General features: G+C 33.7%; 10 protein-coding genes, 1 long non-coding RNA gene and 1 pseudogene across 13 annotated transcripts; 2 read left to right on the forward strand and 10 right to left on the reverse strand.

Moving 5' to 3' along the window:
- Window positions 1–3,192: 3,192 nt before the first annotated feature.
- LOC121223273 (uncharacterized) lies at window positions 3,193–11,518 on the reverse strand. Its single transcript, XM_041104419.1, has 4 exons — window positions 11,224–11,518; window positions 3,981–4,133; window positions 3,556–3,881; window positions 3,193–3,387 (listed from the first exon to the last, which is right to left on the reverse strand). The coding sequence occupies exons 1-4, from the start codon at window positions 11,516–11,518 to the stop codon at window positions 3,193–3,195; spliced, it is 969 nt and encodes a 322-aa protein (XP_040960353.1).
- A 571-nt stretch (window positions 11,519–12,089) lies between these two features.
- LOC121223468 (disease resistance protein RPP2B-like) lies at window positions 12,090–16,812 on the reverse strand. The gene is made up of 3 exons (XM_041104962.1): window positions 16,158–16,812; window positions 15,371–16,067; window positions 12,090–12,604 (listed from the first exon to the last, which is right to left on the reverse strand). The coding sequence occupies exons 1-2, from the start codon at window positions 16,770–16,772 to the stop codon at window positions 15,540–15,542; spliced, it is 1,143 nt and encodes a 380-aa protein (XP_040960896.1). The 5' UTR covers window positions 16,773–16,812; the 3' UTR covers window positions 12,090–12,604; window positions 15,371–15,539.
- Window positions 16,813–25,426: 8,614 nt separating this feature from the next.
- LOC107937893 (TMV resistance protein N) lies at window positions 25,427–30,926 on the reverse strand. Its single transcript, XM_041104963.1, has 6 exons — window positions 30,207–30,926; window positions 28,844–29,945; window positions 28,489–28,529; window positions 27,441–27,681; window positions 26,402–27,298; window positions 25,427–26,322 (listed from the first exon to the last, which is right to left on the reverse strand). Exons 1-6 carry the CDS (start codon window positions 30,776–30,778, stop codon window positions 25,591–25,593), a joined length of 3,585 nt encoding a protein of 1,194 aa, XP_040960897.1. The 5' UTR covers window positions 30,779–30,926; the 3' UTR covers window positions 25,427–25,590.
- A 7,847-nt stretch (window positions 30,927–38,773) lies between these two features.
- LOC107937875 (T-complex protein 1 subunit theta-like) lies at window positions 38,774–47,170 on the forward strand (annotated as a pseudogene).
- Window positions 47,171–49,843: 2,673 nt separating this feature from the next.
- LOC121223275 (disease resistance-like protein DSC1) lies at window positions 49,844–51,490 on the reverse strand. Its single transcript, XM_041104420.1, has 2 exons — window positions 50,690–51,490; window positions 49,844–50,599 (listed from the first exon to the last, which is right to left on the reverse strand). Exons 1-2 carry the CDS (start codon window positions 51,485–51,487, stop codon window positions 49,844–49,846), a joined length of 1,554 nt encoding a protein of 517 aa, XP_040960354.1. The 5' UTR covers window positions 51,488–51,490.
- LOC107937876 (disease resistance protein RPV1-like) lies at window positions 51,491–54,952 on the reverse strand. Its single transcript, XM_041104421.1, has 5 exons — window positions 54,336–54,952; window positions 52,995–54,096; window positions 52,705–52,745; window positions 51,905–52,148; window positions 51,491–51,772 (listed from the first exon to the last, which is right to left on the reverse strand). The coding sequence occupies exons 1-5, from the start codon at window positions 54,821–54,823 to the stop codon at window positions 51,491–51,493; spliced, it is 2,157 nt and encodes a 718-aa protein (XP_040960355.1). The 5' UTR covers window positions 54,824–54,952.
- A 16,899-nt stretch (window positions 54,953–71,851) lies between these two features.
- On the reverse strand, window positions 71,852–73,103 carry LOC107935708 (disease resistance protein RPV1). Its single transcript, XM_041104965.1, has 2 exons — window positions 72,605–73,103; window positions 71,852–72,342 (listed from the first exon to the last, which is right to left on the reverse strand). Exons 1-2 carry the CDS (start codon window positions 73,090–73,092, stop codon window positions 71,973–71,975), a joined length of 858 nt encoding a protein of 285 aa, XP_040960899.1. The 5' UTR covers window positions 73,093–73,103; the 3' UTR covers window positions 71,852–71,972.
- Window positions 73,104–82,409: 9,306 nt separating this feature from the next.
- LOC107955030 (disease resistance-like protein DSC1) lies at window positions 82,410–89,413 on the reverse strand. The gene is made up of 4 exons (XM_041104424.1): window positions 89,219–89,413; window positions 88,541–89,105; window positions 83,267–83,589; window positions 82,410–83,174 (listed from the first exon to the last, which is right to left on the reverse strand). Exons 1-4 carry the CDS (start codon window positions 89,411–89,413, stop codon window positions 82,410–82,412), a joined length of 1,848 nt encoding a protein of 615 aa, XP_040960358.1.
- Window positions 89,225–91,970, reverse strand: LOC107935702 (TMV resistance protein N). Its single transcript, XM_016868322.2, has 3 exons — window positions 91,466–91,970; window positions 90,091–91,192; window positions 89,225–89,777 (listed from the first exon to the last, which is right to left on the reverse strand). The coding sequence occupies exons 1-3, from the start codon at window positions 91,951–91,953 to the stop codon at window positions 89,733–89,735; spliced, it is 1,635 nt and encodes a 544-aa protein (XP_016723811.2). The 5' UTR covers window positions 91,954–91,970; the 3' UTR covers window positions 89,225–89,732.
- Window positions 91,971–107,654: 15,684 nt separating this feature from the next.
- On the reverse strand, window positions 107,655–110,240 carry LOC121223469 (disease resistance protein RUN1-like). The gene is made up of 4 exons (XM_041104964.1): window positions 110,013–110,240; window positions 108,766–109,803; window positions 107,963–108,668; window positions 107,655–107,861 (listed from the first exon to the last, which is right to left on the reverse strand). Exons 1-3 carry the CDS (start codon window positions 110,205–110,207, stop codon window positions 107,967–107,969), a joined length of 1,935 nt encoding a protein of 644 aa, XP_040960898.1. The 5' UTR covers window positions 110,208–110,240; the 3' UTR covers window positions 107,655–107,861; window positions 107,963–107,966.
- A 2,722-nt stretch (window positions 110,241–112,962) lies between these two features.
- On the forward strand, window positions 112,963–113,541 carry LOC121223470 (uncharacterized). Its single transcript, XR_005920800.1, has 3 exons — window positions 112,963–113,096; window positions 113,230–113,298; window positions 113,409–113,541. It is a non-coding gene; the product is annotated as an uncharacterized lncRNA (long non-coding RNA).
- Window positions 113,542–127,527: 13,986 nt separating this feature from the next.
- LOC121223471 (TMV resistance protein N) lies at window positions 127,528–133,807 on the reverse strand. Of its 3 annotated transcripts, none has more exons than XM_041104968.1 (5): window positions 130,544–130,685; window positions 129,583–130,422; window positions 128,745–129,492; window positions 128,393–128,471; window positions 127,528–127,815 (listed from the first exon to the last, which is right to left on the reverse strand). In XM_041104968.1, exons 2-3 carry the CDS (start codon window positions 130,399–130,401, stop codon window positions 128,854–128,856), a joined length of 1,458 nt encoding a protein of 485 aa, XP_040960902.1. In that variant the 5' UTR covers window positions 130,402–130,422; window positions 130,544–130,685; the 3' UTR covers window positions 127,528–127,815; window positions 128,393–128,471; window positions 128,745–128,853. The 3 variants fall into 3 exon arrangements, with proteins under 3 accessions (XP_040960902.1, XP_040960903.1, XP_040960901.1); XM_041104967.1 differs by lacking the exons at window positions 127,528–127,815; window positions 128,393–128,471; window positions 128,745–129,492 and adding exons at window positions 131,540–131,580; window positions 131,914–133,015; window positions 133,278–133,807 and having other exon boundaries at window positions 130,288–130,422; window positions 130,544–130,784; XM_041104969.1 differs by lacking the exon at window positions 128,393–128,471.
- Window positions 133,808–144,179: the final 10,372 nt, after the last annotated feature.

Raw genomic sequence — 144,179 nt, forward strand, 5'->3', positions numbered from 1 at the left:
AATCTGATGCTTCACCTACTTTTGATTTTCTTTATTGGAAGAGTTTTTAAGAGATAAGTTAGGTAGCATAGTAGTTTCATCAAAAACAACATCTCTGCTAATCACAACTTTTCTATTTTCAGGATACCATAACTTTTACCCTTTTACACTAGCTTTATAACAAAGAAAAGCACATTTAATGGATCTCAATTCCAATTTTCCATTATTAACATGAGCATACGTAGGACATCCAAAGATATTAAAATTAGAATAGTCAGCAAGATTACCAAACCATACCTCTTGTGGAGTCTTTTTCTCAATGGCAACGGATGGAGAACGATTGATCAAAAAACATGAAGTAGAGGGTGCTTTTGCCCAAAACGACTTTGATAAGTTGGCATTTGACAACATACATCGAACATTCTCTATGATCGTTCTGTTCATTCGTTCTGCAATGTTGTTTTGCTATGGAGTATGATAAACTGTCAAGTGTCTCATGATCCCTTCTGATTTGCATAGTTTATTAAACTCATCAGAATATAACTCTAAGTCATTGTCTGTGTGGAGGTATTTTATTTGTTTTCCCGTCTATTTTTCAATCATAGTTTTCCAAGACTTAAATGTGAAAAACACATTACTTTTTTGCTTCAGGAAGAACGCCCAAACTTTTCTAGAAAAATCATCAATAAATGTTAGCATATAATTAGCTCCACCTCTCGAAGGCATTCTTGATGGCCCTTACAGATCAGACTGAATATACTCCAACATCCCCTTTGTGTTATGGATTTCTCTGGTGAATCAAACTCTCTTTTGCTTCCCAAAAATGCAGTGCTCATAAAACTTCAGTTTACAAATTCCTTGCCTATCAAGAAGTACTCTTTTGCTCAATTCTGCCATGCCATTCTCACTTATATGCCCTAGGCACATTTGCCAAAGTTTAGTAATATCATCATCTGATAAGGAAGAGGAAGCGACAGCTGCATCACCAGTAACAGTAGAATCTTGCAAAACATATAACTTGGTAGTCTTTCTCTGCCCTTTCATCACAACGAGAGAACTTTTGGAAATATTCAAAACCCTATTTTTAGCTGTGTATTTGTACCATTTTGAATCAAGAGTACTCAACGAAATTAAATTTCTCTTGGAACATGTCGTACATCACTAAGTGTTCTAATAACTCCATCAAATATCTTAACTTTTATTATTCCAACACCTGCGATTTTACACGAAGCATTATTTCCCATCAAAACAACACCTTCAGACACTGTTTCGTAAGTTGTAAACCAATCCTGATTGGGACTCATGTTGAAGGTGTAGCCTGAATCAAGGATCCACTCCTCGCTTACTTTAGAATTGTTAAAAGAAGTGACTAGAAGTTCACCATCGCTGTAGTCTTCTACAACATCAGCTTTACTGGAATTTTCTGTTGATTTCCCTTTTGATTCGCAGCTTCCCTTTTGATCTTGTTCTGTAGCTTATAGCACTCAGATTTAATGTGCCCTTTCTTCTTGTAGAAGTTATAAGTTTTACTTTTGTTTGAAGACTTCGATCTACCCTTAGATTTACCGAGAGGATTCCCACGATCATCATCAGTATTCCGATATTGTCTCTCACGAACAATAAGACCCTCTCCCTGAGAGTCAATTTTAACCACAAGATGCTCCATCTTATCATACGAGGTTAAAAAATCGTAAACCTCATCAACTGTGAGAGACTCGTGGCTATATAAAATCGTGTCTCTAAAAGTTGAATAAGACGGAGGCAACGAACAAAGTAGAATCAACCTTAGATCTTCCTTATCATACTGAACCTCCATGGCCTCCAAGTTTGAAAGAATTTCTGTAAACACTGTTAAGTGTTCGTGCATAGACGCACCTTCCTCCAAACGATGAGCATAAATACGCTGCTTCATCTGTAGCTTGCTGACTAGAGTTTTTGACATACATATTTATTCCAGCCTCTTCCATAATACAATAACGGTCTTCTCTTTCATCACATCCTGTAAAATTTCATTGGACAAATACAGATGTAACTGTGTTAACGTCGTTCGGTCCTTGCGCTTCTTCTCTTCCTCCGTGAATGTGAAAGGCTTCTTATCTACCCTTAGCAGAGCTTCTTCTAAGTACATCTATGCAAGAACTGTTTATATCTTTATCTGCCACAACGCAAATCTGGTGTTGTGATCCAACAGCGTAATTTCATACTTCAAAGACGCCATTACCGTAATTGAGATGAACAACCCAAAAGCTCTAATACCAATTTATAAAAATAGAATGTCGATAATGACAATGTATCGCAAAGAAAAAGAGAGAAAAATAAAGAACACACAGATTTTACGTGAAAACCCTTTTGGGAAAAAACCATGGCCAGAGGAGAAGATAATTCACTATGTCTAACTCTAATGAATACAAAAGGAGTAGACTATGTCTATTTATAGGCTTGTAAAACCATATTCTAATAGGAGTGTAGTAAGATTGAAACACCTTATTCTAATCAATATCAAATGGATGGAGTTTAATAAGATTTAAAAACTTTATTCTAGAATAAAATAAAAGAAGTGTAGTTCTATATGGATTTTACTTTTATTTTATTTTACCATTGTATTTTATTTAAATAAGGACTCGGGTCATTCAATTCTAACAACAGGAGAACTTGGGTTTGAGTGCGCTAAATCGCATTATTCTCCTATTTAAGGGTTGGGGAGGAGCTATGGATAGTTCTAGACATTATATTAAAAAAAGAATAGATATGCTCCGAACCTATAGAGAGATATATATTGACAAGTTAGTAGTTCATTATAAAATTGAAACTGTTTTGGTTGTAGCCCTTCTTCCTCTGTCTCCTCGTAGAGATTAAGCTTATGCTTTTGTTTTACAAGGGAAGTGCCACCTATTGATCCATCATTATCAGCAGAGTGTTGATGGATATCTTTGAAATTTGGAGAAGATTGAGTGCTAAGGCTATGTTGCTATTTTATTTCATCCAAATATTTCTCATACACTATTTTAACACCACACTTCTTCACCTTAACACCGGGACCAATTGGCTTTGTGAAAGACAGCTCAAGCTCATCGCATTCTTGATCTGAGCAATCTATTGTTGATAAATTCTTGGTTTCACATTCATCTCCCAAGGAAAATAGATATAATTTTTCACGCGACCAATAATGAAGAAAAAGGTGATCCTTCGTTATAGGATGGTTATTTTGTTTACCTAACAACCAGCCCAAGCAGTCACTCTCATCAACTTGTCTGGAATTCTACAATGGATAACCGCTCTACAGGTGATACCCGCTTCATCTCTAGAAGCATCATCATTGACAAAAATGAAACACTCGAAAGCTCCAAACCATTGACTATCATTTTGAATATTGAGAGGTAGAGGTATCTTGATTGAAGAGTCACCTATCTGTCGATTAAACCATTATGGAATTTCACTTCTAGGTGTAATAACATCAAATATTTTTTTTTGAATTTGTAAATTGCTGCAAAAGAAAACACTGGTCGTTTGGTAACGAGAACCATAAATTATCAAGTATGAGATTCTATAAGCGAAAAATAAGAGAGATCAATTAACCTTCAGTTTTTTCAGCAATGTTAATGCATTGATGTACTCTGCCAATCTATAACAGTTAACCACTTTAATGAAAGTCAAAAGCGCTAAATTGGGTACTTCCAATGGACTTGCAAGTTCATCTACGTCAAACGAAGCACAACCATCTAACCGCACATCTTCTATACTTGTTAGAAGCTCAGGCACTGATTTAAGCTCCTTGCAATTTGGCAATCGAAGGGTTTGAAGCTTGGAAAGTTGAGTAAGAGTTGAAGGAACGCCATTGAAATTGTTACCACTAAGATCAAGTAATATCAAAGAGGATAAACCAGAAACATCACTTGGAATATCTGCTTCACAAAGATTGCGAACATTGCAATTTGACAATCAAAGATATTGAAGCTTGGAGAGTCACATAAGAGACACGGGTATGTTGCTAAAACTGTTACCACTAAGATCAAGTTTTTTCAAAGAGGATAAACAAGAAATATCACTAGGAATGTCTCCTTCCCGAAGATTGCTACCCCTTAGATTCAACTCTCTTAAACGGGACAGGAAGGCAACATCAGAGCCATGGAATTCATTCTTCCTCTTTGGATTACCTTGGAAAGAGAAGAAAGATTTCTTTGTACCTTAGATAGTCCCTTGCATCCATTGAAAGAAAAAACTTCAAGATTTTTCAATTAAAAAATGAAGGATGGTAGTTTTGTTATAGTTGTTTCACTTAAGTCAAGCTCTTCCAAAAATTCTAATTGCAGTGAACTATGGCAAATTTTCTAACTTTATATAACAGCCAGAAAGATCAAGAGTTTGTAGGCATCCCATTTTCCCATCAATCTCTGAAACCTTACAAGATTTGAACAACCGAAAGAATTAATGTTTCAAGAGATTCCATTCCAATTTTGGTTGGAATACTCCTAAGATTCCATCCAATTGTTGTGGTCATAGGTGGCGATTATAGTGGTGAGAGGTTCGTGTCTTTAAAGTGTAAGAGTGAAGGAAACAATCAAGATGTGTGTGATTAAGTAGGTTTATTTTGTAATTGTAGAAAATAGTACACACTTTTAACTGAGTTAGGCTCCACAGACGTAGGGGTAACTAAACTGCGTAATCATCTTCGTGTGTTTTGTGTGTTTTTTTGTTTTTCTTATTTAGTACTTGAAGAAGTGCCCACTAACTTAGGTACCAATTTCTTAGTGTTGTATCTCTATTAGCAACGCACTTCATGCTAGCAATAGTATTTTTTTTCAAAACCATTTACATTTTTATTTCTTTAATGATTCATTAGTTTTTGTTTAAAAAAAGTTTTTCATAAGGGCAAGGATGAAATTAAAATTTGACGTCAACTTGATTTTTTTTTATAATGGCTAAAGCTACTCATAGTCTCTTCCCAACCCTTAAAAAGGAGAATAACATGCTTCAGCTCACTTAAACTCACATTCTCCTACACTGGCGACAATGTCAATGTCAATTTAAAACTTGAATACAAATTATTTATCTCGTCACTTATTATTCAATTACATATAAAAAATTGTTTTGTTTATAGTTTAGTTATATTTTTAATTGATTGAACTAGTTTAGTTTAGCTATACAAAAACTTGATGACATATTTAGGCTTCCAACATTACAAAAATAAAAGTCTTTTTAGCACTCTATTTAATTTTTCGCCTCTCTTTAATCCTCAAACTTAAGTTTATTTTTTTTGTCAGATCACAGCAAAAGTGATCAAACGTTTAATTTGCTAATGTGGAACAAATAATTAATTTTTAATATTTTTTGAATTTTTAAAATATTATAATATATTTTTTATTTTTATAAAAATTTTAAATAATCTTAATAACTTTCTATTTTTTTGGAAATTTTTAAAATTAATTAATAAGGCATTATGCGATTTGATTTTTACTGAACCCGACTGTTTTAGCTTTCACTAAAATACTGCCAGCTCTACCAACTTGTTTACAAGTCCTTGACACAATAATTTCACATTTATCACCCTTAATAATTGCGAGCACCAAAGCCAATTTCATTGCTTGCCCCAAATAATTGCATGTGTTTTAGTTTAATTACAAATATTCAAGCTTGTTGAAAGTTATACTAAATTCAATTGCTTAAAATGTTTGACTTATTAATTAAAATTATTAAATATATAATTACTTACTTTATTCTAATAAATATGACTAATAACAAAGGTGGTATGACAAAGATATACATAACGTGGTGTTACATGGTGCCAAAGAAAATGCCCAGTTTCCTACCACAAAATGTGCATGGCAACAGTTTTCATATTTAGATATTGATAATTTATTCAACGTTATTTTTGGGCTACGATAATTACTTTGTGAATTTCTAGTCTGTTATGGAAGATTATACTGCTATGAAGTACGAATTATTGGTAATTGATTTGGATTGAAATTTCTCATTGCAATCTCTTGGATTATAGACTTTGTTATGGATCGTGGTTCTTCTGATGAGCTGTCAAGAGTCTATTTTTACTTCATATGTCATTATTATATTGTAATAATCTTATGGTATTATTGTTTTATTGGGATTGTATTAGATCTCCTATTACAAGCAAGTCTCGAAATCAATGTCTATATATTTGAGAGACTTACCTAGGAAAATGTATTGATATTTTAAGCACTTAATCTGTTCTTAAGAGAATATTTGTGTAAGAGTGTTCTTAGAGTAAAACCTATCGTTGTGGTTTTACTTGTTGTGGTCATAGGGGGTGATCATAGTGGTGAGAGGTTCGTGTCTTTAAAGTGAAAGGGTGAAGGAAACAATCAAGATATGTGTGATTAGGTAGGTTTACTTTGTAATTGTAGAAAATAGTACATACTTTTAACTGAGCTTTGATCCACAGACATAGGAACTGAATCGCGTAATAATCTTCGTGTGTTTTATGTGTGTTTTTTGTTTTTCTCATTTAGTGCTTGAAGAAGTGCCACCAACTTAGGCACCAATTTCTTAGTGTCGTGTCTCTATTAGCAATGCCCTTCTTGCTAGCAAAAGTATTTTTTTTTCAAAACCATTTACATTTTTATTTCTTTATTAATAATTCATTAATTTTTTTTAAAAAAGGTTTTATAAGGGCAAGGATGAAATTAAAATTTGACGTTAACTAGTTTTTTTTTTGATACAATTCCTAGAATTACTCATAATCCCTTCTCAACCCTTAAAGATGAGGATAACATGCTTCAACTTGCTTGAACCCAGATCCTCCTACACTGGCAACAATGTCAAGATCAACTTAAAACTTGAATACAAATTATTTATCACTTCACTTGTGATTCAATTACATATAAAAATTGATTTGTTTATAGTTTAGTAATATTTTTAATTGATTGAATTAATTTGGTATATTGACATATTTAGGCTTCCAACATTACAAAAATAAAAGTCTTTTTAGCCATCTATTTAATTTTCTGCCTCTCATTAACCCTCGAACTTTCTTTTTTTGTCAAATTACCTCAAAATAGACGGAAAAATTATCATCCCAAGTGAAACTTAGTTCACTAGAGTTGTGGGGGAGCTCACTAGTTAACCCAACGGATTGATTGACAATAAGTCCTTCGGAACTATGGTAAGAAAGGGGAGTCCACCATGAACTATACATATTAGAAAAGATTGCCAAAGTGCATGGTCCTTTCTCATAGGCCTTATCAGTAGATAGGCCTCACAAGTAGAATACTTGAGTATCTGTCGGGAATATGGTGCTTACAATTTTCGAACAAGACACCTAGAAACCACCAAAATCCTATTGTAAGGATATAAGTTCGACCAGAGACTTAAGGTATTAGCAGTCAAACCACCATTTAGGAAAATCGAAAGACGCATAAAAGGCCAATAGTTCAGATAAGACGTTAAAGTCTGAGTATAAACAATGAGTTAAAGCATTTTATTTTCTTTTAAAGATTTTACCCTAGTAAAGAAGGGACAGGATATGAAATTTGGTAGTAAAGAAACTCACTAAGTTCAATCGAACTTACAAAGGTTTTGACCTGTGGTTGCTGGATCTGCAGAATAAGGAACTCGAGGAGGGACCAAGTTAGACCGTGTTGGATCAATGAGCACTGTTAGAAAAGTGTTGTGCACATATGAAGAGGGTACCTTTAAAGGAGTCGCCTTGAGGTGGAACATATTGTAGTTATGAAGATCCATTAGAGTTTGAGTTTGAAGATGTAAACTTTTTTTTATTTTAAGGATTTTGTTATAAGCAAATAGTTACTACTTAATAAAGTTTGTCTCGTAATCTATCAAGCTTACAATTTTATATTTAGTCCAAATCGGCCCATTTGTGGCACACCACACCCGAATTCGGTGGTTAGGTCGGGTGAGTGTGTCACAAAACGAAATGAATAGAAATAGAAAAATGGGAAACATTCAGAAAATGATTATGGTTTTCTCCGAAATGGAGAAATGTAATCATTTTGGAAATGAATGTGGGTTTCTCAATATGGAAATAGAAATAAAAATGAAAATGAGAAATGATACATTTACAAATGTACATGGATTACTTAGAAATGATTGAAAGAATGAATTTATGTTTTTAAGTAGTTTTAGAGCCTGAAAATGAAAATAAATAATTCGATCATAGTGAACAAGTTGAGTTTTGAAATATCAAATATATTTTCTCGAAATTTAACAGGAGTAAGATCGCCATAATTTTATTGGGGGTAAAATAGGAATGAGAAAATTAATTAATTAAATATAAATATTAAAGTTTATTTTGGTAATAGAAAAACAAATATTGGATTGGATCGAATTATAAAGTATTGGATTAAAAGCCTAGAAAGTACTTATAATTAGACTCAATACAGAAGAGGCCCAAAAGCCCCTTATGTAATAAAAGAGGGACGACAAAGCCTAGTATATTTAACTAGGGTTGCTGCCCCCTACATCTTAGTTGAACTAGGATTTTGTTTCTCTAGTGAAAATAAACTTTTACAACTCTACCAGGGTTCTACCTTCTCTTATTATAAATAGGTGGCACCGATAGCACAGAAAACACAACTTTGAGAGATTAGTACTAGGCCGAAAAATATAGAGAGTTTTATTCTCAATTATTAAATATATATTTTTCTGAAATATCAATTCTACTTGTTTCTATCTGAGAAAAGAGATTTTTTTTCACCCCAAAAATAACAGAAAACTTTTTCTAGTTCCGTGTTTTGATTCGATTGGTTCAAGCCCACACTTGAAGCAGTTCATGGTACGAGAATAGCGAAGAAGATCGTTTGGTTGAAAGTCAAAAAATGTTTAGGATTCACTTAACCAAAAACATAGGTATAATTTCGGTCTAAGGTTTACTGCTATAAATATCACAAACTGGGTCGGTTTTCAAAATTTTAATTTTCCACTGGGTAAGAAAACCGTTTTCAAAATTTTAACCAAAAACGGTTCACTTTGTAATTGTTGAAAAGAGTACAAACTTTTAATTGAGCTAGGCTCCACAGATGTAGAGTAACTGAATTGCGTAATCATGTTCGTGTGTTTTTCTATTTTTTCTCATTTAGTGCCTAAAGAAGTGCCTACCAACTTAGGCACCAATTTCTTAGTGTTCTGTCTCTATTAGCAACGCACTTCTTGCTAGCAATAGTAATTTTTTTCAAAACCATTTACATTTTTATTTCTTTATTAATACTTCATTAATTTTTGTTTTTCAAAAAAGTAGTTTTTTATAAGGACGAGGATGAAATTAAATTTTGACGTCAACTGAAAATCTTTTTTTTGATATAATGTCTAAAACTATTTATAGTCCCTTCTTAACCCTTAAAAAGGAGGATGACATGCTTCAGCTTGCTTGAACCCACATCCTCCTACACTGGTAACAATGTCAATATCAACTTAAAACTAGAATACAAATTATTTATCACTTCACTTATGATTCAATTACATATAAAAATTGTTTTGTTTATAGTTTAGTTATATATATTTTTAATTGATTGAATTAATTTGGTATAATGACATATTTAGGCTTCCAACATTACAAAAAAAAATCTTTTTAGTCCACTATTTAATTTTCTGCCTCTTTAACCCTCGAACTTTTTTTTTTGTCAAATGACCCTAAAATGGATGAAATTTTTTATCAAAAGTTTAATTTGCTGTCGTGGACATACACGTGGACGTCAAATCAATAATTAATTAATTTTTAATATTTTTTGCATTTTTAAAAATTTTATGATATATATATTTTTTTACAAAATTTTTAAATAATTTCAATAACTTTCTTTTTTTTAAATTAAAAAAATTAATAAGGTACTATGCGATTTGATTTTTACCGAATCCTACTGTTCAATTTCCAGATGTATAGGTAAATATAGGATTTTCACATGCTGAGAAAGTTGTATAAATACGTTAACATAGGAGCTCTTTGCCTCACACCACTTCATCTCATTTCGTAGGGTTTCCAACATACATAATTACTAGCTAACGAAATGTCTTCATCAAAGCTTCCTTCTTCAACTCATGGATCCATATCCAACCAGAAGCGTCCCTCAGCCAACTTTCATCCTAACATTTGGGGGGATATTTTCCTTTATTGTTTAGGTACATATGTGTGTCTGCGCATAAGTAAATACCTTTATTAATGTTTAACTTAAATCACATATATACAAGTGGTTGCACATGAGCAAATATGTTTCATGTTTGTATTGATTTCGTATTGTGTAACATGTGATATAGTTTAATTCATGGAAATCTTGTCCTATATTACAATTTTGCAGAACGTTGATGCTACAACTAAACTACAACATGAAGAACTGAAAGAAGTAAGGAGGATGATTAAGGTAGTGATGGATGATGAGTTACTCTACAAACTGCGTTTAATTGATACAATCAAACGGTTGGGTGTGAGTTACCATTTTGAAAGACACATCGAGGAAGTATTGCTCAAAATTTATGAGCATGACTATAAAGATGACCAAACTCTCGAGACTACTTCTCCTCAATTTCGATTGCTTAGAGAGAATGGATTTGGTGATCGTTGTGGTGAGTCCATTTTCCTTCCTATTTTTTTTTTTATTTTTTTGATTCAACAAAATCGTCCAGCTCCCTTGCCAGTAACTTTAATTGATGATCCAACCCAATAATAATTGTTAGAAATGGAAATGACTTCTTTTAGGTTTCTTTTTCTAAATAATTATTTTTTTTGTCTAATTTGTTAGGGCCTTGTAATCTATTTTGGACTTTCCTCCTGCACAAAGGGTGTTTAAATAATCGGTTTGGTTATTAACCGAACTTAATTATTATTAACTGAATTACCCGAAAGATAAAAATCTTTAACCGTTAACTGAACTGGATTTTTTTTCAAATACATTAACTGAATTGAAATATTTCAGTTAATTTGATCGGTTAACCTAATTAATTCGAAGCCTATCGAGAATTTCTTTGCTAGAATTTCGTTAAGTCTTTCAATCGCACTTCTCCATTGAGCTACATCTCTACCGCACAAAAATGAACCCAAAACTTCAAGAGCTAAGGGGAGACCACCAGCATAATGTACAATACGTTTAGAAAGTTCAATGAAATCATCTTTCAATGTTGTTTCACTACCAAAAGCTTTCAAATTAAAAAGCCTAAGGGCATCATTAGGATTCAATTAATGATTCAATGTTGTAGGCTTATACACATCATCAACTCGGTAAGATCGAAGCAAATGTCGTTACAATGATTCTACTTACTAAACCAAACCATCACGATTTCCAACCAAGCATTTCAAGTGTTGTATGTTATCAACATCATCAAGGACAATAAGAACCTTTTTCCTAGACAACCTGTGGCTAATTATGGCATTCCCTTTGTGAACATTGAAAAAATTGAAGTATTCATCAAGCAATATCTGGGAAAGAAGTTGTTTCTGTAAAAAAACAAGTCCACGTTTATCTGAAACTTCTCGAACGTCAGCAAGGAAGGTTTTACCTTCAAAATGAGGTGACATTTGAGTATAAGCAATTCTTGCAAGAGTTGTCTTACCAATGCCACCCATTTCGCAAATTCCTATAATACGAACATCATCTTCCCCAATGTCTATTTTCGACTACAACTCCTCCAAACGTAAACTAATTCCAACCAGCTCATCATGAACATCAGTATAGGTCTGACATAATTTCACTGATATCTTCTTAGCAATATCTTCGATAAATTCTGATTCATGCCTATAAGGAAATATGATTTAATTCTTTTAAAAAAATTGTTGAATCATAATATAGTTTGGAGCAAACAAAAAGCAAGAACAAGAAAGCAAGATCTGTTACCACATCAAAATACACAACTTTCTCTTTAGTTGAAATATTGAACTTTACAATTAAATATGTAGTAACTAAAATTGAGTTCGAATTTTATATTTTTTAAATATTATTATTTCTTATTTTTGTAATTTTATTATTAATTAGAATTATAGCTATTATTTATTAATAAAAGGGAAGGGAAAGAGTTAAAAGAGAGACAGAAAGACACACCCAGCGACAGGGTGAGCCAATAGAAAGACAGAAATAAAACAAAGAAATTAACAATATTGTTAATTTCAATTCAAAAAAGAGTCTAGCTACCTAAATACTGTTCCGACAAAACAAATAGGAATATTGGAAATAAACATATATATATATCAATTCAAAAAATAACAATATTGTTAGACACTAAAACTAGAAAATAGAGAAGAAAGAATGACCTGTTATTTAAATGCCATCCCTTGATGTTAGCCACTTCCCTCAAAGCGTTTGGCCACCTTTGGATCTTTTCTCTATCGTCCTTATATCTCTCTTCATGTTTTGCAAAGGCTTCTTCAACTTTTCCCTTCTGTTTTCTTAAATCGGATGGATCCACTTAGTAGAATATTTTATGTTCCTTATCCTTTTTTTGATGAACAATCTGAGCAAGCTCCTCCAAGCACCAACTTGAAAAGGCATAGGTTTTTGAAAAAATCGAGCACCATGATTGTTGAATTGCTTTAAAGAGTTCAGGTGCGATCTCTTCCCCGGCCTCCAACTTGGGATCATCTCTAAAAGTGACAATCCCACGCCTCTTTAGAGCATTGTAGAGATGATCTGTGAAGTTGTTGCGAGTATCTTCACCTCTAAAACTCAAGAAAACATCATATTTCTTTTTAGAAATGGGCGATGGAGTTGAAGGTAACGACAACATGAGGATATATGAGAAGAAAAAGATATCTCAATTTGGTGCTCAAAATCAGAAAATAGTTCGCTCAATACCACAGAAAGAAACTGGGAACAATGGGTTGATGAGGATAAGAAAGAGAAAAGCAGATCTACAAATAGATGAGGGATGATGTTCTTTCCAAGAAGGTGAGAGTTGATTTTATATCGGATATATATAATAGTGCTATTAAATTATTTGTATACAATTATTGAATGAAGTTATCAAACATAAACTCAGTGAGTCACACGGTCTGGACACACACCCATGTGTGTCACCTGTGTGACTCTAATATGAATTTAGTGAGTTACACGGCCTGGACATACGCAGTGTGTCTCACCCGTGTGACCCCTACCTCTCATTACCTACACACAGCCTCTCTCACGCCCGCGCGTCTACAAATTCAAAGTCAAGGAGTTACTCGGCCCGCCACACAGCCTTCCACATAGCCGTGTGACTCACACGGCCAGCGCACGCGCCCGTGTGCAGTCGACACTCCCGATTCTGGCGAAGAAAAAAACACAGAAAAAGAGGGGTTTTGGCACCCACCTGTTACCCAATGCTGAAGAAGCACCCAATTATAAAATCCAAGCCTAAAACAAGTTCAAAACACTCAATTCAATAAAACTTCCGCAAAATACGCAAGCACCAACAATCCAACTTCGTCGAAACTTTCGACTCACTACACGAAACAAGTGAAAGATTACTTATCACGGATTCCTAGTACTCACTCAATTCCTAAGTAAACGATAGGCGTTAGGCATCTTTTGAATTCCTCCCTAATGTATCGAAACAACGCATAACAAGTTATCAGACCTCAAGACTTATGAAAACCCCAAATTCACAATGACAGACTTTATGAAAATATCGACTTAACTTACCTTGAAACACACCAGAACAAGCAAAAACGCGTCTAACGAAGCAATTTATACGAAAGAACAGACAATAAAAGAAAAGAATTAAGGAAATATGAACAGAAAAGAAAGAAAGAAAAAGAACAATTTGGGAAAGAAAAAAAATGAAGAAGAACGTCAAATCCAAGAGGGAAGGACATTTAAATTTCAAATCAATTTTTACTGAATATCCAAAAATAAAATCATTGTTGCAAACGCTATAACTTGAACGTAGAATTAGAGAGTAGACAGACATTTAACCGGTGAACCAGCAAGTTTATTTTTGACATAAGCTGCACAAAACTAAACTTAAACAAAGAATCCTAAGTTAAGGGTTCAAGTAAGAAATTTAACAAAATTCTGAAATTTATGTAACACAAACCTCAAACCTTTAGTGAGCAAACAAAGCACACAACCACAGAAGCAAACACATTTTCATTGACACAACTTAGCAATTAAAACTCCAATTTTGGAGCGTTACAATGTTGCAAAGCTAGTTTGTAACAAGACATATATATAAATTGAATTCAAACCATGCATAAAAGTACAAACCATATTCGTTTCTCGTCTACGACTCTCGCATTTCCTTTTTATCGAGACAATCTAACATCATCTTTAGCTATGTACAATAATATAAGTATAGAAATGATATTAGTTTTTCATCCAATCACATTAAAAACAAATAATCAAACATATTTTGCATTTTATTCATTTTAGTCAAATACTCATATTTTCCAATATTTAATAGCGGATGAAAATCTGATTTCATATATCCTTTCATTAGAGACATTATACTTTTTATCTATAGCATAATTTATTAAAAATTTTCAATTTATTAAATTCATCCCTAAGGCCACAAAATTATATTTAAAGCTTAACTTGATTTCTAACTTAAACCTTAACATGATTTAAGTTTACTAACTAACAATCTCTTCAATTTCAAGCTTAATTTTATCAATTATACATCAATGATAACTTGACAATTAAAGAAATCGATGCATGGGTAGCTAAACCAAACTCTAATGATTCAAAATTCATAAAAATCTTAAGGAAAGAACTTAATTACCTTGATTAATTTTGGATTAAAATGGAAAAGAAAAGAAAGAAGTTTTTCCTTCTTCTTCTTAGCTTGGGACGACCAAACACAATAAGAAAGATAACTTCATCTTACTCTCCACACACTTTTAAAATCTTAATTAGATTAATTAATCATCATTAATAATATAATTTTAATAAGTGTTTTAATTAATCAAGTCAATTAAGATATTTGGATGTAATCTTACTATTGCACTATCATATTTTGATAATGATCAATTTATTTTAAGGTCCTTAGATTAATTATTAATTAAGTCCTCAATTATTTTCTAAATTAAAATTTAATAGCGATTAAACTTTTAAAATTTACGGCCTAAACTTTAATTATTGATTTTCTCGACTTAATTACCGGTTCTTTAATATATTTTTATACTAACTTTGTCAATACTTGTATTCATATTTTCTATCTCTAAGTGAATATATAATGAAAAAATTTTAATAAAAAAATGAAACCAATCAAAATATACACATTTCAATTATATAAAAAAATGAATTAAATGATTAAAATTTTAAATAGAATATGAGCTCATGTTCAAAATGAGTATGAATGCAGATTTTAATTTTTTTTGGTATATAATGGAAATATCATATCTCAAATGCAAGTAAATTTAGAATGATTACTTTAAATGAAATAAAAAATATAAACAACGTAGATATGTTAAAAAAATTATTAGGACAAGGTTGGTTAAGTAGCTTACCACAGTTAATGCTTCTTCGACTGACCCATTATAAAAAGTGAAAAACTTTTGCATCCGTTTTGGTTGCGGCCCTTCTTCCCCTGCTTCCTTGTAGATATTATGTTTTCGTTTTATGTGAGTAGTGCTACCTACTAATCCATCGTTGTGAGCAGAGTGTTGGTGGATGTGTTCATTGAGTGGTATGGCACTGCAACTCTTTTATTTCTTCCAAATCTTTCTCATACACTATTCTAACACCACACTTCTTCACCTTGGCACTGCGTCCAAATGGATCTATGAAAGACACCTCAAGCTCATCCCATTTTTTATCTAAGCAATCTGTTGCCCATAAATTATTGGTTTCACAGTCACCATATTTGTCCTCCAAGGAAGATGAATATAAGTTATCACGAGACCAATAATGAAGAAAAAGGTGATCTTTCATTATGGGCTCCTTAAGTCGTTTACCCACCAACGAGCCTGTCCAATCAATCAGTCGAGGATTTTTACAATAGATAAATGTTCGACAATTGATAACCTCGTCATCCCTTGAAGCATCATTATTGACAAAAATGCAGCAAGAAGCAACTCCAATCCATTGACCATCTTTCCGAAGGGGTATCTTAATTGAAGAGTCACTTTTTTGTTGGCTAAACCATTCTGGGATTTCACTTCCGGGCATAATAATGTCAAACCTTTTTATTGAATTTGCAAATGCCTGCAAAATAAAACACAAGTAGTTTGGTAACTAAAACCATAAATTCTAAAGTATGAGATTTTGTAAGGGAGAATAAAGAGATTAATCGACCTTGAGATGTTTTTTCAGCAGTGTTAATGCATTGATATTCTCAGCCAATTTGAAGCAGTTAAAGGCTTTAATGGCAGCCGAATTCACTAAATTGCATACTTTTGATGGACTTGCAACTAATTGAAGTGAAGAACAACCATCTATCTCCATATTTCTTGTGGTTGTTAGAAGCCCAGGTAACGATTTAAGCTTCATGCAATTTGATAATGCAAGCACTTGAAGCCTGGAAAGTTGAGTAAGAGCCAAAGGAATGGTGATGAAATTGCTACCTCTAAGTTTAAGATAACTCAAAGAGGATAGACCATGAATATCCGCTTCACCAAGAGTGCACATGTTGCAATTTGACAAATCAAGAAACCAAATCTTCGAGAGTAGAGTTAGAGATGCAGGTATGCTGATGAAATTGTTACCAATAAGATCAAGATCTATCAAGGAAGATAGGCAAGATATATCACTAGGAATATCTCCTTCACGAAGATTGCAGTCCCTTAGCTTCAACTCTCTTAATGAACTCAAACTTGACAACGAAGGCAACATCAGAGGCATAGAATTTGTCCTTCCTTTTTGGGTACACCAGTTAATATATGATTTCCCATCATCTCCATATACATCCATAACATTCCCATATTCATTCTCAACCTATATATATACATTTTATTTTGATATTCTTTAAATATATAATAAAAATAAATTTAATAAAACATAAAATTTTATCATATATACCTCAGCAAGAATGATGTTTCCTCCTTGGATGCAAATAGTTTCTCTTTTTTGACCATATCAACTATCAAAGTTATGGAATTTTTCATTTCATTCTAAAAAAATAAAAAAATAAAAAAAATTAAAGACATTATTTATATATAAAAATTTACTGAAAATTAAAAGAATTACCATAAAAACATCATTTTTAGTATGGAGAGAAACTCCAAGCATGTTATGCATCCATACAGGAAAGCCTCCAATAAAAAAAATAAAACTATTAATACGGAAAAAAATAGCTAAATAATTTATGAAATAACATAATTAGTTAAAATTTTAAAATAAATTAATTTACCAATAATTTCACTCGGCACAAGTATAAGATCCAATTCGAAGAATTGCATATAAACCTTGGTCTTGAATCACTTTAAGAAATCGAAGAAGATCAAGATTTTCATTAAAATCATATTGATGACGAGCTGGTTCATGCGCATTTCAAAATACATATGTTTCAACTACATCCAATCCACATTCTTTGGCTTTTCTTATAAGATCCAGCCATATCTAATAAAAATTAAAAAAAAATCAATCAATCATTCAGATTCAAATTACAAAAAATATCCCGAATAACTCAATTGTAAATTATTACCTGAGCAGTACTTCTCAGATAATGAATCGAACCCAAAAAAATAATTCTATGATTTCCATCAATTATGATAGATCTTGAATCATAAGTGACATTAAGCTCGTTCGAATAAAATAGGATGAAACAAAAAATAAGAGAAAAACTAAAATAGTGAATATATTCATTTTTTTTTCCCATCTACTAAAGCTAAAAAGAAGTGTTGATTGAAAAATCAGTAGAGTATGATAACGTATTTATAAGCGTAGTGATTGAATTCTATCAAATACTTGATTTTCAAAAGATATTTACTTTGATTTATTTGCTGTTTTAAATAGATTTATATAATCAGTGATATGAGATTAAATCAGCAAATTGTGTTGAAAGTTGAGTTTTAGCTCTATGTAACAGCATTAATTAAATATTTTTGATAATTACATAATTTTTTTAATTATAATTAATTAGAGTATTGCTTTCATACAGCGGGAGTCATAGGTAAAATTTATTAGATACCGTCGATCCCGGTGTCTAATAAGTTTTTCTATCCACCTTCTTTTATTGATTTTTTATCTTTTTTATCCTATTCTATTTCTGTTTTCAATTTTTAAATTTTTCGTTCGATCAAAATTCGATTTCACTTTTGATTATATTTGATTCTATTTAATTGGCAGAATCAACATGAGATGTATAAACGAAAATTTTGTTTTTACGGAAATTCTCCAACTTGTTACGAAATCGCGTTGATAACCTCGTATCCTAGCCTGTCTGAGAGCTAGATTTGCCTCAATTGTTTGCCTCTTGCCTTCAGCTTTCCTCAAGTTAGCTTGCTGAGCTTCTTGTGGACTCATATATAAAATTCTCGTTTATTAAAACTTGTAGAGTTCTAGTTAAATTAAATTAAGATTTCTTTCATCAAGCTTTTTGATGAATAAGGATTATATACCGAAAAGAATAAGCGAGCAATTAGTAAAGGGTATATCCATAATAACTTTTTACATCGCTGGTAAATGATACGACACAGTCACGATTCAGCTATAATATTATCCATAATAACTTTTCACATTGCTAGTACACGAATCATAGTAGTTGCCATCCCAAAGGATTGTTAGTAGATCAATCTTGCTAACACCTGTTAGAGAAAACAGGATGAAGTACTTCCCTGTGTAACACCAACAATGGCTCTAATCCGAAAAAGAGATTGCATTTAAAGTTGTTAGCAAACACATTCATTCCTAGCTACCCACAATGACCATAACATAGCGCCATAGCAACAAGCCATTTCCTCTTAACATTCCAAACATGCAGCAACATTCATACACAACATTTCAAGGAATCGCACACATAACACCCCACCATTGAAACAACACTCCCCAAGCTTTCCAAGAAAGGAAGTATTAGAATATACCCATACCCCATACCTTGCCCATACCTTTCCCATACCTACCCATACTTTGGAAAGGTCAAAGTTATGGGCACCAAATATTTATTTAGTGTTGGGCATGGGAAAATAGCAATTTTTGGTCCCTAAGTGAATAGTGACTTTGCAAGGTGGCCCTTGAATCTCAACTATAAATAGGCCAACCATTGCTCATTCTCATCATCCTACACTTGCCATTCTCTACTTAAGGCAATTGTTCTCTCTCCCTATTTGTAAAGTTTCACTTGTATTTTTGGAGTGAAATATATTTGGTAGTGCCCGAGGACGTAGGCAAGATTTGCCGAACCTCGTTAAAATTCTGGTGTTCTTTATTTTTTGTTCTGCATATTTTGCAAGTGATTGTAGTGATTTATTGTGCTATTAAATTACGATAGAGGGATATTCTGGCTAGGAAAGATTTGGTACTTAAGTGATCCTCGTGATCCACCTCTCTTTCCTGGGAATTGAACTTAGTGTGATTTTTTAGTACAATAATTTTACTCTTTCACACGCTTCCGCGCAACAATTGGTATCAGAGCAAGGTTCGTACTTGGGGAATACGACCGTTTACGGCACTATTCACGTATACGGCACTATTCACGTATACAGTACTATTCACGTATACAGCACTATTCACGTATACAGTACTGTTCACGTATACAGTAGTTGGGATTGAGGAGAAAAATGGCAGCAGCATCGTCATCAGCAAGGACTACTGTGACAAATGCAAAATTTGAAGTAGAGAAATTTGACGGTACCAATAATTTTGGTATGTGGCAATGTGAGATCCTGGATGTCTTATGTCAGCAAGAGCTAGATATAGCCCTTGAAGAAAAACCTGACAAGATGGATGACAAGGAGTGGGCCAAGATCAATAGACAGGCGTGTGGTACAATCCGCCTATGTTTGGCCAAAGAGCAGAAGTACTCTGTCATGAGGGAGACATCAGCGAAGAAGTTATGGGATACACTGGAAGAAAAGTTTCTAACGAAAAGTCTTGAAAATAGGCTTTATATGAAAAAGAAACTTTATCGATTCACGTATGCACCCGGTATGTCGATGAATGACCATGTGAACTCATTCAATAAAATTTTAGCAGACTTGCTAAATTTGGATGAGAAATTTGAAGATGAAGACAAGGCATTATTGTTGTTGAATTCCCTTCCTGATGAATATGATCATCTTACCACCACATTGCTTCATGGGAAGGACACGATCACATTTGATGCAGTCTGTAGTGCGTTGTATAGATCTGAGACTCGAAAGAAAGATAAAAGAGATCACAGAGATACAACTGCAGAAGTCTTAACAGTAAGAGGTCGTTCACACAGCAGCAAATCTGGTAGAAGGGGAAAGTCCAAAGGGAGACCCGCCAAAGATGAATGTGCCTTTTGCCGTGAAAAAGGGCATTGGAAAAAGAATTGTCCTAAGCTACAAAAGGGCAAGGCTATTTCTAATGCATGTGTAGCGGAGCATGATGAGGAGTCAGACTTTAGCTTGGTTGGCATGGCAATGGCATGTCAAACGGATGAGTGGATTTTGGATTCAGGATGTACTTACCATATGTGTCCTAATAAGGACTGGTTTTCTAGTCTTAAAGAGCTAGAAGGTGGAATTGTTCTTATGGGCAATGATAGTGCTTGTAAGACAATGGGAGTGGGTACAGTCTAATTGAAGAATCACGACGGCTCAATCCAAGTTCTGACAGATGTTCGCTATGTACCCAGCTTGAAGAAAAATCTCATCTCATTAGGGGCCCTAGAATCTAAAGGGCTCACAATCACTTTGAGAGATGGATTACTAAAGGTAGTAGCTGGGGTATTGACGGTGATGAAAGGCACTAGAAGAAATAACTTGTACTATTTAAATGGAAGTACAGTTATTGGATCAACATCAACAGCTTCTGCGAAAGATGCAGATTCAGAGGCTACCAGGTTATGGCATAGGCGATTGGGACATGCTGGTGAAAAAGCTTTGCAGACTTTGGCGAAGCAAGGCTTGTTGAAAGGTGCAAATTCTTGCAAATTGGAATTCTGTGAACATTGTGTTCTGGGCAAGCAGACGAGGGTAAAATTTGGTTCAGCAATTCACAATACGAAAGGAATTCTGGACTACGTTCACAGTGATGTGTGGGGACCTACCAAAGTGGCTTCTTTGGGAGGTATGCACTATTTTGTCACTTTTCTTGATGATTATTCAAGAAAAGTATGGGTGTATCTAATGAAAAGAAAAAGTGAAGTTTTGGATGCATTTCTGAAGTGGAAGAAGATGGTGGAGACTCAGACTGGTCGAAAGGTCAAACGACTTCGATCAGATAATGGTACTGAGTACAAAAACGATCCATTTCTACAAGTATGCCAAGATGAGGGCATTGTGCGACACTTCACTGTTCGAGATACACCACAGCAGAATGGGGTGGCAGAACGCATGAATCGGACTATACTGGAGAAAGTTCGATGTATGTTGTCCAATGCTGGATTGGGCAAGGAATTTTGGGCTGAGGCAGTTACATATGCGTGCCATCTAATTAACCGATTGCCATCAGCTGCAATAAATGGAAAAACTCCTATGGAGATGTGGACTGGTAAACCTGCTACTGATTATGATTCTTTACATGTTTTTGGTTCCACTGCATATTATCATGTAAAAGAATCTAAGTTAGACCCAAGAGCAAAGAAAGCATTATTCATGGGTATAACTGGTGGTGTAAAAGGATACCGTCTCTGGTGTCCTGATACAAGGAAGATTGTTTTCAGTAGAGATGTAACTTTTGATGAATCAACCATGATGAAGAACGAGGATTCACAAAAGGATGACAAAACCAGTAGTACTTTGCAGCAGGTGGAGCTTGAAAAGGTTAACGATGATCCAGCTAATATTGAAGGGACAAATGATGAAGAGGTTCCTACCCAAGAACCTCTACAGCAACAAGATTCAATTGCATATAGGAGGCCAAGAAGAGAGATTCGTAAGCCTGCTCGCTTTGATGATATAGTGGCCTATGCACTTCCAATTGCAGATGATGATGTTCCTTCTACTTACACAGAAGCAATAAGTAACCCTGATGGTGTAAAGTGGAAGCAAGCAATGAATGAAGAAATGCAGTCTCTTCATAAAAATAAGACCTGGGAGTTGGTGACACTACCCAAGGGAAAGAAGGCAATTGGATGCAAATGGGTATATGCAAAGAAGGAAGGATTTCCTGGTAAAAATGAAATTCGATACAAGGCTAGATTGGTAGCAAAGGGTTACGCTCAGAAAGAAGGAATAGACTACAATGAAGTGTTTTCTCCAGTTGTGAAGCATTCGTCTATTCGGATTTTGCTAGCCTTGGTTGCGCAATATGATCTTGAACTAGTTCAGCTTGATGTGAAGACCGCGTTTTTACACGGTGATTTGGAAGAGGAAATCTATATGACTCAGCCAGATGGATTCAAGGTTGCTGGAAAAGAAAATTGGGTTTGCAAACTGACAAAGTCGCTTTATGGATTAAAGCAATCTCCGAGGCAGTGGTACAAGCGATTTGATCAGTTCATGAAAGGGCAAAGGTACACAAGAAGTAAATTTGATCATTGCGTGTATTTTCAGAAGCTACAAGAAGGAACTTTCATATACTTGCTCTTATATGTTGATGATATGCTAATAGCATCTAAGAGCAAAGTTGAGATTGAAAGATTGAAGACTCAACTCAATCTCGAGTTTGAGATGAAAAATCTAGGAGAAGCTAAAAAGATTCTCGGCATGGAAATATGTAGAGATAGAGCTCATGGCAGAGTTAGCTTGTCTCAGAAGCAGTATTTGAAGAAAGTACTACAGCAGTTTGGCATGAACGAGCAGACCAAACCTGTAAGTACCCCGTTGGCTTCTCATTTCAAGCTTTCTGCACAACTATCTCCTTCGACGAATACGGAACAAGAATACATGTTGCAAGTTCCGTATTCTAATGCAGTGGGTAGCTTGATATATGCAATGGTGTGTACAAGACCCGACATTTCACAGGCAGTTAGTATAGTGAGCAGGTATATGCATAATCCTGGAAAAGGACATTGGCAAGCTGTGAAATGGATTCTACGGTATATTCAGAAGACCGTGGATGTTGGATTACTGTTCAAGCAGGATAATACACTTGGTAAAGGTGTTATTGGGTACGTTGATTCTGACTATGCCGGTGATTTGGACAAGCGAAGATCAACCACCGGTTATGTGTTTACACTTGCTGGAGGACCAATAAGTTGGAAGTCTACACTACAGTCTACAGTTGCATTGTCAACCACAGAAGCCGAGTACATGGCTGTAACAGAGGCTGTAAAGGAGGCTGTTTGGTTACAAGGTATGGCTAAAACCTTGGGGTTGGTTCAGGAGCATATTAACGTGTATTGTGATAGTCAAAGTGCTATTCATTTAGCAAAGAATCAAGTCTATCATGCACGTACAAAACATATCGACGTACGATTCCATTTTGTGCGGGAAATTATTGAAAAGGGGAAAATTTGTCTTCAGAAGATCAAGACTGCAGATAATCCCGCAGACATGATGACCAAGGTGGTAACAGCAACCAAGTTCGAACATTGTTTGAACTTGATTAATATCCTGCAAGTTTAACAGTTGAAGAAGGCACTATCAAGTATTGTTGTCAAAAGCAGAAAGAATTGTGTAAAGATAAGATTATCCTAATCAAATCTTCAAGGTAGAGATTATTAGAATATACCCATACCCCATACCTTGCCCATACCTTTCCCATACCTACCCATACTTTGGAAAGGTCAAAGTTATGGGCACCAAATATTTATTTAGTGTTGGGCATGGGAAAATAGCAATTTTTGGTCCCTAAGTGAATAGTGACTTTGCAAGGTGGCCCTTGAATCTCAACTATAAATAGGCCAACCATTGCTCATTCTCATCATCCCACACTTGCCATTCTCTACTTAAGGCAATTGTTCTCTCTCCCTATTTGTAAAGTTTCACTTGTATTTTTGGAGTGAAATATATTTGGTAGTGCCCGAGGACGTAGGCAAGATTTGCCGAACCTCGTTAAAATTCTGGTGTTCTTTATTTTTTGTTCTGCATATTTTGCAAGTGATTGTAGTGATTTATTGTGCTATTAAATTACGATAGAGGGATATTCCGGCTAGGAAAGATTTGGTACTTAAGTGATCCTCGTGATCCACCTCTCTTTCCTGGGAATTGAACTTAGTGTGATTTTTTAGTACAATAATTTTACTCTTTCACACGCTTCCGCGCAACAGGAAGTAAGAAAGAAAAATATGATCACAGTTCCCTTCAACTTCATTGCACCAACAACAATTGATGGAATCATTAATTGTTAGAATACCTCGATCCCTTAAAAAATATTTTGAAGGCACACCATTCTGGAATGAGAGCAATAGGAAGCATTGCACCTTTGATGCACCAATGAGCCCTCAGAATCAAGAGAAAACACAAATTTCTTTACAGTAAATTTCCCTTTGCCGTCCACCTCCCACATTCGCCTTATTACATTAATCACTGGATCCATACATAGCCAATTTCCATACCGATGTTCCCTCAAGTAAGCTTTAATCACACCGTGGTCTCAAAATAGTTTGCTCAAGGACTGGTGTTCCAGAGAAGTCATCCCTTGGATTATTGCAGAGTAGAATGATTTGTGATATGGTTTTGTCAATATGGGATCTTGTTGGGGTTTTTGTAAGAGCGGAGGAAGAAAAACAGGAAACAAGACAAGACAGCAAGATACAAGAAAAAAATTTTACTTGCTCACAAATGTGCAGCAAGGGAGCTTATGGCTGATAGCTCATTTTTGCTCACTTATTCAATAAGAAAACAATACATTTATAGTCAAATACATCACCAAATACTACCTATTACCATTAAGTAGCCTAGTAACTTGATAAGCATTGCTTGTACACATAAACAAGCCACCTAAACTAGTCATTCAACACCTAATGTATCAAGTTGTCATCAACTTGTTCATTATCAACTAGTTTGATTACAATGAAACTAAGGAGAAAACCTTGCTGTTACAGCAAGCATACGTACTGCAGCATGTTTACAAGCTGCATGCACTTCAACCAAAAATATCACAGCAGCATGGTTGGCCAATTTTCAACAGATCTTCTGTTAGCATGAATTGAAGCCATTTAAGTAGTATTAACTATTAAGGGCCTATATAAACTACAAAATGAAGCTATTTAAATACTATTTAAGCAACACCAAAACAGAGTACAGGTTCCATGGCGTTTTATTTAGCGAAAATAGTCTGATGACAAAGATAAAAGATGATTATATTTCACCCTATTACCTGCTTCTTCATGCAGTGAAAATATAGAAGTAAGTTTATACATATAACATAAAATTTAATAAATAAATAAATAATAAATTTCATTAAACAGTACAAGTTTCAATCATGTAAAAATTAATTAATTAGATGAATAAATTTTTAAATGTATAAAACACTATGTTATCTTTCAAACAAAACATGTCATTCGATACAAGTTGGTGTTCAACATGTCTATACTCAAAATTTAGAGTTGATTACATAATTTGAAGAATCATATTTCATACTCGTATCAAAATATATGTTGAGTAAAGATGTTCAAAATGAATACTTTAAGTAACATGAAAGATGTAAATAAGGTCGATAAAAAGGTCTAAAAACAGAATTTATAGGGCAAGGCTAGTGAAGTAGTTTACCACAGTTACAGCTTCTTCCTCGATCGGCTCATTATAAAATTGAAAAAATTTTGCATCCATTTTGGTTTTTGTTTTACAAGGGAAGTGCTACCTATTGAATCTATTGATCCATCGTTATCAGCAGAGTGTTGATGGACATCTTCAAGATTTGGAGAACATTGAGTGGTATGGATATGCAGCTCTTTTATGTCTTCCAAATCTTTCTCATTCACCATTCTAACACCACACTTTTTCACCTTAACACAGGGAACATCCGGGTCTGTGAAAGACAATTCAAGCTCATCGCATTCCTGATCTAAGCAATCTATTGTCCACAAATTATTAATTTCACATTCACCACATTTATCCTCTAAGGAAAATGGATATAATTTATCACGCGACCAATATCTAAGAAATAGGTGATCCTTCGTTATGGGCTGGTTAAAACGTTTCCCAAACAACCAACTACTTGCATCGACACGTCGAAGATCTGTATCTCGGAAGACAGATCCATCTCGACCGCCTTGTCCAGAATTTCTACAATGGATAACAGCTCTGCAGTTGATAAACTTATCCTGGTAAGCATCATCATTGACAAAAATGCAACAGGAAGCTACTCCAATCCATTGACTATCATTCTGAATATTGAGTGGTAGAGGTATCCTAATTGTAGAGCCACCTCTCTGTTGGCTAAACCATTCTGGGATTTCACTTCCAGGTATAATAACATCAAACATTTGTCTTGAATTTGCAAATGCCTGCAAAATGAAACTTCAGTCACTTGGTAAATAAAACCATAAATTCCCAAGTATGAGAGGGAAAGAAAGATTAATTAACCTTGAGATGTTTTTTCAACAATGTTAACGCATTGATGTTCTCAGCCAATCTGTAGCAGTTAATGGCTTTAATGGAAGCTAAATCCAATAAATTGCATACTTTTAACGGACTTGCAACTACTTCAAGTGAAGCACAACCATCTATGCACACTCTTGCTATACTTGTTAGAAGCTCTGGCAACGATTTAAGCTCTTTGCAACTTGATAACATAAGAAGTTTAACCTTGGGAAGTCGAGTAATAGACGCAGGTATGCTGAGGAAATTGTTACCACTAAGATCAAGATGTGTCAAGGAGGATAGGCAAAAAATATCACTAGGAATATCTCCTTCACGAAGATTGCAGTCCCTTAGCTTCAACTCTCTTAATGAACTCAAACTTGACAACGAAGGCAACATCAGAGGCATATTTGGTCGTAACTTAGATGATGGTCCTTTGCACCCATTGAAAGACAGAATTTTAAGATTTTCCAATTGAAAAATCAAGGATGGTGGTTCTGTTATCGCTGTTTCACTCAAGTCAAGCTCTTCCAAAAACTCTACTTGCTGCAAATTCACTGGCAAATATTTAATTTTATAACAACTAGAAAGATCAAGAGTTTTTAGATGTTTCATTTTCCCATCAATCTCCGGAAACCTTACAAGACTTGAGCAACCTGAAAGAATTAATGTTTCAAGAGATTCCATTCCAATTCTGGTTGGAAGACTCCCAAGACTTGTGCAGTCTCTTAAATTTAAAAGTTTAAGCATCTTAAGCACTCTGATTGATGGATGGACATCTACTAATCTGGTACAACCTTCCATAATCAAAGCTTCAAGTTTTGGTGTTGTTGTGAAGTCTGGCGTCTTGATCAGGTATTGAGACCCTTTGAGGTTGATCATTTTCAACTTATACAAGGGCTGTTGAAGACAATAATAAATTAGAGAGAAAACATAATAATGCCCAATTTTGTTTTTGTTTTTCTTTTTTTACCTTAATCAAAGTTTAATCATTTATATTAAAATAAGCTAAAACACAAGGATAAGATAAGTTAATTCTTACTCTATTTCCTTTCCATAGTTGTTCAATGTGACTATATGGTAAAAGAAGTGCGACAAGATTGTCCGGTCGAAAGCTTGAAGGTAAATATCTTAAAGGATATCTTGTCCAATCTAAAAGCCGTATTTCATTAGAGAGATATTTGAGACCATCACAATTTGATAGGCAAAGAACTTTGAGCAATCTCAATTTTTTCATCTTTGAGAAGGTATCGTCACTCAAATTGAGCACCTTGCTCGATTCCCTAATAACCATGAGCAAAACAAATATGAGTTTCAAAATATATAGAAACATTCGATATCTAAAAGCTATGTTGCATCGATATTGTTTTTTTAAGTACCCACATCCTACACTTATATCTAATGCATATCTGAATATGGTATTGAGATATGATTGAACATATTAGACAATAGTCTATCTAACACTTACATTTGACTTTGAATTACCTAAGCCTAAAAAACTAGAACTAATATTTTGATTTACGTTTGGTGCACTGATGTGTAATTCTATGCATTACCAGTGAATCAAATGATGGCATGTTATAGCCTAGTTCATTAATATTAGCAAAGACAATAACATACATCTCTTTACAATTTCTTTTGAAAGAGTAATGTGTTTCTATATAAATTTTATAAATATAACATTGAAAAATTAAGTATTAAGGGTGTGTTTCATTAGGTGGAAAAGTGAAAAGAACATGCATTTTGCACCCTAATGCATAAAAATCAATCATTTCAAATTGAAATAATCAAAATTATGCTCTCTTTTTTTCAAATGTTCTATTTTTTCTTTCCTTCCACTTTCCACTATATAAAGCAATAGTGAGAAGGGAAATATATTTTCCATTCAATTTTCCATCTTTCCTACCAAGCACACCTATAGAAAGAAAATTATTTTTTCTTTTCCTTCAAAATTTCATCCTTCCAATTTTTTATTCACTATACCAAGCAAAGCAAAAATGTTGTTTTTTCATTGTTTATTATTGGATTTAAAAAAAATAATGACAATATTAATAGAACATATTGATAAATTTAAATGTATGTTTTCCTACCTTTTATTGTTGATGATCATGCCTTCAATAACTTCGGTAGCCTAAAAGTAATCAAGAATAGGCAATAAGAAGACAAAATAAATGCTTTAAATTGTACGATAAAACTTTTGAAAATTTACATACATGTTCAATATTACCACAATCTTTTGGTCAAAATATAGTACATAAAATATTTTGAACTAAGTAAAACATTTTCTAATAAGAGTAGTTCAATAAAATTAAACACTTATATTATGAATCCTTATTAATAATTATAATCAACAAATCGGTACGTAAACCAATTAGACTAAGCTTTGGATTTACATCATATATTGATAATAAAAAAAATTGATGTAATTTTTGTTGAATGATTTACCGTGTTTTTTGTTAGGACATGATGGACATCCCTTTCCTTCCACAATCTACAACGTTTTCCAGGTTCATCAACACACTTTTCTTCAACAATTTTTCTTCCCATTTCTTGCAACAAGGCATGCATCCACAAATATTGGTTGCCATCTTCAACTTTTATGAGAGATTTCTTAATTAGAACATCAATTCCAATATTTGGAAAAAAATCACAACCATCCAATACTTTCATTACCAAATCTTTCTTCTCCCAATTGAAAAAGCATGCCATATCTAGAAATATATTCTTCTCCCTTTCTTCCAATCCATCAAAGCTAATTCGTAGTGTGTCAAGAATTTCTTTGTTAGAATCTTGTTTAAGTCTTTCGATTGCACTTCTCCATTGAATTATATCTCTATCGCACAAAAATGAACCCAAAACTTCAAGAGCTAAGGGCAGACCATCAGCATAATGTACAACTTGTTTAGAAAGCTCAATGAAATCATATTTCGGCGTTGTATCACTATCAAAAGCTTTCAAATTGAAAAGCCTAAGTGCATCGTTGGGATTCAGTGTTGTAGGCTTATACACATCATCGATTCGATAAGATCCGAGCAAATGTTCATCTCTTGTTGTTACAATGATCCTACTCCCTAAATTGAACCAATCACGCCTTCCAACCAAGCATTTCAAGTGTTGTATGTTGTCAACATCATCAAGAACAACAAGAACCTTTTTACCAGACAACCTGTGGCTAATTATGGCATTCCCATCATGAACATTGAAAAAATTGAAGCATTCATCCGGAAAGATTTGAGAAAGAAGTTGTTTCTGTAAAGAAACAAGTCCATGTTTGTTTGAAACTTCTCGAATATCAGCAAGAAAGCATTTACCCTGAAAATGAGCTAACATTTGAGTGTAAGCAACCCTTGCAAGAGTTGTTTTACCAATGCCACCCATTCCGCAAATTCCTATAGTGCGGACATCGTCTTCCCCAATATTTATTTTCGAATACAACTCCTCCAAATGTAAACTAATTCCAACCAACTCATCATGAACAACTGGATATGTCTGACATAATTTTGTTGATATCTTCTTAACAACGTCTCTAATAAACTCTGATTCGTGCCTACAATGAAATTAAAATCCGATATGCACTTTTTCATTTTTAGTTTAGTGAATCATGAAGTATAATATGGTTGGAAGCAAACAAAAAGTATGAATAAGACAGTAAGATACATTATAGCATCAAAATACACAACTTGCTCGTTAGTTGAAATATGGGAATTCTCAATTAAACAAAAAATTATAAAAATAACATGCAATCCAATAAATAAAACAATTTTTTAGTCATTAAAATTAGGAAATAGAGAAGATAAGAAAGAAATACCTATTATTTAAATGCCATCCCTTGATGTTAGCCACTTCAGTCAAAGCATTTCGCCACTTTTGGATCTTGTCTTTATCTTCCTTGTATCTTTCTTCGTGTTTGGCAAAGGCTTCTTCAACCTTTTCTTTTTGTTTTCTTAAATAAGATGGATCAACATGGTAGAAAATTGGAAATACTTTATGACCCTTGTCATTTTTTTGTTTAACAATCTCCGCAAGCTCCTCCAAGCACCAACCTGAAAATGCATAGGTCTCGGAAAAAACGATTACCGAGCACCATGATTGCTGAATTGCATTGAAGAGTTCCGGTGCGATCTCTTCACCAGTTTCCAACTTTGGATCATCTCTAAAAGTGACGATCCCGGTTCTATTTAGAGCATCGTAGAGATGATCCGTAAAATTCTTGCGAGTATCTTCACCTCTAAAACTCAAGAACACATCGTATTTCTTTCTAGAAATGGACGAGGAAGTCGAAAGTAACGACGACATGAGGATGTATGAGAAGAAAAATATGTGGATGTAGTTTTCAAAATCAGTCGCCCAATACCTCCGAAACAATAAGTATATGAGCATGAGGGGAGAAAAACAGATGAAATTTCGAGGGAAGAACAAAGGGAGTAGGTGAATCTATCAGTACAATAATATCTTTGAAAAGGGAGTAGGTGTGGAAATTCGGGGTCATAGATGCTCTTTCCGGGAAGACTCCAAGAAGGTGAGAGTTCACATGCAGCCTACAATTTTTCTGAAAATTAAATTCATTAATTTATTGAGAACCATATAATCTAGGCGAAACTCATAGTAGATGATGAATAGTAAATTCTATCAATACAATAAAGGCTTTAGCCTTAACAATAATAAAACATCATGGCATGTTAACAATTAGTTTTGTCACAACTCAAGTACGATATATTTAGAGTAATTACAAACACTTAATTTGATAAGGAAATCAACCTTGGATGGTCTAAAGCAACGAGCAAAAATTGACAAAAGAATCAAACATACGCCAAATTAGAGAGGACGACAATAAAATCATCTCTAAAATCACTTGTAAAACTAAGATTATATGCATAAACACAGTTATTAAATAATTGAAAAAAATATATAGAACTTAACAACACGAAAATAGATCCTACAATTATCATCAAATAACGTGTTGGACGGTTTGTGTTTTGTTTTTATTATTATTTTATATTATCATATCTACTTTATAATTAGTAGCTTATGTTACATATGTGATTTTACGCATTTAATATTTGATTAATTTTTTTTAATATTATACTTTTAATTGAAGTAATTAGTATAAAATAATATTTTTATTTAAATTATTAAATATATGTAAAATATATTAATTTATCAATTCAAACAAATATTATAATAAAAAGTTTTTAAATGATAATTAAATAATTTTTAACATATTCCACATATATTATAGTTTTCCTTTATGTAGCTAATGCAATGTAATATTACTCAAAATAATAACTACTTAACATAATTGTCAGCAACCTCTTGGCCTATTTACAAAAGCTTGGTTTTGTAGGTACGAGAGCTTGGGTTCAATCCTAAGCAATCCTATTTTCCTCCCTTAAATATATATAAAAAAACTGAGCATAATAAACTCTAATAATAATTAAGTGATAATTATAAGGATAATTTTAAATTTAGTAATATAAAAAAATAAATATCTTTTTCAAACTCGTTGTTTTATATATTACAAATTAAGTATTAAAATTGTGTTTTACGTGTCATAGCATTTCACCACCATTTGATCTTATCTTTTATCTTCCTTGTACCTTTCTTGGTGTTTGGTGAAGGCTTCTTCAACTTTTTCTTTGTTTTCATCCACATCGGGGGCCATAGATGAGCCTTAGATGTTCTTTCCGAGAAGACTCCAAGAAGGCGAGAGTTGCTGTTAACATTTATAGAGTTTTTCTTGGTTAAAATGTGCCAGAAGTCCCTGCATTTTTTATAAAATTAAAATTTAATTCCTATACCGTTAATCACTAAATTATGGATAAATTTTTGCAGGTATCTTCACCTCTAAAACTCAAAAAAACATAATATTTCTTTCTAGACATGGATGAGGAATTCGAAAGTGACGATGACATGACGATTTATGAGAAGAAAAATATATATGGATATAGTGTTCAAAATCAGAAAATAGATGGCTCAATACCTCAGAAACAAAGTAGAAACAATAAGTATATGAACATGAGGAAGGAGAAAAACAGATGAAATTTACAGGAAACAACAAAGGACTTGTCTAGGAAATTTGTGTATATGTTTCCCACCTTTTACTTTTCCAAATGAATCTATCTTCATTATAATACCTATGAGAGGGAGTCGGTAACAATTAATTAAGAGTTTTTTTTCATTTTCTTAAATCTTAAAATCAATGTTGAGACATTAATCAAGACTAAACTTGTCTCCTTTAATGATATAAGTATCACCTTATCTACAATCCTACATGAAGGAGAAAAACAGATCAAATTTCAAGGGAACAACGAAGATTTTTGTCATCAATTTCTCTATACATTTCCATTTTTTCTTCCAAATGAAAGCGCGTAGGTGTGGTAATTGGGGGATGATAGATGAGTGATAGATGTTGTCTCCACGAAGAATCCAAGAAAGAGTCAACAAAATTGAGCCTACAATAATTATAAGTGTTGGACCGTTTGTGTTTTACATTATCATATTTACTTCATAATTATAAAGTATTAACTAATTGTGTTTTACATGCTTAACTAGTTTCTTATGTAACATACATCTAATTATTTTTATTTCATTAATTATATATTTATTTTATTTATTAGTGTATTTGATTATTATTTAAAGATATATGATTATTTATTTAAAATGCATATTATTTTATGTAATGTAAAATAATTAAAATATTTTATTAGACTTAACACATAATTTAGTACTTGAGTTTGACACTTTTTTCTAATGTGATACTTATGTTATTTTTTGGTCCAATCAGGTATTTGTATTTGACAAAAGTTATATATTTTAACACCCAAAAATAAAGATGTTAAGTGTTTAATTCGAGTTTTAGGGTTGGTTTGATGAAAATTAATTGCTAATTATGTATTTTCATCAAACCAACTCTAAAACCCTAATTAAATCATATCCATTAGACTGTATTTGACAAATTAAATGTAAAATTAAACAAATCCACAATTAACACTAAATTTATTCTATTAACAAAATCATGAAAAATTCAAAGTTAATAATATTAACAATTAAATCAATTCCCAGACCTGAACTAAACACTAAAAGGTTAACATCGTTTGTAATGTCCCAAAATTCACGGGCATTGGAAAAGTACATTATCGGGCCTCCATCTTAGTAAACTGAGTCATAAATAATTATTAGAAGTAATTATGAGTTTAGTTGAGTGCATAATTAGGTATTAATTAGGTGAATTTAGCCTAATTAAAAATAATTAGGAAAAAAAGAACTAAATAGAGTAAAGGGTAAAAGTTTAATTATAAATAAAAAAAGTATAAAGGATCAAAATGACAATTAAGCCAATTCATAAGAATGAGGCGGCATAAGCTGAGTATGATTGAAGATTTTTATGTGATATTTTCTATTAAAATTTCATTAATAATCATTAAGGTTTAGTACTAAATAATAAATAATATTAATTATTATTATTATTATTATTATATTATGAAATAAGTTAAAGAAAGACAAATGTATGGTAGTGATTTAATACAAATGTATTGATAAAAGTATATACATTTGTAATAATTATATTAAATTATTAGATAGATATTTATTATATAAATAATTAAATAATAAGATTTTTTTTTGTGTGATAAATAAAATAAATGATGACAAATGTATGGTATAGATGATATTGTATATTTATAAATAAAAAATATATGTACATTTGTAATATTATTATTTGTTGTTAAATAGATTTTTATTAAATAAATAAGATAATTGACAAATAAATGGTATAAAATTTATACAAGTGTAATAAAATAAATATGTACAAATGTAATTAAACAATTGGTTTACTTAATATATAAGCATAATATATTTTATATTGATATTAAATTAATTATTTAGTAATTAAAAAAGAACAACAAAAGAAATAAAGTGAAGTAAGTAAAAATAAAAGAAAGAAAAAAAGAAACAAAAGAAGAACAGAGAATGAAACGAAAACAGGGGAAGAAAAAGGGAAAGAAAAGAAATGGGGAAAATTGGGATTTTAAAGCTTCAAGTTTAATTGGCAAGCTAACTTTAGCCATTTTCTCTTAATTTTGATGTTTTAGAAGCTTTAAAACAAAGTTTTGTTGAAATTAAGTGGAGGTTATGGAAGTTCATAGGTTTTTGAACATGATTCATGTTGAACAAGTTGTTAAATTAGGGGTTTAGTTGATAGAATTTCTAGTTAGAATAGATAAAAGGATTAAATTGTAAACTAGGCTATAAGTTTTACATAGTTGGGATTAAGTTATAAGAAGTCTTAAATTAGGGCTTAATTATGAATATTGAATAATTGAGTTAAATATGGCAAGAAATTAAGTAGAAAAGAAGTATGAATTAAGCTAGAAAAGTAAGTAAGCTTAGTTAGAATTAAATTGGGAATAAGTAGGAATTGAATAAAATTTAATTATTATTATTATTTTTTATAATTTAATGCTGTAATTAATAGTGAAAATAATTATTATTTTTGTAGCTAACAAAGAACTTGAGGCATTGACATCGAAAGGAAAGGAGAAAGCTATCGAGGACTAAAACGGGAGATTTACGGTTTGTATTACTATAATTCAAATTATTTATTATTTAATGCTATATTTAAATTTATATGTATGGTAAGTGAAATATAAGGTAAGTATTATTATTAAGTTGAAAGAAATTCAATTGAATGATGAATATATGTGTGGAATTGAAATTAATATTGACTTGAAAATGGAAAAGTGAATTTTGAATTAAATTGTGATTAAAAGTGAAAAAGTGAAATTGAATTGAAATGTCAATTTGGAGACCCTATTAACTAGTCGGGCTGAGTCGGATATAGTTGGCATGCCATAGGATTGAAAGAGTTCAGGGATACTTCGACCTCGAGTCGATGAGACACTAGGTGTCACTATATTTCTTCGGATAGATTCAATGAGGTACTGGGTACCAACTTTCTTCAGCTTTACCGATGAGACACTAGGTGTCAACTATTGCTTCGAACTATTCGATAAGGTAGTGGGTGCCATACTGGAGTGTTTGGTTGGATCCGTGTATCCGTCAAAGTCCGAGTTTTGTTAATAGGGTAAATAATGAAATGATAAACTGAATGAGTTGAACAATCGAGCTATTGAAATGAAACAAATAGTTGAATTGTAAATTGAAATGTGATATGAGACTGAGAAATGAATCTAAGGTTCATGATGTGTCCAAGTTTCAAATTGTGGATATATGATATTAATTGATGAATTGTTATTGTAGAAATATGAAATTTGAGTTTAAATTTGTATGTATGATTTTATGCATTACATGTTTATTAATATTATAATTTGAATTATGGTAATACCATTGAGTATGAAATACTCAGTGTACGGTTGTTTCCGTGCGTAGGTCATTAGAGTTCAAGGTCCAGTTTAGCATCCAGAAAGATCCCGACTCCATCAAGAAAATTTTGGTGATGTATTTCTTCCTTTTGTTTAAGTGGCATGTACTAGGTGATTGTACACGAGTCGTATATATATGTAAATATATATGCTAAATGATCTTGGTTGTAAATAAATGGTTATAATCTTTTGGATGATAAATAAAGTTTAAAGTTATAAATTAGTAAACTTAGTATTAAATCTTGAAATGAAATGAAAGATATGAATTAGTTTTTTTTTTACATGTTAACTTTAACCTTTTATAATTAAAGTAGTAAATCAATTTATTAAGCATGATTTAGTAGCGTTTTAAAGTATAAAATCATTGATTGAAATATTGGTATTGGTTTGTTTTTGGTTTTAAGTTTGCAGGGGGTTTTATGTAATAATAAGGAGAAATACTGTCGAAATTTTAAAAAAATAAAAAATGAATGAAGCCAATTAACATAAATTTATATGAATTTATGATTCTTTTATATATGTTCGTTATTCATCTAAGAATTATTTGTAAATTGTCTGAGATGTCCAGTAATACCTCGTAACCCTGTTCCAGTGTCGGTTTAGGGTTAAGAGGTGTTACATTGTTACTTTTGAATACCAAAATATATAACTTCTGTCAAATATATGTAACAAATTGAACAAAAAAAAAAACAAGAGTACCACATTAGAAAAAATTGTCAAACTCAAGTACCAAATTATGCATTAAATTATTTTATTACAAGATATTGTTTAATTATAGATTTCAATATTTAAATTAAAAACAAGAGTTTTGTTTGGTGGGATGTTTTCTTACTGCTAGTGTGGTCCACTTTCGGACGATGAAGAATACATTGGCAAATTTGTGGCATCCTTTAAGGTGTGTGCAGATCTCGAATATGGGAGAGAATAAATATTTGTTTAGATTTTTCAATAAGGTGGACATTGATAGGGTGATTAATGGGGCACCATGGGCTTTCAGCAATCATTTGTTAGTGTTCCATCATTTGGCTATTAATGAAGATCCCATGCAAGTACCATTGATTTTTTCGTGGTTTTGGGTTCAAGTACATGATATTCCCCTAGGATTTTTCTTTGAAGCAGTGGCAAGATAGTTTGATAATTTTATTTGAGAATTTTTTGGATTATGATTTGAAGCAGATTTCGAGAGGTGTTAGTCAATATTTGTAAATAAGAGTTAAATTAAATGTGAGATCCCCATTGAAAAGGAGGAAGAAAATTTAGGTTTCCTTATCAAGTTTCATATATGCGAGATTTCAGTATGAAAAAAATCACATTATTCTATTTCATATGTGGCCTTTTAGGGCATGGAGAAACTTTTTGTCTAGTTAGATTTGTCACACCCCGAGTTTGGTGAATCCGAATTATGGCATAGAGTTGTAAAGATTATCTATTTGACGTATTATAGTTCGCCATGTTTGGTCTTTTGGCGAGTACGATTGGGTGTAATGTACCTGCCGCTTAGGAGATTAAATATTTTGTCTCAAATTATTAAGTGATTCTAGTAAAGGATACCGCCAAATGTTTAACACCGTGGTTTGTCTGAGCATTGTACTAGTTAAGTTGAACATGATCTAGTTAAGAATCAACTGGATTGGCTGGTCAAATTTTTATTGAGAAAGGACTTTCATTTATGTTTCTCTTAGAACTTGTAGGCCATTAAGAAGGACAGTTCTAAATGTATTAACATCTGTTAAGTTCCCACACTAAATGTATTGACATCTGTTAAGTTCCTGCAGGTTGAATGGGTTATATATATGGGTGAGAAGGTCTATTGAGAATTCTTCTTCTATTTCTTCCTTCAATATTATTCTCTGTTTCTTCAAATTAAGTGCTATTTCAATCTCTTCAAGTTAGATGTTAAGATGCTGGGATTAGTTAGAGGTCACTCTATCTCTTAGTAAGTAATATGGCTTTGCATGTTAAGTTTTGAAGGATTTATGATGTTAAGAGTTTACTGAGCAGTAGGACTAAAACAAGGTCTTGCATGGGGTTTATCTATGATTGAGATGTTGAAAATCTGTGTATAAGGATTTTAATGGTGAAATTGTGTTCTTTGAGTAGCTGTTGCTGCTAGGCCAAGAAAGATGTTCGAGTTTAGAGCTTTGAACTACAGTTGGTGAGTATCAGGTGAGTGTTTATCTTGACTCTTGCATGTTTACTGTTTAGATATAAACAAGCATAAGTGATAATGATATCTTTGAAGATTGTTAAGAATGTGAAAAATAAATGATGATATATGTGGTTATGATGGAATGTATAAAACTCGGTGTGAATAGAATGTTGTTCGTAAGTATATATGTAAGAATCAAATAAGTATGAATAATTTGAGAAGTGGGGTTGGAGTAACATTATTTTGTGGTGCCTCTGGTATGACAGGTATATTGCTAACTAGACTGATATATCACAATATGAGTGTATGTGTAAGATCATGTGGTGGAAACCCATGACACTATGATATAAAAACACCCATGGTGTATCCTCTAGTGAAACATAGTCTGGATTGGCAGGACAAGATACATGAAGTGAATAAGTCCGTGTGTTTGAGCCCATGGCAAGATGTGTTTGTATGAATTCTCATGGTGATGCCTCCGTTATGATAAAAACTGGATTGGCAGATCACGACATAAGGTTTAAGTATAAGACCATGACTAAGGAACCATGACATCTTCTGTGAAAGTCCGTCGGGACAGTAAACACGTGATTCTAAATTTGTCCTATATGGCATAATCAACTAAGCCTTTGTGGCATATTTTGTTTGGTCCTTGTGGCGTGTTCGACCAAGTCTTCTTGAGAAATGATGACTATCGGTCTTCTTTATGGTAAGTCCTGGATGTATTCTGGGTATGTTGTGATATGATCAAGTTATATCATTAAAAATAATAACCTACTTGGGAAGACAAGGATAAATTACTCAAGAGTTTTCCCGATTACAACCTTGAGGACTAGGTTCTTTCCAATGGGGGGGACTATTGTTGTAAACAACAAGGACATTGGCTTAATAGATCAACAAGATTCAACGGATGCTGGGACTAAGCAATTGGGACAAAGAAATCCAAAGAGAATAACACGTACAATGAGGCCACCTAACAAATATAATGACTTTGTAATGGATCCACATTAGCATTGACTTAATGATTTTGTTGTGCGAGAGGAGTGGGTATAGGTAGCAAGAAAGGGAAGGAAAATGGCATGTGTATTCTGTTGCAAACTATCAAGTTCTTCTCATCCACTTCTCTAATTTTCTCATCTCATTCTTATGTTTTTCCTTCAATTTTCCAATGATGGAACATAATTAGCAATAAAAACTTCAATTACTCTTGGTTTTCTTCTTAATCTAGTGTTTATTTAGCTAGTGATTATTACATAGTTTAAAATTCAACACTTCAGCAAAATATGTTTTTTAAAATATTTATATTAATTATTTAAAAATATTTAATTTTTTATGTTATGCACCAATATATTAACTTTTTAAAATATTATTTAAAATAATTTTTTTTCTTTCTATTTATCCATTTCAGATTAATTTAAGTTATACAAAGCTGCTTGATAGTTTTCACTTGGCCAAGTTAAAGGTCTCGTTGCTTTTTGACTTGTATTGTTATGTTCACTTCGTGTTAGGTGGCTGTGTTTGCAACTGGTGTTGATTCATCTGCTACTGAAACAAAAGGAACTGTTTTGATTCACTCTGCTGAGCAGGTAAATTATGATAATTTTTTAATTCTTTTTTTAAATAGGAGATCGTATGAAAGAAGCAACCGATTAGAAGGCAAATTGTTTTGAATGCATTCCTGTTATTTTAAAATCTGTGGTTTTGGGCAATATGGGCATAATGATTTTCTTATCTCACGCTGTCCGTCTTTACATTTTGTAAATTGGTATAGGGTGCTTTTGTTGGTCAAATATTCTAAATGTGGAAGGCTTCTCTTTATGTTTTTTTTCTTACAGCTAGAGAATTACGCAAAAACTGAAGAAGCTAAGGTTGAGGAGTTCATTAAAGCAGTTGCTGATTCTGGTGCCAAAGTTATCGTTAGTGGTGGAGCAGTCGGGGAAATGGCATTGCATTTCTGTGACCGTTACAAGTACATCAAGCTTCCTTCCCATATTTCCAACTCTTTACTTTGCTCTTTCTTGTTTTGATTTGATATTAAGCCCATGATGTTGACTATGTTGTGTTGATAGATTCACCTACTTTTTGGATTCAAAATTATTTCAATTATTTTGCTCTCTTGGTCAACATCTCTGATACGTGATTTTATTTGGGCAGGTTAATGGTCTTGAAAATTAGCTCAAAGTTTGAACTACGACGCTTCTGCCGCACAACAGGCACTTCTGCTCTTGTGAGCATTCTATCTAGATTATGTTATAAGAAAAAAGATCATATCTTTTGATTGCAATCTAATGGGCCTTTAATTCTTCTGACAGCTGAAACTCAGCCAACCAAAGCCAGATGATTTGGGATTTGTTGATTCAATTTCAGTTGAGGAAATCGGTGGTTCTCGGGTATGTTTGAAGAGGTGGATTTACTTATATTTGGTTCCTTGTCCTTGCCTCACTCTATTTTGCCTTTGCCAATTTAATGTAGGTCACTGTTGTGAGAAGTGAAGATGGGGGTAACAAGGTTGCCACTGTGTTCTGCGAGGAAGTACTGATAGTATATTGGATGATCTTGAAAGAGCTGTTGATGATGGAGTCAATACATATAAGGTTTTTTTTTTTTGCTGATCTTTTTCTTTGAATGCCATATAAACCTCACCTGCTGAAATTGTCTTTTCCATTTTTTCTGGATGTAAATTCCGAGGAAAGAATCATTATCCCATTCTTAATGCCCATTCATTTTTGCTCAGGCAATGTGCAGGGATAGTCGTATAGTACCTGGAGCTGCTGCTACAGAAATCGAGTTGGCGAGAAGACTGAAAGAGTTCTCCTTCAAGGAAACAGGGTGATTTGTTTTTTCCGTGTGCTCTTCTTAATGCAAAATGCCATCCTGCATGTGTTGTTTCATATTTAAGCTGCAATTTTATGCATTACACTTGTATGAATGACATGTGTTGGAACAATGGCAGCAGCAAACATCAAACAAAGTTACAACACTGTGTTTGCAAGACTGAAGCAAGAAAAATCGAAGCAAAGCAAAAATTGATCAGAATGAATACTCAGCAAAGTTGTAACTGAACATTACATTTTTTCATTCAAGATTTGAATATATAAAAGAACTACAAATTTGGTTCATTTGACAGATACCTAATGACATAACTACTCCCACTTAAACTAAACTAATACAAGCTTAAGTCAAATACAAAATAAGCTGACATATCAGCTTTTACATCATCAATCCAATCACAAACTTAATCCAACTAACTATTAAAACTAGTTACAATTAAACTGAACTAAGTTACATCAAAACAAAACAGCAATATCTGTTGCTTCATTTGGTCTGAAAACCATTCGTGCACACCAAGCAAAATGAGCTGAGCTCGATAGCTGCTGGTCTCGATGGTAGCATGCTTCCGGCTCCATGTTGCATTGCAGTCCAGCTTTCAACACTCCTCCTTGGACTGTATGCAACACACTCCAATTGCACTTCTCAAAGATTCAAATCGAGCAGCCCCTAAGGGCTTGGTCATTATGTCAGCCAATTGTGCTCCTGAGCTGCAATGCACAAGGCTGACTTCCTTTGCTTGTTCAGCCTCTCTAACAAAATGCAGTTTGATTTTAAAATGCTTAGTCTTACCATGGAACACAGGGTTCTTGGCTATTGCAACTGCAGACTGATTATCCACCCAAATTTCAGTTGCTTCACCTTGAGTTTCATTAAGATCATGAAGCAGCTTCCTTAGCCAAATGGCCTGATTGACTGCTCCTGCTGCAGCAATGTACTCTGCTTCAGCTGTGGACTGAGCAACAGTTTGTTGCTTCTTTGAACTCCAGCAAAACATGCCCGATCCAAGTGTGAAGAAGTATCCAGAGGTACTCTTCATGTCATCGAGAGATCCTGCCCAGTCACTATCAGAGTAGCCTTCTAGTTTCAGTTGGTTCTGACTTTCAAACATTACACCAAAACTAGCAGTGCCCTTGATGTATCTAAGGACCCTCTTTGCTGCCTTCAAATGTGCCTCATTGCAGCAATGCATAAATCTCGATAGCAGGCTGACACCAAACATGATGTCTGGCCTGGTTGCTGTTAGATATAACAGACAACCAACTAGGCTTCGATAGTGCCTCTCATCAACCCTTTGCTGATCACCACTGCTAGTCAGCTTTTCTCCTTGAGCCACAGGTGTGCTGACTGCTTTACAGTTATGCATGCAAAATTTGTCTAGGATCTTCAAAGCAAATGAATGTTGGCTGATGAAGATACCTCGATCAGACTGGTGTACTTCCATGCCAAGGAAGTAGGTCATGATCCCCAAATCTGTCATCTCAAACACTTGCTGCATTTGGACCTTGAACTGATCGATGAGCTCAATTTTGCTCCCTGTCACAAGCAAATCATCCACATACAAGGAAACAATCAGCAAGGTTTCATGTTCTGACCTTTTAACATATAAAGTAGGCTCACTAAGGCTCTTTACAAATCCAAGTTTGGTCAGGTAAGCATCAACTCTGTCATACCAGGCCCTTGGTGCCTGTTTCAGGCCATAGAGGGCCTTTCTCAACTTATACACTTTGTCTTCATGTCCAGCAACTTCAAAACCTTCAGGTTGCTCGATGAAAATCTCCTCCTTGAGAAAACCATTCAGAAATGCTGATTTGACATCCAATTGATGAACTCTCCATTGCTTCTGAGCTGCTATAGCAAATAGCAGCTTAATTGTATCCAGTCTTGCCACTGGAGCAAAAGTTTCTAGGTAGTCAACACCATACTGCTGACTGTAGCCCTTCACCACAAGCCTGGCCTTGTGCTTGTTCAGTGAGCCATCAGCATTGTACTTGGCCCGGTACACCCATTTAACTCCTATGACCCTCTTGTGTTCTGGTCTGCTCACCAACTCCCAAGTCTGATTTTTGTTGATCATTTCCAATTCAGCTTCCATAGCTTTCATCCAGCTTCTATTCTTAGCAGCCTCCTCAAAGTCTGAGGGCTCAATCACAGCAACATTGCACCTCTGATAGACATCAGCCAAGGTTCTGGTGCCCCTCACTGGTATATCATCGATAGCATCATTACTTAGTCCTTCTTCTGCAGGTTCAGTAACCAAGTCTAACTGGTCCAATTCAGACAAGTCAGCCTCAACACCATTCCAATTCCACACCTTTTCCTCATCAAACTTTACATCCCTGCTGACTAAAACCTTCTTTGCTGTAGGATCATACACTCTATAGCCCTTCTTGTTGCTGCTGTAGCCAACAAAGATTCCTGGAGTTGCTCTGCTCTCAAGCTTGGTCCTTTTCTCTACTGGAATAAGTGCATAACATACACAGCCAAACACTTTTAAGTGTGTTACCACAGGTTTGACTCCATGCCAAGCCTCAAAAGGAGTCTTATCCTTGACTGCTCTAGTTGGCAGTCTGTTGAGCAGATACACTGAGGTGTTGACTGCCTCAGCCCAAAACTGACTTGGAAGCTTTCCTTGAAACAAGAGGCACCTGGCCATGTTCAGTACAGTCCTATTCTTTCTCTCACAGACTCCATTCTGTTGAGGAGTATAGACTGTTGTGAGCTGATGGTGAATCCCAGCACTATCACAAAGCTTCTGAAATTTCTCAGACACATATTCAGAGCCATTATTAGTCCTCAAGGCTCTAATTTTGCAGCCTGACTGATTTTCAGCATAAGCCTTGAATTTGCAGAAGGCTTCAAACACTTCTGACTTTTGCTTCAAGAAATAGACCCAGCACAACCTTGTTAAATCATCTATAAACAGGGCAAAGTACCTGTTCTCACTGATTGAAGGTGTTCTCATAGGGCCACAAACATCAGAGTGCACCAATTCGAGCTTGTTTTGAGCTCTCCAAGCACTGTCAGCAGGAAAAGGCAGTCTAGCCTGCTTACCAAGCTGACAAACCTCACAAACATTCCCACTAACTTCAATTTTTGAAATGTCATCAACCAGATTCAGCCTATGTAACAGATCGATGGATCTAAAATTTGCATGGCCTAGTCTCCTATGCCACAAGTCAGTGCTTTCAACAAGGCTGGTGTATGCCTTTCTTTCTATTTGGCTAACATCCAGCATGAAGCACCTATCAGTCATAGAGACTGTGACTAACTCCAGACCATTCATGTCTTGAACAATACAGCAACCATCCTTAAAAACCAATGTATAGCCCTTTTCAACTAATTGGCCTACACTAAGCAAATTCTGGTCTAAATCAGGTACAAAAAACACATCTGAGATCAGCTTGTTACCTGAACCAGTGCTAATCAACACACTGCCCTTGCCTTTAGCCTCAATCAGCCTACCATCTCCAATTCTAATCCTCGAGTGGAAGCTTCTGTCTAGGCCTTTGAACAGCTTCTCATCTGCTGCCATATGGTGTGAGCAGCCACTATCTAGTAGCCAATCATTGCTGGCCTTGGTTGTGCCAACAAAACAAGTTGCTGTGAACACTTGCTCCTCCTGAGCTTGAATGTCCTCAGCAGGTCTAGCTTGTTGCAGAGCAGCCTCCCTTGGTTTGCCCTTGCACACCTTCTCCACATGGCCAAACTGCTTGCATTTTCTACACTGAATATCTGGCCTAAACCAGCAATACTTTTCTGAATGTGTTGTCTTCTTGCAATGAACACATGGTGGGAACACTCTTTTTGCTTCATCTCTTCCTGACTTGACCCTTCTATTGTGCCAAGGCTTCTTGCCTTTTGCAGTCACACTCGAGCCTTCACTGGCTTTAGCCTGGAAAGCAGCTTCAGGATTCTCCTCCTGCCTATTTGCCCTCCTTTGCTCAAGTGCATACAGGGAGTTTATCAGCTCAGACAATGAAATGGCTGATAAGTCCCTCGAGTCCTCAAGTGAAGAGATTTTAGACTCAAATTTCTCAGGGAGAGTTGTAATAACCTTTTCAACAACTCTGCTCTCTGTGAAGTCCACTCCCAGGAGCCTAATGCTGTTGACAATGGCCATTATCCTGTCTGAGTACTGCTTGATGGTCTCAGACTCCTTCATCCTCAAATTTTCAAAGTCTCTCCTGAGGTTGATCACTTGCTGTTGCCTTGTCTTATCAGTCCCCATGAACTCCTCCTTCAGCTTCTCCCAAGCCTGCTTTGGTGAGTCACAGGCCATGATGCGAGTAAATATCACATCAGAGACTCCATTTTGCAAGCAGGCCATAGCCTTATGCTTCTTGGCTCGCTCATCAGCATGCTGCCTCATCTGTGCAATGGTGGGATTGGCTCTCAATGGAGGTGGTTCAGCATCATTCTCGATCACACTCCAAAGATCATGTGCCTGGAGATAAGTCTTCATTTTAACTATCCAAATGTGATAGTTTTCTCCAGTGAACACTGGTGGAGGTGGTGGAGCGAAACTCATTCTGTTAAACTGATTTTAAGTGCTTCAATCTTACCAAATTTTGAACTTGCTGTTGGTTTTAATTCGAACACAACAGATTGCATACAAAGGCCTCTCAAAGACTCGGGCTCATGATACCATTTGTTGGAACAATGGCAGCAGCAAACATCAAACAAAGTTACAACACTGTGTTTGCAAGACTGAAGCAAGAAAAATCGAAGCAAAGAAAGAGCAAAGCAAAGCAAAAATTGATCAGAATGAATACTCAGCAAAGTTGTAACTGAACATTACATTTTTTCATTCAAGATTTGAATATATAAAAGAACTACAAATTTGGTTCATTTGACAGATACCTAATGACATAACTACTCCCACTTAAACTAAACTAATACAAGCTTAAGTCAAATACAAAATAAGCTGACATATCAGCTTTTACATCATCAATCCAATCACAAACTTAATCCAACTAACTATTAAAACTAGTTACAATTAAACTGAACTAAGTTACATCAAAACAAAACAGCAATATCTGTTGCTTCATTTGGTCTGAAAACCATTCGTGCACACCAAGCAAAATGAGCTGAGCTCGATAGCTGCTGGTCTCGATGGTAGCATGCTTCCGGCTCCATGTTGCATTGCAGTCCAGCTTTCAACAACATGAACACATTTGTGGCTGGATGGAATTCTACCCAAGGTAGTCAGTACCACACTGGTTGGTACGACCGGAACCGGTGCAAAACCGACCATCATGATTCTACCTGCTGAACAACTAGGTATTCAGGCATAGTGCTGGAGAGGTGTCAAATGAGTCAACTTCTGCATTGTTGGCTGTCAAGTTATTTATATCTTGCATTGGTCATGTTCATTCTGATAGCTGTGTTGAGAATCTCCTACAGGTTTTTGGGATTTATTGTAGATTAGATGAGTACTAGAAGAAGCTATTAATATTAACTACGGGATATTTTGCAGATTGGATCAGTATGCCATTGCTAAGTTTGCTGAAAGTTTTGAATTGGTACCGAGAACCCTGGCAGAGAATGCTGGACTCAAACCAATGGATATTATTTCTAACTTGTATGAAAAGCATGCATCTGGGAATGCTAAAGTGGGCATCGACTTGAGGGGAGATGACTCTGAGGATTGTGTTTGCAAGGATGTCTCAACCGTGAATGTTTGGGACCTTTATGTCACTAAGTAAGTCGCTATTTACAATTATTTCTGGCTCAGTTCTGTTCTCTTTTGCATCGAAAATTAACCTCTGATTCTTTTATAATTTACAATTGTTGACTTTTTTTTGTCAGGTTTTTTGCTCTCAAATATGCTGCAGATGCTGCCTGCACTGTGTTGCGTGTAGATCAGGTAATTTACTAGAGGCAGAAAGCTTGAAAATGAAAATCGCACTTAAAATAGTTTGCTGATGGGATTAGATTCTCATGCAAAGCTGTATTTGTTGCTTAGGATCGCATATGTATTTCATTTTCCAAACATTTTCTTCCACTAAGCTCAGTAATGCCGTTGATTCAATGTTTGCAGATTATCATGGCGAAACCAGCTGGAGGTCCAGCGAGGAGAGATCAACCGGCAGGAATGGATGAGGACTAAATCTTGCATGGTATGATTGATTTCCCATCTCTTGTATCTCACCACCCATATTCGGACTTTGTTTAGGCGTCAATTTTATTATTATTATTATTATTTCTTTTTAGATGCTAAAACGAGCTTGAAAGAATTTTTGCATGTGATTTTAGAATGTTTACAGTGGGGAGTAGTGGTGATCTATGTTTTTAGTGTATTACCCGAACCTATATTAGCGCCTGGGGTAGGGAGTTAGAAGATCGTCTCATTCATATCTTTCTCGATTTTGCATGGATGTTGGTTATATCATAGCCTATTTTACACGAACCCATTCATTTTCTCTTAGTACCTATATTTAACACTTATGTTTGATACATATCTTATTGGCAACCATGCAATCTTTGACTTTTCAAAGATATGGGTGTCAGGATATTGGCACCGAAAATCTGAGCATTTAAGGCACCGAAATTGGGTTGAAATTTGGAATGGAATAATTGCAATTTTGGTCCCTAATTGTATAGGGATTTTGCAAGTTAATCCTTGAACTTCAACTATAAATAGGCCTAACTATTTCTCATTTTACACATCCCACATATGCCATTCTCTACTTAAGGCATCGTTCTCTCTCCTTATTTGTAAATTTTCACTTGTATTTTGGAGTGAAATATATTTGGTAGTGCCCGAGGACGTAGGCAAAATTTGCTGAACCTCGTTAAAATTCTAATGTTCTTTATTGTTTATTTTGCATATTTTGTGAGTGTGATTGTAGTGATTTATTGTGCTATTAAATTACGATAGAGGGATATTCTAGCGAGGAAAGACCTGGTACTTAAGTGATCCTCGCGATCCACCTCTTTCCTGAGAATTGAACTTAGTGTGATTTTTTAGTACAATAATTTCACTCTTTTACACGCTTCCGCGCAACATATCTAGATATGTATATAAAGGGATTACATTAGTTTCGACTGAATAAGTTTGTTTGAACAGACTTTATAAAAGGGATTACATCAGTTTCGGTCAGATAAATTGATTCGAATAGACTTTTATGCATTCCTAGTGAGGGAGGATTGAGTGATAACTTCAATTATTATGTATTAAATGGACAAATCTAATTCAGAATAAAACTTGAGATTTAGTTATTTCGTGCAATAAATTAGTCTTTAAGAACATTTATTTCAGAATTTTGATTGTAAGGTTATAACATTCTCGCTGTAAAATAGAGGTGAACATTTGATAATTTCATTCTAATCATAATTGTGCACCAATTATAAAGTCAAAGGAAAACTGCGCACCAGTCAAATGGAATTTCCTTCAATCTATCCTCTATTTAAGTTAGAGGAAAAGATGGTCCAGATGAGATGATACTTGAAAAGTTTAATGTTGAATTAAAATGAATTCATTATTCATGTCACGTTAATATCATTAAATTATCGCTTTAATCAATATTTGCAATAAAAAATCCATAATTTGACTCAAAATAAAATGTTGAGGGTTAAATTGTCGAAAAGAAAAAAATAAGGGTCAAATTGTTAAAATTTATAAACTCGAATAACCTCCCTAGTTTAAAAGGTTTTATTGACATTACAATTAGATTACTATTTTTACATTTTGAAAAATCAAATTGAAAAAATTTCATTTAAAATAATATAATTTACATTACATTATATGTAAAAAAAAAACAACTAATTATATATTAACATAATCTATATCAAATTTTAATTCTCAAAATTCATCCGAGCATATAATCTCCCCAAAATTTACATTTTTAGACTTTTTTTTATTTTTAAAATTTTAAATTAGTAAATATAAAATTACACTTTAATTTTTCTAAAATTGATAAAAATTTGATTCAATTATTTAAAATTTATAAAGATATAGACTATTAAAATAGTTAATTGTATTTTTACTATCGTAAAAATTATTATTTAATTTTGACTTCCCTAAAAATTCTCAAAATTCGTCCGAGCATATAATTGCGTAAGTGTCTGCTTCCATTTCAACTTGATAACCTTTGCTGGTCCTTCACTTGCACGATCCTTTGAGCAAACTTTCTTGTTTCTATTGGTCTAAGGGATAAACATAAAACACCAAGATTATTTTTGTTTCATTGAGATAATCTATATCACTGGTATATTAATTTACTTCAAATCGAGAAATTTTTCTTAATATCGTAGAAAACGCAATCGTTGAAAATCTTGCTCACGTTAAATAAAAACAAAAAATGAATCTATTGAATTTTAAAAAAATATATTGAATATGAATATATTTCTCACATAGAAAAATTTTTCCTATTAATTAAAAGAGTATACTTTATATTCATATTTGAATAAGTGTTAAAAATAAGTAAAGAGTTGGAATAATATTATTTATACTTCAAGCCATGAAATTTAAATGCTACTTTTATTAAAAGGAATTAAACCTATTTAAGTACTATTAAGGACTTATATTTAATCTTTCAAATATATAAAAACAATTTTGATATATTAAATTGAGCACATAAATAGATCTCAAATAAAAATGATGATTTTTAACTCAAGTGAAATTAGAATCTAATCCTCATTTGAGGATTTTCACATTTTTATTACGCGCTTTGTTATGGAAGATATTCTTTTTTCTCCGCATTTTTGTCACAAATTGATTATGTTTACTTCAGCTTAGCAATAAAATATAGATGTAAGTGAATATATATATAGTGAAATAAAAATTTAATAAAAAATAAACTAATATAAATGTAGACATTTCATGAATTAGGAAAGAATTAAGTGACAAATTTTTAATGGTATAAAAACCTATGTTATCAATATTTGCAATATGCATAGAATATGCACTCATGTTCAATATGAGTATGAATAAAGATTTTAATACTTTTTGATATATAATAGAAAGAGCATATCTCGTTAGTAAATAAATTTAGAATGATTACTTTGAATGAAATAAAAGCTACAAATGTGTAAAAATAATAATAAAAATCAATAGGAGGTTGGTTAAGTAGTTTACCACAGTTAATGCTTCTTCCCCTGTTGGCGCACCATAAAATTGAAAAATTTCTGCATCCGTTTTGGTTGCGGCCCTTCTTCCTCCGCTTCATCGTAGATATTAGCTTTTCGTTTTATGTGCGAAGTGCTATCTGTTGATCCATCGTTGTGAGCAGAGTGTTGATGGATGTGTTCAAAATTTGGAGAAGATTGAGTGGTATGGCACTGCAACTCTTTTATTTCTTCCAAATCTTTCTCATACACTATTCTAACACCACACTTCTTCACCTTAATTCCGTATCCAAATAGATTTGTGAAACGCACCTCAAGCTCATCCCATTTCTGATCTAAGCAATCTGGTGCCCATAAATTATTGGTTTCACAATGACCATATAATTCATCCTCCCAGGAATGTGAATATAATTTATCACGCGACCAATAACGAAGAAAAATGTGATCTTTCATTATGGGCTCGTTATATCTTTTACCCACCATCCAGCCGCTCCCATCAATCTCTCTACGATTTCTACCTCGAAAAATAGATCCATTACAACTGGCTTCTTCAGAATTTCTAAAATAGATAAATACTCCACAACAGGTATGCTCGTCATCCCTTGAAGCATCATTATTGACAAAAATGCAGCAACAAGCAACTCCAATCCATTGACTATCTTTCGGAACGGGTATCTTAATTGAAGAGTCACTTTTTTGTTGGCTAAACCATTCTGGGATTTCACTTCCGGGCATCATAATATCTAACTTTTTTCTTGAATTTGCAAATGCCTGCAAAACAAAACACAAGTCGTTTGGTAACTAAAACCATAAATTCTCAAGTATGAGATTTTGTAAGGGAGAATAAAGAGATTAATCGACCTTAAGATATTTTTTCAGCAGTGTTAATGCATTGATATTCTCAGCCAATTTGAAGCAGTTAATGGCTCTAATGATACCCCTATCCTCTAAATTGCGCACTTTTGATGGACTTGCAACTACTTCAAGTGAAGAGCAATCATCTATACGCAGATTTGCTATACTTGTTAGAAGCTCTGGCAACGATTTAAGCATCTTGCAATTTGATAATCCCAGTAACTTAAGCCTGCTAAGTTGAGTAAGAGCCAAAGGAATGGTGATGAAATAGTTACCCCTAAGATAAAGATAACTCAAAGAGGATAGACCATGAATATCTGCTTCACCAAGTGTGCACATGTTGCAATTTGACAAATCAAGAAACGAAAGCTTCGAGAGCTGAGTAAGAGATGCAGGTATGCTGATGAAATTGTTACCACTAAGATCAAGATGTATCAAAGAGGATAGACCAGAAATATCACGTGGAATATCTCCTTTACAAAGATTGCAGTCCCTTAGATTTAGCTCTCTTAATGAACTCAAACCTGACAACAAAGGCAACATCGGAGCTATGGGATTCGTCCTTCTTCCTTGGATTACCTTGAAAAGAAAAGGCAAATTTGATCGTGACTTATATGATGGTCCCTTGCATCCAATGAAAGACAAAACTTTAAGACTTTTCAATTTAGAAAAGAAGGATGGTGGTTCTTTTATGGATGTTTCACTCAAGTCAAGCTCTTCCAAAGATTCTGCTTGCTGCAAATTCTCTGGTAAATATTCAACTTTGAAACAACCAGAAAGATGAAGAGTTTTTAGATGTTCCATTTTTCAATCAATCTCTGGAAACCTTTCAAGATTTGAGCAACCTGAAAGAATTAATGTTTCAAGAGATTCCATTCCAATTTTGGTTGGAAGACTCCTAAGACTTTTGCAGTCTCTGAAATTCAAAAGTTTAAGGCTCTTAAGCACTCCGATTGATGGATGGACATCTACTAATCTGGTACAACCTTCCATAATCAAAGCTTCAAGTTTTGGTGCTGTTGTGAAGTCAGGTGTCTTGATCAGGTTTTGGGACCCTTTGAGGTTGATCATTTTCAACTTAAACAAGGGCTGTTGAAGACAATAATAAATTAGGCCGAAGACATAATAATGCTAATGTTTGGTTTTTTTTACCTTAATCAAAGTTTAATCATTTATATTAAAATAAGCTAAAACACAAGAATAAGATGAGTTAGTTCTTACTCTATCCCCCTTCCATAGTTGTTCAATATGACTATATGGTAAAAGAAGTGCCACAAGATTATCTGGGTGGAAGTTTGAAGGCAAAAATTTTAAAGGGTATCCTGTCCAATCTAAAAGCCGTAATTCAGTAGAAAGATATTTGAGATGATCATCACAATTTGATACGCAAAACACTTTGAGCAATCTCAAATTTTTCATCTTCGAGAAGGTATCGGTGCTCAAATTGAACGTCTTGCTCGATTCCCTAATAATCATGAGTAAAACAAAAATGAGCTTCAAAATATACAAAAACATTGAATATCTAAAAGCTATGTTACATCGAAATTTTTTTATGTACCCACGTTCAGTACTAATATGTAATGCATATATAAATATGGTATTGCGATATAATTGAATATATTAGACAATACTTAATCTAACACTTATTTCACACTTTTAATTACCTAAGCCTAAAAAACCTAGAACTAATATTTTTATTTATGTTTAGTGCATTGATGTGTAATTCTATACATTACTAGCGAAATGATGGCATTATTTGGATTTACTTTTGAAAACTTTTAATGATATGTTATGGCCTAGTTCATAAACCATTAATATTAACAAAGACAATGACATTAATTTTTTTATAATTTCTTTTGAAAGAGTACTGTGTTTTTTATAAATTTCATAAATATAAGATTGAAAATTTAAGCATTAAAAATGTGTTTGGTTAGGTGAAAAAGTGAAGGGATATGAGAATAAAGTATGCTTGGTAGAAAAAAAAATGAGAGAGATGATCATTTACGTGTATGTTTTCCTACCATTTATTGTCGATGATCATGCTTTCAACCACTTCGGTAGCCTAGAAGTAATCAAGAATAGACAATAAGAAGATAAAATATATGCTCTAAATTGTACGATAAAACATTATCACAATATTTTGGTTGGAATATAGTAAATAAAATATTTTCTAATGAAAGTAATTCAATAAAATTAAAGCTACTCAATGTCACTTAAGGATCAATATATAAACCAATTAGACTAAGCTTTGGATTTACATCATATATTAATAAAAGAAATTTTTGTATGTAATTTTTGTTGAATGATTTACCGTGTTTTTTGTTAGGACATGATGGACATCCCTTTCCTTCCATAATCTACAACGTTTTCCGGGTTCATCAACACATTTTTCTTCAACAATTTTTCTTCCCATTTCTTGCAACAAGGCATGCATCCGCAAATATTGGTTGTCATTACTGACTTTTATGAGAGATTTCTTAATGAGAACATCGACTCCAATATCGGGGAAAAACCCACAACCATCCAATACTTTCATTACCAAATCTTTCTTCTCCCCATTGAAAAAGCATGCTATATCTAGAAATATATTCTTCTCCCTTTCTTCCAATCCATCAAAGCTAATTCTTAGTGTGTCAAGAATTTCTTTGTTAGAATCTTGTTTAAGTCTTTCGATTGCACTTCTCCATTGAACTATATCTCTACCACACAAAAATGAACCCAAAACTTCAAGAGCTAAGGGAAGACCACCAGCATAATGTACAACATGTTCAGAAAGCTCAATGAAATCATATTTCAGCGTTGTATCACTATCAAAAGCTTTCAAATTGAAAAGCCTAAGTGCATTGTTGGGATTCAGTGTTGTAGGCTTATACACATCATCGATTCGATAAGATCTGAGCAAATGTTCATCTCTTGTTGTTACAATGATCCTACTCCCTAAATTGAACCAATCACGCCTTCCAACCAAGCATTTCAAGTGTTGTATGTTATCAACATCATCAAGAACAACAAGAACCTTTTTACCAGACAACCTGTGGCTAATTATGGCATTCCCTTCATGAACATTGAAAAAATTGAAGCATTCATCCGGAAAGATTTGAGAAAGAAGTTGTTTCTGTAAAGAAACAAGTCCATGTTTGTTTGAAACTTCTCGAATATCAGCAAGAAAGCATTTACCTTGAAAATGAGGTAACATTTGAGTGTAAGCAACCCTCGCAAGAGTTGTTTTACCGATGCCACCCATTCCGCAAATTCCTATAATGCGGACATCGTCTTCCCCAATATTTATTTTCGAATATAACTCCTCCAAATGTAAACTAATTCCAACCAACTCATCATGAACAACTGGATATGTCTGACATAATTTTGCTGATATCTTCTTAACAACGTCTCTAATAAACTCTGATTCGTGCCTACAAAGAAATTAAAATCCGATATGCACTTTTTCATTTTTAGTTTAGTGAATCATGAAGTATAATATGGTTGGAAGCAAACAAAAAGCATGAATAAGACAGTAAGATATATTATAGCATCAAAATACACAACTTGCTAGTTAGTTGAAATATGGGAATTCTCAATTAAACACAAAATTATAAAAAAACAATTTTTTAGTCATTAAAATTAGGAGATAGAGAAGATAAGAAAGAAATACCTATTATTTAAATGCCATCCCTTGATGTTAGCCACTTCAGTCAAAGCATTTCGCCACTTTTGGATCTTGTCTTTACCTTCCTTGTATCTTTCTTCGTGTTTGGCAAAGGCTTCTTCAACTTTTCCTTTTTGTTTTCTTAAATCAGAGGGATCCACATCGTAGAAAATTGGAAATACTTTATGACCCTTGTCATTTTTTTGTTTAACAATCTCCGCAAGCTCCTCCAAGCACCAACCTGAAAAGGCATAGGTCTCGGAAAAAACGATTACCGAGCACCATGATTGCTGAATTGCGTTGAAGAGTTCCGGTGTGATCTCTTCACCAGTTTCCAACCTTGGATCATCTCTAAAAGTGACGATCCCAGTTCTATCTAGAGCATCGTAGAGATGATCCGAAAAATTCTTGCGAGTATCTTCACCTCTAAAACTCAAGAACACATCGTATTTCTTTCTAGAAATGGATGAGGAAGTCGAAAGTAACGACGACATGAGGATGTATGAGAAGAAAAATATGTGGATGTAGTGTTCAAAATCAGTCGCTCAATACCTCCGAAACAATAAGTATATGAGCATGAGGGAAGAAAAACAGATGAAATTTCGAGGGAAGAACAAAGGGAGTAGGTGAATCTATCAGTATAATAATATCTATGAAAAGGGAGTATTTATTATTTTCTTTTGCCTGAATTATATGGTTCTCAATAAATTAATGAATTTAATTTTCAGAAAAAATTGTAGGCTGCTTTTTGTGAACTCTCACCTTCTTGGAGTCTTCCCGGAAAGAGTAAGGCTTTAGCCTTAACATTAATACAATATTATGGCACGTTAACAATTAGTTTTGTCACAATTCAAGTACGATATATTTTAGAGTAATTACAAACACTTAATATGATAAGGAAATTAAACCCGGATGGTCTAAAGCGACGAGCAAAAATTGACAAAAGAATCGAACATTCCCCAAACTAGAGAGGACGACAATAAAATCATCTCTAAAATCACTTGCAAAACTAAGATTATATGCATAAACACACTTATTAAATAATTGAAAACAATATATAAAACTTAACAACACGAAAATAGATCCTACAATTATCATCAAGTAACGTGTTGGACAGTTTGTGTTTTATTTTTTTATTATTTTATATTATCATATCTACTTTATAATCAGTAGCTTATGTTACATATGTGATTTTACGCATTTAATATTTGATTAAATTTTTTAAATATTATACTTTTAATTGAAGTGATTAGTATAAAATAATATTTTTTATTTAAATTATTAAATATATGTAAAATATATTAATTTATCAATTCAAACAAATATTATAATAAAAAGTTTTTAAATAATAATTAAATAATTTTTAACATATTCCACATATATTATAGTTTTCCTTTAGGTAGCTAATGCAATGTAATATTACTCAAAATAATAACTACTTAACATAATTGTCAGCAACCTCTTGGCCTATTTACAAAAGCTTGGTTTTGTAGGTATGAGAGTTTGTGTTCAATCCTAAGCAATCCTATTTTCCTCCCTTAAATATATATAAAAAATTGAGCACAATAAACTCTAACAATCATTAAGTGATAATTATAATGATAATTTTAAATTTAGTAATATAAAAAAATAAATATCTTTTTCAAACTCGTTGTTTTATATATTACAAATTAAGTATTAAAATTGTTTTTTACGTGTCATAGCATTTCACCACCATTTGATCTTATCTTTTATCTTCCTTGTACCTTTCTGCCTGTTTGGTGAAGGCTTCTTCAACTTTTTCTTTGTTTTCTTTAATCGGATGGATCCACATCGGGGGCCATAGATGAGCCTTAGATGTTCTTTCCGAGAAGACTCCAAGAAGGCGAGAGTTGTTAATATTTATGGAGTTTTTCTTGGTTAAAATGTGCCAGAAGTCCCTGCATTTTTTATAAAATTAAAATTTAATTCCTATACCATTAATCACTAAATTATAGATAAATTTTTGCAGGTATCTTCACCTCTAAAACTCAAAAAAACATAATATTTCTTTCTAGACATGGATGAGGAATTCGAAAGTGACGATGACATGACGGTTTATGAGAAGAAAAATATATATGGATTTAGTGTTCAAAATCAGAAAATAGATGGCTCATGAGGAAGGAGAAAAACAGATGAAATTTACAGGAAACAACAAAGGACTTGTCTAGGAAATTAGTGTATATGTTTCCCACCTTTTACTTTTCCAAATGAGTCTATCTTCATTATAATACCTATGAAAGGGAGTCGGTAACAATTAATTAAGAGTTTTTTTTCATTTCTTAAATCTTAAAATCAATGTTGAGACATTAATCAAGCCTAAACTTGTCTCCTTTAATGATATAAGGGAACAGCGAAGATTTTTGTCAGCAATTTCTCTAAACATTTCCATTTTTTTCTTCCAAATGAAAGCGCGTAGGTGTGGAAATTGGGGGATGATAGATGAGTGATATTAGATGTTGTCTCCATGTTGCGCGGAAGCGTGTGAAAGAGTAAAATTATTGTACTGCAAAATCACACTAAGTTCAATTCCCAGGAAAGAGAGGTGGATCACGAGGATCGCTTACATACCAGATCTTTCCTAGCCAGAATATCCCTCTATCGTAATTTAATAGCACAATAAATCACTACAATGACACTTGCAAAATATGCAGAACAAAAAATAAAGAACACTAGAATTTTAACGAGGTTCAGCAAATTTTGCCTACGTCCTCGGGCACTACCAAATATATTTCACTCCAAAAATACAAGTGAAAGTTTACAAATAGGGAGAGAGAACAATTGCCTTAAGTAGAGAATGGCAAGTGTGGGATGAAGAAAGTAAGAAATGGTTAGGCCTATTTATAGTTGAGGTTCAAGGATCAACTTGCAATGTCCCTATACAATTAGGGACCAAAATTGCAATTATCCCATGCCAACTTTTAACCCAACTTGCCAACCAATTTTACTTTCTACTTTCGGTGCCCACCCTTTTTGACTTTTCAAACAATGGGTGGGTTCCAATAATCTCCACCTTGAAGATTTGATTAGGATAATCTTATCTTCACACAATTCTTTCTGCCTTTGACAACAGTACTTGATAGTGCCTTCTTCAACTGTTAAACTTGCAGGATATTAATCAAGTTCAAACAATGTTCGAACTTGGTTGCTGTTACCACCTTGGTCATCATATCTGCGGGATTATTTGCAGTCTTGATCTTCTGAAGACAAATTTTCCCCTCTTCAATAATTTCCCGCACAAAATGGAATCGTACGTCGATATGTTTTGTACGTGCATGATAGACTTGATTCTTTGCTAAATGAATAGCACTTTGACTATCACAATACACGTTAATATGCTCCTGAACCAACCCCAAGGTTTTAGCCATACCTTGTAACCAAATAGCCTCCTTTACAGCCTCTGTTACAGCCATGTACTCGGCTTCTGTGGTTGACAATGCAACTGTAGACTGTAGTGTAGACTTCCAACTTATTGGTCCTCCAGCAAGTGTAAACACATAACCGGTGGTTGATCTTCGCTTGTCCAAATCACCGGCATAGTCAGAATCAACGTACCCAATAACACCTTTACCAAGTGTATTATCCTGCTTGAACAGTAATCCAACATCCACGGTCTTCTGAATATACCGTAGAATCCATTTCACAGCTTGCCAATGTCCTTTTCCAGGATTATGCATATACCTGCTCACTATACTAACTGCCTATGAAATGCCGGGTCTTGTACACACCATTGCATACATCAAGCTACCCACTGCATTAGAATACGGAACTTGCAACATGTATTCTCGTTCCGTATTCGTCGAAGGAGATAGTTGTGCAGAAAGCTTGAAATGAGAAGCCAACGGGGTACTTACAGGTTTGGTCTGCTCGTTCATGCCAAACTGCTGTAGTACTTTCTTCAAATACTGCTTCTGAGACAAGCTAACTCTGCCATGAGCTCTATCTCTACATATTTCCATGCCGAGAATCTTTTTAGCTTCTCCTAGATCTTTCATCTCAAACTCGAGATTGAGTTGAGTCTTCAATCTTTCAATCTCAACTTTGCTCTTAGATGCTATTAGCATATCATCAACATATAAGAGCAAGTATATGAAAGTTCCTTCTTGTAGCTTCTGAAAATACACGCAATGATCAAATTTACTTCTTGTGTACCTTTGCCCTTTCATGAACTGATCAAATCGCTTGTACCACTGCCTCGGAGATTGCTTCAATCCATAAAGCGACTTTGTCAGTTTGCAAACCCAATTTTCTTTTCCAGCAACCTTGAATCCATCTGGCTGAGTCATATAGATTTCCTCTTCCAAATCACCGTGTAAAAACGCGGTCTTCACATCAAGCTGAACTAGTTCAAGATCATATTGCGCAACCAAGGCTAGCAAAATCCGAATAGACGAATGCTTCACAACTGGAGAAAACACTTCATTGTAGTCTATTCCTTCTTTCTGAGCGTAACCCTTTGCTACCAATCTAGCCTTGTATCGAATTTCATTTTTACCAGGAAATCCTTCCTTCTTTGCATATACCCATTTGCATCCAATTGCCTTCTTTCCCTTGGGCAGTCTCACCAACTCCCAAGTCCTATTTTTATGAAGAGACTGCATTTCTTCATTCATAGCTTGCTTCCACTTTACACCATTAGAGTTACTTATTGCTTCTGTGTAAGTGGAAGGAACATCATCATCTGCAATTGGAAGTGCATAGGCCACCATATCATCAAAGCGAGCAGGCTTACGAATCTCTCTTCTTGGCCTCCTATATGCAATTGAATCTTGTTGCTGTAGAAGTTCTTGGGTCGAAACTTCTTCATCATTTGTTCTTTCAATATTAGCTGGATCATCATTAACCTTTTCAAACTCCACCTGCTGCAAAGTACTACTGGTTTTGTCATCCTTTTGTGAATCCTCGTTCTTCATCATGGTTGATTCATCAAAAGTTACATCTCTACTGAAAACAATCTTCCTTGTATCAGGACACCAGAGACGGTATCCTTTTACACCACCAGTTATACCCATGAATAATGCTTTCTTTGCTCTTGGGTCTAACTTAGATTCTTTTACATGATAATATGCAGTGGAACCAAAAACATGTAAAGAATCATAATCAGTAGCAGGTTTACCAGTCCACATCTCCATAGGAGTTTTTCCATTTATTGCAGCTGATGGCAATCGGTTAATTAGATGGCACGCATATGTAACTGCCTCAGCCCAAAATTCCTTGCCCAATCCAGCATTGGACAACATACATCGAACTTTCTCCAGTATAGTCCGATTCATGCGTTCTGCCACCCCATTCTGCTGTGGTGTATCTCGAACAGTGAAGTGTCGCACAATGCCCTCATCTTGACATACTTGTAGAAATGGATCATTTTTATACTCAGTACCATTATCTGATCGAAGTCGTTTGACCTTTCGACCTGTCTGAGTCTCCACCATCTTCTTCCACTTCAGAAATGCATCCAAAACTTCATTTTTTCTTTTCATTAGATACACCCATACTTTTCTTGAATAATCATCAAGAAAAGTGACAAAATAGTGCATACCTCCCAAAGAAGCCACTTTGGTAGGTCCCCACACATCACTGTGAACATAGTCCAGAATTCCTTTCGTATTGTGAATTGCTGAACCAAATTTTACCCTCGTCTGCTTGCCCAGAACACAATGTTTACAGAATTCCAATTTGCAAGAATTTGCACCTTTCAACAAGCCTTGCTTCGCCAAAGTCTGCAAAGCTTTTTCACCAGCATGTCCCAATCGCCTATGCCATAACCTGGTAGCCTCTGAATCTGCATCTTTCGCAGAAACTGTTGATGTTGATCCAATAACTGTACTTCCATTTAAATAGTACAAGTTATTTCTTCTAGTGCCTTTCATCACCGTCAATACCCCAGCTACTACCTTTAGTAATCCATCTCTCAAAGTGATTGTGAGCCCTTTAGATTCTAGGGCCCCTAATGAGATGAGATTTTTCTTCAAGCTGGGTACATAGCGAACATCTGTCAGAACTTGGATTGAGCCGTCATGGTTCTTCAATTTGATTGTACCTACACCCATTGTCTTACAGGCACTATCATTGCCCATAAAAACAACTCCACCTTCTAGTTCTTCAAGACTAGAAAACCAGTCCTTATTAGGACACATATGGTAAGTACATCCCGAATCCAATATCCACTCATCCGTTTGACATGCCATTGCCATGCCAACCAAGCTAAAGTCTGACTCCTCATCATGCTCCGCTACACATGCATTAGAAATAGACTTGCCCTTTTGTAACTTAGGACAATTCTTTTTCCAATGCCCTTTCTCACGACAAAAGGCACATTCATCTTTGGCGGGTCTCCCTTTGGACTTACCCCTTCTACCAGGTTTGCTGCTGTGTGAACGACCTCTTACTGTTAAGACTTCTGCAGTTGTATCTCTGTGATCTCTTTTATCTTTCTTTCGAGTCTCAGATCTATACAACGCACTACAGACTGCATCAAATGTGATTGAATCTTTCCCATGAAGCAATGTGGTGGTAAGATGATCATATTCATCAGGAAGGGAATTCAACAACAATAATGCCTTGTCTTCATCTTCAAATTTCTCATCCAAATTTAGCAAGTCTGCTAAAATTTTATTGAATGAGTTCACATGGTCATTCATCGACATACCGGGTGCATACGTGAACCGAAAAAGTTTCTTTTTCATATAAAGCCTATTTTCAAGACTTTTCGTTAGAAACTTTTCTTCCAATGTATCCCACAGCTTCTTCGCTGATGTCTCCCTCATGACGGAGTACTTCTGCTCTTTGGCCAAACATAGGCGGATTGTACCACACGCCTGTCTATTGATCTTGGCCCACTCCTTGTCATCCATCTTGTCAGGTTTTTCTTCAAGGGCTATATCCAGATCTTGCTGACATAAGACATCCAGGATCTCACACTGCCACATACCAAAATTATTGGTACCGTCAAATTTCTCTACTTCAAATTTTGCATTTGTCACAGTAGTCCTTGCTGATGACGATGCTGCTGCCATTTTTCTCCTCAATCCCAACTACTGTATACGTGAACAGTACCGTATACATGAATAGTGCCGTATACGTGAATAGTATTGTATACGTAAATAGTGCCGTATACGTGAATAGTACCATAAACAGTCGTATTCCCCAAGTACGAACCTGGCTCTGATACCAATTGTTGCGCGGAAGCGTGTGAAAGAGTAAAATTATTGTACTGCAAAATCACACTAAGTTCAATTCCCAGGAAAGAGAGGTGGATCACGAGGATCGCTTACATACCAGATCTTTCCTAGCCAGAATATCCCTCTATCGTAATTTAATAGCACAATAAATCACTACAATGACACTTGCAAAATATGCAGAACAAAAAATAAAGAACACTAGAATTTTAACGAGGTTCAGCAAATTTTGCCTACGTCCTCGGGCACTACCAAATATATTTCACTCCAAAAATACAAGTGAAAGTTTACAAATAGGGAGAGAGAACAATTGCCTTAAGTAGAGAATGGCAAGTGTGGGATGAAGAAAGTAAGAAATGGTTAGGCCTATTTATAGTTGAGGTTCAAGGATCAACTTGCAATGTCCCTATACAATTAGGGACCAAAATTGCAATTATCCCATGCCAACTTTTAACCCAACTTGCCAACCAATTTTACTTTCTACTTTCGGTGCCCACCCTTTTTGACTTTTCAAACAATGGGTGGGTTCCAATACTCCAGGAAGAATCCAAGAAAGAGTCCACAAAATTGAGCCTACAATAATTAAAAGTGTTGGACCGTTTGTGTTTTACATTATCATATTTACTTCATAATTATAAAGTATTAACTAATTGTGTTTTACATGCTTAACTAGTTTCTTATGTAACATACATCTAATTATTTTTATTTCATTAATTATATATTTATTTTATTAATTAGTGTATTTAATTATTATTTAAAGATACATGATTATTTATTTAAAAATGTTTATTATTTTATGTAATGTAAAATAATTAAAATATTTTATTAGACTTAACACATAATTTAGTACTTGAGTTTGACACATTTTCTAATGTGATACTTATGTTATTTTTTGGTCCAATCAGGTATCTGTATTTAACAAAAGTTATATATATTTTGACACCCAAAACTAAAGATGTTAAGTGTTTAATTCGAGTTTTAGGGTTGGTTTGATGAAAATTAATTGCTAATTATGTATTTTCATCAAACCAACTCTAAAACCCGAATTAAATCACAACCAATGGACTATATTTGACAAATTAAATGCAAAATTAAACAAATCCATAATTAACACTAAATTTATTCTATTAACAAAATCATGAAAAATTTAAAGTTAATAATATCAGCAATTAACTTTCATCAAATCAATTCCCAGACCCGAACTAAACACTAAAAGGTTAACATCGTTTGTAATGATCCAAAATTCACGGGCATTGGAAAAGTACATTATCGGGCCTCCGTCTTAGTAAACTGAATCATAAATAATTATTAGAAGTAATTATGAGTTTAGTTGAGTGCTTAATTAGGTATTAATTAGGTGAATTTAGTTTAATTAAGAATAATTAGAAAAAAGAACTAAATAGATTAAAGGATAAAAGTTTAATTATAGATCGAAAGAAAGTGTAAAGAATCAAAATGGCAATTAAGCCAATTCAAAAGAATGAGGCGGCATAAGCTGAGTAAGATTGAAGATTTTCATATGATATTTTCTATTAAAATTTCATTAATAATCATTAAGGTTTAATACTAAATAATAAATTATATTAATTGTTATTATTATTATTATATTATGAAATAAGTTAAACAAAGACAAATGTATGGTAGTGATTTAATACAAATGTATTGATAAAAGTATATACATTTGTAATAATTATATTAAATTATTAGATAGATATTTATTAGATAAATAATTAAATTATAAGATTTTTTTTGTGTGATAAATAAAATAAATGATGACAAATGTATGGTATAGATGATATTGTACATTTATAAATAAAATATATATGTACATTTGTAATATTATTTGTTGTTAAATAGATTTTTATTAAATAAATAAGATAATTGACAAATAAATGGTATAAAATTTATACAAGTGTAATAAAATAAATATGTACAAATGTAATTAAACAATTGATTTACTTAATATTTAAGCATAAGATATTTTATACTGATATTATATTAATTATTTAGTAATTAAAAAAAAGAACAAAAGAAATAAAGTAAAGTAAGTAAAAATAAAAGAAAGAAACTAAAGAAGAACAGAAATAGAGAATGAAACGAAAACAGGGGAGGAAAAAGGGAAAGAAAAGAAAAGGGGAAAATTGGGATTTTTAAGCTTCAAGTTTAATTGGTAAGCTAAATTTAGCCATTTTCTCTTAATTTTGATGTTTTAGAAGCTTTAAAACAAAGTTTTGTTGAAATTAAGTGGAGGTTATGGAAGTTCATAGGTTTTTGAACATGATTCATGTTGAACAAGTTGTTAAATTAGGGGTTTAGTTGATAGAATTTCTAGTTAGAATCGATAAAAGGATTAAATTGTAAACTAGGTTATAATTTTTACATAGTTGGGATTAAGTTATAAGAAGTCTTAAATTAGGGTTTAATTATGAATATTGAATAGTTGAGTTAAATATGGCAAGAAATTAAGTAGAAAAGAAGCATGAATTAAGCTAGAAATGTAAGTAAGCTTAGTTAGAATTAAATTGGGAATAAGTAGGAATTGAATAAAATTTAATTATTTTTATTATTTTTATAATTTAATGCTGTAATAAATAGTGAAAATAATTATTATTTTCGTAGCTAACAAAGAACTCGAGGCATCGAAATCGAAAGAAAAGGAGAAAGCTATTGATGACTAAAACGAGAGATTTACGGTTTGTATTACTATAATTCAAATTATTTATTATTACGGCTATATTTAAATTTATATGTATGGTAAGTGAGATATAAGGTAAGTGTTATTATTAAGTTGAAAGAAATTCAATTGAATGATGAATATATGTGTGGAATTGAAATGAATATTGACTTGAAAATGGAAAAGTAAATTTTGAATTAAATTGTGATTGAAAGTGAAAAAGTGAAATTGAATTGAAATGTGAATTTGGAGACCCTATTAAATATTCGGGCCGAGTCAGATATAGTTCGCATGCCATAGGATTGAAAGAGTTCAGGGATACTTCGACCTCGAGTCGATGAGACACTGGGTGTCACTATATTTCTTTGGATAGATTCGATGACGTACTGGGTACCAACATTCTTCGGGTTTGCCGATGAGACACTAGGTGTCAACTATTGCTTCAAACTATCCGATGAGGTACTGGGTGCCATACCGAAGTGTTTGGTTGGATCCGTGTATCCGTCAAAGTTCGAGTTTTGTTAATAGGGTAAATAATGAAATGACAAATTGAATGAGTTGATCAATCGAGCTATTAAATGAAACGAAAAGTTGAATTGTGAATTGAAATGTGATATGTGATTGAGAAATGAATCTAAGGTTCATGATGTGTCCAAGTTCCAAATTGTGGATATATGATATTAATTGATGAATTGTTATTGTAGAAATATGAAATTTGAGTTTAAATTTGTATGTATGATTTTATGCATTACATGTTTATCAATATTATAATTTGAATTATGGTAATATCACTGAATATGAAATACTCAGCGTACGGTTGTTTCCGTGCGCAGGTCATTAGAGTTCAAGGTCCAGTTCAGCATCCAGAAAGATCCCAACTCCATCAAGAAAATTTTGGTGATGTATTTCTTCCTTTTGTTTAAGTGGCATGTACTAGGTGATTGTACACGAGTCGTATATATATATATATATATACTAAATGATCTTGGTTGTTAATAAATGGTTATAATCTTTTGGATGATAAATAAAGTTTAAAGTTATAAATTAGTAAACTTAGTATTAAATCTTGAAATGAAATGAAGATATGAGTTAGTTTTTTTTACATGTTAACTTTAAACTTTTATAATTAAAGTTGTTGACACCATTTTTTTGATAAAACGGGGTTGACTTGGATTTTGAAAACGAAAACGAAAATGGGAGTCGCCACCAATCCTTTTTGATGAGGTGTGATCGGATCACCTCGAAAAGTGGTTGTTTTTAATAAATGATTTGGTTTTATTAAAACAACGATTTTGGTCTACGAAATTCAAAAAAATAGGTTCGGGAGTCGGTTACGTACGAGGAAGGATTAGCACCCTCGTAACGCCCAAAATTGGTACCTAGTTGATTAATTAATGTCTTAATGTCGAAGATTTAAAACTTTAAAGAGATTTAAAATACGATCCTTTATTGAAATATTGAAAGTTTTTGAGAAAAGGGCATATTTCATGTTAATCGAGAAAAAATTATATCCAGTAAGTTAGGACACAATGTCTTGAGTTCTCGATGCGCGAATGAATGCCAAAAATTTACTTATTTAAAAAGATATTTAATTATCTCGGGTTTAGAAAAGAGGTCATGCCTAGTAAGTTAGGACACGATCTTTTCTTAATTCCCGAGATCGTTTAAAACTTGAGAAAAAAAAGATCATGCCCGGTAAGTTAGGACACGATTTCTTCTTAATTTCCGAGGTCGTTTAAAGCGTGAGTTTGAAAAGATTCGTGTATTTAGATTTATTGTGAAAATCGAAACCCAGTAAGTTAGGGTACGACCTTCTCGAATCTAAACATGAGATTTTGCTTATTTGAAAGTCGAAACTTATGCGTCGAGATAAATTAATCTAATTTGGAATAGTAGAAATGAAACGCGAGGTTAATATGCGTACAAAGCAATATTGAATGCAATAGTAAAAAATAATACAAGCAACAACAATAAAAATAAATGGATAAAGAGGACAAATTAATAACACGTAGAATAACAAACATATGAACAAATTAGATTGAATATTCTTTCAAAAATAATAATGAAAACGTGAATAAATAATTAAAATGAGCATAAACAAAGTAATAAAAATATAAAAATATGAATATGTACATGTATATGTATGTGGAAATTATAAAATATAAAAACAAGACAACAAGGATATACATATATATATGTATGTACATAAATTGTAAAATATATAAATGATGTATGTGTATATAAATTATAAAATAAAAATGTATATATAAAGGTTTACATTTCAAAATATAGAGAATACATGAATAGGTATACGTATATTTGTGAAAAAGAAGATGTGTATGTAGATATATATAGTCATGTGTATAAATTATAGAACATATAGATATATATAGTCGTGTGCATAAATTATAAAACATATAAAAATATAAAATTATGTATATATGCATGTATATAAATAGGTTATACAAATATGTACGTATAGGTGTATATATGTGTTATAAAAGACATGTATAATATATACATAAATTATAAAATATAAAAGCATGAGAGTATATGTGTATAAATCAAAGATATACAGATTTTAAAGTTGTGAAATATAACAAATATATATGTATAAATATAAAAACATAAAATATGTGTGCGTGTGTGTAATATATAAATATATAACAAAATCTTAGAATAAAAAAACATAAATGAAATAAGGATAATAATACTAATAATAAATAATAACATGGTATGACAATGTTAAAATAATTGATTTAATAGAAAGAATGATTACAATATCAAATTAAGGGTTAAATCAAAAAGTAAACAAGATTTTTGGGCTGAAATTAAAAATAAAAAGCACAGGAGGACTAAAATCAAGACGCGCCTGAAAGGACGAGGACCGCGGAGGAAAATATCTCACACTGACTAAACGGTGTCGTTCAGGTGTTCTCCCTTCCAAACGGTTTAAGGACCAAATTGGAAACAAATAAAAATATGTGGCCAAATAAAAATAAAATAGGACCCGATTGTAACCAGCCTCAAGATGGGAAGGACTAGATACAAAAATAACCCTTTTAGTCCAGAAACACGCGGATCCTAGGCGGTTCGGGTCGGCTTTTGGGTTATGCTAAATGACGCCGTTTTAGCCAGTGATGCTAAGGTCTAAAACGACGCCGTTTTTAAACCCTATAAATACAGAAAAATCAACAAAAAAAACAGTATTACCCCTTATTTTCAAAAAAAAAAACAGAGAGTCTCTCTCTCGGCCTTCTAGTCCGGTCAGAGTTCGGCCGTCTCCCGATCGGCCGCCGTACGTGGTCCACCGTACACTGTGGTCGGAGTTCCGAAAAATGGGCTTTTTCGGCCTAAAATGATCTCTTGAACCCCGATCCGAGCCCCAAAATACCAAAAACACTCTCTAAAGTTAAGAAAAGGACGAGAAATGCCTCTGCCCCCTCAGGTCTGGTCCCAACGACGGAGAGCCACCCTCCGATGACGCGGTCATGGGATGACTCCGGTAAGCCTCTTTTTGTACTTTATAAAAAAATATAAACTGAGAAGTTGGAATAATATTATTTGTACTTCAAGCCATGAAATTTAAATGGTACTTTCATCAAAAATTAAACCTACTTAAGTACTTTTAATTCAATCGAAATTATGATATAATCCTCATTAAAAGATTTTCGCCTTATTATTACTTGTTTCGTCATGAAAGCTATCCATTTTTCTCCACATTTATATCTCAAGTTGATTATATTTACTTCAACCTGCAAATAAAATATAGATGTAAGTGAATATATATATAATGAAAATAAAATTTTAATAAATAAAAAAAACTGAAACCAATCAAAGTTTACACATTTCAATTATGTTAAGAGGAATGAATTAAGTGACTAAAATTTTAAATGGTATAAAAAAAACTATGTTTTCGACGTTTGGGATATGTATAGAACATGAGTTCATGTTCAATATCAGTATGAATAAAAATTTTAAAACTTTTTTGGTATATAACGAAAGGATCATATCAATACGCAAATAAGTCTAGAATAATTACTTTATATGAAATAAAAGATGCAAGGTTGTGTAAAAAAAAATAATGGGACAAGGTTGGTTAAGTAGTTTACCATAGTTAATGCTTCTTCCCCAATTGGCCCATTATAATTGCGGTCCTTCTTCCTCTGCTTCGTCATAGATATTACGTTTTCGTTTTATGTGAGAAGTGCTACCTACTAATGGATCATCGTTGTGAGTGGAGTATTGGTGGATGTGTTCAAAATTTGGAGAAGATTGAGTGGTATGGCACTGCAACTCTTTTATTTCTTCCAAATCTTTCTCATACACTATTCTAACACCACACTTCTTCACCTTAACACTGCTTTTAATGAAAGACAACTAGAGCTCATCGCATTTCTGATCTAAACAATCTGTTGTCCATAAATTATTGGTTTCACAGTCACCATATTTATCTTCCATGGAAATTGGATATAGTTTATTACGCGGCCAATAACGAAGAAAAAGGTGATCTTTCATTATGGGCTCGTTAAATCGTTTACCCACCAACCAGCCACTCCAATCAATTTGTCGATGATTTCTACCTCGAAAAATAGATCCATTACAGCTGGCTTCTTCAGAATTTCTACAATAGATAAATGCTTCACAATCGATAACCTCGATATCGCATAAAGCATCATTATTGACAAAACTGCAGCAAGAAGCAACTCCAATCCATTGACTATCTTTCCGAAGGTTGATAGGTAGGGGTATCTTAATTGAAGAGCCACTTTTTTGTTGGCTAAACCATTCTGGGATTTCACTTCCGGGAATAATAATATCAAACGTTTTTCTTGGATTTGGAAATGCCTACAAAATAAAACACAAGTGGTTTGGTAAATAAAACCATAAATTCTCAAGTATGAGATTTTGTAAGGGAGAAAATAGAGATTAATCAACCTTAAGATGTTTTTTCAGCAGTGGTAATGCATCAGCCAATTTGAAGCGGTTAATGGCTCTAACGGTAGCCCAACCCACTAAATTGCATCCTTTTGATGGACTTGCAACTACTTCAAGTGAAGCACAACCATCGATCCACACCTTTCCTATACTTGTTAGAAGCTCAGGCAAATATTTAAGCTTCTTGCAATTTATCAAGTAAAGAAACTCAAGCTTTGAGAGTCGAGTAAGAGATGCAGGTACGCTGATGAAATTGTTACCACTAAGATCAAGATCTGTCAAAGAGGATAGACCAGAAGTAACACGTGGAATATCTCCTTCACAAAGATTGCAGTCCCTTAGTTTTAGCTCCCTTAATGAACTCAAACCTGACAACAAAGGCAACACCGGAGCTATGGGATTCGTCCCTCTTCCTTGGATTACCTTGAAAAGAGAAGGCAAATTTGGTCGTGACTTATATGATGGTCCCTTGCGCCCATTGAAAGATAGAATCTTAATATTTTTCTATAGAAAAATGAAGGGTGGTGGCTCTGTTATGCTTGTTTCACTCAAGTCAAGCTCTTCCAAAGATTCTGCTTGCTGCAAATTCTCTGGTAAATATTCAACTTTGAAACATCCAGAAAGATGAAGAGTTTTTAGATGTTCCATTTTCCCACCAATCTCTGGAAACCTTGCAAGATTTGAGCAACCTGAAAGAATTAACGTTTCAAGAGATTCCATTCCAATTTTGGTTGGAAGACTCCTAAGACTTTTGCAGTCTCTTAAATTCAAAAGCTTAAGGCTCTTAAGCACTCCGATTGATGGATGGACATCTACTAATCTGGTACAACCTTCCATAATCAAAGCTTCAAGTTTTGGTGCTGTTGTGAAGTCAGGTGTCTTGATCAGGTTTTGGGACTCTTTGAGGTTGATCATTTTCAACTTAAACAAGGGCTGTTGAAGACAATAATAAATTAGGCCGAAGACATAATAATGCTAATTTTTGGTTTTTTTTTTACCTTAATCAAAGTTTAATCATTTATATTAAAATAAACTAAAACACAAGGATAAGATGAGTTAGTTCTTACTCTATTCCCCTTCCATAGTTGTTCAATATGACTATATGGTAAAAGAAGTGCAACAAGATTATCTGGGTGGAAGTTTGAAGGCAAAAATTTTAAAGGATATCCTGTCCAATCTAAAAGCCGTAGTTCATTAGAAAGATATTTGAGATCAGCACAGTTTGATACGCAAAACACTTTGAGCAATCTCAAATTTTTCATCTTCGAGAAGATATCGATGCTCAAATAGAACATCTTGCTTGATTCCCTAATAATCATGAGTAAAACAAAAATGAGCTTCAAAATATACAAAAACATTCAATATCTAAAAGCTATGTTGTATCGATATTTTTTTATGTACCCACATCCGGCACTTATATGTTTAGTGCATTGATGTGTAATTCTATACACTACTAGCGAAATGATGGCATTATTTGGATTTACTTTTGAAAACTTTTAATGATATGTTATGGTCTAGTTCATTGATATATACTGTCATTACATCATATATATAAACCATTAATTTTTACAAAGACAATGACATTAATTTTTTTATAATTTCTTTTGAAAGAGTAATGTGTTTCTTTATCAATTCATAAATATAAGATTGAAAAATTAAGTATTAAGAATGTGTTTGGTTAGGTGAAAAAGTAAAGGGATATGAGAATGAAGTATGCTTGGTTAAAAAAAAAAGTTGAGAAGAAAAAAGAAAGAAAGAGATGATCATTTACGTGTATGTTTTCCTACCATTTATTGTCGATGATCATGCCTTCAACCATTTCGGTAGCCTAGAAGTAATCAAGAATAGACAATAAGAAGATAAAATAAATGCTCTAAATTGTACGATAAAACTTTTGAAAATTTACATACATGTTCAACATTATCACAATCTTTTGGTTGGAATATAGTAAATAAAATATTTTATAATGAAAGTAATTCAATAAAATTAAAGCTACTCAATGTCACTTAAGGATCAATATATAAACCAGTTAGACTAAGCTTTGGATTTACATCATATATTAATAAAAGAAATTTTTGTATGTAATTCTTGTTGAATGATTTACCGTGTTTTTTGTTAGGACATGGTGGACATCCCTTTCCTTCCATAATCTACAACGTTTTCCGGGTTCATCAACACATTTTTCTTCAACAATTTTTCTTCCCATTTCTTGCAATAAGGCATGCATCCACAAATATTTGTTATCATCATCAACTTTTATGAGAGATTTCTTAATAAGAACATCGATTCCAATATCTGGAAAAAACCCACAACCATCCAATACTTTCATTACCAAATCTTTTTTCTCCCCATTGAAAAAGTATGCTATATCTAGAAATATATTCTTCTCCCTTTCTTCCAATCCATCAAAGCTAATTCGTAGTGTGTCAAGAATTTCTTTGTTAGGATCTTGTATAAGTCTTTCGATTGCACTTCTCCATTGAATTATATCTCTACCGCACAAAAATGAACCCAAAACTTCAAGAGCTAAGGGGAGACCATCAGCATAATGTGCAACTTGTTTAGAAAGCTCAATGAAATCATATTTTGGCGTTGTATCACTATCAAAAGCTTTCAAATTGAAAAGCCTAAGTGCATCGTTGGGATTCAGTGTTGTAGGCTTATACACATCATCGATTCGATAAGATCTGAGCAAATGTTCATCTCTTGTTGTTACAATGATCCTACTCCCTAAATTGAACCAATCACGCCTTCCAACCAAGCATTTCAAGTGTTGTATGTTATCAACATCATCAAGAATAACAAGAACCTTTTTACCAGACAACCTGTGGCTAATTATGGCATTCCCTTCATGAACATTGAAAAAATTGAAGCATTCATCCGAATGATTTGAGAAAGGAGTTGTTTCTGTAAAGAAACAAGTCCATGTTTGTTTGAAACTTCTCGAATATCAGCAAGAAAGCATTTACCTTGAAAATGAGCTAACATTTGAGTGTAAGCAACCCTTGCAAGAGTTGTTTTACCGATGCCACCCATTCCGCAAATTCCGATAATGCGGACATCGTCTTCCCCAATATTTATTTTCGAATACAACTCCTCCAAATGTAAACTAATTCCAACCAACTCATCATGAACAACTGGATATGTCTGACATAATTTTGCTGATATCTTCTTAACAACGTCTCTAATAAACTCTGATTCGTGCCTACAATGAAATTAAAATCCGATATGCACTTTTTCATTTTTAGTTTAGTGAATCATGAAGTATAATATGGTTGGAAGCAAACAAAAAGTATGAATAAGACAGTAAGATATATTATAGCATCAAAATACACAACTTGCTCCTTAGTTGAAATATGGGAATTCTCAATTAAACACAAAATTATAAAAATAACATGCAATCCAATAAAAAAAAACAATTTTTTAGTCATTAAAATTAGGAAATAGAGAAGATAAGAAAGAAATACCTATTATTTAAATGCCATCCCTCGATGTTAGCCAGTTCAGTCAAAGCATTTCGCCACTCTTGGATCTTGTCTTTATCTTCCTTGTATCTTTCTTCGTGTTTGGCAAAGGCTTCTTCAACTTTTTCTTTTTGTTTTCTTAAATCGGATGGATCAACATGGTAGAAAATTGGAAATACTTTATGACCCTTGTCATTTTTTTGTTTAACAATCTCCGCAAGCTCCTCCAAGCACCAACCTGAAAAGGCATAGGTCTCGGAAAAAACGATTACCGAGCACCGTGATTGCTGAATTGCGTTGAAGAGTTCCGGTGCGATCTCTTCACCAGTTTCCAACTTTGGATCATCTCTAAAAGTGACGATCCCAGTTCTATTTAGAGCATCGTAGAGATGATCCGTAAAATTTTTACGAGTATCTTCACCTCTAAAACTCAAGAACACATTGTATTTCTTTCTAGAAATGGATGAGGAAGTCGAAAGTAACGACGACATGAGGATGTATGAGAAGAAAAATATGTGGATGTAGTGTTCAAAATCAGTCGCTCACTTCCTCCGAAGCAATAAGTATATGAGCATGAGGGGAGAAAAAGCTTGGTTTTGTAAGTACGAGAGTTTGGGTTCAATCCTAAGCAATCCTATTTTTCTTCCTTAAATATATATAAAAAAACTGAGCACAATAAACTCTAATAATAATTAAGTGATAATTATAATGATAATTTTAAATTTAGTAACATAAAAACATAATATTTCTTTCTAGACATGGATGAGGAAGTCGAAAGTGACGATGACATGACGATTTATGAGAAGAAAAATATATATGGATATAGTGTTCAAAATCAGAAAATAGATGGCTCAATACCTCAGAAACAAAGTAGGAACAATAAGTATATGAACATGAGGAAGGAGAAAAACAGATGAAATTTACAGGAAACAACAAAGGACTTGTCTAGGAAATTTGTGTATACGTTTCCCACCGTTTACTTTTCCAAATGAATCTATCTTCATTATAATACCTATGAAAGGGAGTCGGGAACAATTAATTAAGAGTTTTTTTTTTTCATTTTCTTAAATCTTAAAATCAATGTTGAGACATTAATCAAGACTAAACTTGTCTCCTTTAATGATATAAGTATCACCTAATCTACAATCCTACATGAAGGAGAAAAACAGATCAAATTCCAAGGGAACAGCGAAGATTTTTGTCAGCAATTTCTCTATACATTTCCATTTTTTCTTCCAAATGAAAGCGCATAGGTGTGGAAATTGGGGGATGATGGATGAGTGATAGGTGTTGTCTCCAAGAAGAATCCAAGAAAGAGTCCACAAAATTGAGCCTACAATAATTAGAAGTGTTGGACCGTTTGTGTTTTACATTATCATATTTACTTCATAATTATAAAGCATTAACTAATTGTGTTTTACATGCTTTACTAGTTTCTTATGTAACATACATCTAATTATTTTTATTTCATTAATTATATATTTATTTTATTAATTAGTGTATTTAATTATTATTTAAAGATATATGATTATTTATTTAAAAACGTTTATTATTTTATGTAATGTAAAATAATTAAAATATTTTATTAGACTTAACACATAATTTAGTACTTGAGATTGACACTTTTTTCTAATGTGATACTTATGTTATTTTTTGATCCAATCAAGTATCGGTATTTGACAAAAGTTATATATTTTGACACCCAAAACTAATGATGTTAAGTATTTAATTCGAGTTTTAGGGCTGGTTTGATGAAAATTAATTACTAATTATGTATTTTCATCAAACCAACTCTAAAACCCGAATTAAATCACATCCATTGGACTGTATTTGACAAATTAAATGCAAAATTAAACAAATCCATAATTAACACGAAATTTATTCTAATAACAAAATCATGAAAAATTCAAAGTTAATAATATTAGCAATTAACTTTCATCAAATCAATTCCCAGACCCGAACTAAACACTAAAAGGTTAACATCGTTTGTAATAACCCAAAACACTAAAAGTGCAATTTAATATTTATCGAATTTTATCTACTCAAAATATTTATTTAGCCCTATTTGATAGACGAAAATATTTTCCATAATTTTATTTTTTTAAAATATATTTGATAACTGTTAATAAAAATTACTTTGTAGAATTTTTTTCACGTAAAAAATAATAAGTGAATAGGAATCTATTTAATATTTAATAAAGAATATGTTCAATTCTTTTTATTTTATTTCATTTCTTTTTAGACTATATTAATGTCCCAATTTTTTCTTCACTTTGTTATTTTATTCAACGTAATCTCTATACAATATTTATTTTTCATAATGTTTATAATATTTTATAAATAATAGTATAATTTACTATAAATATTTCATCTTTATAGTAACATTATTAAAATATGAATTTGTTTAAAATAATGTGTAATGTCTAAAAATTAAGGATAAAATTGTAAAACATTTTTTTCATAATTAAATATTTAAATTTATCAAATAATATAATTATACTCAATTATTAATTTTAAATAATATATCAAATATATATTATAACTTAATTTTTCTGCACTTAATTTTTTTAGTTTATCAAAGGAGACTTTACGTTAAGTAATAATTATTTAAAATAATAAAAAAAGTTTATTATAAACTTGAATAGTTTATATTATAATGAAAATGTAATTAAAGAAGAATATATAATGTAAATCAATATATTTATATTTAGTTGCAATATAATATTAAAAATAGTAGTTTAAATCACAATGAAGTAGAATTAAAATGAATATAAAGTGTGATTCAAAACTTCATCAAAGTTTTATTTAATTTTAATAGAAATAAATAAAAATATTCTTATGTTAAAGTAAGAAATAATTAAAATAATAAGATATTGCTCATCTATAAGAAATAATAAATATTTTTCTATCTCCCAAATAGTACATCTTTCAGAAAAGGCGATCAAAATTGGCTAGCTGTTGGGAGAGATGGGGAACAAAAGATCTCTTTTTTACCGGCATTTATAAGCACCGGTAAAAGACTGGTATTGATTTTCCTGGCAACCACGAACCACTGGTTGACCGTCGTAGGCGGATGCCAGAAAAATTTTCGGACGAGCTGACCATAGGTGTCGGTAAAGTGTGAACATTTGCCGACAATAGTCAAAATCATAAAAAAATACCGTATATCTCTAAGTCCCACAAAAGATCGTATACAAAAGAATGTGATGGAACTTACAAAGTCGATTACAACAAAATAAAGGCACATAAAGTTTGAGTTTTAAGCATTCTGAAATACATCCAAACTATGCGAAAAAGCTTGAATCCTTACTTATTTGTTGATGCATTTCAAACCTGCATAGAAAAAAGAATCAACATGAAGCAAACAAATTACAAATTAGAGAATGAAAACTGAATAAGCAATCAACACCCATACATTACACACCAAGGATGAACATGAAACACACTGACAAATTTAAATCCCCTTCTAGCTTGTTAATAAGAAGCAGAAACCAAAATTGTAGAGTGAAAGAAGATATGAACAAGAACATATTCACTTTTAACCAAGCACATAAATTGTGGAAACCTCCTTTGCATGGCCTTGATGAAAGAGATAGGAGGTATATAATCATTAATCTCAATGGCTTTTCTCAAAACTGATATCAGTAAATACAACGAAAGATGAAGATAAGGTTATGTGATGGAAGAGAATAGAATGTGCAGATCCTAAAAACACTCATGCAATATTTTAGCTCAATCATATCATATCTTTCCCCAGCTTAAAAGAAGTTGAACTTAGTTTTCTTCAAATATAAATAGTGGAATTTGAGGTGATGATAATCGAATTTCAGCATGATTTCTCAAGGATTATTACAAAAAAATATGCAGCTTCTGAATTCCTTAAAAAAGAACAAGGTAAGCAATTATAGACAGTTGTTCCTTGGTTAATTCTGTTGTTAAGGTGGAAATGATCACAGCATTGTTAAGCTCTTGCAACTTCTAAACAGAGGTAAGGGCCCTGTCTGTACCAACATCACTCTCGGAAAACACAAAATTGCTGGATAAATCCCACAATTCCACCACCCCTTCATCATGCAAACTCATTGGTTTGAGACCAGCAAGAATGAGATTCTTTGCTGCACAATGAAGAATAAAAATTGATCACTAATGGCAATTTGCTTCTTTTGCTATATGTAGTGTAGAGCGGTTAATAAAAATGAAGAATAAACATTGCCACCTAATGTGGGGGAAATGAAAGAGTAAATTATTAAAGCCCAGCATTTTTTGAAAAATTTAAAAATAAAGTGCCCTTAAAACTAATATATGTTGTAGTGGGCAAAAATCACGTCGGTTGCTGCATAGATATGTCGCTGAACCAATCGTGGCAACTCTTTGCCAAAGGTGCATCAATCCATACAGTGCCACTACTCTATATATAGCTCATCAGCGTCTCTTATCATTTGCATATTCGAGGAAGTTAATTTTTCTGGTTACATTAGCAAGAGGTAAGGCTTATCAGTGAAGATGGAAGATTACGGGTGCGGTATCAGTTCGATAGCCATGATGCTGTTGGTGGTTGCTCTGCTGTTATTGGGTACGCTTGGAATGCCACCGTTGCAGCCTCCTCCCGCTTACATTTTCCTAATCTTCGCTTTCGTCTTGCTCATCCTTTTCATCTACCTCTCTCATGCCTCCAAATGATGATCCATGGCGATTTCATTTGCTTTCCAGTATTATTATTCTCTTTTATTCAGTCGTTTACTTAAGCAAAACTATTAACCTTACAAATATATATATATTTGAAGGATGATATTGTTGAGAATGGACTGCAATGCAACAGAAGGCCATGATGCAGACCAGCAGCTGCAGCAGACCAGCATTCAAGCAGGACCAGAAGCAGCTTAATTATTTTGTTTACTTTTGTTCATTTTGTAATGCCATCCAAGCTAAATGTAACTAGACTTTTAGAGTTGTTAAGATTTGAATTGATGGATGTAATAGCTAAAAATTGTTCAGCTTTCTTTTGTATTACTTTAGTTGGCAACTTGCCAAAACAGGTGGGAGCAGTTACAAGTTTAGGTAACTGACATTCTAACTTTGTAACTCTTATATTTTCAAATGAAATGAAAAGATGCAGCATTCCATTCATTTTCACATTTTTGCTTTTGAGTTTTTTGTTCTGTTTCTGCTTGCTGTTCGTGAGCTTATGCTCTTGGTGTTTTCATTTGTTTGATTTGCTGCTGCCAGTGTTCCAACAAATGGTAATCAGAGCCTCCTATCTTTGAGGACCTCTGTTGTTTATGTTTTAGTTTTTTTTGTTTTTTCAAAGTCAGTCTTGGCAGCATGAGTTTTGCTCCTCCTCCACCACCAGTTTTTGCTGGAGACAACTACCACATTTGGGTTGTCAAAATGAAGACATATCTTCAAGCACTTGACCTCTGGAGTGCAGTTGAGAGTGATGTCGAGCCAGCACCATTAAGAGCAAATCCTACCATTGCTCAAATCAGGCAACATGGTGAGGAACGAGCCAAGAAACACAAGGCTATGGCCTGTTTGCAGAATGGAATATCAGATGTTATTTTCACTCGTATCATGGCCTGTGACTCTCCCAAGCAGGCATGGGACAGGCTAAAAGAGGAATTTATGGGATCAGACAAGACCAGGCAGCAACAAGTCATCAACCTTAGAAGGGAGTTTGAAAATTTGAAGATGAAGGAGTCAGAAACTATCAAGCAATATTCTGATAGGATTATGGCTACTGTCAACAATATTAGACTCCTTGGAGAAGATTTCAGTGATAGTAGGGTTGTTGAGAAGGTTATTACCACCTTACCTGAAAGGTTTGAGTCAAAAATCTCCTCATTGGAGGACTCGAGAGATCTCACAACCATTTCTTTGTCTGAGTTGGTTAACTCACTCTATGCACTTGAACAGAGAAGAGCAAGTAGGCAGGAGGAGAATCTTGAAGGTGCTTTTCAAGCAAAGGTCAGAGAAGGCTTCAGCTCAAGCCAGAAAGCTAAGAAGCCTTGGTTTGAAAAGAAGGAAAGATCAAAGAAAGATGCCGGTAGAAGGAGGTTTCCACCATGCATTCACTGTAAGAAGACCAATCACCTGGAAAAATTTTGCTGGACCAGACCAGATATACAGTGCAAAAGCTGTATGAAGTATGGTCATCATGAGAAAATTTGTAGAAGTCATGAGAAGGCACAAGCACAACCAGTACAAGCCAAGTCTGCCGAGGATGTCCAAGCTCAGGAGGAGCATGTATTTACAGCTTCATGTTATGCAGCTAAAAGCATGAGCAGTTGGCTTGTGGATAGTGGTTGCTCACACCACATGGCTGCAGATGAGAGCCTTTTCAAGAACCTTGACAGGAGCTATGTCTCGAAGGTCAGGATAGGCAATGGGAACTTGATTGAAGCAAAAGGTAGAGGTGATGTGGTCATTCACACTGGTTCAGGTAACAAAATCATTTCTGATGTGCTCTATGTGCCAGAAATAGACCAAAATTTACTAAGTGTAGGCCAGCTAGTCAAGAAAGGCTTTTCACTAGTTTTCAAGAATGATTCTTGTGTTATAAGTGATGCTCATGGTAGGGAGATTGTCTCAGCACCTATGGGAGACAAATGTTTTATGCTGGAAGTGAGTCAGCTTGAGAAAAGTGCATATACAAGCTCAGTTGACAATACTGATCTTTGGCACAAGAGGTTTGGCCATGTTAGCCTCAAATCACTTGATTTGCTGCACAAAATGAACATGACAGAAGACATGGTTAAGGTTAGTGCAAGTGAAGGCGTTTGTGAAGTGTGTCAGCTTGGCAAACAAGCCAGGTTGCCCTTTTCAGCTAACCAAGCATGGAGGGCTCGAAAGAGACTTGAGTTGGTGCACTCAGATGTCTGTGGACCAATGAAGACCCCTTCACTGAATGGCAGTAAGTATTTTATACTGTTTATTGATGATCTGACCAGATTTTGCTGGGTTTATTTCATGAAACAGAAGTCAGAAGTGTTTGAAGTTTTTAGAAAGTTCAAGGCATTGGCAGAAAATCAAACAGGCTGCAGGATTAAGGCCTTGAGGACAGACAATGGTTCTGAATACTTGTCTGAAAGATTTCAGAAGCTATGTGAGCAGGCTGGGATTCATCATCAGCTAACCACAGTGTACACTCCTCAGCAAAATGGAGTGTGTGAGAGGAAGAACAGAACAGTGATGAACATGACCAGGTGCATGTTGTTTCAAAGCAAGCTTCCAAGCATTTTTTGGGCTGAAGGTGTCAACACCTCAGTATACCTGCTCAATATGCTGCCAACACATGCTGTGAATGATAAAACTCCTTTTGAAGTATGGTATGATCTTAAACCAACTGTTTCCCATTTAAAAGTGTTTGGCTGCAAGTGTTTTGTACTTGTCCCTGTAGAAAGAAGAACCAAGCTCGAGAAGAGGTCAGTTCCAGGTATATTTGTTGGTTACAGTAGCTGCAAGAAGGGCTACAGAATATTTGATCCTTCAACCAAGAAGATTTTGGTAAGCAGGGATGTCAAATTCGATGAAGGAAGGTTTTGGAGTCTAGATGGCTCTAACACAAGTCAGTTTGAAGAAGAGCAGATTGGCAGCAATTTGGAGTTGGCAGAAAACGAAGTCAGTAATGCCAATGTAGACGATGCTCCTGTGAGAGGGACCAGGTCTATTGCTGACATCTACCAAAGATGCAATGTGGCCATTGTTGAGCCTTCAAGCTATGAAGAAGCTGCTAGAAGCAAGAGCTGGAAGAAGGCTATGGAGGCTGAAATCGACATGATCCATAAGAATGATACTTGGGATCTGGTAGACAGACCTGATCAGAAGAAGGTCATAGGTGTCAAGTGGGTTTTCAGGACCAAATTCAATGCAGATGGCTCTCTGAACAAGCACAAGGCAAGGCTTGTGGTGAAAGGGTACAATCAACAGTTTGGCATTGATTTTGAGGAGACATTTGCTCCAGTGGCAAGGCTGGATACCATAAAGCTTCTATTTGCTTTCGCTGCACAGAAACAGTGGAAGGTCCATCAGCTTGATGTCAAGTCAGCTTTCCTGAATGGCTTTCTTAAAGAGGAAATTTATGTTGAACAGCCTGATGGATTTAAAGTCCAAGGAAAGGAGGACAAGGTTTACAAGCTGAAAAAGGCACTCTATGGACTAAAACAGGCTCCTCGAGCCTGGTATGACAGGATAGATGCTTACCTGTTTAGGCTCAATTTCGAGAAAAGTTTGAGTGATCCAACTTTGTTTATAAAGAAGTCTAAAGATGAGACTTTGCTGATTGTCTCAATATATGTGGATGATTTATTAGTGACTGGAAGCAGGGTCGATTTGATTCAGGAGTTCAAAAAGAATATGCAAAACATGTTTGACATGACAGACTTGGGAATCATGACTTACTTCCTTGGTATGGAAGTAGACCAGTCTGATCAAGGCATTTTTATCAGCCAGCATGCATTTGCCTTGAAAATTCTCACTAAGTTCCATATGGAAAACTGCAAGCCAGTGAGTACACCTCTAGTCATGGGACAGAAGTTGAGCAGCTATGGAGATGAAGAAAAGGTGGATGAAAGAGAGTATAGAAGTCTAATTGGATGTTTGCTATACTTGACAGCAACTAGACCTGATCTTATGCATTCGGTCAGTTTGCTATCTCGTTTTATGCATAGCTGCAACACATCACATTTAAAGGCTGCAAAGAGAATCCTCAGGTATGTGAAAGGATCCTTGAAGTTTGGAGTGATGTTCAAGACAGGAGGTCAGCTGAAGTTATCTGGTTACTCAGACAGTGACTGGGGAGGTTCGATTGATGATATGAGGAGTACCTCAGGCTACCTCTTTTCTCTTGGTTCAGGAGCTTTCTGTTGGAGCTCTAAAAAGCAGCAAACAGTTGCTCAATCAACTGCTGAGGCAGAGTACATAGCAGCAGCTGGAGCAGTAAGCCAAGCTATTTGGCTTAGAAAATTGTTGTGTGATTTAAATGAGGAACAATTTGAGCCTACTGAGATTATGGTTGATAATCAATCAGCAATAGCTATCTCCAAGAATGCTGTTTTTCATGGCAAAACAAAGCACTTTAAGCTCAAATTTTATTTTGTTCGAGAGGCAGTACAATCAAAGGATGTGAGTCTTGCATATTGTAGTTCACAAGATCAATTGGCTGACATTTTAACAAAGCCTCTTGGTGCTATGAGGTTTGAAATTCTTAGAGAATTGGTTGGTGTTTGTTGCCTACAGTCCAAGGAGGAGTGTTGAGAATGGACTGCAATGCAACAGAAGGCCATGATGCAGACCAGCAGCTGCAGCAGACCAGCATTCAAGCAGGACCAGAAGCAGCTTAATTATTTTGTTTACTTTTGTTCATTTTGTAATGCCATCCAAGCTAAATGTAACTAGACTTTTAGAGTTGTTAAGATTTGAATTGATGGATGTAATAGCTAAAAATTGTTCAGCTTTCTTTTGTATTACTTTAGTTGGCAACTTGCCAAAACAGGTGGGAGCAGTTACAAGTTTAGGTAACTGACATTCTAACTTTGTAACTCTTATATTTTCAAATGAAATGAAAAGATGCAGCATTCCATTCATTTTCACATTTTTGCTTTTGAGTTTTTTGTTCTGTTTCTGCTTGCTGTTCGTGAGCTTATGCTCTTGGTGTTTTCATTTGTTTGATTTGCTGCTGCCAGTGTTCCAACAGATATTTCATACACATATTATGAGTAAAGATATCTAAAATAATTATTTTATGTAAACAACGTAAATGTGTAAAAAAAAGGAATTAATAGGACAAAGGTGGTTAAATAGTTTACTATAGTTAATGCTTCTTCCACGACTGGTCCATTATAAAATTGAAAACTTTTTGCATCCGTTTTGGTTGCCGCCCTTCTTCCTCCGCTTCCTCGTAGACATTACGTTTTCGTTTTATGTGAGAAGTGCTACCTACTGATCCATCGTCGTGAGCAGAGTGTTGGTGGATGTGTTCAAAATTTGGAGAAGATTGAGCGCTATGGCACTGCAACTCTTTTAATTCTTCCAAATCTTTCTCATACACTATTCTAACACCACACTTCTTCACCTTAGCACGGCGTCCAAATCGATCTACGAAAGACACCTCAAGCTCATCGCATATTTTATCTAAGCAATCTGTTGCCCATAACTTATTGGTTTCACAGTCACCAAATTTATCCTCCAAGGAAAATGGATATAATTTATCACGCGACCAATAACGAAGAAAAATGTGATCTTTTATTATGGGCTGGTTAAATCGTTTACCCAACAACCAGCTTCTCCAATCAATCCGTCGAGGATTTCTACCTCTAAAAATAGATCCATTACAGCTGGCTTGTTCAGAATTTCTACAATAGATATATGCTCCACAACCGATATATTCCTCATCCCTTGAAGCATCATTATTTACAAAAATGCAGCAGCAAGCAACTCCAATCCATTGACTATCTTTCTGAAGGTTGATAGGCAGCGATATTTTAATTGAAGAGTCACTTGTTTGTTGGCTAAACCATTCTGGGATTTCACTTCCGGGCATAATAATATCAAAGATTTTTCTTGAATTTGCAAATGCCTGCAAAAAAAAAAAACACTAGTCGTTTGGTAACTAAAACCATAAATTCTCAAGTATGAGATTTTGTAAGGAAGAAAAAAGAGATAATCGACCTTAAGAAGTTTTTTCAGCAGTGTTAATGCATTGATATTCTCAGCCAATTTGACGCAGTTAATGGCACTAATGAAAGCAGAATCCACTAAATTGCATACTTTTGATGGACTTGCAACTACTTCAAGTGAAGAACAACCATCTATCCACACATCTTCTATACTTGTTGGTAGCTCAGGCAACGATTTGAGCATCTTGCAATCTGACAATCTAATAGAATAAAGCTTCGAAAGTCGAATAATAGATGCAGGTATGCTGATGAAATTGTTACCCTTAAGATTAAGACGTCTCAAAGAGGATAGACCAGAAATATCACTAGGAATATCTGTTGATAAGTTAAATTAAAAAAGGGGTTGAAAAGTCAAAAATGGTGGGAGGTGCAATTGGCACCGAAAGAAAAAAAATAGTTGGCAAGTTGTTTAAAGTTCAGGGACTAACTTGCAAATGGCCTAAAAAATTAGGGACCAAAATTGCAATTATCCCTTTCAACTTTAAACAACTTGCCAACTATTTTTTTTCTTTCGGTGCCAATTGCACCTCCCACCATTTTTGACTTTTCAACCCCTTTTTTAATTTAACTTATCAACAATCTCCACCTTGAAGATTTGATTAGGATAATCACATCTTCACATACTTCCTTCAACTCCCCAAATTCGATAAAGCTATCTTTTGTAGTGCCTCCAAATGCGCTCTCGAGCGCCATACACCTAAAGGTGCTCAAATTCTCAGGATGTTAATCAAGTTCAAACAATGATTAAACTTGATTGTTGTTACCACCTTGGTCATCATATCTGCGGGATTATCTGTTGTCAGAATCTTCTCAAGTAGAATTTTTCCTTTTTCAAAGACTTCCCGCACAAAGTGATATCTTACGTCGATATGCTTGGTTCTTGAATGATAGACTTGATTTTTCGCTAAATGAATAGCGCTCTGACTGTCACAATATAGACTAATGTGACTTTGAACAACTCCCAAGTCTTTCAATAATCCATTAAGCCAAATAGCCTCCTTAACAGCTTCTGTAACTGCCATATATTCTGCCTCTGTAGTAGACACAGCTACTGTAGACTGTAAGGTAGACTTCCAACTCACTGGGGCTTTCGCAAGAGTAAACAGATACCCCGTAGTTGAACGACGTTTATCTAAATCACCAGCAAAGTCGGAATCAACATATCCAACTACAAACTGACCAAGTGCTTCATCCTGTTCAAAAATTAAACCAACATCTACGGTTTTTCGAAGATACCGTAGAATCCATTTCACAGCTTGCCAATGTCCTTTTCCAGGATCATGCATATACCTGCTCACAACTCCAACAGCTTGTGAAATGTCAGGCCTCGTACACACCATCGCATACATCAAACTCCCAACTGCATTAGCATATGGGACTTTCGCCATATATTCTCTTTCATCTTCAGTCTTCGGAGATAATTGAGCACTAAGTTTCAAATGAGAAGCAAGTGGGGTACTTACATGTTTTGTGTTTTCATTTACACCAAAACATTGTAATACCTTTTTCAGATATTGCTTCTGATTTAAACAGAGCTTGCCTCTCGGTCTATCTCTACTTATCTCCATGCCGAGAATCTTCTTGGCCTCACCTAGATCTTTCATCTCGAACTCTTGATTCAACTGAGCCTTCAGCTTATCTATCTCATTTTGGCTCTTCGAAGCGATTAACATATCATCAACATACAAGAGTAGATAAATGAAAGATCCGTCATGCAGCTTCTGCAAATATACACAATTGTCATATTTGCTTCTTGTGTACTTCTACCTTCTCATAAAGCTATCAAATCGCTTGTACCACTGCCTCGGGGATTGCTTCAATCCATATAGCGATTTGTTCAGCTTACAAACCCAATTTCTACCACCAGCATCTGTGTATCCTTCTGGCTGAGTCATATAGATCTCCTCTTCTAACTCACCATGCAAGAAAGCCGTCTTAACATCAAGTTGAGCTAGCTCCAAATTCAACTGTGCTACCAAGGCCAACAAAATTCTAATGGAGGAATGCTTCACAACAGGGGAAAATACATCATTGTAGTCAATTCCCTCCTTCTGAGCGTAGCCTTTAGCTACCAATCTTGCCTTGTAGCGAATATCCTTCTTGCTAGGAGATCCATCTTTCTTTGCGAATACCCACTTGCATCCGATTGCCCTTTTACCTTTCGGTAATTGCGCCAACTCCCAAGTATTATTCTTCAGGAGAGACTGCATTTCTTCATCCATGGCGCTTTTCCATTTATCACTTTCTAAGCTTTGCATTGCTTCTTGATAAGTGATAGGAATATCATCAACAACGGGAAGGGCGTAGGCCACCATATCAGTAAATCGAGCAGGTTTACGAATTTCTCTCCGTGGCCTTGCAACTGCAACTGGTTCTGGTGTACTTAGTGGTTCTTGGGTCAGAACCTCTTCAACCTCTAATTCCTCCATTATGGCTGGAGAATTAGACTTATTAACTGGGCAAATCCCCATCTGCTCAAACTCCACCTGTTTTGGAGTACACTCCACCTGCTGTGGAGTATTGCTCGTCTGAATATCTTTATCTGCTACCTTTTTCAATGTGGCAGATTCATCAAAGGTAACATCTCTGCTACAGATCATTTTCTTTGTGCTTAAGCACCAAAGACGAAATCCCTTCACTCCAGAAGTGATTCCCATAAAGAGAGCTTTCTTTGCCCTCGGATCTAACTTTGACTCCTTCACATGGTAATATGCAGTGGATCCAAACACATGTAAGGAATCATAATCTTTAGCCGGTTTTCCAGACCATACCTCCATAGGAGTTTTTCTTTCTAATGCAGATGATGGCAAACGATTAACAAGATGGCCAGCGTATGTCACAGCCTCAGCCCAAAATTGCTTGCCCAACCCAGCATTGGACAACATACATCGAACTTTCTCCAGCAATGTTCGATTCATACGCTCTGCCACTCCATTCTGTTGTGGTGTATCCCTAACTGTGAAGTGTCGAACAATACCATACTCTTGGCACACATCGAAGAACGGATCACTTTTATATTCCCCTCCATTGTCCGTCCTAAGCCGCTTGATTTTCTTGCCAGTCTGGTTTTCGATCATAGTTTTCCATTTAAGAAAAACTCCAAGCACTTTATCTTTAGTTTTCATGGTATACACCCAAACTCTTCTGGAAAAGTCATCAACAAAAGTAACAAAGTAGTGTTTTCCTCCCAACGAAGGTGTTTTGGAAGGCCCCCACACATCTGAGTGAATATATTCCAAAATACCTTTTGTATTATGGATAGCAGTGCCGAATTTCACTCTCTTTTGCTTTCCCAGAACACAATGCTCACAAAATTTTAATTTGCAAGCCTTTGCACCTTTCAACAATCCTTGCTTTGCCAGAATTTGCAAGGATTTTTCGCTGGCATGTCCCAACTTCATATGCCACAACTGCATTGAGTCCAAGTCTTTGTTACCGGAAGCTGCAGCGACTGCTCCAATAACTGTACTACCTTGGTAGTAATACAAGTTATTTTTCCTGATGCCCTTCAATATCACAAGTGCGCCAGATGTCACTTTCAAAATCCCATCTCTCATAGTAACAACTGAACCATTGGATTCCAAGGCTCCCAATGAGATGAGATTTTTCTTCAAACTGGGCACGTACCGAACATCAGTCAGAACTCTGGTTGATCCATCTTGATTCTTTAATTGGATTGAACCTATCCCAACAGTTTTACAGGCATTGTCATTGCCCATATAAACAACTCCTCCATTTAGTTCTACTAAATCAGAGAACCACTCCCGGTTAGGGGACATATGATAGGTACAACCCGAATCCAATATCCACTCATCTGAATGGAGCGACGATGATGATGCAACCAGTGATAGTTCAGAGTCACTAGTATCATGCTTAGCAACACAAGCATCTACAGCAGCTTTTCCCTTATTCTTCAGCTTTGGACAATTTTTCTTCCAGTGGCCTTTCTCATGACAAAAAGCACATTCATCTTTCCCGAGTCTGGACTTTGACTTTGATCTCCCCTTTTGAGTTTTCTTCTGAGTGTATGAACGACCTCGGACTACTAAAGCTTCTGTATCTCTGATTGAGTTTTTCTGTTTGTCCTTCTTTCTCTGTTCATAACTGTATAAGGCCGCACAGACTTCGCTCAGAGATATATCACTCCTGCCATGAAGTAGAGTAGTTTCTAGGAACTCAAACTCCTCAGGAAGTGACCCCAACAGCATCAAAGCCAAATCTTCATCTTTGAATGTCTCATCCATATTCAGCAAATCAGTGACTAACTGATTAAATTTGGTGATGTGATCATTCATTGTGGTACTTGGGACGTATGTGAAGCGAAACAGTCTTTTCTTCAAGTGGAGCTTATTTTGACTGTTTTTCTTCAAAAAAATTTCTTCAAGTGCCACCCACAACTTATTTGCAGAAGTCTCCTTTGAAAAAGCATACCTCTGCTCTCGAGAAAGGCATGATCGAATTGTGCCACATGCCAACCGATTGATCGCCTTCCAATCTTTCTCCTGTACATCATCTGGTTTCTCTTCATCAATGGCAATGTCTAGACCCTGCTGAAAAAGGGCATCTAGAACCTCACTTTGCCACATACCAAAATGGCCCGTGCCATCAAAGATCTCCACGGCCAATCTTGCATTTGCAATTGTCGGTCTTGTCCACATGGACGATGTTGAAGCTCCTATACCGACCATTTTCTCCATAATCTTTCAATATACCTAAGGAAATCTTTTCTGATGTGGAAGATCAGTTTAAACTGCAACCACAGAGCATACTACGATTAACCTTCGGCTCTTGATACCACTCAACTGTAAATAAGCCTAACCATTTCTCATTTCAACCATCCCAACCAATCTTTCTCTCTTAGTTTTCTCTCTTCTCCCATTTGAGAATTCTTAAGGAATTCTATTTGTTTGTAATATTTTGGAGATAGTAAAGTTATCATCTGGTGTTAGTGCCCGAGGACGTAGGTATAATTTACCGAACCTCGTTAAAACTCTTGTGTTCTTTTTTGTCCTATTTTTCTTTCAATATTTGAGGGTATAATAGTAGTATTTAATTGTGCTATTAAATTACTATAGAAGGGATATTCTGACTAAGGAAAGACTTGGTATTTAAGAGATCATTGTGATCCACCTCTCTTCCCTGGGAATTGAACTTTGTGTGATTTTTTAGTACAATAATTTACACGCTTCCGACCCTATTGGAACAACAATATCTCCTTCACAAAGACTGCGGTCCCTTAGATTCAACTCTCTTAATGAACTCAAACCTGAAAACAAAGGCAACATTGGAGCCATGAAATGCGTCCTTCCTCTTTGGATTACCTTGAAAAGAGAAGGCAGGTTTGGTAGTAACTTAGATGATGGTCCCTTTCTCCCATTGAAAGACAAAACTTTAAGATTTTTAAATTGACAAATGAAGGATGGTGGTTCTGTTATGGCTGTTTCACTCAAGTCGAGCTCTTCCAAAAACTTTGCTGGCTGCAAATTCTCTGATAAATTTTCAACTCTATAACAACCGGAAAGATCTAGAGTTTTTAGACATCCCATTATCCCATCAATCTGCGGAAACCTAACAAGACTTGAGCAACCCGAAAGAATTAATGTTTCAAGGGATTGCATTCCAATTTTGGTCGGAAGACTCCTAAGAGTTTTGCAATCTCTTAAATCCAAAAGTTTAAGGCGCTTAAGCACTCCGATGGGTGGATGAACATCCACTAATTTGGTACAACCTTCCAAAATCAAAACTTCAAGATTTGATGCTGTTGTGAAGTCTGGTGTCTTGATCAGGTTTTGGGACCCTTTGAGGTTCATCATTTTCAACGTATACAAGGGCTGTTGAAAACAATAACAAATTATAATAATGCTCTTTTTTTTATCTTAATCAAAGTTTAATTATTTATATTAAAATAAGCTAAAACACAAGGATCAGATGAGTTAACTCTTACTCTATTTCCCTTCCATAGTTGTTCAATGCAACTGCATGGTAAGAGAAGTGCAACAAGGTTGTCCGGTTGAAAGCTTGAAGGCAATGATCTTAAAGGGCATCTTTTCCAATCTAAAAGCCGTAGCTCATTAGAAAGATATTTGAGATCATCACAATTTGAGAGACAAAGCTCTTTGAGCAATCTCAATTTTTTCATCTTTGAGAAGGCATGACACTCAAGTTGAGCATCTTACTCGATTCCCTAATAGCCACTAGCAAAAAAAAAAATAAGAAAAATTTCAGAAGATACAAAAATATTCAATACCTACAAGCTATGTTGCACCGATATTGTTTTTTAAAGCACCCATACCCAATAATTATATCTAATGCATATTCGAATATGGTGTTGAGATATGTTTGAGCTACCCATGATAGACAATACTCTATCTAACACTTGCATTCGACTTTTAATTACCTAAGCCTAAAAAAACTAGAATTAATATTAATAGTACATATTGATAAATTTATAAGTTTTCTTACCTTTTATTGTCGATAATCATGCCTTCAATCACTTCGGTAGCCTATAAGTAATCAAGAATAGACAATAAGAAGACTGATAAAACTTTTGAAAATTTACATACACAACCTTTTGGTGGAAATATGGCAAACAAAATATTTTGAACAAAGTAAAACATTTTCTAATGAGAGTAATTCAATAAAATTAAATGCATATATTACAAATTCTTATTAATATTTATGATCAACAAATGAAAATTATCTTAAAGCTACTCAATGTCACTTAAGGATCGATATGTAAATCAATTAGACTAAGCTTTGGATTTACATCATATATCGATAAAAAAAATTGTATGTAATTTTTGTTGAATGATTTACCGTGTTTTTTGTTAGGACATGATGGACATCTCTTTCGTTCCACAATCTACAACGTTTTCCAGGTTCATCAACACATTTTTCTTCGACAATTTTTCTTCCCATTTCTTGCAACAAGGCATGCATCCACAAATATTGGTTGTTATCATCGACTTTTATGAGAGATTTCTTAATGAGAACATCAATTCCAATATCTGAGAAAAACTCACAACCATCCAATACTTTCATTACCAAATCTTTCTTCTCCCCATTGAAAAACCATGCTATATCTAAAAATATATTCTTCTCCCTTTCTTCCAATCCATCAAAGCTGATTCTTAGTGTGTCAAGAATTTCTTTGTTGGAATCTCGTTTAAGTCTTTCGATTGCACTTCTCCACTGAGCTAAATTTCTACCACACAAAAAAGAACCCAAGACTTCAAGAGCTAAGGGGAGACCACCAGTGTAATTTACAACATGTTCAGAAAGCTCACTGAAATCATCTTTCAGCATTGTGTCATTGTCAAAAGCTTTCAAATTGAAAAGCCTAAGTGCATCGTTGGGATTCAATGTTGTAGGTTTATACACATCATCGATTCGATAAGATCTGAGCAAATGTTCATCTCTGGTTGTTACGATGATCCTACTCCCTAAACTGAACCAATCTTGCCTTCCAACTAAGCATTTCAAGTGTTGTATATTATCAACATCATCAAGAACAACAAGAACCTTTTTGCTAAACAACCTATGGCTAATTATGGCATTCCCTTCATAAACATTGAAAAAGTTGAAGCATTCATCTGGCAAGATTTGAGAAAGAAGTTGTTTCTGTAAAGAGACAAGTCCACATTTATTTGAAACTTCTCGAATATCAGCAAGAAAGCTTTTACCTTCAAAATAAGGCGACATTTGAGTGTAAACAACCCTTGCAAGAGTTGTTTTACCGATGCCACCCATTCCGCAAATTCCAATAATGCGGACATCGTCTTCCCCAATGTTTATTTTCGAATACAACTCCCCCAAATGTAAGCTAATTCCAACCAACTCGTCATGGACAATTGGATATGTCTGACATAATTTTGCTGATATCTTCTTAACAATGTCTCCGATAAACGCTGATTCGTGCCTACAATGAAATAAAAAATCGCTGCTATCTTTCAAATGCACTTTTTCATTTTTAATTCAGTGAATAATGAAATATAATATAATTGGAAGCAAACCAAAAGCTAGAATAAGACAGCAAGATCTGTTATAGCATCAAAATACACAACTTGCTCATTACTTGAAATATGAGAATTCTCAATTAAACACAAAGTTGCAAAAAATAACATGCAATCCAAGAAAAAACCAATTTTTTAGTCATTAAAATTAGGAAATGGAGAAGAAAAGGAAGAAATACCTATTATGTAAATGCCATCCTTTGATGTTAGCTACTTGAGTCAAAGCATTTCGCCACTTTTGGATCTTGTCTTTATCTTCCTTGTATCTTTCTTCGTGTTTGGCGAAGGCTTCTTCAACTTTTTCTTTTTGTTTTCTTAAATCGGATGGATCCACATCGTAGAAAATTGGAAATACTTTATGTCCGTTAACAATTTTTTGTTGAACAATCTCAGCAAGTTCCTCCAAGCACCATCCTGAAAAGGCATATGATTCCGAAAAAATGATTACCGAGCACCACGACTGCTGGATCGCTTTGAAGAGTTCCGGTGCGATCTCTTCGCCGGCCTCCAGCTTTGGATCATCCCTAAAAGTGATGATACCACTCCTCTTTAGAGCATCGTAGAGATGATCCGCGAAGTTCTTGCGGGTATCTTCACCTCTAAAACTCAAGAAAACATCGTATTTCTTTCTGGGAGTGGATGAGGAAGTCGAAAGTAACGATGACATGACGATGTATGAGAAGATAAATATATGTGAAAGGAGAAAAACAGATGAAATTTACAGGGAGCAACAAACGACTTTTCTAAAAAAATTCTGTATACGTTTCCCACCTTTTACTTTTCCAATAAATTCGTGGGCCATAGATGAGTTAGATTTTCTTTCCTGGAAGACTTCAAGAAGGTGAGAGTTGACAATTGGTGTCTACTTTAATTACAATTAATAATTATAGATTTTTAAGAGTTTTTTGTTAAAATTTGCCACAAGTCCCTGTACTTTTTTATAAATTTAAATTTTAGTCCCTATACCATTATTTATTAAACTATAGGTAAGTTTTTGTTTTGGTCACTTAATTAAAAAAGTTTTAATTTGGTCATTAAACATTTCAAAATTATTTTTTTTGTCACCTGACTATTAAATGACACTTTTTTAGTTAGTATAATAATAAATTTAATTCTCAATTTTTATACTTTTTCGTCAATTTGGCCCTGATTTTATATAAAATAATAAAAATTTAAATTCGTTTTAAAAAATTTAGAGAACTCCAAAAATTTATATTAAAATAAAAGTAAATAAAAATTTCAAAAATAAATAAATGAGAAAATGAGGAAAACTGTTTATAAACCTTCCAAAATTTCTCTCAAATTATTGGTTCTATGTTTTTTTTTTGCCTCTTTTGTTTCTTGACATGGTTCTTTTGTTATAAGAAAAGAAAATTCAAAATATAATTTATTTTTACTATTTGAATTTATAAAAAAAATTAAAATTTTGAATCAAAAATGAAAATTTTATGGTATAATTTGTATTTTTTTTCTAAAAAATGGCATTAGAATCTATTTCTTAAGCCTCTGTAATATCAGTTCTAGATATTCTTTAAGGACATGAAACTTGACTTGAAGATATCACTAATTTAGTTTCAAGAAACATTGAAGAAACACATAATAATTTAACATTTTTAATTTTGTACTATTTTAAATTTATTCTAGGGTTCTATTGAATAATAATTTTCTATATTTCCCATACAGTTCTTCACAAATTAAGAGAGATCATGTATTGGGGTTATGAAGTGAAATGAATATGTTGTGATTTGGGCCCATACCATCTCCATTTCAGTTTTCATTTTTACCTTTCACATTATTTTATTTTATCTTAATTTCTTTTCATCATTCTTTTCTTTGTGCTTTTAATTGTTGGAAACTTGGAGTACTTGGGCATTCCCAAGCCTCGCTTTGGGACTTCTTGATAGCACGCCGGCCTTATAGCAAATTAAATGGGATATAAACATTGTGACATTAATCTCATATTTAAGGTTTTTAGAATTAGATTGGTGACTAAATTAATTAATTCATTGGTTTTTTATTGGTTCATTCTATTTAATTAATTAAATTATTAAAAATTATAAATACTAAAATATTAGATAATAATAAAAATCAATTCAACTGTTGATTCAACATGTTTCGAGCTATTTGTGAGTCAAACGGTAAATACAGAAAATCTCCACCATATCACATCTTTCCCCAGCTTTGAAAGAAGTTTAACTTAGTTTTCTTCGGATACAAATAGTGGAATTTGAGGTGATGATAATCGAATTTCAGCATGATTTCTCAAGGATTGTTACAAAAAGTATGGAACTTCTGAATTCATTAAAAAGGAACAAGGTAAGCAATTGTAGACAGCTGTTCCCTGGTTAATGCTGTTGTTAAGGTGGAAATTGATCACAGCATTGTTAAACTCCTGCAACTTCTAAACAGAGGCAAGGGCCCTGTTTTTACCAACATCACTCTCGGTAAACACAAAATTGCTGGATAAATCCCACAATTCCACCACCCCTTCATCATGCAAACTCATACCTCTACATTGACACGATGACAACAATATGCAATAAAAGATGTAAGAGAAAAAACCAACGTTATGTCATGAAAAAGAACAACCCCCCCCCCCAACAACCCAGTGGACCCTCCTGTTAAAATTAATCACTGATGGCAATTTTCATCTTTTGCTATGTGTAGTGTAGAGAAGAATAAAAATGAAGTTAATAAATAAACTGAGAGTTTTCAGCCATTGGCATGGACATTTGCCACCTAATGTGGGGGAAATGAAAGAATAAATATAGTACAAGGAAGATTACCGGATCTCTTTAACTATCAATTTATAAATTCAGGCATAAGTATATTGCAGGTCTAAAATATGAAAGTAAACATTCGAACAAGAGATAAGTGAAAAACATATTCTTGGTGCATGGATATCCAGTGATTAATCTTCCATTTAAGTGTCTAAGAAAGTAAGAATTCAATCCAATTAATTCCTCAATCAGCCCAATTACATAAGCATGCAGCCTACCTCTACTCTAGTAGTACTATACAACACAGCATCCAACGTATCACTGAAGAAAATCATTAGCAGCAACATGTTGAATGTGCGATAGAGTGGGCACTATTATCAGGTTATCCTATAACTTTTATTTTAAGCTGAATCCTCTTGTTTTTTATTTTTCGCAAAGTCAGTGAAATACACTGAATCCCCTTGTTAGAACACTATTCTTACCGGCCGACGAATTAATAAGCTTGAAATTGGAAAAATCTTATAGATCCCCTCTTATATGCCTCTGACCCAAACATACAAGCAACAGAATCATCACCAGATCAAAGTTTTTGACTAAGAACTAGCGTAAAGCTAGTGAGGTTACATATACACTCATAACGCCTAAAAACTCAAGAAATAATAAAAATAACCACCTATAAATAACTCCTAAATGAACTCATTATAACGAATTTCAAAACACTAAAATTTAATTCAAAACTAATATAAGTTTTAGAGGGCAAAAATGAAGTCGGTTGCTGCATAGATATGTCGCTGAACCAATCTTCACAACTCTTTGCCAAAGGTGCATCAATCCATATAGTGCCACTACTCTATATATAGATCATCAACGTCTCTTATCATTTGCATATTCGAGGAAATAAAATTTTCTGGTTACATTAGCAAGAGGTAAGGCATATCAGTGAAGATGGAAGATTACGGGTCCGGTATCAGTTCGATAGCCATGATGCTGTTGGTGGTTGCTCTGCTGTTTTTGGCTCCGCTCGGAATGCCACCGTTGCAGCCTCCTCCCGCTTACATTTTCCTCATCTTCGCTTTAGTCTTGGTCTTCCTTTTCATCTACCTCTCTCTTGCCTCCAAACGATGATCCATGGAGATTTCATTTGCTTTCCAGAATTATTATTCTCTTCTATTCAGTCGTATCTGATGATAATATGCTTTGCTCGGGATATTAACGGCCAACAATACACGGTTATTTGTTGTTTTCAGTCGTTTATTAATTAATTATATGAATTTGATGGAAGAATGTTTGGGTTTATGTAGGACGTAAATAAACCATGCAATGCATGCATACTTATGTTGCGACACGACGCCTTTCACTAATATGATTCTTTCTTTCACTTCCATTGACTTACGTACGTTGCATGCGTTGTCCCTTCATGCCGTCTATTTACTACTGGATTAATAATGTCGTTAATTCATCAATCATGTCTTAAAAATCAATTTAAGTATGGAGGGACTAAAGCTCTTTTTTCGCTAGTCTTCTTATGTAAATTTAATTTACTCAGGTTGTGCTCATGAACTTAGATTCAAAATATGGATTTAAATTTAGTCTATGCTTTCTGCTGCAGTTGTGGTTAACTTTCAAGAAAATACATATTCAGGAAAGCCAAACAATTCAAGATCACGTAATTCAACAGTAGTAGATAACAAGTAGCTGGAAAATTGCATATATGGGTAATTAGAGAAGTAGCAGGTAGAGCAGGAAAAATAGATGAATCGTACATGAGAGAGCAAGCATTTGGGTTTTCGTCGCTAAAAATTTGAGGATAAGCAAACTCGGAGTATCTTCTTGCCATCGTCTCCATCCATCTTTTTTGCCTTGATCTTCTTCTTTCTTCTCTCCTGCATCTTTCTTCTTTTCTTCCTTGTTTTCTTCGTCATTCACTATACATTAATTATGGTATTATACAAAGAAAAAAAGCGCCAACTACGGATTCAATGGAATTTGTAGTGGAGATTCCGTTAAAATCTTGAGACATAAAATTTTACTAAATTTCAAAAAAAATATTTGAAATATTTGGTAGAATTTTGAAATTAACGAGTTACTTGATTTATAAAAATTAAAAGGTATTTATAAAATGTGATTTTATAGATGGCCGATTACACATGGCGAACAAAGATTTGTTTTTATATGTGAATACTTAAAATTGAAATTTAAAAATATAAAATTTAATATTTAACAATGATCCCTTTTGACAATACGAAATTAATAAGTTATCAATTTTGGGCGTCGCAGGAGTACATTATAACCTTTTTTTACCCATAACTGATTCTCCAACCTAATTTTTTTCTAGATTTAAACACGGATATTAAAATTGTCCTTAAAGGCATTTTAAAATTTCTTTATAAAATTTAATTTTATGGGTGACTGGTCACATCTAGTAAAAAAAGATAGGTGATGAGTTTTAATTTGAAACATTCATGCATTGTAATTTAATTACTATTAGATTCCCTGATTCATTTATTCTAAAAGCATTCACGCTTTACTCGACCAAAGTCATCCATTCATGGGATGCCTTCCTTTGCACTCAAGCAATGCTCGACTTGGAAGGAACTTGGAAGGCAATCGAAGTTGCTTGTGGTAGAAGGCCGATCGAAGCTAGAGCGCCGGTAGATGAAACCTTTCTCGCTGACTGGATAATGGATTGCTAGGAGATATTCTGGCCGCTGTCAATGGGAGGTTGGGAAAGAAGTTTGTGTCTTATGGTCACCATTCCTCCATTAACAAGTACAGAGTCGCTTGTGTCTTATTCATCATACAAATGTTTTTTTTTTAAGGATTTATGATCCAAATTCAAAATATTTGGTGATAGAGCGTATTGCAGCTTCAAAGGCCAAAGTTGTTGTAAATTTACAACAATTGTATAGAGTGTTGCATAAGCCCTCGAAGGCCCCATGTTCTTGTTGGAGTTAGAATCCTCATTTGTAACAGGCGCTGTATCAAATATTTCAACCATCAATCAAAAGCTTCTTTTTCAGGGACTTGATTTTTTGCATCTGAATCGAAGGTTTGAAAAGTTAAATTCTTTGGGGTGCCATTCAATGAACTAAGAAAGCTGAAATGATATTTTTATCTTATCATTTTTTATTTATTAAATGTGTCGTATTTATATCAAGGATTGTCGTATTTATATCAAGGATTTTATTTTAAACTTTTAATTTCAAAATGCATTTTGCCTTCTTTGATTTAGTACTCTCTATATCAATTTCATGTTGGTATTATGAACACCAATATATTTCTAGTTGCGGATATAATGAATACTAAATAACAATCTATTTCTATTTCTACCATCAAACAATCACAGAAACTTAACTAAATAGGAGAAATAACCTATTTGTATGAAATGGCTAGTGAAGTAGTTTACACAATTATTGCTTCTTCCCTGATCGGCCCGTTATAAAATTGAACATTTTTTGCATCCTTTAGGCTGCGGCCTATCTTCCTCTGTTTCCTCGTGGATATCACGTTTTCGTTTTACAAGGGAAGTGCTACTTGCGGATTTATCGTTTTCAATAGAGTGATGATGGATATGTTCAAAGTTTGGAGAAGATTGAGTGGTATGGCACTGCACCTCTTTTATTTCTTCCAAACCTTTCTCTTACATTATTCTAACACCACAGTTCTTCACCTTAACAGAAGAAGACCTTTTTGAGTCTTGGAAAGACATCTCAAGCTAATCGCATTCATGATTAGAGCAATCCATTGTCCATAAATTCTTGGTTTCACATTTATCCTTTAAGGATAATGGATATAATAATTCACGCGAGAAATAACGAATAAAAAGGTGGTCCTTCGTTATGGGTCGTTGATCAAAATTAAGGAAATTGGAATTGACCTTTCGAGGATTTTTAACTTGAAAAACAGATCCATTACTACTAGGTTGTCCAGAATTTCTAGAATGGATATAAGTTGGACCACCGATAACCTTTCTCTTGGAATCATCATCATCACCGAAAATGCAGCAGAAAGCAACTCCAATCCATTGATTGTCATTCTGAATATTTAGAGGCAAAGGTATTTCAATTACAGAGCCGCCTCTCTGTTGGCTGAACCATTATGGGATTTCATTTCCAGGTATAACAACATCAAATCTTTTTCTTGAATTCACAAATGCCTGCAAATTAAAACATCAATCGTTCTTGAATTTGCTAAATAAAATATCTGTTGCATTTAAATCATTAAACAAGAATCAAAACAAAGAATTTGTGTTTAAAAGATGAAAAATAGAAGCAAAAATCGTATGTTGGATTGAGAGAAGAAGATGACTTATCTCATTACTTGAATAAGTAACATAACATATACATAAATAGTTCTATTACATTGGAAGAAAATAAACATTGCTTGTGCAAATAACCAAGCTGTAAAATCAGCTTAATGATAACATAGAACCTACTAAATCTGCTAAGTACATGGCTGAACCTCAGCAAAACAAAAAGTTACAATCAAATCAAACATAAGTCACATGTTACAAAAGTTCAATGACTGAAATCCACCATGGACATTTGCATGTTGCATGCATGCTGCTGCATTGTTGCCAACTTTCAACACTCCTCATTGGCTACAAAGTAGCAGGCTCCAATTTCCTTCCTCAGATACTCGAACCTTGTGGCAGCCAATGGCTTGGTCAAAATGTCTGCGAGCTAAACCTCCGAGCAGCAGTGAATCAAGTTAACTTCCTTTGACAATTCTGCCTCCCTTACAAAATGATACTTGATATTGAAGTGCTTGGTCTTGCCATGAAATACAGGATTCTTGGCAATGGCAACAGCTGACTGATTATCTACTTTGATCTCTGTTGCTTCCACTTGATCAGCATTCAAGTCATTCAAAAGCTTCCTAAGCCAAATTGCTTGATTAACAGCAGTAGCAGTTGCAATATACTCTGCCTCTGCAGTGGATTGAGCTACTGTCTATTGTTTCTTAGAACTCCAACTAAAAACTTCTAAGCCTAGAGTGAAAAAGTAGCCCAATGTACTCTTCATGTCATCAACTAAACCAGCCCAGTCACTGTTTGAATAGCCAACGTTGTAATAGCCCGATTTTGGGTCTAGATGGAACAGTGGTTCGGGACCACAAATCCGACGAGGAAAATTTATTTTAAAATTATGACATGGGTTACATTATGATAAGAAGGTTGCATGAAAATACTGATATGAAAATTTTACCGAATTAGTGATTAATTAAGGAAATGACCTATTTGTATAAAATGTAGAATTTGAATTCTAGAAGCTAGAAAGGTTAACTAGCTATGAAATTGTAATGCCCAAATTTCTATAGTAAAAAAGTAAGATAATATCCCTGATATGGTAAATTAAGGAAATAAAGTGATAAAAAGAGTAATTGAGTTATGTCAACATTGGAAAGTATATTATGACATATTAATTCAAGAAAGGATTAAATTGCAAAAGTGAGAAAAGTTTTATTACCCAAGAGTAAATACTCAAAATTTGAGGGGTTAAAGTGTAAATATGAAAAAGTTGAAGGACCAATAGTGTAAATATTTTAAGGGTGGAATGATCTAGAAACTAAGAAAAATGATGGATTAGGACCAAATTGAAAAAGGTGAAGAAGTTTGAGGGACTAAATCACAATTTTACCAAATTAAGTGATGACTCAAGGATGGAATTTTAAAAGATCATAAAGGGCAAAATGGTCAATTAGAAGAGAGAGAAATCTAGAAGATAATGATGATGTTGGAGATATTTTATATTAATAAATAAATAAATAGTTTATTAATATTTTAATTTGATTTTTTTAAATGATATTTTATTATTTTATTATTAATTAATTTAGTATATATATATGTGGAAAAAAGAAAGAAAAAAAAGGCAACCAACCCATCATCTTCCATGCGCCAACGTGAGAAGAAGAAGAAAGAAAGAATGTTTTCTTTTCTTTACAATTTGGTCCTTTTTACCAAAAATCCACCATTTACACTTAGAATTCAAAGAAATTTCCATAACCACCAAGAGAGAAAATTGATAAGGAGACTATGGGAAGCTAGAATATCAAGTTAGATTCAAGAAATAGAGGCTGGAGGAGAGAGAAAATCAAGCTAAAGATTGAAATCAATAGAGCAAGGTAAGAACATCAAGATTTCAATATACTTTTGAGTTTGATGTTATTGAAAAAGTATGAAATTGATGTTAATGTAGGGTTTTATTATATAAGGTTATATGTTCTTGACATGTTAGTGAAGAAAAAATAAGAGAAAGTGATGAGAATTACTATAGAGAAAGGGAATAAGGGTGTTATAAATTTAGTAATCACCATTTTGCACTAAAACAGTTTTGGACAGCAGCAGTTGGTTAACTTTGAAAAATCACCATAAATCGTGGAAACTGAATTAGAGGATGAGAAAAATATGGAATTAAAGCTTATTGAGTCTAGTTTCTCATAGAAGAAACGGTGTAAGTAATGGAATTGTAAATCATGATATATAATGAATTTTGTGATACTAGGTCAGAATGAATTCGGGTTCCCCTGTATTGACTTTGGAAAATCATCAAAAATTGGAGAAAAATAATTAGAGGTTTAAATTTATATGTTTAAATCCTTAATTATTTTATTTTTAATAGAAACAAATGGTAACATCATTTGAATTCTGTATGAGGAGATAATTAATTTTTAGTAAAGAAGGGTCGGAACTATCAGACAGCAGAACAGGGATGACTTTAAAGAATAAACTGTATTTATTGACTCAACCAAAAATTCTGAAAATTTTATGGTAAGAAGATATGTGAGTCTAGTTTCAGATAAAATTAACAGATCTTAATTTGGAGTTATGTATCTCAAGATATAAATAATTTAGTGACTATGACTCAAGTGAACAGCTTTCCATGAATATATAAGTAAATGGTGAAATTATAGATAATGTTACCTATAAGCATTTTATATACATTAAGGATGTGGAATGGAGAGGAGAGGAGGAGGAGGAAAATATATGATTATTCAACTAGCATGAGTTTTCATTAAAAATGACCAATTTACATGTTTTAGGTTCACGGACTAAATTGAACAAATGTGAAACTTTATGGGTAAATTTGTAAAAATGTCAAAAAGTGACCAAATTGCATGAAGTGAATTGTTTTATTATTTAAATTAGTAAATTGAATGAAATATTAATTTAGATCAAGATTGGGTGGAAATTCGAGAAAAATAGCAATTTTTCAAAAATGTCCCTGAATTTTGGTATTTCTGCAATTTAGCCTGTTAAGTTCGTATGAACTATATTTTGTATAATTTTAATTGAAGTGAATGCTATTTGGTAATGAATATTATATAGATATTTGATTTATTATCGTAATTGAATTATTATTGGTAATATGTACAATTATTAGACGTATTGAAATGATTATCGGAAGCTCGATTGTGGTTGGCATGAAATGTTGCATTATTTATATTGTGAAGAATTATAAAAGCATGTTAATAATTTGAAAGTTTTAATAATTAATGAAATTTTATGACTTGATTTAATACGTTTACAAGTGTATGTTTTGGTAATGCCTCGTACCCTATTCCAGCATCGAATACGGGTAAGGGGTGTTACAAGTTTCAGTTCTTCAGCTATCACAAACTTCACTCCATAGCTTAAGGTTCCTTTGACATACCTTAGGACCCTTTTAGTAGCTTTGAAATGAGTAACATTACAACAATACATGAACCTCGATAAAAGGCTGACTACATACATGGTGTCTGGCCTTGTTGCTATCAAATAGAGTAGGCAACCAACTAAACTTCTATAGCTCTTCTCATCAACTCGAGCATGGTCACTGTTGCTGGAGAGTTTTTCTCCTTGTGCCACAGGAGTGCTAGCATGTTTACTATTTGTCATGCAAAACTTGTTTAAAATTTTTGAAGTAAAAGCCTGTTGGCTTATGAAGACGCCATGTTCATTTTGTTTCACTTCCATACCAAGGAAGTAGGTCATCAATCCTAGATCAGTCATCTCGAAAACATCTTGCATCTGCTTCTTGAATTCTTTAATCAACTCACATACAGAGACACAATCAACAAGGTTTCTTTCTCAACGTTCCTTACATAGAGTGGAGGCTCATTAGTGCTCTTCTCGAACCCTAGCCTTGACAAGTAAGCATCAATCCTGTCATACCAAGCCCTTGGAGCCTGTTTTAGGCCATACAAGGCCTTCTTGAGCTTGTAAACCTTATGCTATTTACCAAGAACCTTGAATCCATCAGGTTGCTCAACAAAGATCTCTTCCTTGAGAAATCTATTCAGAAAATCTGATTTAACATCCAACTGGTGCACTTTCCACTGCTTCTGAGTAGCTAAGGCAAACAATAGCCTTATGGTGTTTATCCTTGCAACTGGTGCAAATGTTTTAGAGAAATCGGTGCCATGCTGTTGACTATACCCTTTCACAACCAGTATTGCCTTGTGCTTGTTCAATGACCCATCTGCATTGTTCTTGGTCCTGAACACCCATTTTACACCAATACCTTTTCTGTTTGCTGGCATGTCAACCAGCTCTCATGTGTCATTTTTGTGAATCATCTTCATTTTTGCCTTCATTGCTTCTTTCCAATAGCCCTCCTTTGCAGCCTCATCAAAGTTGGAAGGCTCAATAATGGTCATATCACACCTCTCGTAGATGTCCATAATAGTCTTTGTACCTCTGACAGGTACATCATCAGAATCATCCTCAGTTTCAGCTTCAGTTTCTGCATGCTGCAAATCAAGAACATGCCAGTCTTGCTCAAACAAGCTTGCATCTGTTCCATCCCATTCCCGATAGCTGCCCTCATTAAATTTCACATCTCTACTTACAACTATCTTCTTAGTAGATGGATCAAAGACCCTATACCTTTTTTTATGCTACTATAGCTAACAAAGACTCCATGTATGGACCTTTTTTCTAGTTTAGTTCTCTTCTCAGCTGGCACCAGTGTGTAGCATATGCAACCAAACACCTTCAAGTGTGAGACAATTGGCTTATGTCCAAACCAAGCTTCAAATAGAGTTTTACCTTTGACTGCATTAGTTGGCAGCCTATTTAGCAAATACACAGATGTATTTACTGCCTCGGCCTAAAAATTGTTAGGCATTTTGCATTCAAATAATAGACACCTGGCCATATCGAGAATAGTCATGTTCATTCTCTCACAAACACCATTCTGCTGTGGTGTGTAGATGGTGGTTAATTGGTGCTGAATTCCAGCTTCATCACAAATCTTTTGGAACCTTTGAGACACATATTCAGTCCCATTATTAGACCTCAATATCTTCAACTTGCAACTGACTTGATTCTCAGCCAATTCCTTGAACTTGCAAAAGAAGTCAACCACATCTGACTTTTGTTTCAGAAAGCTTACCCAACAAAATCTGGTGCAATCATCAATGAACAATGCAAAATAGCTACTGCCATTAAAAGAAGAGGTTTCCATAGGTCCACAAATATCTGTATGGACCAGTTGGAGCCTCTCTTAAGCTCTTCAAGCTTTGTTAACAGGAAAAGGTAGTCTAGTCTGCTTGCCAAACTGACAGACTTCACACACATCATTCCTAGGCTTGATCTTGGACATGTCTTCAACTAAGCTCATCTTGTGCAGTAGACTTAGTGACTTATAATTCACATGCCCTAGCCTCTTGTACCACAAACATGATTCATCAGTCAAAGCTGTATGTGCCTTTGCTTCTAACTGATTCACATCCAAGGTAAATGATTTGTCATGTATAGCTACTGTCACTAGTACTTGATCAAAAGCATCCTTAATCACACAAGTCTTTTCTTCAAAAATAAGGGAGTAACCCTTCTCTAATAATTGACCAACACTAAGTAGATTCTGGTCAATATCAAGTACAAAAAAAACTTCTGAAATGGTTTTGTTACCTGACTGAGTGCAGATCACAACCTTGCCTTTACCTTTGGTCTCAATGAACTCACCATTTCTAATTTTGAATTTGGACACAAAACTGGTGTCTAGCTCCCTGAACATGCCTTTATCTGAAGCCATGTGATGAGTGTAGCCACGGCCAATCAGCCAATTCTTCCTGACTTTGCTCAAACTTGCAAAACAAGAGGCAGTGAAAACATGCTCATCTTGAGCTTGAACATCCTCAGCAACTTGAGCTTGATTCTGCTGCTATGGTTGTATTTTTACTTTATTCTTGCAAACTTTTTCAATGTGGCCAAGTTGCTTGCAGCTTCTACATTGAATGTTAGGCCCGTACTAGTAGTACTTTTCTAAGTGAGTGGACTTTTTGCAGTGAGTGCATGGTGGAAACTTCCTTTTAGCAGCATCCTTCTTTTCTTTTTTTTTCTTTTCTGACCAAGGCCTCTTGCCCTTGTTGCTTGAGCTCGAGTTTGAGCTTTCTCTTCTTCTATCTTGAAAGGCTCCTTCAGAATGCTCCTCTATTCTGTTTGCTCTTCTTTGCTCTTGTGCATAGAGAGCATTTATCAGTTCTGTCAAAGGTATAGCTAATAGGTCTCTAAATTCCTCCAAAGAAGAGATTTTTGACTCATACTTCTTTAGAAGAGTTGTAATGACTTTTTCAGCTATCCTTTTGTCACTGAACTCATCCCCAAGAAGCCTTATGTTGTTGACTGCAGCCATAATCCTGTCAGCATACTACTTGATGGTTTCAAACTCTTTCATCTTCAGATTCTCGAAGTCCCTCATTAGGTTTTTCAACTGCTGCTGTCTGGTCTTGTCTGACCCTTGAAACTCTTCCTTGAGTTTGTCTCAGACCTGTTTTAGAATGTCACAAGTCATTATCCTTGTGAAGATCACATCTGAAACTCCATTTTGTAGGCATGACATAGCCTTACACTTTTTGGCACAGTCCTCATTGTGCTGCCTAATTTGAGCTATGGTTGGATTAGCTCTTAAAGATGGTGGCTCTGTGTCAGCTAGAACAACACTCCACAGATTATGAGCCTGCAGATATGTCTTTATTTTCACAGCCCAAATGTTGTAGTTTTCACCAGCAAAGATAGGTGGTGGTGGTGGTGGTGGTGGGAATCTCATTCTTCTACAGCAACTAAAATAAGCCAACAAAAACAGCTTATGTTTCTTTTCTTTCAAGCACGAGTCACTCAATGAATAGCTTACAACAAAAGGCCCTAAAAGATGATAGGCTCTTAATACCATTTGTTGAGTTTAAATCATTAAACAAGAATCAAAACAAAGAATTTGTGTTTGAAAGATGAAAAATAGAAGCAAAAACCGTATGTTAGATTGAGAGAAGAAGATGACTTATCTCATTACTTGAATAAGTAACATAACATATACATAAATAGTTCTATTACATTGGAAGAAAATAAACATTACTTATGCAAGTAACCAAGCTGTAATATCAGCTTAATGATAACCTAAAACCTACTAAATCTACTAAGTACATGGCTGAACCTCGGCAAAAAAGAAGAAGAAGAAGAAGTTACAATTAAAACAAACATAAGTCACATGTTACAAAAGTTCAATGACTGAAATACACCATGGACATTTGCATGCTGCATGTATGCTGCTGCATCGTTGCCAACTTGCAACAATATTGGTGGTTCTGTAACTAAAACAATGAAAAGAGAGAGAGAGATCAATCAACCTTAATATTGTTTTCAACAATGTTATTGCACCAATGTTCTCTGCCAATCTGTGGCTGTTACCGGCCATAAAGTAAGCCTAATTATGTTTCCAATCTGTTGTCATCCTTGTTAAAAGCACATGCAATGAATCAAGCTCACTGCAATTTGACACTCCAAGTTATTGAAGATTGGAAAGACGAGTAAGAGACGCAGGTATGCTGGTGAGATTGTTACCACTAAGAACAAGATATCTCAATAAGGATAGACCAGAAATATCACGAGGAATATCTCCTTCACCTATATTGCACAGGCTGCAATTTGAGAACTTATCTTCAAGCTTGGAGAGTTGAGTAAGAGATGTCGGTATGTAGTTGAAATTGTTACCGCTAAGATCAAGATCTGTCAAAAGAGGATAGATAAGAAATAGTACTAGGAATATCTCCTTCACCAAGATTGCAGTCCCTTAGTTTCAAGTTTGTTCATAAACTCAAACCGAATAATGAAGGTCGCATTAGAGCTATGGAATTCATCCTTCCTCTTTGGCTTACCTTGAAAAGAGAAAGGTGATTTCTTTTTAACTTAGACGGACCCTTGCATCCATCGAAAGAAAAAACTTTAAGATTTTTCAATTGAGAAATAAAGGATGGTGGTTTTTTTATGGTTGTTTCACTCAAGTCAAGCTCTTCTAAAGATTTTGTCTACTGCAAATTCTCTGGCAAATATTCAACTTTATAACAACCAAAAAGATCAAGAGTTTTTAGATGTTCCATTTTCCCATCAATCTCTGGAACCCTGGCAAGATTTGAGCAACCTGAAAGAATTAAAGTTTCAAGGGATTCCACTCCAATTTTGGTTAGAAGACTCCTAAAACTTTTGCAGTCTCTTAAATCCAAAAGTTTAAGTTTCTTAAGCAGTCCAAGTGACGGATGAACATCTACTAATCTGGTACAACCTTCCATAATCAGAACTTCGAGATATGGGGCTGTTATTAATGGTAGTAGCATTTTAATTATTTTAATATACTTTTACTTTTAGAAATTTTGTTCCATTCTTTTGTTTCATGTCATGTTCGAAAAAGAGTTTGAATAATAGGTTTGGAGTAGTAAAAAATGGCTCGTTTAATATTATAATAATATTTGTTACATGTCAAATTAGTTTCATGTCGTCTTAATATCTGGAATTTGTTTTCTAATTATTATTATTATTATTATTATTATTATTTGAAACATTATTGTACGTTCCTATCATATTCGTTCTTTTTGATACAATGCCTAAAACTATCCATAGTCCCTCCCTCACCCTTAAATAGGAGGATAACGCGCTTCAGCGTACTCAAACCCACGTCCTCCTGCACTAGCAACAATATTGATGCCAATCAAGTCAGAACTCAAACCCACGTGTTCTTAAACAACTAGGTTTGACGACCCTAAGAAGTTATCATAGGCTAGACGAGGTTGGGAGATAAGCGAGTATAAATCAATCGATTAATTAGTTAGAGATCGGGAGGTAATAATTGACTAATTAGTAGCTAATCCATCCTAAAACCCTAATCCGAAGTTTATTACAAATCTTGAAGCGAGTTAATTTTCCTAATTGATTTTTTAATTTTAGTGGATTGTTTTTTTTCTTATTTAAATTCTCTCATTAATCTATTTTATGGTTTATCGTAATTTAGAGATTAATTACTACTACTTAGACTTATTATTGTAAAAAGGTTTCCGTAGATTTATTCCATCCTCTCTTGGGTACGATCCTCAGAATACTTTCAAATATTTTGACCCATGCACTTGCAAACACTGCTATTCTAAATTTTTATATATTTTTGGTGTATTATTTTAATATAAAAAATAACCCCTTTACCACTCCCTTGGCCCACTTTAGCTACAGACCCCTGCTTCAAACTTATTGGGTCAGTGGTCCGACCTTCCCCACTACCTCCAGCCTCAACCAAGACACCCTTTCCTTTTTTATTAGCTTCCAGAATTGTCTCCCTTATTTCCTCCCAACATTCCCCAATATCATTGACAGAATCAAGAACTTTAAATCTAGAATCCCCAATCAAAACCCCCGAATTAGCGTTGCCTGGCTTCCAAGGATCCCTAAAATCAGGCCTTAACTTTCTCTCCATAAGCATCCTTGGTCCGTAGACTGGTGACTCCTCTGGTCTATCATCTTCCACCATCACCGCCATATCCGCCATAGAGTGTTTCGCATAAGCCCTCGAAGCCCTTTTGTTCTTGTTGGAGTTGGAATCCTCAATTGTAAAAGTCTCTGTATCAAATATTTCAACCATTAATCAAACAATAACAGATAAACTTAACTAAATAGGAGAAAAAATCAATTTGTACGAAAGGGCTAGTGAAGTAGTTTACACAATTATTGCTTCTTCCCTGATCGGCCCGTTATAAAATTCAAAAAGTTTTGAATCCTTTTAGGGTGCGGCCCTTCTTCCTCTGTTTCCACGTCGATATCACGTTTTCGTTTTACAGGGGAAGTGCTGCCTGCGGATCCATCGTTTTCAGTAGAGTGATGATGGATATGTTCCAAGTTTGGAGAAGATTGAATGGTATGGCACTGCAGCTCTTTTATTTCTTCCAAATCTTTCTCATACATTATTCTAACACCACACTTCTTCACCTTAACAGAAGGATACCTTTTTGGAGAAGATTGGAAAGACATCTCAAGCGATAAATTCTTGGTTTCACATTTATCCTTTAATGATAATGGCGAGAAACATCGAAGAAAAAGGTGGTCCTTCGTTATGCGTCGTCCACAAAAATTAAGGAAACTGGAATCGACCATTCGACTATTTTTAACTTGAAAAATCGATCCATTACTACTAGATTGTCCAGAATATCTAGAATGGATATAAGTTGGACCACCAATAACCTTTATCTCGGAACCATCATCATCGCCGAAAATGCAGCAGAAAGCAACTCCAATCCACTGACTGTCATTCTGAATATTGAGAGGCAAAGGTATTTCGATTACAGAGCCGCCTCTTTGTTGGCTGAACCATTCTGGGATTTCATTTCCAGGTATAACAGCATCAAATCTTTTTCTTGAATTCGCAAATGCCTGCAAATTAAAACATCAGTCGTTCTTGAATTTGCAAAATAAAATATCGGTGGTTCTGTAACTAAAACCATGAAAAAGAAGAGAGAGATCAATCAACCTTAATATGTGTTTTCAGCAATGTTATTGGACTCATGTTCTCAGCCAATCTGTAGCTGTTAATGGCTAAAAAGTAAGACCAATTATGTTTCCAATCACTTGTCTTCCTTTTTAGTACCACGGGCAACGATTCAAGCTCTCTGCAATTACACACTCCAAGATATTGAAGATTGGAAAGACGAGCAAGAGACGCAGCTATGCTGGTGAAATTGTTACTATTAAGATAAAGAACTTTCAATGAGGATAGACCAGAAATATCACTAGGAATATCTCCTTCACCCATATTGCACAGGCCGCAACTTGACAAACTAAGTTCTTCAAGCTTGGAGAGTCCAGTAAGAGATGCCGGTATTCTGTTGAAATTGTTAAAGCTAAGATCAAGAAATGCCAAAGAGAATAGACAAGAAATAGCACTAGGAATATCTCCTTCACCAAGATTGCAGCCCCTTAGTTTCAACCTTGTTAATGAACTCAAACCGGATAATGAAGGTAGCATTGAAGCTATGGAATTCATCCTTCCTCTTTGGCTTACCTTGAAAAGAGAAAGGAGATTTCTTTTTAACTTGCACGGACCCTTGCATCCATCGAAATATAGAACTTTAAGATTTTTCAATTGAGAAATGAAGGGTGGTGGTTCTTTTATGGCTGTTTTACTCAAGTCAAGCTCTTCCAAAGATTCTGCTTGATGCAAACTCTCTGGCAAATATTCAACTTTATAACAATCACAAAGATCAAGAGTTTTCAGATGTTCCATTTTCCCATCAATCTCTGGAAACCTTGCAAGATTTGAGCAACCCGAAAGAATTAAAGTTTCAAGGGATTCCATTCCAATTTTGGTTGGAAGACTCCTAAGACTTTTGCAATCTCTTATATTCAAAAGTTTAAGTCTCTTAAGCACTCCAAGTGATGGATGAACATCTACTAATCTAGTACAGCCTTCCATAATTAAAACTTCGAGATATGGGGCTGTTGTGAAGTTTGGTGTCTTGATGAGATTTTGGGACCCTTTAAGGCTGATTATTTTCAACTTATACAAGGGCTGTCGAAAACAATAATAGATTAGAGAGAAAAGAGAAAACAACATAATAAACCTCATTATTATTATTATTATTATTATTATTATTATTATTATTATTATTATTATTATTATTATCTTGTTCAAATTTTAACCGTTTATAATATTAAACAAATTAATTGTTTATATTAAAATAAGCTAAAACATAAGGATTAGATGAATTTAATTCTTACTCTATTTCCCTTCCACAGTTGTTCAATGCGACTATATGGTAAGAGAAGTACGACAAGGTTGTCCGGTTGAAAGCTTGAAGGCAATGATCTTAAAGGATATTCTGTCCAATCTAAAAGTCGTAGCTCATTAGAAAGATATTTGAGATCATCACAATTTGAGACGCAAAGCACTCTGAGCAATCTCAATCTTTTCATCTTCGAGAAGACATCGTCACTCAAATTGAGAATCTTGCTTGATTCCCTAAAAATCACAGGCAAACAAAAAATGAGCATTAAAATATACAAGAGCATTCAATACCTAAAAGCTATGTTTCTCCAATACTATATTTTAAGGACTTTTATCGATCCGATACTTATATCTAACATGTGTCCAAATATAAGCATTGATATATGATCCTTCAAGAACTCTTTAAATACATGAAAAGGCCTTTTAAAAAAATCACACATACCCAATTTAGACATATATATCTATCAAACACTCACTTTTGACTTCGAATTACTTAAAGCTTTAGAAACTAGAAATAAATCTTGATTTATATTAGTGCAATGATAATGCATAATTCTATTTATTGTTATTGAACGAAACAGTAACACGTCATTAAAAATGAAATCAATTGGTTTTAATTTTAAAAACTTTTGATGACATATTAAAATCTTACTCTCTGTGATATACTATCCGTGCATCAAATATAAGCACTTAATTATAGCAATGATTTATCTCTATTGTGTTTCTTTTGAAAGATTAATGCGTTGCTAGATAAATTTCATAAATATAATATTAAATATTAAGCATTAAAGGTATTTTCATTGATTTTTATTGGATACTTTTACTAAAAAAAACCAATAACAATATTAATAATACAGTATGTATATTTTCTTACCTTTGATTGTCGATGATCATGCCTTCAATTACTTCTGTAACCTAAAAAAGTAAGAATAGAGAATAATTTATTTTAATTAAAGTAAAATATTTCCAATGAGAGGATTGAATTAATTACTTATTTTTTCAAATCCTTATTAACAGTTACCATCAACAAAAGGAATTTATCTCAATGCTATTGAACGTCACTTTTTTATGGACTGCTATATTAACCAACTGTACTAAGCTTTACTCCATTTTATTCCAGAAATAAAGTAAAACATTTTCTAATGAGAGTAAATCAATCAAATTGAACACTTATTTTATAAATCCTTATTAATATTTATATTCAACAAATGGAAATTATCTTAAAGTTACTCACTGTCACACACGGATTGATATGTCACTTAAGTTTTGGATTTACATCATATATTGATAAAAAGAAAACTTTGTATGTAATTTTTGTTGAATGATTTACCGTGTTTTTTGTTAGGACATGATGGACATCCCTTTCCTTCCACAATCTACAACATTTTCCAGGTTCATCAACACATTTTTCTTCAACAATTTTTCTTCCCATTTCTTGCAACAAGGCATGCATCCGCAAATATTGGTTGTCATCACTAACTTTTATGAGAGATTTCTTAATGAGAACATCGATTCCAATATCTGGAAAACACTCACAACCATCCAATACTTTCATTACCAAATCTTTCTCCTCCCCATTGAAAAAGCATGCTATATCTAGAAATATATTCTTCTCTCTTTCTTCCAATCCATCAAAGCTAATTCTTAGTGTGTCAAGAATTTCTTTGTTAGAATCTTGATTAAGTCTTTCGATTGCACTTCTCCATTGAATTATATCTCTACCGCACAAAAATGAACCCAAAACTTCAAGAGCTAAGGGGAGACCATCAGCATAATGTACAACTTGTTTAGAAAGGTCAATGAAATCATATTTCGGCGTTGTATCACTATCAAAAGCTTTCAAATTGAAAAGCCTAAGTGCATCGTTGGGATTCAGTGTTGTAGGCTTATACACATCATCGATTCGATAAGATCTGAGCAAATGTTCATCTCTTGTTGTTACAATGATCCTACTCCCTAAACTGAACCAATCACGCCTTCCAACCAAGCATTTCAAGTGTTGTACGTTATCAACATCATCAAGAACAACAAGAATCTTTTTTCTAGACAACCTATGGCTAATTATGGCATTCCCTTCATGAACATTGAAAAAATTGAAGCATTCATCTGGCAAGATTTGAGAAAGGAGTTGTTTCTGTAAAGAAACAAGTCCATGTTTGTTTGAAACTTCTCGAACATCAGCAAGAAAGCATTTACCTTCAAAATGAGGTAACATTTGAGTATAAGCAACTTTTGCAAGAGTTGTTTTACCGATGCCACCCATTCCGCAAATTCCTATAATGCGGACATCGTCTTCCCCAATGTTTATTTTCGAATGCAACTCCCCCAAAGGTAAACTAATTCCAACCAACTCATCATGAACAATCAGATATGTCTGACATAGTTTTGCTGAAATCTTCTTAACCATGTCTCCGATAAACTTTGATTCATGCCTACAAAGAAATTAATTTCAGATGTTATCTTTCAAATGCACTTTTTCATTTTAGGTAAGTGAATCATGAAATATAATGTAGTTGGAAGCAAACAAAAACAAGAATAAGACAGCAAGATCTGTTATAGCATCAAAATACACAACTTGCTCGTTAGTTGATGTAACGCCCACTTCAGATTTGTTAAATTTTGTCATCAATCAGTATTTGCATTAGTGGTTTAGTGTCTTAGTTTTGTTTGTGAGGTCTTGGGTTTAAGTCATGTTTTTATTTTGGGGAATTAAATTATTTTTGTTAGACCTTCTTGGTCAATTGTTTAGGTTGGTGGTGTTGGATTGGGTTTTGTTTTAAACTCTTAAAAAACGATGGTAAGTTAGCAGGTTGTTGGATTAGATTTGAGAGGGATTTTGTTCTTATTTTTGTTCTTTTATTATTTTTATTTTAGTTTTTTTTTTCTTTCCCAAAATTTCCCACCTTTGCCTCAACTTCGCTTCACGTTTTTGTTTTCTTCCCACTTCTTTCTTCGGTTCTTTTTTTTTTGTTTTTCCTTTTTCAACTTTTTTGTTTGGCTTCTTTACCTTCGTGTTTCGGTTCTTTTGTTACTTCTTTATGGTATAGCTTCTATTTGGTTGGCCCTAATCCTTAGCGGTAAGGTTCGATCATCTTTTACTGTGTTCTTTTGTGAAATTGTTCGTTGGGCATTTGGGGATTTCGGAATTTTGTTTGTATGGTGCGAAATTTGTATTTTTTTGTGTTATCTAATTAATCCGCTATGTTTTAGGAGAAGTTCAAGATGTGTTTTGTGTTCCTCCAGCGACTTAGGATTTGCATAGAAGCTGTTCGTTTAATGGTAAGTATGTGGATGTATTTTTGGAGGGTTGTATAAGCTCGGTTGTGGTCAATTCTTAGTTAGATTTTGCAAATCATTACTAAAATTGGTTGTGTTAATTGTCAATTTAGGTGGGGGATTACTCATTTTTGGAATCATATTCGGATGTGTAATGACCCAAAAAACAACAAACGACAAAAGTAGAAAAACTGCACTGTCGACGCCACACAGCCTAGTGAGAAATTGTCTAGCCACAAAGTCTGGGTCATTTGGACCCGTGTTGCCCACACGGTCGTGTGTGAGACCGTGTGGGCCCAAAATTTTGAATTTTTCCCTAGTGCCATAAACATCATTTGGGTCGAACGTATGTTATAAATTAAGTAAAATCTATAATATGCTATGTATGATTTGATATACGGTAAGCATGACTTGAGTTTGATATTAAGCATGTATGACATATACATTTCCAACATCTATTATTACTATATGTTTGTGCATTTAGGGATGGGATTGTGTATACGGAGGAAGTTTGAGCAGATATATTTCTACCGTATTTGGTGGCACAACCATACATATTTATGTAAACGGCGATAAATCGCTTAATAAACTGGCAACTCAGCTACAAATTATTTGAAAAGTGTCATACCGACGCTAAATGGTGTGTAGGGATGGATGAGTATATAATGTCATATATGGTGCCTTGGGATGGTTGGAGATAATGTGTAGCGGGTGGGGGTAGAACTATAAATTTGCATCTATTATGTTCTAATAAGCTCTGTTTCTAATATATGTAGATAATTCTCAATTAAAAACAAAGTTATAAAAAATAACATGCAATCCAAAATAATAATAATAATTTTTTTAGTCATTAAAACTAGGAAATAGAGAAGAAAAGAAAGAAATACCTATTATGTAAATGCCATCCCTTGATGTTAGCCACTTCAGTCAAAGCATTTCGCCACTTTTGGATCTTGTCTTTATTTTCTTTGCATCTTTCTTCGTGTTTGGCGAAGGCTTCTTCAACTTTTCCTTTTTGTTTTCTTAAATCAGAGGGATCCACATCGTAGAAAATTGGAAATACTTTATGATCCTTGTCATTTTTTTGTTTAACAATCTCCGCAAGCTCCTCCAAGCACCAACCTGAAAAGGCATAGGTTTCCGAAAAAACGATTACCGAGCACCATGATTGCTGAATTGCGTTGAAGAGTTCCGGTGCGATCTCTTCACCAGCTTCCAACTTTGGATCATCTCTAAAAGTGATGATCCCATTTCTATTTAGAGCATCGTAGAGATGATCCGTGAAGTTCTTGCGAGTATCTTCACCTCTAAAACTCAAGAAAACATCGTATTTCTTCTAGAAATGGATGAGGAAGTCGAAAGTAATGACGACATGAGGATGTATGAGAAGAAAAATATATGTGGATGTAATGTTCAAAATCAGAAAACAGATGGCTCAATACCTCAGAAACAAAGTAGAAGCAGCAAGCATATGAGGGAAAAACAGAGGACTTCGTAAGGAATTTCTGTGTACTTTGCCAAATGAATCTATCAGTATAATAATAGCTATGAAAGGGAGTAGGTGTGGAAATTCGGGGTTATAGGTGTGGAGCCTACAATTATTATAAAGTGAAGTGTTGGAAATTCTATTGGAAATTTGACGTTTTACTTTATTATTCAAAATAATAACTAATTAACTAATATTAATTAAGTGATAATTAATATAATTAAAATTCTATTAAAAATAACTCTATTTTATATCAATTAAATTAACATAACTTTTGTTTATGTCAAAAAAAAAATATTTAATAATGATAAATTATAATTATAATTATCACAAAATATTTTCCCTATATTTTATTCTTAAGGTTATATTGAAGCTATAACTCAATTTTAACATTAGTACAAGTTTTTTAAATTAATAATTGTAATTTTAATTGTAATTATTTTTAGATGGGTAATTATCACAACTTCTATTAAATTATACTTATTTTATTTTGATAAAATGTCTAAAATTACCCATAACTCTTTCCCAACCCTTATAAATGCCCTTCAACATGCTTGAACATACATACTCTTGTATTAGCAATAATATCGATGTCAACCGAGTTGAACTCAGTTAGCAATTATAATTTTTTTTAAATGTATAATTATCAAAAGTTTTATTTTGTTTCAACTTTCTTTAACCAATAATTCTAAATTAAATATTATAATTATTTTTAAATATGAATTTAATAATATGAATGAAAACAAATGGTATTCTCGTCAATTCAAAATCAAAATTCCTATTAAATTATAATTTATTTTTAAATATGAATTTAGTAATATAAAAAAAATAGAGGTTATTTTCAAAATTATTTTCAAACTCCTTGTTATATATATATATACAAATTACGCACTCATCTTCCTTTCTAATAAATTAACAAGTGCCAAATTATTCAACTCCGCTTGATTAGTGCTGTTCAAATCTGCTTTAACTTTACCTCCATAATACGCGGAGACCACGAAAAGCACTCATTCCTTAATACCATAGTTCCCACGACGCCACTATTGAAAACAAAGGCATTTCTATTAGTCAAAAGTCTCCAGCAGGCCATAGCAAAAAGATTACCCCATTCACAGAAAAAGCTGCTTGAGTTTCGGAGAAATTCACCGTTCTCCCATTTCCTAGATCCCAATAGACACCATCCACTACATCTTCCCAAATATTGGACAAAGCCCTCCAGAAAAAAGTTTCTATCTTTTCTTGATTTGTTCAACATTCATTAAAATAGTTTCCAAGGCTCTTTACCCATTGCCTTAACAAATTTGCATTGGCTGAAAATTTTCAACTTCGGTGGCAACAACTTCAATAGAGAAATTCCATCATGGTTTAGTCACTTTGCTGAGTTTCGAGTCTACAGTTGCACATTAACAATTTCAGTGGCATTAAAAAATATATAAACCAACACTTTAGTTTTAGCTCATTCATACATCTCACAAAGAAATTAAGGATGAGGAGATATCTAACTCTATTATTCGCCAACTATGGGATTGTGGAGGTGACTATGAGTTTTTGACGCCAATTAAGAGTTGCATTGAAAATCTTACATTTTTTAGGAATATTATTAAAGCAGGTTATTCCAATTAGCTTATCTAAGAAGTTGGCATAATTGACTTCAATTAATTGGTAGATGGCTCAATTGCCATAAATAAGAATGAACGAATAAAACAATAACCATGAATTGCTATTTGAGGTTGTTATCATCGAGATACTAAGTGTTGAGCATAGTTAAAATTTCGATTTCTGTAGGTATATATACTTCCCTCTAAATTGTTGATATACAAGGATAAAAGCTTCAACTTTTTGCACTTGAATAAGCTATTAGGAATTCTATTGGAAATTTGATTCTCACTCAATTTTAACTTTTCTAGTTTTGACAAATTTCCCAAAATAGATGGATAAGACCAGTGAAGTTGTTAATGTGCAACTATAAGACTTGAAGTTCAGCGATGTGACCAAACCACAATGGAATTTCTCCATTGAAGTTGTTGTCCCCAAACTTCAAAAATTTCAGTACTCGATACAAATTTGTTAACGCAATAGGTAAAGAACTATGGGAACTGTTTTCATGAATTTAGAGCCACGCAAGGAAAGATAGATTTTCCAATTGAGATGAAATGGTGCCTGCGATATTCATGCTTGATAAATTTAGATTGGTGACTTTGTGGTGTCTGGATCCGTATGTGAGACCAATTCGGTTATAAATAGAGGTAGAAGTAGACCAATTTGGTTATTAAGAGGTTGTAAGGATCATGAGTTATATGAGAATTCAGTTCTAGAATGGCAGATTGATCAGTGGTGATTTTGGGTGAATTCACAGACAAAATAGCCTCAAAGGTTGCTATTTGGCAGAGATTGAGATACACTGTAAAAGCCAATTCCACTAATTATCCTCTTGGATTTCAACACCTGATAAGGCTCTCACCCAAAAAAGAGCTCTAAGCTTGGCAAGAAAGAGAGTCTCACGCGCCAGTCATATCGACCATAACCCCGCTGCACAGCAGAGGAGCCACCACTGTTTAATATCACCTTTAAACATCCAGTCATTGCATTCAACAAAAAAACCAAGGATTGATCGTGATAGACAGCCTTCAATCCCCCCACCACGACAAAGTACAGTACCAAAAATTACGCATCAAGGAACAACTAAACAATAAATTGTCTGACGTTTCCAGATCAGAGCTACACCAAGTTGGGAAGTTGAGAATGAGATCAAAGAAATGCAAGAGAAAGTTGATACTTTGCAAGATCCCAGTTCGTTCATCGTCGAGAGAAAAGCTTATAATTATTCTCTTCTTTGAACAACATATTATCTTTAATATTTAAAACAAGGATAAAGTGCACTTTTAGTTTTCGTTTTGGTCCCCAAGTAACAAAATGATAACATGGTATTACTTATGTAAATGGTTATTTTTAAATCCTTTATCATATGGTCCCCAAGGTTTTGACATTGTTTTGTTTCTTTTGTCACTCAACCGATAATTGAGTAACAAAATAATAATATGACATTTTTTAATTGTATATTTTTTAATTGTATATTTTTAATTGTCATAATAACAAATTTAGCTCTTAATGTTGATATATTCTATCAATTTGGACATGATTATATATAAAAGTTATAAAAAAATTAAAACAATAAAAAATTCAAAAAATATATAAAAATAAGTAAGAATTCAAAAAAAATTATATAAAAATTAAAAAAATGATGAGAGATACATAAAAATATAAAAAAAAATTCAAAATTTTTAAAAATAAAAAATTGTTAAAATTATAAAATCAGTAGCCCACCACCACACATCAGTCAACATCTGATATATATTTTTTGTGTTTCAAGTGTCAATTGCCATGTAAATCACTAGTGGTTTATAAAGATGACAAAGGTTCACGACGATTGTAAAATCCCATGAGCAAATAGAAGTTGTAAATTAATGTATATATATATATGCCATTAATGGTTTAATGAGTAAAAAATCTATTAATATATATAAATTTGTTGTCCTTAATGATCATTTTGCATTTTTATTACATATCATCTCACCATCATAAGTGAGTTTGTCTTCAATAACATATCTCATCATTAATTTTATCTTACCGCAATAGTATTTAATTTTATTACTACCTTAACGGTATATTTAATCTCTTTAAAACTAATTTCACCACTCATCCAAATAAACCTTGTGTAAGTCTCTAGGATCTTATTTGCTTTTCGCTCCATAGCAAGGCAACTATTAATTTATTTGTAGCCTTAAAAAATTTTAATTTTAGGAAAAAAGTCAATATATAAAAGTCTTAAATTTTGTTATATATATTATAAATTATCACATGATAAGTTCTTTTTACTTTAGATAAATATAATAAGGGGAAGGATGACATGTAAAACTAACATAATTTTGAATGCTTTCTTAACTCTATTTTTGTAATTGATATTTTATATTCACATGTAATTATTATGTAATGTTATTTCAAATCGATTAAGTAAATTATAAAATGATCACTAAATTATTAATTTTTTTATTTAATCACTAAATTTTTTGAAATAAAATATTTTGATCACTTTTCCGTTAATTACAGTTTATTGATTTAATAACAAATTTAGCCTTCAAAATTTACTTTTGAGAAAAAAAGTTATTAAATGAATAGTGAGGTTTAGGGAATTGTATACAATTATTAAAAGAAGTTTGATAGGTAAATTAGAGAGGACAGAGCTTGGATGATATCTAGTGACTGAGATTTGGAGTTTAGATATACAAAGTTGAAATGAAGCAATGGTGGAGTTGGAAGGCAGTGTTATTAAATACTAAATAATTGTTTTGTGAAAATGGGATATTTTTACTTTTTTATCCATTCAGACATATTACTGTTCCCGTCTTCCTTTTCATGTTTTTATAAAAAAACAGATTCCCACCATTCTTTTCTCTTTGGTAAATGTTGATTGCTGAGACGACAATCTGTTTGCACATTCCCGAATTCTATGGACATCATTTTTTGCATCTCAATCAAAGGTTTGAAAAGTTGAAATTATATTTAGGATTTTATTTTACTTCCAAATGATATCCAAGTATTGAACTTTCATGCTCGTATTATGGACACGAATATATATTAAGAGTTCCGTCACATCAATCAATGTTGCGGATATAAAGAATACTTAATTATGGTAAATAAGAATCTATTTGTACAATTAAACAAAAACAGGGAAAAAGAGAAACTTAATTAAATAGGAGAAAATATCTTGAAAAGGCTAGTCAAGTCGTTTAACATTTGATAATTTCATTCTATTGGTTTTTAATTTGAATAGTTCATTCATTTAAAACAATCATAAATTGTGCATCAATTATGAAAGAAATCAGAAGAAAATTGTGCACTAATCAAATGCAATTTTCTTCACTTTTATCGCGTCTTTGAGTTGGAGGAAAAGATGGTCTAATTGAGATACACTTGAAAAGTTTAATGATGAATTGAAATGAATTCATTGTTATGTCATGTCAACATTGTTAAATTAATGGTTCCATCAGCATTTTGCATTTAAAAATTCATAATTTGACTCAATAAAATGTTGAGAGCCAAATTACTAAAAAGAAATGAATATAGGTCAACTTGTCAAATTTTATAAACACTAACAACCTTTTTTTTATCATTATGCCTAACTTTAAAGGTTTTATTTACAATACAATTAAATTACTATTTGAATTTACATTTGAAAAACAACGTTCATTTCAATATGTATAATTTACATTACATTACATGATAAAAACAACTTATTATATTTTGCTAATTCCCTAAATTCGTCCGAGCCTATAATTGCTAAGGTGTCCGCTTCCATTCCAACTTGATGACTTTTGTTGATCCCTCACTTGCATGATCCTTTGAGCAGACTTTCATGCTTCTATTGGTCTAGGGGACAAACATAAAACACCATCATTATTTTTGTTGCATTGAGATCATCTATATTAACTTACCTCAAATTGAGAAATTTTTGTTGATATCACATAAATACAATCATTGAAAATCTTACTTGTATCGACCAAAAATCATATTTTTATTTCTCTAAACAGTAAGTACATTAGTCAATAACAAAAATGAAATTATAGAATTTTGAAAAAAAATATTGGATATGAAAATGTCTCTGACATGGAAAAGATTTTCCAAATAATTAAAAGAGTGTACTTTATTTTTATATTTGAACAAGTGTTAAAAATAAATGTCTAAACTCAAATACTTTGTAAAAAAATATAAATTGAAGAGTTAGAATAATATTATTTATACTTCAAGCCATGAAATTTAAATGGTACTTTTATTAGAAGGAATTAAATCTATTTAAGTACTATTAAGGACTTATATTTAATCTTCTAAATATATAAAAAAACAATTTTGACTGATTAAATTGAACACATAAGTTGGTCTCAAATAAAAATAAAATGGTTTTTAACTTAGCCGAAATTATGATCTAATCCTCATTAAAGGATTTTCACCTTATTATTACCTGTATCGCCGTCGAAGCTATCTATTTTTCTCCACATTTCTATCTCAATTGATTATATTTACTTCAACCTAAAAATAAAATATAGATGTAAGTGAATATATATAAGGAGAATAAAATTTTAATAAATATCAAAATGTACACATTTCAATTTTGTAAAAAAGAATGAATTAAGTGAATAAAATTTTAAATGGTATTTTTTTAAAAATTTAGTATATAATAAAATGATCATATCTCTCATATGCAAATAAGTCTAGAATGATTACTTTAAATGAAATAAAAGATGTAAACAAGGTAGATGAGTAAAAAAAATTAGTAGGACAAGGTTGGTTAAGTAATTTACCATAGTTAATGCGTCTTCCCGGATTCGCCAATTATAAAAAATTGAAAAAAAAGTTGCATCTAAAAAAAATTAGTAGGACAAGGTTGGTTAAGTAATTTACCATAGTTAATGCGTCTTCCCGGATTGGCCAATTATAAAAAATTGAAAAAAAAGTTGCATCTGTTTTGGTTGCGGCCATTCTTCCTCCGCTTCATCGTAGATATTAGGTTTCTATTTTATGTGAGAAGTGCTACCTACTGATCCATGGTTGTGAGCAGAGTGTTGGTGCATGTGTTCAAAATTTGGAGAAGATTGAGTGGTATGGCACTGCAACTCTTTTATCTCTTCCAAATCTTTCTCATACACTATTCTAAAACCACACTTCTTCACCTTAACACTGTATCCCAAGAAAGACACCTTAAGCTCGTCGCATTTTTTATCTAAGCAATGTGTTGTCCATAAATTAGTGGTTTCACAGTCGTCATATTTATCCTCCAAGGAAGAATATAATTCACGAGACCAATAACGAAGAAAAAGGTGATCTTTCATTATTGGTTCACGCAGCCCCCAGCCTCTCCAATCAATCCGTCGATAATTTCTACCTCGAAAGATAGATCCATTACAGCTGGCTTGTTCAGAATTTCTACAATAGATATATGCTACACAACTGATATTTTTGTCATCCCTTGAAGCATCATTACTGACAAAAATGCAGCAGCAAGCAACTCCAATCCATTGAATATCTTTCTGAAGGTTGATCGGCAGGGGTATGTTAATTGAAGAGTCGCTTTTTTGTTGGCTAAACCATTCTGGGATTTCACTTCCGGGCATAATAATATCAAAATTTTTTCTTGAATTTGCGAATGCCTGCAAAATAAAACACAAGTCGTTTGGTAACTAAAACCATAAATTCTCAAGTATGAGATTTTGTAAGGGAGAAAATGGAGATTGATCGACCTTAAGCTGTTTTTTCAGCACTATTAATGCATTCATATTCTCGGCCAATTTGAAGCAGTTAATGGCTCTAAAGGCAGCCGAATCCAATAAATTGCATACTTCACGTAGTGTTAATGCATTGATATTCTCAGCCAATTTGAAGCAGTTAATCGCTCTAAAGGCAGCCGAATCCACTAAATTGCATACTTCAAGTGAAGAACAACCATCTAGACACACGTGTCCTAACCTTGTCGGTATCTCAGGCAACGATTTAAGCATCTTGCAATATGACAATCCAAGAAACTGAAGCTTGGATAGTCGAGTAAGAGATACAGGCATGCTGATGAAATTGTTACCACTAAGACCAAGATGTACCAAAGAGGATAGACCAGAAATATAACTATGAATATCTGCTTCACCAAGAGTGCACATGTTGCAATTTGACAAGTCAAGAAACCCAAGCTTCGAGAGTCCAGTAAGAGATGCAGGTATGCTGATGAAATTGTTACCACGTAGATCAAGATGTTTTAAAGAGGATATACCAGAAATATCACGTGGAATATCTCCTTCACAAAGATTGCAGTCCCTTAGACTTAGCCGTCTTAATGAACTCAAACCTGACAACAAAGGCAACATTGGAGCCATGGGAGTTGTCCTTCTTCCTTGGATTACCTTGAAAAGAGAAGACAAATTTGGTCGCAACTTTGCTTGCTGCAAATTCTCCGAGAAATTTTCAACTCTATAACAACCAGAAAGATCTAGAGTTTTTAGACGTTCCATTTTCCCATCAATCTCCGGAAACCTTACAAGACTTGAGCAACCCGAAAGAATTAAAGTTTCAAGAGATTCCATTCCAATTTTGGTCGGAAGAGTCCTAAGACTTTTGCAATCTCTTAAATTCAAAAGTTTAAGGCTCTTAAGCACTCCTATTGATGGATGAACATCCACTAATTTGGTACAGCCTTCCAAAATTAAAACTTCAAGATTTGATGCTGTTGTGAAGTTTGGTGTCTTGATCAAGTTTTGGGAACTTTCGAGGTTCATTATTTTCAACTTATACAAGGGCTGTTGAAGACAATAATAAATTAGAGAGAGAAGAGAAAGCATAATAATTCTCAATTTTGTTTTTGTATTTTTACCTTAATCAGAATTTAATAATTTATATTAAAATAAGCTAAAACACAAGGATAAGATGAGTTAATTCTTACTCTATTTCCCTTCCATAGTTGTTTAATGCGACTATCTGGTAAAAGAAGTGCAACAAGGTTGTCTGGTTGGAAGCTTGAAGGTAAGTATCTTAAAGGATATCCTGTCCAATCTAAAAGCCGTAGTTCATTAGAAAGGTATTTGAGATCATCACAATTTGATTGGCAAAGCACTTTGAGCAATCTCAAGTTTTTCATCTTCGAGAAGGTATCGGCACTCAAATTGAGCATCTTGCTCGATTCCCTAATAACCATGAGTAAAACAAAAATGACCTTCAAAATATACAAAGACATTCAATGTCTAAAAGCTATGTTGCATCGATAGATGATCAATTTCCATTGTAATGCAAAAAACTGAATCATTCCAAATTGGAATGAGAAGGAAGACAATGAGAGAGAGATATTTTATTTTCAAATGTTTTATTTTCTTTCCTTCTCACTTTTCGCAAGCAATAGTGAGGAGGGAAATATATTTTCCATTCAATTTTCCATCTTTCCACTCAGTTTTCCACCCGTTTGATTTTCTTTCCACTCTACCAAGCGAAGCCAAAAGGTTTTTTTGTTGTTATTTTTTATTGGATTTTTTTACAAAGAATAATAACAATACTAATAGTACATATTGATAAATTTATATGTTTTTTTTCTTACCTTTTATTGTCGATGATCATACCTTCAATCACTTCGGTAGCCTAAAAATAATAAACAATAAACAATAAGAAGACAAAATAAATGATCTAAATTGTACAATAAAACTTTGGAAACCTACATACATGTTCAACATTATTACAATCTTTTGGTCGAAATATAGTAAATAAAATATTTTCTAATGAGAGTAATTCAATAAACTTAAACACTTATATTACAAATCATTATTAATATTTATAATCAACAAATAGAAATTATCTCAAAGCTACTCAATGTCACTTACGGATCCATATGTAAGCCAATTAGACTAAGTTTGGATTGACATCATATATTGATAAAAAGAAAATTTTGTATATAATTTTTGTTGAATGATTTACCGTGTTTTTTGTTAGGACATGATGGACATCCTTTTCCTTCTACAATCTACAACGTTTTCCAGGTTCATCAACACATTATTCTTCAACAATTTTTCTTCTCATTTTTTGCAACAAGGCATGCATCCGCAAATGTTGGTTGTCATCACTAACTTTTATGTGAGATTTCTTAATAAGAATATCGATTCCAATATCTGGAAAAAACTCACAACCATCCAATACTTTCATTACCAAATCTCTCTTCTCACCATTGAAGAAGCATGCTATATCTAGAAATATATTCTTCTCCCGTTCTTCCAATTCATCAAAGCTAATTCGTAGTGTGTCAAGAATTTCTTTGTTAGAATCTTGTTTAAGTCTTTCGATTGCACTTCTCCATTGAATTATATCTCTACCGCACAAAAATGAACCCAAAACTTCAAGAGCTAAGGGGAGACCATCAGCATAACGTACAACTTGTTTAGAAAGGTCAATGAAATCATTTTTCGGCGTTGTATCACTATCAAAAGCTTTCAAATTGAAAAGCCTAAGTGCATCGTTGGGATTCAGTGTTGTAGGCTTATACACATCATCGATTCGATAAGATCTGAGTAAATGTTCATCTCTTGTTGTTACAATGATTCGACTCCCTAAACCAAACCAATCACGCCTTCCAACCAAGCATTTCAAGTGTCGTACATTATCAACATCATCAAGAACAACAAGAACCTTTTCACTACACAACCTGCGGCTAATTATGGCATTCCCTTCATGAACATTGAAAAAATTGAAGCATCCATTTGGCAAGATTTGAGAAAGAAGTTGTTTCTGTAAAGAAACAAGTCCACATTTGTTTGAAACTTCTCGAATATCAGCAAGAAAGCTTTTGCCTTCAAAATGAGGTGACATTTGAGTGTAAACAACCCTCGCAAGAGTTGTTTTACCGATGCCACCCATTCCGAAAATTCCTATAATGCGGACATCATCTTCCCCAATGTTTATTTCAGAATACAACTCCTTCAAAGGCAAGCTAATTCCAACCAATTCATCATGAACAATTGGATATGTCTCAACAAGATTTGCATTCAAATTGACCTCCTGCAACACCTAAACTTGACGATTCTCACAATCAACCAACGCATCAACCACACGCTTTAACGGCAGTACACCAGTCGACAAACGAACCGACGAGATGACCGCCTCATATTCCGACGGCAATCCCGCAAGCACCACTTCAACCTTCTCTTCATCAGAGATACGCGAACCAGACGCATCTAACATAGCACAGAGATCTTTAATCTTAGCAACATAAGCTTTAATAGAAAGGTTACCTTTCTTCAAAGAATGAAGCTCATGCCGAAGTCTCGATTGCTTGGCGCTAGTATCAGCCGCAAACAGATTAATGGCCATACTCCATACGTCACAAGCCGTGCAAGCATCATCAAAGGAGGATTGATGAGAAGAGCTTACAGTCGACAAAAGCCAGGACGTTAGAAGTCGATCTTGCTGCATGAACACCTGAGCCGCCGGATTTGGAGCACGCGAGCCATCGGGTAGAAGATTGAAATGTGATGGTGGAGCAATAGTGCCATCTAAGAATCCTGTAAGTCCATAGCCATCAACTATCAGTTTTACCTGTTTGCGCCATTGAATATAGGTACCGTCATATAAAATAGAAAAAAATATCTAGCCAAACAGATAGCAAAATATAAATGGAAAAACTTCTTTTGTTTCTTTTGTTTGTTTATTCAAAAACCTTTCTATCTGAATACACATGTTCAGTATTTATAGACATGAGTAACTGCTCCATATTGAGCAACAACCTTCACCGGATACATAACTAACAAACAACCTTCAATACTCTAATACTAAAGCCTACCAGGAGCCTATCTTGAACTATGCAGGGAATTAATTGAGTTGAATTTGTGTTTAGAAGCTGGAATGCTTCTAGATTTCAACTTGTGCACTACCAAATCAAAACTAACCCGGGTCTGATTTTCACAAACACAGTGCTCTAACTTTTCAAAACCGACATCTAAAAGAGAACCTCCGCTCCAAACGAGTTAACTTTGACTCCATAATAGACGAGGGATGTCTGATTTCACTAATCAATGTAGAACCTTCAAAAAGAAAATAAAGACTGTCGGTTCTTTTACCTTTTAACAAAACGAGAGTCCCACGAGACACCTTAATGTCGCTAGACTCGATATTGATTCTGCAACTTTTTGAGTCTAAATTACTTAAGGAGATGGGATTCTTTCGTAAATCAAGTACATATCTAACATCTGAGAGTGTCCTAATCGTCCCATCGTGCATCCTAATTTTAATAGTACCAATACCAATTACCTTACCAGATGAATCGTTCCCGTATGCTCAGCTCCACCTTCAACCGAACTGTATGTGGAGAACCATTCTCTGTTGGGACACATGTGAAAAAAACATTCCGAATCTAGGATCCACTCGGACATAAGCTCAAGACTATCGCTTGTTAACACTAATAAAAAATCATCACCGCTTTTGTCGACCAAATTAGCACGAGCCACACCTTCCTCATTGCTCTCAATAACCCTTTTAATTCGCAGTTTATAACAATCTCCTTTGATGTGACCTAACTTCTTACAATAGCGACATCTTACAATAACCCTTAATCATGCAAGCTTTACTGTGGTCTCGTTCTTTCCTCAACCTAACTCCACCATTCTTCAAAGGCATACAAAATTTATACCAGCTCACTAAAGTTGGTTTCCGATTGCCAAATGTTGACCCCAAATGAATCCTCGAACCAGCTTCTCATTTTTGTTGCAATTGTTTAAGTGATCACCTAAAACAAGACCGTACAAAGATTGATCGGTCTAAAATGAGATAGTCATTCCGGTCTTGCCACCTTGGGAACCAACACAATAAGCGTTTGATTCAAAATAAAGGCAAACATTTGATAATTTCATTCTATTGGTTTTTAATTTGAATAGTTCATTCATTTAAAACAATCATAGTTGTGCATCAATTATGAAAGAAGTCAGAAGAAAATTGTGCAGTAATCAAATGCAATTTTCTTCACTTTATCACGTCTTTGAGTTGGAGGAAAAGATGGTCCAATTGAGATACACTTGAAAATTTTAATGATGAATGAAATGAATTGACTATAATGTTATGTCAACACTGTTAAATTAATAGTTCAATCAGCATTTTGCATTAAAAATTCATAATTTGACTCAATAAAATGTTAAGAACCAAATTACTAAAAGGAAATGAAAACGGGTCAACTTGTCAAATTTTATAAACACTAAGAACCTTTTTTTATCATTATGCCTAATTTTAAAGGTTTTATTTACATTACAATTAAATTACTATTTGAAATTACATTTTAAAATCAACGTTCATTTCAATAAGTATAATTTACATTACATTACATGATAAAAACAACTAATTATATTTTGGTAATTCCCTAAATTCGTCCGAGCCTATAATTGCTAAAGTGTCCGCTTCCATTCCAACTTGATGACTTTTGTTGGTCCCTCACTTGCATGATTCTTTGAGCAGATTTTCATGCTTCTCTTGGTCTAGGGGACAAACATAAAACACCATCATTATTTTTGTTGCACTGAGATCATCTATATTAACTTACCTCAAATTGAGAAATTTTTGTTGATATCACATAAATACAATCATTGAAAATCTTACTCGTATCGACCCAAAATCATATTTTTATTTCTCTAAACAGTAAGTACATTAGACAATAACAAAAATGAAATTATAGAATTTTGAAAAAAAATATTGGATATGAAAATGTCTCTGACATGGAAAAGATTTTCCAAATAATTAAAAGTGTGTACTTTATTTTTATATTTGAACAAGTATTCAAAATAAATGTCTAAACTTAAATACTTTGTAAAAAATATAAATTGAAGAGCTAGAATAATATTATTTATACTTCAAGCCATGAAATTTAAATGGTACCTCTGTTAGAAGGAATTAAATCTATTTAAGTACTATTAAGGACTTATATTTAATCTTCTAAATATATAAAAAAACAATTTTGATTGATTAAATTGAACACATAAGTTGGTCTCAAATAAAAATAAAATGGTTTTTAACTCAGTCGAAATTATGATCTAACCCTCATTAAAGAATTTTCACCTTATTATTACTTGTATCGTCGTCGAAGCTATCTATTTTTCTCCACATTTCTATCTCAATTGATTATATTTACTTCAACCTAAAAATAAAATATAGATGTAAGTGAATATATATAATGAGAATAAAATTTTAATAAATATCAAAATGTACACATTTCAATTATGAAAAAAGGAATGAATTAAATGAATAAAATTTTAAATGGTATTTTTTAAAAAAAATTAGAATATAATAAAATGATCATAGCTCTCATATGCAAATAAGTCTAGAATGATTACTTTAAATAAAATAAAAGATGTAAACAAGGTAGATGAGTAAAAAAATTTAGTAGGACAAGGTTGGTTAAGTAATTTACCATATCTAATGCGTCTTCCTGGATTGTCCAATTATAAAAAATTGAAAAAAAGTTGCATCCGTTTTGGTTGCGGCCCTTCTTCCTCCGCTTCATCGTAGATATTAGGTTTCTATTTTATGTGAGAAGTGCTACCTACTAATCCAAGTTTGTGAGAAGAGTGTTGGTGGATGTGTTCAAAATTTGGAGAAGATTGAGTGGTATGGCACTGCAACTCTTTTATCTCTTCCAAATCTTTCTCATACACTATTCTAAAACCACACTTCTTCACCTTAACACCAAAGCCCATGAAAGACACCTTAAGCTCATCGCATTTTTTATCTAAGCAATGTATTCTACATAAATTAGTGATTTCACAATGGCGACATTTATCCTCCAAGGAAGGATATAATTTATAACGCGACCAATAACGAAGAAAAAGGTGATCTTTCATTATTGGTTCAGGCAGCCCCCAGTCCCACCAGTCCCATCCACCATTTCTACCTCGAAAAATATATCCATTACAGCTGTCTTGTCCAGAATTTCTACAATAGATATTTGCTCTACAAAGGATATCCTGTTTGTCATCCCTTGAAGCATCATTATTGACAAAAATGCAGCAGCAAGCAACTCCAATCCATTGACTATCTTTCTGAAGGAGGATAGGCAGGGGAATGTTAATTGGAGAGTCACTTGTTTGTTGGCTAAACAATTCTGGGATTTCACTTCCGGGCATAATAATATCAAACATTTCTCTTGAATTTGCAAATGCCTGCAAAATGAAACACAAGTCGTTTGGTAACTAAAACCACAAATTCTCAAGTATGAGATTTTGTAAGGGAGAAAATGGAGATTAATCGACCTTAAGCTGTTTTTTCAGCACTGTTAATGCATTCATATTCTCGGCCACTTTGAAGCAGTTAATGGCTTTAAAGGCATCCGAACAGAAATAGCCTACTTCACGAAAGGCAGCCGAATCCACTAAATTGCATACTTCAAGTGAAGAACAACCATTTAGAGACACTAGTCCTATAGTTGTCGGCATCTCAGGAAACGATTTAAGCATCTTGCAATATTCCAATGCAAGAAACCCAAGCATGGATAGTAGTCGAGTAAGAGATGCAGGTATGATGATGAAATTGTTACCACTAAGATCAAGAGACCTCAAAGAGGATAGACCAGAAATATCACGTGGAATATCTCCTTCACAAAGATTGCAGTCCCTTAGTTCTAGCACTCTTAATGAACTCAAACCTAACAGCGAAGGCAACATCTGAGGCATGGGATTCTTCCTTCTTCCTACGATTACCTTGAAAAGAGAAGACAAATTTGGTCGTAACTTTGCTTGCTGCAAATTCTCCGACAAATTTTCTACTCTATAACAACCAAAAAGATATAGAGTTTTTAGACGTTCCATTTTTCTATCAATCTCCGGAAACCTTACAAGACTTGAGCAACCCGAAAGAATTAATGTTTCAAGAGATTCCAATCCAAATTTGGTCGGAAGATTCCTAAGACTTTTGCAATCTCTTAAATTCAAAAGTTTAAGGCTCTTAAGCATTCCGATTGATGGATGAACATCCACTAATTTGGTACAACCTTCCAAAATCAAAACTTCAAGATTTGATGCTGTTGTGAAGTCTGGTATCTTGATCAGGTTTTGGGACCCTTTGAGGTTCATTATTTTCAACTTATACAAGGGCTGTTGAAAACCATAAATAATTAGACAGAAAACATAATAATGCTAATTTTTGTATTCTTTACCTTAACCAAAGTTTAATCATTTATATTAAAATAAGATAAAACAATGAGTTAATTCTTACTCTGTTTCCCTTCCATAGTTGTTCAATGTGACTAAATGGTAAAAGAAGTGCGACAAGGTTGTCCGGTTAAAAACTTGAAGGCAAGTATCTTAAAGGATATCTTGTCCAATCTAAAAGCCGTAGTTCATTAGAAAGATATTTGATATCATCACAATTTGAGACACAAAGCACTTTGAGCAATCTCAATTTTTTCATCTTCGAAAAGGTATCGGTACTCAAATTGAGCATCTTGCTTGATTCCCTAATAACCATGAGCAAAACAAAAATAAGCTTCAGAATATACAAAAACATTCAATATCTAAAAGCCATGCTAGATCGATATTACTTTTTTAAGTATCCATATCTAGCACTTATATCTATTGCATATCTGAATATGGTATTGAGATATGATTAACATATTAGACAATACTTTATCTAACATTTATATTCGACTTTTAATTACCTAAGCCTAAAAAAACTAGAACTAATATTTTGATTTATGTTTGGTGCACTGATGTATAGTTCTATACATTACCAGTGAACCAAATGGTGGCATGACCTGAATTTATTTTTAAAAACTTATAATGACATGTTATAACCTAGTTCATTGATATAGATTTTCATTACATCAAATATAAACCATTAACATTAGCAAAGACAATGACACACCTCTTTATAATTTCTTTTGAAAAAGTAATGTGTTCCTATATAAATTTTATAAATAGAACATAAAAGAAATTAAGCTTTAAGGGTGTACTTGGTTGAGTGGAAAAGTTAAGGGATATGAGGATGAATTGTGTTTGGTAAAGAAGAAAAGTGAGATGAAAAAAAAGGGAGAAATGATCATTTTATATTAGTGAGAAGGGACATGTATTATCTTTCAATTTTCTGTCTACTCTGACAAGCAAAGTCAAAAGGTCTTTTTGTTGTTGTTTTTTATTGGACTTTTTACAAAAAAAAAAAATAATAACAATACTAGGAGTACATATTGATAAATTTATATGTTTCTTTTCCTACCTTTTATTGTCGATGATCATGCCTTCTATCACTTCAGTAGCCTGAAAGTAATCAAGAATCGATAATAAGAAGATAAAATTAATGCTCTAAAATTATACGATAAAAATTTTAAAATTTTACATACATGTTCAACATTATCGCAATCTTTTGGTCAAAATATAGTAAATAAAATATATTCTAATGAGAGTAATTCAATAAAATTAAATATTTATATTACAAATCATTATTAATATTTATAATCAACAAATGAAAATTATTTAAAGTTATTCGATGTCACTTAAGGTCGATATATAAACCAATTAGACTAAGCTTTGGATTTACACCATATATTGATAAAATAAAATTTTGTATGTAAATTTTGTTGAATAGATTACCGTTTTTTTTGTTAGAACATGATGGACATCCTTTTCCTTCCACAATCTGTAACGTTTTTCAGGTTCATTAACACATTTTTCTTCAATAATTTTTCTTCCCATTTCCTGCAACAAGGCATGCATCTGCAAAGTTTGGTTGTCATCACTAACTTTTATGAGAGATTTCTTAATGAGAATATCGATTCCAATATCTGGAAAAAACTCACAACCATCCAATACTTTCATTGCCAAATCTCTGTTCTCACCATTGAAAAAGCATGCTATATCTAGAAATATATTCTTTTCCTTTTCTTCCAATCCATCAAAGCTAATTCTTAGCGTGTTAAGAATTTCTTTGTTAGAATCTTCTTTAAGTCTTTCGATTGCACTTCTCCATTGAACTATATCTCTATCGCACGAAAATGAACCCAAAACTTCAAGAGCTAAGGGGAGACCACTAGCATAACATACAACCTCTTCAGAAAGCTCAATGAAATCATCTTTTGGCACTGTATCACTATGAAAAGCTTTCAAATTGAAAAGTCTAAGTGCATCGTCTGGATTCAATGTTTTAGGCTTATACAAACCATCGACTCCGCAAGATCGGAGTATATGTTCATCTCTTGCTGTTACAATGATTCGACTCCCTAAACCAAACCAATCACGCCTTCCAACCAAGCATTTCAAGTGTTGTACATTATCAACATCATCAAGAACAACAAGAACCTTTTCACTAGATAACCTGCGGCTAATTATGACATTCCCTTCATGAACATTGAAAAAATTGAAGCATCCATTTGGCAAGATTTGAGAAAGAAGTTGTTTCTGTAAAGAAACAAGTCCACATTTGTTTGAAACTTCTCGAATATCAGCAAGAAAGCTTTTGCCTTCAAAATGAGGTGACATTTGAGTGTAAACAACCCTTGCAAGAGTTGTTTTAGCGATGCCACCCATTCCGCAAATTCCTATAATGCGGACATCATCTTCCCCAATGTTTATTTTCGAATACAACTCCTTCAAAGGTAAGCTAATTCCAACCAATTCATCATGATCAATTGGATATGTCTCACATAATTTGGCTGATATCTTCCTAACAATGTCTCCGATAAACTCTGATTCATTCCTACAACGAAATAAAAAAAAATGTTTTTATCTTTCAAATGCTCTTTGTCATTTTTAGTTCAATGAATCATGAAATATAATATAGTTGGAAGCAAACAAAAAGCAAGAATAAGACAGTAAGATATATTATGGCATCAAAATACACAACTTTCTCGTTAGAATTCTTAATTAAACACAAAATTATAAAAAATTACATGCAATCTAGAAAAAAACAATTTTTTAGTCATTAAAATTAGGAAATAGAGAAGAAATGAAAGAATTACCCATTATGTAAATGCCATCCTTTGATCTTAGCTACTTCAGTCAAAGCATTTCGCCACTTTTGGATCTTGTCTTTATCTTCCTTGTACCTCTCTTCATGTTTGGCAAAGGCTTCTTCTACTTTTTCTTTTTGGTTTCTTAAATCGGATGGATCCACATGGTAGAAAATTGGAAATACTTTATGTCCGTTAGCATTTTTTTGTTGAACAATCTCAGCAAGCTCCTCCAAGCACCATCCTGAAAAGGCATAGGTTTTTGAGAAAATAATTACCGAGCACCATGATTGCTGAATTGCTTTGGAGAGTTCGGGTGCGATCTCTTCGCCAGCCTCCAGCTTTGGGTCATCCCTGAAGGTGACGATCCCACTACTCTTGAGAGCATCATAAAGATGACCCGTGAAGTTCTTGCGAGTATCTTCACCTCTAAAACTCAAGAAAACATCATATTTCTTTCTAGAAATGGGCGAAGAAGTCGAAGGTAACGACAACATGAGGATGTATGAAAGGAGAAGGATATCTTTATCTGGTGTTCAAAATCAGAAAATAGATCGCCCGATCCTCGCAAAGGAACTAGAAAAAGTAAGTATATGAGCATAGGGGCGGAAATTAGGGGTCAAAGATTAGTGATGGATGTTCTTCCCAAGAAGAATCCAAGAAGGTGAGAGTTGGCACAAAATTAGGGGTGAAAGATGAGCGATGGATGTTCTTTCCAAGAAAAATCCAAGAAGGTGAGAGTTGGCACAAAATTAGGGGTCAAAGATAAGTGATGGATGTTCTTTACAAGAAGAATCCAAAAAGGTGAGAGTTGGCACAGTGGAGGCTATTAAAAATTAGGGGTCAAAAATGAACATACCTATTTTGAACGATTAACACGCACAATTGACTCCGAATTACCTAAATCTAAAAAGTACTAGAACTAATATTTTCATTTATATTTGGTGCACTCGCAATGTATAATTTTATGTATTATTAGTGAACCAAATGGACGCATAATTAAGGATGAAATTACTTGAATTTATTTTAATAAAATTGAATGGCATGTTATAATCTAGTTCATATATTGTTAATTATCAAATATAAACTTTTATTTTTCATAAAAAAGAAACATCTCTCCCTATTTTTTTTTTTGAAAGAATAATGTGTTACTTGATAAATTCATAAATTAGCATTCAAATATTAAGTATTAAGTTTTTTTTTTGTTTTCATTATATATTTTTTACAAAGTAAAACTAAATAATAATATTAATAATATTAATAATACACATCGATAAAAGTAGATATATACTTTCCTAACTTTTATTGTCGATGATCATGCCTTCAATCAATAAATAGGTTTTTTCTCAAAGCTAGTGAATATCACTTTTTAGGTATTGTTATATAGATGAATTAGAATAAGCTTTAAGTTTATATTATATATTGGTTAGAGATCCAATAAAAAAATTAGTATGTAAATTTTGTTGAATGGCTTATAGTGTTTTTCGTTAAGACACTATGGATATCCCTTTTTTCTCACAGTTTGTAGCGTTTTTTCGGTTCATCAATACATTTTTCTCTATTAATTTTTCTTCCCATTTCTTGCAACAAATCATGCGTCCAAAAATATGTGTGTGTTCATTGACTTTTATGAGAGATTTCTTCATAAGAACATCAATTCCAATATATGGGAAAAACTCACAACCACCCAATACTTTGATTACAAGATCTTTCTCTTCTCCATTGAAGAAGCATGCTATATCTAGAAATATATTCTTCTCCCTTTCTTCCAATCCATCAAAGCTTATTTGAAGTCTATTGAGAATTTATTTATTAGAATCTAGTTTAAGTCTTTCGATTCCACTTCTCCACTGAGAAGCATCTCTACCGCACAAAAAAGAACCCAAAATTTCAAGAGTTAAGGGGAGACCACTAGCATAACGTACAACAAGTTTAGAAAGGACTAAATCGTAACAATTTGGACTAATTTGAATAGAACTAAGTACTTAGGTAGTGATCCCCTAAGAGAATATTAAGATAAAGTGAGACCGGAAGGTAATCTTGTCGTGTACCCATTCATTAGTCCAAGATTAAGCGGTGAGATTGGAAGATAAACTAGACCTAATCTGTCTAAGTCTATAAAATTAAGATTAGAAGATAAAATAGAGCCATTTGGTAATTACGTAATTTATGTCATTGGTCCAAGATTTGGTGAACCACATTGAAGTCAACCAACCCCTATTAGTCATTTGCTAGATAGTCTCTCTAGTTTACATTCCTTGTAATTTAGTCCCTAGAGTAGAATATTTAATTTTCTTACAAACTTATCTTTTATGAATCACTATAATATAAAATGGTATTTATAGCCATTTAGCCTCTATTGTGTATGTTATGTGGAAATATAACTTTGGTAATGACAATATATCGCAAAGAAAAATAGAAATAGAAATAGAAATAAAAATAAAGAACACACAGATTTTACATAGAAACCATTTCGGGAAAAAACCACGAGTAGAGGAGAAGAAAATTCATTATGTCGAATTCGAAATGATTACAAGAGGAGTAGACTATGTCTATTTATAGGCTTGTAAAACCATATTCTAATAGGAGTGAAACACCTTATTCTAATCAATATCAAATAGATGGAGTTTAATAAGGTTTAAAAAACCTTATCCTAAAATAAAATAAAAGCAGTATAATTCTATAGGGATTTTACTTTTACTTTATTTTACCACTGTATTTTATTTAAATAAGGATTCGGGTCACTTAATTCTAACAATCTCCACATTGGTACGAATTCTTAATGAACAAGTTTTTCATCGCAAACTCTCAATGAACAAGTTCTCCACCTCTTCCATAAAACCCCTTAAGGGTTTATCTTCAACAATAAACACCAACCAAGTCTAAGCAATGCCCAAACTTGGTTATAGGAAGTGACTTAGTCATAATATCTATAGGATTTTCATGAGTACTAATTTTGCTCACAACAATATCACCACGAGCAATAATATCACGAATAAAATGATTCCAAACATCAATGTGTTTTGTTCTCTTATGAAACGTTTGATCTTTTGTAAGGAAGATGTCACTCTGACTGTCACAAAATACTGTATTGATTTGAAGGTCTTAATTGAGCTCACTAAATAGTCCCTTCAACCAAATAGCTTCTTTACAAGTCTCAGTAATCGCCATGTACTCAGCTTCAGTAGTAGACAAAGCGACTGTAGTTTGCAAAGTGGTGGCACCCATCTTGGTATCCTGACTCGGGAGTGAGTCATCATGTCTGTCGCGATGTGTCGGCTTTACGTGATGTCATGCCATATTCAGGTAAGTCATCTATTTTAATGGGTGATGGCACTCCTGCGGTAATTTCATCAATTGGTACTGCTATTTTACCTACTCAATATAAATCGTTACGATTATCAAATGTTTTATGTGTACAAAGTATACGGAAAAACCTCATATCTGTTTCACAGTTTGCTCGTGATAATGGTGTGTTTTTTGAGTTTCACCTTACCTATTGTGTTATTAAGGATACGGTGACTCGGGAGATATTGCTGACTGGCCGCATTCATGATGGTCTATATCAGCTTTTTGTTTTAGTGGTTTCTACTTCGCCTACGACTGATCCATTTGTTGCTCATTCTCAAGTTCCACATATAGTTTCGACTACTTCTGTGTTTACTTTATAGCATAATCGTTTAGGCCACCTGTCGACTTTTGTGGTAAAAAATATTCTAAATAATGTAATGTTGTTTCAAATAAAACTAGTTTGGATGGTATATGTACTGCATGTCAAAAAGGCAGGTCACATAAGTTGCATTTCTCTCCTTCGACTACTAGCTATCATCCTTTTGAGTTGGTTGTGTCTGATCTTTGGGGTCCTGCACCTGTTGCTCGTGGTGATAAGAGATATTATGTTTCGTTTATTGATATGTGTACTAGGTTTACTTGGGTTTATCTTTTACATCAAAAAGCTCAAGCACTAGAATACTTTACTCAGTTTCAACAATTGATTAAGACACAGTTTGGCAAGTCTATTAAGCAGTTCCAGAGCGATTGAGGAGGCAAATATCGTGGTTTTACGTCTGTCTTAGAATCTCAAGGGATCATACATCGACTGACCTGTCCGTATACTTCAGAACAAAATGGAGTAGCTGAGCGTAAACAGCGTCACATTGTTGAAATGGGTATTACATTGTTGGCTCATGCAAATTTGTCTATGAAATACTGGGGGTATGCGTTTTGTTGCGCGGTTCATCTTATAAATCGACTTCCTACTATTGTACTTCAGGATAGTTCTCTGTTTAAGGCACTATATGGAAGTAATCCGACCTATGATCATCTTCGAATGTTTGGCTGCTGTTGTTATCTTTACTTACGTCCGTTTGTAGGTCATAAGTTGGAATTTCGGTCTCAGTCGTCTACGTTTTTAGGCTACAGTCCTCGTCACAATGGGTATCAATGTCTTTTACCAGATGGTAAGGTTATAGTTTCAAGGCATGTGGTCTTTGATGAGCAGAGGTTTCTATTTGCTGAGACTAGTCCAGACAAGTCTGTATCGACGACCAGTCAGACTAGTTCGACGGTTGTTCCTCTCGTGTGGCCATATTATTCCTCAAATCTTGAGCCTTGCATGATGACACCGTCTTTACAAGGGTTACAGTCTCAGACCACTGGTCCTGTCTTAGATGTTAATTTGGAGTAGCCTCAGTCTCATGATTCTTCAACTAATGTTGGGACTGGGTCGGGTAATCTTCCAGCTTCTGATTCTTCAACTAATGATGGAACTGAGTTGAGTGATCTTCTAGCAGTACATGGCTCAGGATCATCAAGTTATACCAATGCTCACTCTCATTCTACTATGAGAATGTCTGTAGGTGTTTCGTCGGCATCTAAAAATTAGATTACTAGGACACTTGTGGGCAATACTCATCCAATGGTCACTCGAGCTAAAGCGGGGGTTTACAAGCCTAAGGTTTTAAATGTTGAAGTTGTTGAACCGACTAAAATTGAAGAAGCTCTGGCTACTGTTGAGTGGCGTGCTGCTGCGCAAGATGAGTATGATGCTCTTATGCGTAATTCTACATGGGAGCTAGTTCCTGCTCCGTCTAATCGTAAGGTCATTGGGTGCAAATGGTTGTTCCGAATCAAGAAGAATTCTGATGGTACTATTGCTCAACATAAGGCTCGATTAGTTACAAAAGGCTGCTCTCAAGTTCTGGGTTGTGATTTTAGGGAAACATTTAGTCCAGTGGTCAAACCGGCCACTATCAGAGTTATTTTGTCTATTGTTGTGTCTAGGGGGTGGTCGCTTCGGCAAGTGGATGTGAATAATGCATTTCTAAATGGCGATCTTGACACTGAAGTTTTTATGCATCAACCTCCCGGTTATGTTCAATATGGCTCAGATGGCAGACCTTTGGTGTACCGTTTGAAGAAAGCATTGTATGGTCTTCGTCAGGCTCCTCGTGCCTAGTTTGAGAAGCTAAAAGGATTTCTCGTCTCTATGGGGTTTGTGGTTTCAAAATTTGATGCTTCCTTATTTGTTCGAGTTGTATCAACTTTGACACTGTATGTGCTTGTGTACGTTGATGATATTATTATTACTGGTGATGTGCCTTCTGTTATAGAGTGGTTTGTTAAATTACTAAATAGTGAATTCTTTCTTAAGGATATGGGTGATCTTCATTATTTTCTTGGGATAGAGGTTACTCGGTCTTCGTCAGGATGCCTTCATCTTTGTCAGAAGAAGTATATACGTGATATTCTTATACGTTGGTCGATGGAAAATGCGAAGTGTGTTCCTACACCGATGGTTAGTTCTTCTATTATGACTAGAGATGGTGGTGAGCGGTTAGAGGATCCGACTGAGTACAGGAGTCTTGCAGGAGCGTTACAGTATGTTACTCTTACGCGGCCTGATGTTGCCTATGCTGTAAATCGAATATGTCAATTTATGCATTGTCCTACTTCCATTCATATGACTGCTCTGAAGCGCATTTTGAGATATTTAGGTAGAACGATTGATTTTGGAATTGTGTTTCGTCAGTCCACTGGTTTGTCCTTAGTTGGATATGCTGATGCAAACTGGGGATTAGATTTTGATGACCGGAGATCTGGATACTGTGTTTATTTCAGACATACACCTGTGTCATGGTGTACGAAGAAACAACAGGTTGTTGCTCGGTCTACTGTTGAGGCAGAATACTGAAGTCTTGCTACAGTTACTAGTGAGGTTACGTGGCTTTTATCGTTACTTCAAGAATTACATGTTCAGTCTAATAGTATTCTCAATATTTGGTGTGACAGTTCTGGGGCAGTTGCGGTTGTTGCTAATCCTGTTCTTCATTCAAAGTTTAAGCATGTTGAGTTAGATTTATTTTTTGTTCGTGAGAAGGTTGCTGATGGTACTGTTGCCATTGGCGAGGTTTCACTGTGTGATCAGGTTGCTGATGTTCTCAGTAAGCCACTTTCGCTATCGAGTTTTACTCGTTTTCGGAGTTTTCTACGGGTCTTGTCTGTGGAGAAGATGGATGAATATTAGAGAATAGGAGTTGTTAGTTAGTTAGTGAGTTTGGTAAGGTTGTTGCTAAATTCAGGGTAGTCACTAAAGTCTATAAATACTGTACATTAAGAATTAAAGAGATAAGCGAATTTGAATAAACAAACAAGAAGTTTATTCTATTATTTTCTTCATTTCACTCTCTGTTTGGATAGATATTTCTTCCTTTTATCTAATTCTTTCATACCATTAATCACTAAATTATGGATAAAATTTTGCAGGTATCTTCACCTCTAAAACTCAAAAAAAAAAAACATAATATTTCTTTCTAGACATGGATGAGGAATTCGAAAGTGACAATGACATGACGATTTATGAGAAGAAAAATATATATAGATATAGTGTTCAAAATCAGAAAATAGATGGCTCAATACCTCAGAAACAAAGTAGAAACAATAAGTATATGAACATGACGAAGGAGAAAAACAGATGAAATTTACAGGAAACAACGAAGGACTTATCTAGGAAATTTGTGTATACGTTTCCCACCTTTTACTTTTCCAAATGAATCTATATATCTTCATTATAATACATATGAAAGGGAGTCGGTAACAATTAATTAAGAGTTTTTTTTTTCATTTTCTTAAATCTTAAAATCAATGTTGAGACATTAATCAAGACTAAACTTGTCTCCTTTAATGATATAAGTATCACCTAATCTACAATCCTACATGAAGGAGAAAAACAGATCAAATTCCAAGGGAACGACGAAGATTTTTGTCAGCAATTTCTCTATACATTTCCATTTTTTCTTCCAAATGAAAGCGCGTAGGTGTGGAAATTGGGGGATGATAGATGAGTGATAGATGTTGTCTCCAGGAAGAATCCAAGAAAGAGTCCACAAAATTGAGCCTACAATAATTATAAGTGTTGGACCGTTTGTGTTTTACATTATCATATTTACTTCATAATTATAAAGTATTAACTAATTGTGTCTTACATGCTTAACTAGTTTCGTATGTAACATACATCTAATTATTTTTATTTCATTAATTATATTTTATTTTATTAATTAGTGTATTTAATTATTATTTAAAGATATATGATTATTTATTTAAAAACGTTTATTTTTTTATGTAATGTAAAATAATTAAAATATTTTATTAGACTTAACACATAATTTAGTACTTGAGTTTGACACTTTTTTTTAATGCGATACTTATGTTATTTTTTGGTCCAATTAAGTATTTGTATTTGACAAAAGTTATATATTTTGACACCCAAAACTAATGATGTTAAGTGTTTAATTCGAGTTTTAAGGCTGGTTTGATGAAAATTAATTGCTAATTATGTATTTTCATCAAACCAACTCTAAAACCCGAATTAAATCACATCCATTGGACTGTATTTGATAAATTAAATGTAAAATTAAATGTAAAATTAAACAAATCCATAATTAACACTAAATTTATTCTATTAACAAAATCATGAAAAATTCAAAGTTAATAATATTAACAATTAACTTTCATCAAATTAATTCCCAAACTTGAGCTAAACACTAAAAAGTTAACATCGTTACTTTTGAATACCAAAATATATAACTTTTGTCAAATATATGTAACAAATTGAAAAAAAAAAAACAAGAGTACCACATTAGAAAAAAAGTATCAAACTCAAGTACCAAATTATGCATTAAATTATTTTATTACAAAATATTGTTTAATTATAAATTTCAATATTTTAATTAAAAAAAGTGTAATTCAAAGATAAATGTAAAGTGAAATTCAATATTTATCTAATTTTATCTGCTCGAAACATTTATTCAGCCCTATTTGATAAATGGTTGAAAAAAAATCAAGTAAAAAATTAATATTTTCAACAGTTTTATTTATTTTAACATGTTTGATAGCCGCTAATATAAACCACTTCATAGAACTTTTTTCTTCATTTTTTTTGGTAAATTACAATAATATGACAAAACCCGAACAACAAGCACGACTAACATGACTCGAATCCAAGCTATACCTAGGTAGTGAACATCCTAACTATCAGACCGTCACACATTAAATTCAATTTTTTCTCATTTTATTGTTTTATTCAACAAAATTTTCTATGACACATGAACCTTCATTTTTTTATATTCTCGGTATAATATTTATTTTTCATAATGTTTATAATATTTTATATGTAATGCTATAATTTACTACAAATATTTCATATTTATAATAACGTTATTTAATATATGATTTTGCTTAAAATAATGTGCAATGTTTAAAAATTAAAAACAAATTTATAAAATAAATTTATTTATAATTTAATATTTATATTTATCAAACAATTTAATTATATTTCAAGTATAACACCCACCATTGAAACAACACTTCCCAAGCTTTCCAAGAAAGAAAAAATATGATCACAGTTCTCTTCAACTTCATTGCACCAACAACATTTGATAGAACCTTAACTGTTAGAATACCTCGATCCCTTAAAAAAACATTTTGAAGGTATACCTTTCTGGAATAACAGCAGAAATATGGGCTCGTCAATATGGGATCTTTTGTTAGCAGGAACTGAAGCCATTTAAGTAGTGTTAAGGACCTATATAAACTACAAAATGTAGCTATTTAAATACCATTTAAGCAACACAAAAACAGAGTACAGGTTCCCATGGCGTTTGATGACAAAGACAAAAGATGATTATATTTCGCCCTATTACCTGCTTCTTCATGGAGCAATCCAACTTTCTCCACACTTTTGTCTCAAAGTTGGATTATATTTTTTCAACCTATATTGAAAATATAGATGTAAGTTTATACATATAACAAAATATTTAATATTTTGAGAGATAGAGGTATCCTAATTGTAGAGCCACCTCTCTGTTGGCTAAACCATTCTGGGATTTCACTTCCAGGCTCTTGGTAACATCAGTCTCTTGGTAAATAGATCCATAAATTCCCATTTATGAGAGGGAAAGAAAGAGAGATTAGTTAACCTTATGATGTTTTATCAACAATGTTAGTGCACTGATGTTCTCAGCCAATCTGTAGCAGTTAATGGCTTTAATGGAAGCTAAATCCAATAAATTGCATTGTTACAAGCAGCAGCTCGAACACATGAAGCAGCTAAATCTAAATATGGGCATTGAGACATGATCCTTCAAGAACTCTTTAATACATGAAAAAAAAACCTTTTGAAAAAACAATCAACATACACATTTCAAATACGTACTCATATCTAACATGCACATCTGACTTTAAATTACTTAAGCCTAAAAATACTAGAATTAATATTTAGTGCTCTGGCATTTTATAAAATTTATGCATTGTTAGCGAACCAAATGAAAACACATAATGAAGGATGAAATCACTTGAATTTATTTTTTAAAAAATTGATTGACATGTTATAATTTAGTTCGTAAAGTATGAACATTTGTCGACAAAGTTTTCTTAACACTTTTAACTCCTATTATAGGTAAGATACTTTTTAAGGCAATTTAAAAAGTCAACAAAGTCATGTTTATATTTTGTTAGAATTTAGTAACCCGAATCCTTATTAAAATGAAATACTGTGGTAAAATAAAATAAAAGTAAAATTCATATAGAATTACCCTTCTTTTTATTTTATTTTAAAATAAGGTTTTTCAACCTTATTACACTTCATCTATTTGATATTGATTAGAATTAGGTGTTTCAACTTTATTACGTTTTCCGGGTTCATCAACACATTTTTCTTCAACAACTTTTCTTTCCATTTCTTGCAACAAGGCATGCATCCGCAAATATTGGTTGTCATCACTGACTTTTATAAGGGATTTTTTAATGAGAACATCGACTACAATATCTAGAAAAAACCCACATCCATCCAATACTTTCATTACCAAATCTTTCTCCTCCCCATTGAAAAAGCATGCTATATCTAGAAATATATTCTTCTCCCGTTCTTCCAATCCATACTTTCATTAACCTCTGATTCTTTTATAATTTACAATTGTTGACTTTTTTTGTCAGGTTTTTTGCTCTCAAATATGCTGCAGATGCTGCCTGCACTGTGTTGCATGTAGATCAGGTAATTTACTAGAGGCAGAAAGCTTGAAAATGAAAGTCGCACTTAAAATAGTTTGCTGATGGGATTAGACTCTCATGCAAAGCTGTATTCGTTGCTTAGGATCGCATATGTATTTCATTTTCCAAACATTTTCTTCCACTAAGCTCAGTAATGCCGTTGATTCAATGTTTGCAGACTATCATGGCGAAACCAGCTGGCGGTCCAGCGAGGAGAGATCAACCGGCAGGAATGGATGAGGACTAAATCTTGCATGGTATGATTGATTTGCCATCTCTTGTATCTCACCACTCATATTCGGACTTGGTTTAGGCATCTATTTTGTTATTATTATTTTTTCTTTTTTGGTTGCTAAAACGAGCTTG

The sequence above is a fragment of the Gossypium hirsutum genome, chromosome D11, assembly GCF_007990345.1.
Source record: "Gossypium hirsutum isolate 1008001.06 chromosome D11, Gossypium_hirsutum_v2.1, whole genome shotgun sequence".
NCBI classification, from domain to species: domain Eukaryota; kingdom Viridiplantae; phylum Streptophyta; class Magnoliopsida; order Malvales; family Malvaceae; genus Gossypium; species Gossypium hirsutum.

Bases quoted from the DNA above. Each gene is read 5' to 3' on its own strand.
- LOC121223273 (XM_041104419.1), bottom strand. From the start codon at position 11,518: ATGGGTGGCATTGGTAAGACAACTCTTGCAAGAATTGCTTATACTCAA. The intron at 4,134-11,223 runs GTTTGGTTTAGT...TCTCTTTCCAAG, and splicing joins CTTGGTTGGAAATCGTGATG to GTAATCCAAAGAGGAAGAAT. The intron at 3,388-3,555 runs GTTAATTGATCT...TTTAATCGACAG, and splicing joins CATTGCTGAAAAAACTGAAG to ATAGGTGACTCTTCAATCAA.
- LOC121223468 (XM_041104962.1), bottom strand. From the start codon at position 16,772: ATGGATGTATATGGAGATGATGGGAAATCATATATTAACTGGTGTACC. The intron at 16,068-16,157 runs GTCGATTAATCT...TTTATTTTGCAG, and splicing joins TGCTGAAAAAACATCTCAAG to GCATTTGCAAATTCAATAAA.
- LOC107937893 (XM_041104963.1), bottom strand. From the start codon at position 30,778: ATGCTCATATACTTATTGTTTCGGAGGTATTGGGCGACTGATTTTGAA. The intron at 29,946-30,206 runs GTATTTCTTTCT...ATTTCATTGTAG, and splicing joins GGATGGCATTTAAATAATAG to GCACGAATCAGAGTTTATTA. The intron at 27,299-27,440 runs GTAAGAATTAAC...TGTCTTCAACAG, and splicing joins AACTATGGAAAGGAAATAGA to CCCTTGTATAAGTTGAAAAT.
- LOC121223275 (XM_041104420.1), bottom strand. From the start codon at position 51,487: ATGGAACATCTAAAAACTCTTCATCTTTCTGGTTGTTTCAAAGTTGAA. The intron at 50,600-50,689 runs GTCGATTAATCT...TTTGTTTTGCAG, and splicing joins TGCTGAAAAAATATCTTAAG to GCATTTGCAAATTCAAGAAA.
- LOC107937876 (XM_041104421.1), bottom strand. From the start codon at position 54,823: ATGTCGTCGTTACTTTCGACTTCCTCATCCATTTCTAGAAAGAAATAC. The intron at 54,097-54,335 runs GTATTTCTTTCT...ATTTCTTTGTAG, and splicing joins GGATGGCATTTAAATAATAG to GCACGAATCAGAGTTTATTA. The intron at 52,746-52,994 runs GTAAATCATTCA...GATTACTTCTAG, and splicing joins ATGTCCTAACAAAAAACACG to GCTACCGAAGTGGTTGAAAG.
- LOC107935708 (XM_041104965.1), bottom strand. From the start codon at position 73,092: ATGTCGTCGTTACTTTCGACTTCCTCATCCATTTCTAGAAAGAAATAC. The intron at 72,343-72,604 runs GTATTTCTTTCT...ATTTCATTGTAG, and splicing joins GGATGGCATTTAAATAATAG to GCACGAATCAGAGTTTATTA.
- LOC107955030 (XM_041104424.1), bottom strand. From the start codon at position 89,413: ATGAAAAAATTGAGATTGCTCAAAGAGCTTTGTCTCTCAAATTGTGAT. The intron at 89,106-89,218 runs GTAAGAGTTAAC...TGTTTTCAACAG, and splicing joins AACTATGGAAGGGAAATAGA to CCCTTGTATACGTTGAAAAT. The intron at 83,175-83,266 runs GTCGATTATCTC...TTTTTTTTGCAG, and splicing joins TGCTGAAAAAACTTCTTAAG to GCATTTGCAAATTCAAGAAA.
- LOC107935702 (XM_016868322.2), bottom strand. From the start codon at position 91,953: ATGTCATCGTTACTTTCGACTTCCTCATCCACTCCCAGAAAGAAATAC. The intron at 91,193-91,465 runs GTATTTCTTCCT...ATTTCATTGTAG, and splicing joins GGATGGCATTTACATAATAG to GCACGAATCAGCGTTTATCG. The intron at 89,778-90,090 runs GTAAATCATTCA...GATTACTTATAG, and splicing joins ATGTCCTAACAAAAAACACG to GCTACCGAAGTGATTGAAGG.
- LOC121223469 (XM_041104964.1), bottom strand. From the start codon at position 110,207: ATGAAAAGATTGAGATTGCTCAGAGTGCTTTGCGTCTCAAATTGTGAT. The intron at 109,804-110,012 runs GTAAGAATTAAA...TGTTTTCGACAG, and splicing joins AACTGTGGAAGGGAAATAGA to CCCTTGTATAAGTTGAAAAT. The intron at 108,669-108,765 runs GTTGATTGATCT...TTTAATTTGCAG, and splicing joins TGCTGAAAACACATATTAAG to GCATTTGCGAATTCAAGAAA.
- LOC121223471 (XM_041104967.1), bottom strand. From the start codon at position 133,765: ATGTTGTCGTTACCTTCGACTTCTTCGCCCATTTCTAGAAAGAAATAT. The intron at 133,016-133,277 runs GTAATTCTTTCA...ATTTCGTTGTAG, and splicing joins GGATGGCATTTACATAATGG to GAATGAATCAGAGTTTATCG. The intron at 131,581-131,913 runs GTAATCTATTCA...GATTACTTTCAG, and splicing joins ATGTTCTAACAAAAAAAACG to GCTACTGAAGTGATAGAAGG.